General features: G+C 34.2%; 1 protein-coding gene across 1 annotated transcript; it reads right to left on the bottom strand.

Annotated features, from left to right (window-relative positions):
* Nucleotides 1-29,095: 29,095 nt before the first annotated feature.
* LOC101896304 (homeobox protein goosecoid) lies at nt 29,096-66,315 on the bottom strand. The gene is made up of 3 exons (XM_020038705.2): nt 65,192-66,315; nt 59,014-59,384; nt 29,096-29,565 (listed from the first exon to the last, which is right to left on the bottom strand). Exons 1-3 carry the CDS (start codon nt 66,027-66,029, stop codon nt 29,335-29,337), a joined length of 1,440 nt encoding a protein of 479 aa, XP_019894264.1. The 5' UTR covers nt 66,030-66,315; the 3' UTR covers nt 29,096-29,334.
* Between the last annotated feature and the right edge of the window lie 63,362 nt (nt 66,316-129,677).

The raw sequence follows: 129,677 nt of genomic DNA, 5'->3' as shown, positions 1-129,677 counted from the left end.
AGCGTGAATTATTCTATATTTTAAAATGGCCATAACTCCTTAAATATTGAGTTTTCGGCGTTTTTAGCTATTATTTGTGATCACTTTTTAAGAATGAATTATTACATATTTTAAAATGGCCATAACTCCTTAAATATTGAGTTTTCGGCGTTTTTAGCTATTATTTGTGATCACTTTTTTAAGCGTGAATTATTCTATATTTTAAAATGGCCATAACTCCTTAAATATTGAGTTTTCGGCGTTTTTAGCTATTATTTGTGATCACTTTTTTAAGAATGAATTATTACATATTTTAAAATGGCCATAACTCCTTAAATATTGAGTTTTCGGCGTTTTTAGCTATTATTTGTGATCACTTTTTTAAGCGTGAATTATTCTATATTTTAAAATGGCCATAACTCCTTAAATATTGAGTTTTCGGCGTTTTTAGCTATTATTTGTGATCACTTTTTTAAGAATGAATTATTACATATTTTAAAATGGCCATAACTCCTTAAATATTGAGTTTTCGGCGTTTTTAGCTATTATTTGTGATCACTTTTTTAAGCGTGAATTATTCTATATTTTAAAATGGCCATAACTCCTTAAATATTGAGTTTTCGGCGTTTTTAGCTATTATTTGTGATCACTTTTTTAAGAATGAATTATTACATATTTTAAAATGGCCATAACTCCTTAAATATTGAGTTTTCGGCGTTTTTAGCTATTATTTGTGATCACTTTTTTAAGAATGAATTATTACATATTTTAAAATGGCCATAACTCCTTAAATATTGAGTTTTCGGCGTTTTTAGCTATTATTTGTGATCACTTTGTTAAGCGTGAATTAATCGAAGTCTTCTCCATAGACGATAAGTTCGAAGTCGTCTCCATAGACGACAAGTTCGCAGTCGTCTCCATAGACGACAAGTTCGCAGTCGTCTCCATAGACGACAAGTTCGCAGTCGTCTCCATAGACGACAAGTTCGCAGTCGTCTCCATAGACGACAAGTTCGCAGTCGTCTCCATAGACGACAAGTTCGCAGTCGTCTCCATAGACGATAAGTTCGCAGTCGTCTCCATAGACGACAAGTTCGAAGTCGTCTCCAGTGACGACATGTTCGAAGTCGTCTTCATAGACGACAAGTTCGAAGTCGTCTCCATAGACGACAAGTTCGAAGTCGTCTCCATAGACAACAAGTTAGGAGTCGTCTCCATAGACGACAAGTTCGAAGTCGTCTCCATAGACGACAAGTTCGAAGTCGTCTCCATAGACGACAAGTTCGAAGTCGTCTCCATAGACAACAAGTTAGGAGTCGTCTCCATAGACGACAAGTTCGAAGTCGTCTCCATAGACAACAAGTTCGAAGTCGTCTCCATAGACAACATGTTCGAAGTCGTCTCCATAGACAACATGTTCGAAGTCGTCTCCATAGACAACAAGTTCGAAGTCGTCTCCACAGACGACATGTTCGAAGTCGTCTCCATAGACAACATGTTGGAAGTCGTCTCCATAGACAACAAGTTCGAAGTCGTCTCCATTGACAACAATTGTGAAGTCGTCTCCATAGACAACAAGTTCGAAGTCGTCTCCATAAACAACAAGTTCGAAGTCGTCTCCATAGACGACAAGTTCGAAGTCGTCTCCATAGACGACATGTTCGAAGTCGTCTCTATAGACAACAAGTTCGAAGTCGTCTCCATTGACAACATGGTCGCAGTCGTCTCCATTGACAACAAGTTTGAAGACGTCTCTATAGACAACAAGTTCGAAGTCGTCTCCATTGACAACATGGTCGCAGTCGTCTCCATTGACAACAAGTTTGAAGACGTCTCTATAGACAACAAGTTCGAAGTCGTCTCCATTGACAACATGGTCGCAGTCGTCTCCATTGACAACAAGTTTGAAGACGTCTCTATAGACAACAAGTTCGAAGTCGTCTCCATTGACAACAATTTTGAAGTCGTCTCCATAGACAACAAGTTCGAAGTCGTCTCCATTGACAACAATTTTGAAGTCGTCTCCATAGACAACAAGTTCGAAGTCGTCTCCATTGACTACAATTTTGAAGTCGTCTCCATAGACAACAAGTTCGAAGTCGTCTCCATAAACAACAAGTTCGAAGTCGTCTCCATAGACGACAAGTTCGAAGTCGTCTCCATAGACGACATGTTCGAAGTCGTCTCTATAGACAACAAGTTCGAAGTCGTCTCCATAGACAACATGTTCGAAGTCGTCTCTATAGACAACAAGTTCGAAGTCGTCTCCATTGACGACAAGTTCGAAGTCGTCTCTATAAACAACAAGTTCGAAGTCGTCTCCATAGACAACAAGTTGGAAGACGTCTCCATTGACAACAAGTTCGAAGTCGTCTCCATAGACAACAAGTTGGAAGACGTCTCCATTGACAACAAGTTCGAAGTCGTCTCCATAAACGACAAGTTCGAAGTCGTCTCCATAAAAAACAAGTTCGAAGTCGTCTCCATAGAAAACAAGTTCGAAGTCTTCTCCATAGACGACAAGTTCGAAGTCGTCTCCATAAAAAACAAGTTCGAAGTCGTCTCCATAGAAAACAAGTTCGAAGTCTTCTCCATAGACGACAAGTTCGAAGTCGTCTCCATAGGCGACGTGTTCGAAGTCGTCTCCATTGACGACATGTTCGAAGTCGTCTCCATAGACAACATGTTCGAAGTCGTCTCCATAGACAACATGTTCGAAGTCGTCTCCATAGACAACAAGTTCAAAGTCGTCTCCATAGACAACAAGTTCGAAGTCGTCCCCATAGATGACATGTTTGAAGTCGTCTTCATTGACGACATGTTCGAAGTCGTCTCCATAGACAACAAGTTGGAAGTCGTCTCCATAGACGACATGTTCGAAGTCGTCTCCATTGACAACAAGTTCGAAGTCGTCTCCATAGGCGACGTGTTCGAAGTCGTCTCCATTGACGACATGTTCGAAGTCGTCTCCATAGACAACAAGTTCGAAGTCGTCTCCATATACGACAAGTTCGAAGTCGTCTCCATAGACGACATGTTCGAAGTCGTCTTCATTGACGACATGTTCGAAGTCGTCTCCATAGACAACAAGTTCGAAGTCGTCTCCATAGACGACATGTTCGAAGTCGTTTCCATTGACAACATGTTCCAAGTCGTCCCCATAGACAACAAGTTCGAAGTCGTCTCCATTGACAACATGTTCGAAGTCATCTCCATAGACAACAAGTTCGAAGTCGTCTCCATTGACAACATGTTCGAAGTCGTATCCATAAACAACAAGTTCGAAGTCGTCTCCATAGAAAACATGTTCGAAGTCGTCTCCATAAACGACAAGTACGAAGTCGTATCCATAAACAGCAAGTTCGAAGTCGTCTCCATTGACGACAAGTTCGAAGTCGTCTCCATAGACGACATGTTCGAAGTCGTCTCTATAAATAACAAGTTCGAAGTCGTCTCCATTGACAACAAGTTCGAAGTCGTCTCCATAGACGACATGTTCGAAGTCGTCTCCATATACGACAAGTTCGAAGTCGTCTCCATAGACGACATGTTCGAAGTCGTCTCCATAGACAACAAGTTCGAAGTCGTCTCCATTGACAACATGGTCGCAGTCGTCTCCATAGACAACATGTTCGAAGTCGTCTCCATTGACGACATGTTTGAAGTCGTCTCCATATACGACAAGTTCGAAGTCGTCTCCATAGACGACAAGTTCGAAGTCGTCTCCATAGACGACAAGTTCGAAGTCGTCTCCATAGACAACAAGTTCGAAGTCGTCTCCATAGACGACATGTTCGAAGTCGTCCCCATTGACAACACGTTCGATGTCGTCTCCATAGACAACAAGTTCGTCTCCATTGACGACATGTTCGAAGCCGACTCCGTAGACGACAAGTTCGAAGTCGTCTCCATAGACGACAAGTTCTAAGTCGTCTCAATGGACGACATGTTCGAAGTCGTCTCCATAGACAACAAGTTCGAAGTCGGCTCCATAGACAACAAGTTCGAAGTCGTCTCCATTGACGACAAGTTCGAAGTCGTCTCCATAGACAACATGTTCGAAGTCGTCTCAATGGACGACATGTTCGAAGTCGTCTCCATAGACCACAAGTTCGAAGTCATCTCCATAGACGACATGTTCGAAGTCGTCTCCATAGACGACATGTTCGAAGTCGTCTCCATTGACGACATGTTCGATGTCGTCTCCATAGACGACAAGTTCGAAGTCGTCTCCATTGACGACATGTTCGAAGTCGTCTCAATAGACAACAAGTTCGAAGTCGTCTACATTGACGACATGTTCGAAGTCGTCTTCTTAGACGAAAAGTTCGAAGTCCATAGACGACAAATTCGAAGTCGTCTCCATAGACAACGTGTTCGAAGTCGTCTCTATAGACGACATGTTCGAAGTCGTCTCCATAGACAACATGTTCGAAGTCGTCTCCATTGACGACATGTTCGAAGTCGTCTCCATAGACAACATGTTCGAAGTCGTCTCCATAGACAACAAGTTCGAAGTCGTCTCCATAAACGACAAGTTCGAAGTCGTCTGCATAGACGACTAGTTCGAAGTCGTCTCCATAGACAACAAGTTCGAAGTCGTCTCCATAGACAACAAGTTCGAAGACGTCTCCATTGACAACAAGTTCGAAGTCGTCTCCATAAACGACAAGTTCGAAGTCGTCTCCATAGACAACATGTTCGAAGTCGTCTCCGTAGAAAACAAGTTCGAAGTCTTCTCCATAGACGACAAGTTCGAAGTCGTCTCCATAGACGACATGTTCAAAGTCGTCTCCATATACGACAAGATCGAAGTCGTCTCCATAGACGACATGTTCGAAGTCGTCTCCATTGACGACAAGTTCGAAGTCGTCTCCATAGACGACATGTTCGAAGTCGTCTCTATAGACAACAAGTTCGAAGACGTCTCCATTGACAACATGGTCGCAGTCGTCTCCATTGACAACAAGTTCGAAGACGTCTCTATAGACAACAAGTTCGAAGACGTCTCCATTGACAAAAAGTTCGAAGTCGTCTCCATAAACGACAAGTTCGAAGTCGTCTCATAGACGACATGTTCAAAGTCGTCTCCATATACGACAAGTTCGAAGTCGTCTCCATAGACAACAAGTTCGAAGTCGTCTCCATAAATAACAAGTTCGAAGTCGTCTCCATAGACAACAAGTTCGAAGTCGTCTCCATTGACGACATGTTCGAAGTCGTCTCCATAGCCAACAAGTTCGAAGTCGTCTCCATTGACAACATGTTCGAAGTCATCTCCATAGACAACAAGTTCGAAGTCGTCTCCATAGACGACATGTTCGAATTCGTCTCCATAAACAACAAGTTCGAATTCGTCTCCATAGACAACAAGTTCTAATTCGTCTCCATAGAAAACAAGTTCGAAGTCGTCTCCATTGACAACAAGTTCGAATTCGTCTCCATAGACAACAAGTTCTAATTCGTCTCCATAGACGACATGTTAGAATTCGTCTCCATAGAAAACAAGTTCGAGGTCGTCTCCATTGACAACGTGTTCGAAGTCGTCTCCATAGACAACATGTTCGAAGTCGTCTCTATAGACAACAAGTTCGAAGTCGTCTCCATTGACGACATGTTCGAATTCGTCCCCATAGACAACAAGTTCGAAGTCGTCTCCATAGACAACAAGTTCGAAGTCGTCTCCAGTGACGACATGTTCGAAGTCGTCTTCATAAACGACATGTTCGAAGTCTTCTCCATAGACGACAAGTTCGAAGTCGTCTCCATAGACGACATGTTCGAAGTCGTCTCCATAGACGACAAGTTCGAAGTCGTCTTCATAGACGACAAGTTCGAAGTCGTCTCCATAGACGACAAGTTCGAAGTCGTCTCCATAGACGACAAGTTCGAAGTCGTCTCCATAGACAACAAGTTCGAAGTCGTCTCCATAGACGACATGTTCGAAGTCGTCTCCATAGACGACAAGTTCGAAGTCGTCTCCATAGACGACAAGTTCGAAGTCGTCTCAATGGACGACATGTTCGAAGTCGTCTCCATAGACAACAAGTTCGAAGTCGTCTCCATAGACGACAAGTTCGAAGTCGTCTCCATAGACAAAAAGTTCGAAGTCGTTTTAATGGACGACATGTTCGAAGTCGTCTCCATAGACAACAAGTTCGAAGTCGTCTCCATAGACGACATGTTCGAAGTTGTCCCCATTGACAACACGTTCGATGTCGTCTCCATAGACGACAAGTTCGAAGTCGTCTCCATTGACGACATGTTCGAAGTCGTCTCCATATACAACAAGTTCGAAGTCGTCTCCATTGACGACATGTTCGAAGTCGACTCCATAGACGACAAGTTCGAAGTCGTCTCCATAGACGACAAGTTCGAAGTCGTCTCAATGGACGACATGTTCGAAGTCGTCTCCATAGACAACAAGTTCGAAGTCGTCTCCATAGACGACACGTTCGATGTCGTCTCCATAGACGACAAGTTCGAAGTCGTCTCCATTGACGACATGTTCGAAGTCGTCTCCATATACAACAAGTTCGAAGTCGTCTCCATTGACGACATGTTCGAAGTCGACTCCATAGACGACAAGTTCGAAGTCGTCTCCATAGACGACAAGTTCGAAGTCGTCTCAATGGACGACATGTTCGAAGTCGTCTCCATAGACAACAAGTTCGAAGTCGTCTCCACAGACAACAAGTTCGAAGTCGTCTCCATTGACGACAAGTTCGAAGTCGTCTCCATAGACAACATGTTCGAAGTCGTCTCAATGGACGACATGTTCGAAGTCGTCTCCATAGACAACAAGTTCGAAGTCATCTCCATAGACGACATGTTCGAAGTCGTCTCCATAGACGACATGTTCGAAGTCGTCTCCATTGACGACATGTTCGATGTCGTCTCCATAGACGACAAGTTCGAAGTCGTCTCCATTGACGACATGTTCGAAGTCGTCTCAACAGACAACAAGTTCGAAGTCGTCTCCATTGACGACATGTTCGAAGTCGTCTTCTTAGACGAAAAGTTCGAAGTCCATAGACGACAAGTTCGAAGTCGTCTCCATAGACAACAAGTTCGAAGTCGTCTCCAGTGACGACATGTTCGAAGTCGTCTTCATAAACGACATGTTCGAAGTCTTCTCCATAGACGACAAGTTCGAAGTCGTCTCCATAGACGACAAGTTCGAAGTCGTCTCCATAGACAACAAGTTAGGAGTCGTCTCCATAGACGACAAGTTCGAAGTCGTCTCCATAGACGACAAGTTCGAAGTCGTCTCCATAGACAACAAGTTCGAAGTCGTCTCCATAGACGACAAGTTCGAAGTCGTCTCCATAGACGACAAGTTCGAAGTCGTCTCCATAGACGACAAGTTCGAAGTCGTCTCCATAGACGACAAGTTCGAAGTCGTCTCCATAGACAACAAGTTCGAAGTCGTCTCCATAGACGACAAGTTCGAAGTCGTCTCCATAGACGACAAGTTCGAAGTCGTCTCCATAGACAACAAGTTCGAAGTCGTCTTCATAAACGACATGTTCGAAGTCTTCTCCATAGACGACAAGTTCGAAGTCGTCTCCATAGACGACAAGTTCGAAGTCGTCTCCATAGACAACAAGTTCGAAGTCGTCTTCATAAACGACATGTTCGAAGTCGTCTCCATAAATAACAAGTTCGAAGTCGTCTCCATAAATAACAAGTTCGAAGTCGTCTCCATAGACAACAAGTTCGAAGTCGTCTCCATAGACGACAAGTTCGAATTCGTCTCCATAGACGACAAGTTCGAAGTCGTCTCCATAGACAACAAGTTCGAAGTCGTCTCCATAGACAACAAGTTCGAAGTCGTCTCCATAGACGACAAGTTCGAAGTCGTCTCCATAGACAACAAGTTCGAAGTCGTCTCAATGGACGACATGTTCGAAGTCGTCTTCGTAGACGAAAAGTTCGAAGTCCATAGACGACAAGTTCGAAGTCGTCTCCATAGACAACGTGTTCGAAGTCGTCTCCATAGACGACATGTTCGAAGTCGTCTCCATAGACGACAAGTTCGAAGTCGTCTCCATTGACGACATGTTCGAAGTCGTCTCTATAGACAACAAGTTCGAAGTCGTCTCCATTGACGACATGTTCGAATTCGTCCCCATAGACAACAAGTTCGAAGTCGTCTCCATAGACGACATGTTCGAAGTCGTCTCCATAGACAACAAGTTCGAAGTCTTCTCCATAGACGACAAGTTCGAAGTCGTCTCCATAGACAACAAGTTCGAAGTCGTCTCCATAGACAACAAGTTAGGAGTCGTCTCCATAGACGACAAGTTCGAAGTCGTCTCCATAGACGACAAGTTCGAAGTCGTCTCCATAGACGACAAGTTCGAAGTCGTCTCCATAGACAACAAGTTCGAAGTCGTCTCCATAGACGACAAGTTCGAAGTCGTCTCCATAGACGACAAGTTCGAAGTCGTCTTCATAAACGACATGTTCGAAGTCTTCTTCATAAACGACATGTTCGAAGTCTTCTCCATAGACGACAAGTTCGAAGTCGTCTCCATAGACGACAAGTTCGAAGTCGTCTCCATAGACAACAAGTTCGAAGTCGTCTTCATAAACGACATGTTCGAAGTCTTCTCCATAGACGACAAGTTCGAAGTCGTCTCCATAGACGACAAGTTCGAAGTCGTCTCCATAGACAACAAGTTCGAAGTCGTCTCCATAGACAACAAGTTCGAAGTCGTCTCCATAGACGACAAGTTCGAAGTCGTCTCCATAGACAACAAGTTCGAAGTCGTCTCAATGGACGACATGTTCGAAGTCGTCTCCATAGACAACAAGTTCGAAGTCGTCTCCATAGACGACAAGTTCGAAGTCGTCTCCATTGACGACATGTTCGAAGTCGTCTCTATATACAACAAGTTCGAAGTCGTCTCCATTGACGACATGTTCGATGTCGTCTCCATAGACGACAAGTTCGAAGTCGTCTCCATTGACGACATGTTCGAAGTCGTCTCCATATACAACAAGTTCGAAGTCGTCTCCATTGACGACATGTTCGAAGTCGACTCCATAGACGACAAGTTCGAAGTCGTCTCCATAGACAACAAGTTCGAAGTCGTCTCAATGGACGACATGTTCGAAGTCGTCTCCATAGACAACAAGTTCGAAGTCGTCTCCATAGACAACAAGTTCGAAGTCGTCTCCATTGACGACAAGTTCGAAGTCGTCTCCATAGACAACATGTTCGAAGTCGTCTCAATGGACGACATGTTCGAAGTCGTCTCCATAGACAACAAGTTCGTAGTCGTCTCCATAGACGACATGTTCGAAGTCGTCTCCATAGACAACAAGTTCGAAGTCGTCTCCATAGACGACAAGTTCGAAGTCGTCTCCATAGACTACAAGTTCGAAGTCGTCTCTATTGACGATATGTTCGAAGTCGTCTCCATAGACTACAAGTTCGAAGTCGTCTCCATTGACGACATGTTCGAAGTCGTCTCCATAGACGACATGTTCGAAGTCGTCTCCATAGACAACAAGTTCGAAGTCGTCTCCATTGATGACATGTTCGAAGTCGTCTTCATAGACGACAAGTTCGAATTCGTCTCCATAGACAACAAGTTCGAAGTCGTCTCCATTGACGACATATTCAAAGTCGTCTCCATAGACAACAAGTTCGAAGTCGTCTCCACAGACATCAAGTTCGAAGTCGTCTCCATAGACGACATGTTCGAAGTCGTCCCCATAGACGACATGTTCGAAGTCGTCTCCATTGAGATTTATTATTATGTGTGATCACTTTTTTAAGCGTGAATTAATCAATATTTTAAAATGGCCATAACTCCTTAAATATTGAGTTTTCGGCCTCTTTAGCTATTATTTGTGATCACTTTTGTAGGCATGAGTGAATAATTATTTTAAAATGGCCTGCATCTCAAAATGGTACTCTAATTATGACTTAAGGATACTGATTAAAGCCTATATTCTGTTGTGTGGTTGTTAAACATCACCTTTTCTCCTGCCATGGGTGTTGTACAACAATCAAAGCATTCACACCCAATGCAAACTCATCCTCAAAAAAAGGATACGTTACAAAACTCCTTTAATTGCCGTGTTGTGTACAGCAAATTTGTGAAATAAAAATGGCAATTACTCGTCAGCATGGCATCATCCATCTTCGCATCCCAAACCACTCAACCGACAAGCCATTCATTGACTGATTCTTCTTCGTTGGGCTTTGAATGCCATTGTTGCCATTGATGCGGTCATCTCACACAAAATCAAAATCAATGGGAATGCAACAAAAGGACAATGGCACAACACAGCAGGAACAGAAACAGCAACAACAACATCTGATGTATCTACTTCTACGATCTACGGTAACCATTGTTGTGGGATTGCTTTATGGAATTGTTTGGTACTTAGAGAGACAGGCAGAAAGAGTGCCAGGAAACATCCCCAATCAGAGATACATGACATACATGGTCCTGTATATATGTGTGTGTGTGTGTATCAAGTGATATATGTAAGTCAATTGTATTCGTCGTATGTGTGCGTTAGAGGATAATTGCCTTTGTGTGCCAGGATATGCAAAATTGCACAATATGTGTAGGTAAGTCTTGCCACTCAAATTGTTTATCTAGATGTCAATGCAGGCCATTGATTTCCAATTTCGAATCGAAGATACCATGAAAATGCATTTTAATTGCATCGTATCCTTCAGTTCTGAAGATAAGTTGGATTTTATATTTGAATTCTAATTAATACGCACATGCGAAGGTTTGGAAGTTTTTTTTGCGAAATAATTCAATATTACTTAATTTATTATTTATATAAGTAGTTGTATAAATTTGGGTCGAAAAGCTGGTGGCTCTCGATTGGCAGAGAAAAATCTTCGCTCGAGGAATAGGACAAATGCTTCCGATGTATACCCTTAGCCAATTTTCGATTATTTAAATATATTTTGATTTCTGTTGCGATTATTAAAATTGTTGACCCTCTTGTTCCGAAGGAATGGCCCATTATTGACCATTTCGTATCGGAGAGCAGATAAAAATATTGGAATGGCCAAAATTACATCGAACATTTATATCTAATTTTATGCGAAATTATAAGTTTCATTTTCATCTCAGGTTTCTGGTTGAGAGCAAAATGTAGATATAGCAAAGTGGTAAAGAATCGCCGACTGGTTTCGCAAATTATGACAAAAAAAAAGAGCGCATTCTATGAGCGTTTTGCTTTTCAAAGGTACCAGGAGAAATGGTCCGATCTCTACCATCTTTATAACAGATCTTATGTTTATGGAAATATTGAGATTTGTCAAGTCTGAATGAATCGGATGTTAATTTCGCGTTATATGATCTTCATGGATATTCATAATTTTGACCCTTTGTGGGGGAGATACCAGTAGGGGTGGACCGATATATCCCAACTTCGCAGCATATCTTGACCTAGTAGAAATAATTGGATGTGTGAAATAGGAAGATAACCGGATGCTTTTTTTCGGATTTTATGATCGTTTTGGTTACTTAAAATTTTGACCCTTTGTGGGGGAGGAACCAGAAGGAAGGGTCCAATCTCTACCATCTTTGTAACAGATCTTCTGTTTATGGAAATATTGAGATGTGCCAAGTCTGTATGGAATCGAATGTTAATTTCGTGTTTTATGAGCTTCATGAATATTCAAAATCTTGACATTTTGTGGGAAAGGTACCAGAACGAGTAAACCGATATATTCCATCTTCACATCAGACCTTGATGTCTATAATTTGAAGTCAATCGGATACTTACATCACATTTTACAGTACTTATTATTATTCTAAATTATCACACTTGATGGAGTGAACCGGTATTAGACAGCCATATGGCTAAGGGTATCAGGATCACAGGACTAATGAAGATGGTTCAAAAAAGCCATGAACATAGTTCATAAAATTAATGAACATTATTCATGGAACTATTGACGATGATTCATAAAATGATTGAAGATGATTCATAAAACCATTGAATTCGGTTCATTGAACTCCTTAAGATGGTATCTAGAAATTATAAAGATTTTTCGCTGATCCATTGAAGATAGTTTGAGGAACTTTTAAACATGGTTCTTAGAACTCTAGAAGACGGTTCATAAAAGCAATGAAGGTTGTGGACCATCCAATGAACATGGTTCATAGAAGCTACGAAGATAGTTCATAGGGCCATTGAAGAACATTTAAAAATGGTTCAAACAACCAATAAAAATTGGTCAAAGAACCATGGGAAATATGGTTTATAGAAGCTATGAAGGGAGTTCATAGAATCAATGCAAAATATTCATAAAACCATTAACGATAATTCATGCTCCCATTAAGATGACCACTAGAATCTTTGAAGATGTTCCGCAGATCTCTAGAAGATCGTTTTTCGAACTATTAAACATATTTCATGGCATCGTAGAAGACGGTTCCTTTCTGTGCAGTAAGTTATTTTTCTTGAAAATGTTGACATATTGGGGGGACGTACCAAAAAGAGTGGACCGATATACTCCATCTTCACACCAGACCTTGAGATAATAAAGATATTGTGATGTTTGTAATTTGAAGACAATCGGACGCTTACATCACATTTAATAAGAGTTATAATTATAAAAAATTTTGATCCCTTGTGGGAGAGGTACTTGATGGAGTGAACCGATATCGTCCATTTTCACACCTGACTAGCACTTATTCAAATATGAGGATTTGCAAAGTTGGAGAAAAATCGGATTATCCTTTTTTCCCTGTGCAGTAGAATATTTTCTTTGAAAATTTCGAACTTTTGTGTGGAAGGTACCAGAAGGAGTGCATCTATATTATCCATTTTCAAACTCGATCTATGTTTGACAATAATATTACGATATACCAAGCTTGGATCAAATCGGATACTCTCTTCGAAAGTTACATAGGACTAATTAAGATGGTTCATAAAAGCCATGAACATAGTTCATAAAATTAATGTAGATTATGCATAGGACCATTGACGATAGTTCAAGAAACATTTAAAGATGGTTCCGACAACCAATTTAAATGTTCAAAGAACCATGGAAAATATTGTTTATAGAAGCTATGAAGGGAGTTCATAGAATCAATGAAGATTATTCATAGGACCATTGGCGATGATTCATAAAATCTATGAAGATGGTTCAAAAAACTCTGGAACATGGCTTGTAGAATCTAAGAAGATATTTCGCTGCTCGATGTAAGATAGTTTGTGGAACTATTGAAGATAGTTCTTAGAAACGTAGAAGACGGTTCATATATTCAATGAAAATGTTCAGACATTTAATGAACATGGTTCATAGAAGCTACGAAGTTAGTTCATACTATCAATGAAGATTTTTCAGAGGTCCATTGGTGATAGTTCATAGAACTTTTAAAGATGGTGTATAGATTAAATGTGTTATTTCTCATTTGATGATAGTTGAAAAAAATAGGAAGATTGTTCATAAACCCATTGAAAATAGTTCATACAATTAATGAAGATTAAACATAGAACCAATGATGATTCATTAAACCATTGAAGATTATTAATAGAACAATTGAAGATAGCTTATATACCTTAAAGATGAATCGTAGAATCTTTGGAGAAGATTCCTTGAACCTTTGAAGAAGCTGGGTTCATAGAACCAATGATGATGTCTCACAAAACCAATGAATGTTGTTCATAGAAGCTATGAAGAAAGTTCATAATATCAATGATGACTATTCATAAAAAAATTTATAATACATCTAACAATTAAGATGGTTTATAGAATCATTGAAAATAGTTAAGAGAACTCATAAGTGGTTCGTAGAATCTTTGAAATCGTTTCTTGGAAGCACTGAAGATAATTTGGTTCATAGAAGCTATGCTGAAAGTTCATAATATCAATGAGGACTATTCATTAAATTAATAAAAATTAAATTAATAAAATTAATAATATATGTAACAAATAAGATGGTTTATAGAATCATTAAAGATAGTTCAGAGAAATCGTAGATTTTTTGGAATCGTTTCTTGGAAACACTGAAGATAGTTTGATTCATAGAACCAATGAAGGTGGTTCATAGAAGTTATGAAAAAAGTTCATAATATCAATGAAGCTTATTCTTAGAACCACTTAAAAATAGGTTATAGAACTTTTGAAGATGGATCATAGAACCAATGAAGATGATTTATAGGATCATAGAATAATGGTACACAGAACCCTAGCAATGATTCATAGAACCAATAAAGATTGTTCATAAAACCGTTGAAGAAAATTCGTATAAGTAATGAAAAATATTCATAAAATTTTTATGGTTGATTTTTAAGAAAAATAATATGGTTTGTAGAACTATTGCTGAAGAAGATTCATACAAGCTATGAAAAAGATTCATATAAACAATGAAGAAGATTCATAGAAGCAATAAAGCATACAAACTATGAATAAAATTCATAGAAATATTGAACAAGGTTCATAAAGCCAATGAAGATGGTTCATGGAACTAATAATAGTGATTTGCAGGAATCGATGAAGAGGTATTATAGAAAGCATTGAAAACGGTTCGTAAAACCTGTAAAGTTGGTTTCTGGAATATGGTTCCTAGAAACAGTGAACATTGTTCTTAGAACTTATGAATAGTTCATAGAAGTTATGAATAGTTCATAGAAGTTATGAATTGTTCCTAGAATCCAAGTGTGGTTCTAACACTTCATGAATGGCTTTCCTAATCATTGAAGTTAAAAGTTGAAGAAATTTTTATTAATATCTGAAAGTTCTTTCGTTAAAATTTAAATTTCCTTTTAAATATTTTTGCTTTATTTCTCTTTTTTAATTCTTCCCCTAAGGAGACATTAGCATAATAACTCACCAGAATATTTTTTCTTTTCTTTTTATTTCCAGCAATTGACCGCTTCTTGAGCTGAGGATTGGTGAGTTTATACAATAATACATTTAAATGCTTTAGAATTGTTTTTGTTGCTTATTATTTTATTTGTCGTTTGGTGGAGGACATCATTTGAAAATGCGTTGTGGGTATTCGGGATATTGTTTATTTGAAGTGCTGTAATATGTATATTCCTTGGATACCACCCACCAACACATTGCAGATACAAAAATCCACATCCATAATCAAGTTAAAAAACAACAAAAAAATATTTCTTTTATTTACAAAGACATAAATGACAGTGTTTAGGAAGGGACAAATTGGACAAAAGTTCCTTGAAATGATATTGGTAATTCTTTACATTTCCAAAGGAACCACAGTATCCTCAAAGCGGAAGTGGTTTCCTCGGCGTTTTTCTTTTGTTCCATTTCGCCAACGTTTTTTGCATAATTTTCTCTGAAGCAACGTCGTCATGTAGTTTTTTTTCTCTTCGTTTTTTTTTGTCGTTATATATTCCTCAGCTATTATACCACCATTTAAGTGGAAATATTGAGCGTTTTGTTGTTGTCGTCTTCGTTGTCGCTGCCGCGCTGATGTTACGACAACGAATGGTATATGGCTTCAAAAACACTTTCATCCGTTTTTCAAATTAAAAAAATTCTTGTTAAGCGTGGCAGAGTCGCGATGTAGTGGCGATGATGATGATGGTGTTTAGAGATGGTTGACAAGCTATTTTGTATAATATTAAGATTTTCATTGGAGAAGTACCCTATAGTGTGGTGTGATGGGAGCTTCTTTATGTCGATCAGTTCAAAAAATCGTAATTTTTTAGGAGTATTTTTACAAAAGGCTATTATCTAGGCTATCAACGCATATTTTTTAGTATCAAGAGACCAATAACAGAAGAGTTTTAAGATTATATTATAAAGGATCATCAGACACATAAAGGTATATTTATAGATCCAATAAAAATATTTTTTTTTTGAATATTTTAAGCACTGTCATCCAATATATGTGGATTTTTAAGAAATACATTCCGTGGAACCAACGTCCAACAAACAAACCGACACAGACTAATAATCAAGAATTTTTCTGATTACTTACAAAGGATGATCAAGGATATTAATGTGGATTTTTATTTATTGGTCTTTGGGTCCTTGAAAAAATATTCTTTAAAAAATCCAAGTTTATTGGTCTTTGGGTCCTTGAAAAAATATTCTTTAAAAAATCCACGTTTATTGGTCTTTGGGTCCTTGAAAAAATATTCTTTAAAAAATCCAAATTTATTGGTCTTTGGGTCCTTGAAAAAATATTCTTTAAAAAATCCACGTTTATTGGTCTTTGGGTCCTTGAAAAAATATTCTTTAAAAAATCCACGTTTATTGGTCTTTGGGTCCTTGAAAAAATATTCTTTAAAAAATCCACGTTTATTGGTCTTTGGGTCCTTGAAAAAATATTCTTTAAAAAATCCACGTTTATTGGTCTTTGGGTCCTTGAAAAAATATTCTTTAAAAAATCCACGTTTATTGGTCTTTGGGTCCTTGAAAAAATATTCTTTAAAAAATCCACGTTTATTGGTCTTTGGGTCCTTGAAAAAATATTCTTTAAAAAAATCCACGTTTATTGGTCTTTGGGTCCTTGAAAAAATATTCTTTAAAAAATCCACGTTTATTGGTCTTTGGGTCCTTGAAAAAATATTCTTTAAAAAATCCACGTTTATTGGTCTTTGGGTCCTTGAAAAAATATTCTTTAAAAAATCCACGTTTATTGGTCTTTGGGTCCTTGAAAAAATATTCTTTAAAAAATCCACGTTTATTGGTCTTTGGGTCCTTGAAAAAATATTCTTTAAAAAATCCACGTTTATTGGTCTTTGGGTCCTTGAAAAAAATATTCTTTAAAAAATCCACGTTTATTGGTCTTTGGGTCCTTGAAAAAATATTCTTTAAAAAATCCACGTTTATTGGTCTTTGAGTCCTTGAAAAAATATTCTTTAAAAAATCCACGTTTATTGGTCTTTGGGTCCTTGAAAAAATATTCTTTAAAAAATCCACGTTTATTGGTCTTTGGGTCCTTGAAAAAATATTCTTTAAAAAATCCACGTTTATTGGTCTTTGGGTCCTTGAAAAAATATTCTTTAAAAAATCCACGTTTATTGGTCTTTGGGTCCTTGAAAAAATATTCTTTAAAAAATCCACGTTTATTGGTCTTTGGGTCCTTGAAAAAATATTCTTTAAAAAATCCACGTTTATTGGTCTTTGGGTCCTTGAAAAAATATTCTTTAAAAAATCCACGTTTATTGGTCTTTGGGTCCTTAAAAAAATATTCTTTAAAAAATCCACGTTTATTGGTCTTTGGGTCCTTGAAAAAATATTCTTTAAAAAATCCACGTTTATTGGTCTTTGGGTCCTTGAAAAAATATTCTTTAAAAAATCCACGTTTATTGGTCTTGGGTCCTTGAAAAAATATTCTTTAAAAAATCCACGTTTATTGGTCTTTGGGTCCTTGAAAAAATATTCTTTAAAAAATCCACGTTTATTGGTCTTTGGGTCCTTGAAAAAATATTCTTTAAAAAATCCACGTTTATTGGTCTTTGGGTCCTTGAAAAAATATTCTTTAAAAAATCCACGTTTATTGGTCTTGGGTCCTTGAAAAAATATTCTTTAAAAAATCCACGTTTATTGGTCTTTGGGTCCTTGAAAAAATATTCTTTAAAAAATCCACGTTTATTGGTCTTTGGGTCCTTGAAAAAATATTCTTTAAAAAATCCACGTTTATTGGTCTTTGGGTCCTTGAAAAAATATTCTTTAAAAAATCCACGTTTATTGGTCTTTGGGTCCTTGAAAAAATATTCTTTAAAAAATCCACGTTTATTGGTCTTTGGGTCCTTGAAAAAATATTCTTTAAAAAATCCACGTTTATTGGTCTTTGGGTCCTTGAAAAAATATTCTTTAAAAAATCCACGTTTATTGGTCTTTGGGTCCTTGAAAAAATATTCTTTAAAAAATCCACGTTTATTGGTCTTTGGGTCCTTGAAAAAATATTCTTTAAAAAAATCCACGTTTATTGGTCTTTGGGTCCTTGAAAAAATATTCTTTAAAAAATCCACGTTTATTGGTCTTTGGGTCCTTGAAAAAATATTCTTTAAAAAATCCACGTTTATTGGTCTTTGGGTCCTTGAAAAAATATTCTTTAAAAAATCCACGTTTATTGGTCTTTGGGTCCTTGAAAAAATATTCTTTAAAAAATTCACGTTTATTGGTCTTTGGGTCCTTGAAAAAATATTCTTTAAAAAATCCACGTTTATTGGTCTTTGGGTCCTTGAAAAAATATTCTTTAAAAAATCCACGTTTATTGGTCTTTGGGTCCTTGAAAAAATATTCTTTAAAAAATCCACGTTTATTGGTCTTTGGGTCCTTGAAAAAATATTCTTTAAAAAATCCACGTTTATTGGTCTTTGGGTCCTTGAAAAAATATTCTTAAAAAATCCACGTTTATTGGTCTTTGGGTCCTTGAAAAAATATTCTTTAAAAAATCCACGTTTATTGGTCTTTGGGTCCTTGAAAAAATATTCTTTAAAAAATCCACGTTTATTGGTCTTTGGGTCCTTGAAAAAATATTCTTTAAAAAATCCACGTTTATTGGTCTTTGGGTCCTTGAAAAAATATTCTTTAAAAAATCCACGTTTATTGGTCTTTGGGTCCTTGAAAAAATATTCTTTAAAAAATCCACGTTTATTGGTCTTTGGGTCCTTGAAAAAATATTCTTTAAAAAATCCACGTTTATTGGTCTTTGGGTCCTTGAAAAAATATTCTTTAAAAAATCCACGTTTATTGGTCTTTGGGTCCTTGAAAAAATATTCTTTAAAAAATCCACGTTTATTGGTCTTTGGGTCCTTGAAAAAATATTCTTTAAAAAATCCACGTTTATTGGTCTTTGGGTCCTTGAAAAAATATTCTTTAAAAAATCCACGTTTATTGGTCTTTGGGTCCTTGAAAAAATATTCTTTAAAAAATCCAGGTTTATTGGTCTTTGGGTCCTTGAAAAAATATTCTTTAAAAAATCCACGTTTATTGGTCTTTGGGTCCTTGAAAAAATATTCTTTAAAAAATCCACGTTTATTGGTCTTTGGGTCCTTGAAAAAATATTCTTTAAAAATCCACGTTTATTGGTCTTTGGGTCCTTGAAAAAATATTCTTTAAAAAATCCACGTTTATTGGTCTTTGGGTCCTTGAAAAAATATTCTTTAAAAAATCCACGTTTATTGGTCTTTGGGTCCTTGAAAAAATATTCTTTAAAAAATCCACGTTTATTGGTCTTTGGGTCCTTGAAAAAATATTCTTTAAAAAATCCACGTTTATTGGTCTTTGGGTCCTTGAAAAAATATTCTTTAAAAAATCCACGTTTATTGGTCTTTGGGTCCTTGAAAAAATATTCTTTAAAAAATCCACGTTTATTGGTCTTTGGGTCCTTGAAAAAATATTCTTTAAAAAATCCACGTTTATTGGTCTTTGGGTCCTTGAAAAAATATTCTTTAAAAAATCCACGTTTATTGGTCTTTGGGTCCTTGAAAAAATATTCTTTAAAAAATCCACGTTTATTGGTCTTTGGGTCCTTGAAAAAATATTCTTTAAAAAATCCACGTTTATTGGTCTTTGGGTCCTTGAAAAAATATTCTTTAAAAAATCCACGTTTATTGGTCTTTGGGTCCTTGAAAAAATATTCTTTAAAAAATCCACGTTTATTGGTCTTTGGGTCCTTGAAAAATATTCTTTAAAAAATCCACGTTTATTGGTCTTTGGGTCCTTGAAAAAATATTCTTTAAAAAATCCACGTTTATTGGTCTTTGGGTCCTTGAAAAAATATTCTTTAAAAAATCCACGTTTATTGGTCTTTGGGTCCTTGAAAAAATATTCTTTAAAAAATCCACGTTTATTGGTCTTTGGGTCCTTGAAAAAATATTCTTTAAAAAATCCACGTTTATTGGTCTTTGGGTCCTTGAAAAAATATTCTTTAAAAAATCCACGTTTATTGGTCTTTGGGTCCTTGAAAAAATATTCTTTAACAAATCCACGTTTATTGGTCTTTGGGTCCTTGAAAAAATATTCTTTAACAAATCCACGTTTATTGGTCTTTGGGTCCTTGAAAAAATATTCTTTAAAAAATCCACGTTTATTGGTCTTTGGGTCCTTGAAAAAATATTCTTTAAAAAATCCACGTTTATTGGTCTTTGGGTCCTTGAAAAAATATTCTTTAAAAAATCCACGTTTATTGGTCTTTGGGTCCTTGAAAAAATATTCTTTAAAAAATCCACGTTTATTGGTCTTTGGGTCCTTGAAAAAATATTCTTTAAAAAATCCACGTTTATTGGTCTTTGGGTCCTTGAAAAAATATTCTTTAAAAAATCCACGTTTATTGGTCTTTGGGTCCTTGAAAAAATATTCTTTAAAAAATCCACGTTTATTGGTCTTTGGGTCCTTGAAAAAATATTCTTTAAAAAATCCACGTTTATTGGTCTTTGGGTCCTTGAAAAAATATTCTTTAAAAAATCCACGTTTATTGGTCTTTGGGTCCTTGAAAAAATATTCTTTAAAAAATCCACGTTTATTGGTCTTTGGGTCCTTGAAAAAATATTCTTTAAAAAATCCACGTTTATTGGTCTTTGGGTCCTTGAAAAAATATTCTTTAAAAAATCCACGTTTATTGGTCTTTGGGTCCTTGAAAAAATATTCTTTAAAAAATCCACGTTTATTGGTCTTTGGGTCCTTGAAAAAATATTCTTTAAAAAATCCACGTTTATTGGTCTTTGGGTCCTTGAAAAAATATTCTTTAAAAAATCCACGTTTATTGGTCTTTGGGTCCTTGAAAAAATATTCTTTAAAAAATCCACGTTTATTGGTCTTTGGGTCCTTGAAAAAATATTCTTTAAAAAATCCACGTTTATTGGTCTTTGGGTCCTTGAAAAAATATTCTTTAAAAAATCCACGTTTATTGGTCTTTGGGTCCTTGAAAAAATATTCTTTAAAAAATCCACGTTTATTGGTCTTTGGGTCCTTGAAAAAATATTCTTTAAAGAATCCACGTTTGGAGGGCTGTTGTTCCTTGAAAAAAATATTCTTTAAAAATCCACGTTTATTGGTCAGTTGGTCCTTGAAAAAAATATTCTTTAAAGAATCCACGTTTGGAGGGCTATTGGTTCTTAAAAAAATATTCTTTAAAGAATCCACGTTTGGAGGGCTGTTGTTCCTTGAAAACAAATATTCTTTAAAAATCCACGTTTATTGGTCTGTTGGTCCTTGAAAAAAATATTCTTTAAAGAATCCACGTTTGGAGGGCTGCTGTTCCTTGAAAAAAATATTCTTTAAAAATCCACGTTTATTGGTCTGTTGGTCCTTGAAAAAAATATTATTTAAAAATCCACGTTTATTGGTCTAAAGGTCCTTGAAAAAATATTCTTTAAAAAATCCACGTTTATTGGTCTAAGGGTCCTTGAAAAAATAATCTTTAAAAAATCCACGTTTATTGGTCTGTTAGTCCTTTGAAAAAATATTTTTTTAAAAATCCACGTTTATTGGTCTAAGGGTCCTTGAAAAATATTCTTTAAAAATCCACGTTTATTGGTCTAAGGGTCCTTGAAAAAATATTCTTTAAAAAATCCACGTTTGGTGGGCTGTTGTTCCTTGAAAAAAATATTCTTTAAAAATCCACGTTTATTGGTCTGTTGGTCCTTGAAAAAAATATTCTTTAAAGAATCCACGTTTGAAGGGCTGTTGTTCCTTGAAAAAAATATTCTTTAAAAATCCACGTTTATTGGTCTATTGGTCCTTGAAAAAAATATTCTTTAAAAAATCCACGTTAGGTGGGCTGTTAGTCCTTGAAAAAATAATCTTTTAAAAATCCACGTTTGGTGGGCTGTTGGTCCTTGAAAAAATATTCTTTAAAAATCCACGTTTGGTGGGCTGTTGGTCCTTGAAAGAATATTCTTTAAAACAAACCACGTTTGGTGGGCTGTTGGTCCTTGAAAAAACATTCTTTAAAAATCCACGTTTGATGGGCTGTTGGTCCTTGAAAAAATATTCTTTAAAAAATCCACGTTTATTGGTCTTTGGGTCCTTGAAAAAATATTCTTTAAAAAATCCACGTTTATTGGTCTAAGGATCCTTGAAAAAATATTCTTGAAAAAATCCACGTTTATTGGGTTATAAGGGTCCTTGAAAAATATTCTTTAAAAAATCCACGTTTATTGTTGGGATGGTCCTTGAAAAAATATTTTTTAAAAAATCCACGTTTATTGGTCTAATGGTCCTTGAAAAAATATTCTTTAAAAAATCCACGTTTGGTGGGATGTTGGTCCTTGAAAAAATATTCTTTAAAAAATCCACGTTTATTGATCTGATGGTCCTTGAAAAATATTCTTAAAAAATCCACGTTTATTGTTCTGTTGGTGCTTGAAAAAATATTGTTTAAAAAATCCACGTTTATTGTTCTAGGGGTCCTTGAAAAATATTATTTAAAAAATCCACGTTTATTGTTCTAGGGATCCTTGAAAAATATTCTTTAAAAAATCCACGTTTGGTGGGCTGTTGGTCCTTAATAAATATTCTTTAAAAAATCCACGTTTATTGGTCTAAGGGTCCTTGAAAAAAATATTCTTTAAAAAATCCACGTTTATTGGTCTAAGGGTCCTTGAAAAAATATTCTTTAAAAAATCCACGTTTATTGGTCTAAGGGTCCTTGAAAAAATATTCTTTTAAATAATCCACATTTATTGGTCTAAGGGTCCTTGAAAAAATATTCTTTAAAAAATCCACGTTTATTGTTGGGATGGTCCTTGAAAAATATTCTTTAAAAAATCCACGTTTATTGTTGGGATGGTCCTTGAAAAATATTCTTCAAAGAATCCACATTTATTGGTCTAAGAGTCCTTGAAAAATATTCTTTAAAGAATCAACGTTTATTGGTCTAAGGGTCCTTGAAAAAAATATACTTCAAAAATCCACGTTTATTGGCTTGTTTGGGCTTGAAAAAATATTCTTTAAAAATCCAGGTTTATTGGTCTGATGGCCCTTAAAAAATATTCTTTAAAAAATCCATGTTTATTGGTCCAAGGGAAGTCAATCTAAAATTGATTTTTATGAATTTCTTTCCCAGAACCCATTATCGTGTTCCCTTCCTGTCGCCTACTACCCTCTTCTTCACTCGCCTTCTTATTGGATTTGTCCCACTTGTTTTATATGTGCTTGTGTTTTTTTCCTGCCTTCTATCCGCGTGATCTACATAATTCTTTTCGCGGCAAAGCCACACAAGTTTCTATATGACGGAAGTTTTAAACAAGCTTCCCTCCCTTCCTCCTTCCCTCCTTTTTAGCCTTAATATTTATTATTTGATATATTTTTTTTCGTTTCCTTGCTAAGATTTCGTTACGTTTTTCTCGTTTTTCTTTATAATTTCTTTGACGTTTATATGGCTGCTGCTCCGAGTATTGTGTTTTATCTTTTCCATTTGGCAAAATGTAAAATTGTGTGGGAGTGGAGGAGGAAATATTTTTATTTCTCCTTGGAAAAAAATGATGGTTGCCTGGTGATGGTGAGTTTTTTTCGCTCTTTGAGCTGAAACATCGTCGTCATCATCATCAGCAGCGTGTAGTTATCGTCATCTTTTCAGATTTGCTGCTTAGAATCGTGATTTAACATTTAAATACAACACCCCCATACCACCACTCATGCCCTTGGATGTAAGAACTTGTATTTATGTGGAGCTTGTGGGGTGAGGCAGTCCTGAGATTTCCCAGTAAAAATCGCAACAGTTTTTACTTTGAATTTTCATAATTTTTTTCCACCGCTGCTTCGTCCTTTGTTCTTTTGAAAGCTAATTAGGCTTTTGATTATAATTGTAATTAATTAAGTGTAACGCTGACGTCTTGATGGTGTTGTTGTTTGTGTTTGTTTCTCCTTGTCGGAGTCCTTACAAGGAGAAGTTCCTACGTAACTATAAACAACCAGCCAAGGTACAGCGGCAGCAGCAGCATCATTAAAATCGTATTTGCAACATCTTAGACCAAGAAACATGGACAAGGGGGTAGTTAGATCCAAGGGGGAGGAGGGGGGTCCAAGTAATACAATTTGTTTACAACTTGAATTTGTTGATACATTAATGTTTGTTGTTGTGTGTGTGCTTTTTTTTCATTTCATGTTCCCTTCAATCGCGTAATTAATTTGCTGCTGTTGGCTCCACCCTTTTTCCAAAACGATGACAGCAGACCCCCGCCTCCTCCCACCCATTCAACATCCGAGCAAATCTTTTGTCAGCTTAAGTTTTTCCATTTATTTGTTATTTATTTAAATGTATTTAAGGGTCTCTTTTTGTGTGTATTTACTTAACATTCGAATGACTACCGGAAGAGAGCAGAGCGAGTGTCTGAAAGAGACAAATTTGAAGTGAGAGAGAGAGCAGCCAACTGAAAAAGGGTGGAGCTTCAGTTGTATTGCCAGCCATACTATGACCACTTTAAGTGGAAGTCCGAATGGTGATAATAGGTTATGGCTTTTGGCCGATAAAAAAATGAATAATATTGAATTAAGTTTTGAAGCAATATTTTCAAAATTGGCAAAAAATAATTTGTATTGCTTCAAAATGTTTTAAGGGCCGTCAGACCAATACAAATTTTCAAGGACCTGAGAGCAATAAATGTGGATTTTTTAAAGAATATTTTTTCAAGGACCATCAATCGTTGATTTTTTAAAGAATATTTTTTTAAGGACCAACAGACCAATAAACATGAATTTTTCAAAGAATATTTTTCAAGGACCATCCCAACAATAAACCTGGATTTTTTAAAGAATATTTTTCAAGGACCAATAGATTAATAAACATGGATTTTTTAAAGGACCATCCCAACAATAAACCCGGATTTTTTAAAGAATATTTTTTCAAGGACCAACATCCCACTAAACGTTGATTTTGTAAATAATATTTTTTCAAGGACAAACAGATCAATAAACGTGCATTTTTCAAAGAATATTTTTCAGAGACCCTTAAACCAATAAACGTGGATTTTTAAAGGATATTATTTAAGGACCCCTGGACCAATAAACGTGGATTTTTTAAAGAATAAGTTTCAAGGACCACCTCAGCAATAAACGTGGATTTTTTAAAGAATAAGTTTCAAGGACCACCTCAGCAATAAACGTGGATTTTTTAAAGAATATTTTTCCAAGGACCATTAGACCAATAAACGTGGATTTTTTAAAGAATATTTTTTCAAGGACCATCAGACCAATAAACGTGGATTTTTTAAAGAATATTTTTTCAAGGACCCTTAGACCAATAAACGTGGATTTTTTAAAGAATATTTTTTCAAGGACCCTTAGACCAATAAACGTAGATTTTTTAAAGAATATTTTTTCAAGGACCCCTGGCCCAATAAATGTGGATTTTTTAAATATTTTTTCAAGGACCCTTAGACCAATAAACGTAGATTTTTTAAAGAATATTTTTTCAAGGACCCTTAGATCAATAAACGTGGATTTTTTAAAGATTATTTTTCGAGGACCCTTAGATCAATTAACATGGATTTTTTTAAAGATTATTTTTCAAGGACCCTTAGACCAATAAACGTGGATATTTTAAAGAATATTTTCTTCAAGGTCTGTTAAACTTGGTTCCTTTTTAAAGACATATAGCGGCTTTCTTCATTGATTGATGACAATGCAATGATATTTAATATAAAAATATTCCTCAAGAACAACTTATGATATTTTGACTTTACTTAACAACCATTGTTATCTCATATGAGGCAAGCAAGCATTTTACACATGCATATCAGTTTGTAGTCAATGTTAAATCTCGTAATCTAACTCAAACACATCACATATAACATCGGAAAATTTTATCTTATTTATTTCTAATGACTCAAAGGTTTGTTCACCACATTTTTTTATCTTATTTAATGTGGACTATATTGAAAAGATCCCTGTTAAATAAAAATTGTTCTCTTCTATACTAGGTAACCCCGCTATTATCTTTTAACCCTCCGTGAACATTCTCGGCAGGGACAAGTGTCAAGTGTTCATAATTTCGTGATGCTACAATTTTCATTTTGCTGGCTGCACCACTTCCATTTGGCACCTTCTTCTTCCTGAAAACATAAGTTTCTTTTAGAATATTTTTATTCTTGCTTCCTTTCGATTATACAGTGCTTGGAAGCTGTCCTTCCAAATTTCGGGACTTTTTCATCCACAATTAATTCAACTTCAGTAATAGGGCCTTCTACTCCAATTCTTCAGCTACTCTACGGGCCTCCACCGAATAATCCGAATACTTCAATTTTAACTCCCATTGAACCAGCACGTTCAATTATAGCAACCAACATTGACATTCACAATAACATCCAGCTTTATGTTCGTTGCTAATAGTTCCGCCATTTCCCGCGATGCTATCTTTTATGTGTTATATCCTAAGCAGCCACAAATTCATGCTTGAGTTCCTGCAGCTGATTTTGTACAACATTCATATCATCTTTCAATTTTAAGTCTCGTTGAATCTGGACGTTAAATAACAGCACCCTTTCTTTACGATAACATCCACAGCAACCTTTAAGCAAAATTTAAGCTATAAGTTCTTTACTTGTTGTTCCGCCATTTTCCGCTTCGCTTCCTCTAATAATTAGATACCGATATTTCCATAGCTAGAGCCACGTTTAACCTTTATATATTCTAATTTCCATCTTCAACCGTCATACGTTCATGATTCAAAACATCGCTTGCCTCTCTCTATCTAAAGCCTTGTTCACGCCCAGTAGCGTATGATGCCTTATATTGCATATTTGACACCTGTTGTTGCTGATACATATTTTGCCTGTCTTGTAAATTCTCAGTACTTTTTTTGCTGATATTTTCTGCTCTGTTTCAGCTATTCTAGGGGCCTCATCCGAATAAGCCACTTTCTCCTTCAAAGACTTTACAGAATTGTTTTGCTTGAGAATTCACTGCATGCGTTCTTTCTTCAGCAGCCACCAATTCGGACTTGAGTTCCTGCACTTGATTTTGTGGGACACGGCAGTTATATTCATTCATATTATCCAACAATTTGAAGCCTCGTTGAACCTGGACGTTCAATAAGGCCAGCATTGACACACACATCAATTACATTCAAGCTTTATGTTCGTTGCTCGAAGTTCCACTCTAATAACTTGGCATATTTATTGGACACAGTTGTTTCCATAGCTAAAGTCACGCTTACACTTTTTATATTCTTATTTCCATCTTTAACAGCCATCAATTCATAATTCAAATATCCGTTGTCTCTCTTCTTTCGTTTGTCTTGTGTTGTAGGTGGAAGCAGCAGATTCTCAATTTTTCAGCATGGAACTCTCTCTCTCTCAACTGGTATCGTAGAAAAGAATTTTCCACATTTAGCCATCTTGTACCCAACTTCATTGCAGGCATTGCTCAACTTCTGTATATGGTTGAGTCCTTTATGGAACTTCGTCACCGATTCCTTGTCCTGGGAATTGGACTGTCTCATCCCTTCTGTCTGAAAATTTCAATATAAAGCCGCCACGGCAGTCCTATGTGCTGATGTTTCTTTCTGACTGAGCATCATTTTTACTGGATCATAAGTTTTCTCTCTATCAGAATAATTGTAGCTATAGTTTTAGCCTGGTAATTGTCCATTCTTGAAGACAATTTTCAGCCTAGCTGACAAAATTTCCTCGACGTTAAGGCAAATGCTTTAACATTTATGCGGAGATTTTTTTCCTTCACTATCCGGCTCGAAGGACCAATGTTTAACACAAAACGTGAACTTTTAAGGGCCATCAGACCAATAAACGGAATTTTTTTAAGAATGTTATCAAGGGTTATCTAAGAAACAAACGTGGATTTTTTCGAGGGACATCCGCGCTATAAACGCGGATTTTTTTTTTAAATTAAGATTATTTTTTAAAAATATTTTTTAAAGATCATCCGAACTATAAACGTTGATTTATTAAGAATAACTTTCAAGGGAGATTTTTCTTAAGTTTCGTCCAAGTTATAAACGTGGATTTTGAAGAATATTTTTAAGGGTCGTCGTAGTTATAAACGTCGATATTTTAAGAATATTTTTAAGGGTCATCCCAGTTATAAACGTTCCTACTTAAAAATATTTTTAAAGGGCATCTGAGTCATAAACAGGGATACTTTAAGAATATTTTCTCAAGGATCATCCGAGCTATAAACGTGGATATTTCAAGAATATTTTCAAGGATCATCCGAGTTATAAACGTGGATTTTTTAAGAATATTTTTTCAAGGATCTTCCGAGCTATAAACGTGGATATTTTAAGAATATTTTCTCAACGATCTTCCGAGCTATAAACATCGATATTTTAAGAATATTTTCTCAAGGATCATCCGAGTTATAAACGTGGATTTTTTAAGAATATTTTCTCAAGGATCTTCCGAGCTATAAGCGTGGATTTTTTAAGAATATTTCTCAAGGATCATCCGAGTTATAAACGTGGATATTTTAGGAATATTTTCTCAAGGATTGTCCGAGCTAAAAACGTGGATATTTTAGGAATATTTTCTCAAGAATTGTCCGAGCTATAAACGTGGATATTTTAAGAATATTTTCTCAAGGATTGTCCGAGCTATAAGCGTGGATATTTTAAGAATATTTTCTCAAGGATTGTCCGAGCTATAAACGTGGATATTTTAAGAATATTTTCTCAAGGATTGTCCGAGCTATAAACGTGGATATTTTAGGAATATTTTCTCAAGGAGCTATAAACGTGGATATTTTAAGAATATTTTCTCAAGGAGCTATAAACGTGGATATTTTAAGAATATTTTCTCGAGGATCATCCGAGTTATAAACGTGGATATTTTAAGAATATTTTCTCGAGGATCATCCGAGCTATAAACGTGGATAGTTAAAGAATATTTTCTCAAGGATCATCCGAGCTATAAACGTGGATATTTTAAGAATATTTTTGGTACCTCATCGATATCTTGAACATGAACACAAACATACAAATAAAAAAAAAAATGTTTATTTTTTTAAATTGTTTTGAATTTTTTATTTAATTCCTTTTTTTCATATTTCTTGTTAAACTTACATTTAAAATTCACACATAAATTATTTAGCGACTCAAAACGACCTGATGCTATAAAGAGGGAAAATTTCAATGGCCATTTGAGTCTATTAAATAATTTTATTCTATTTTTAATTAAATATTACACTTTAACTTATGCTAGAGAGAAAAATTACAAAATAATAATAACAAAAAATCATACAGTGGTTGGTGCTTAAACGAACAACAAACTTAAAAATAACTGTTATTTACAAAATAAATATTAGCAATTTTTTTACAAGTTTAAATGACACAGTAATGAGTATCTAGGAAAAAGTGAGGTGGTGTGGTGGAGGAGAAGAGACTGTTTATAAAAATTTTGAAATTCACATATTTCCAGTTTTATCTATATTTACATAATTTAATATTTAAAACATTTTTTAACTAGATTGCCCATTTATGCCACTTCCAAATCGGATTCATCACCATCACTATAGTTGGGATCGGGTTTTATGTGCAGTTGCGTCACAAAATCGTCGGGAGTACATTTGAGATTTACAACACCATTGGCGTTGCTGTTCACCGAGGCAGGGACACCATTACATTGTTCTTCTTGCAGTTTGCGCAAACGCTCTTGCTCTTCACGTTTCTGCTTACGCCATTTGGCCCGACGATTTTTGAACCAAACCTAAAATGAAAAGAAGGAAATTGTTTTATATGGTTATAGTTTTAATTTATGAGTATATTTTTTTATATTTTCAGGTGAACCAATTTGGAGGTATGGGAGCTCTGCAATTGAAATTTTGATCGTATGAGTTTTACAAAATTTTTTCGTACTTGGAGGAGTTCTGTTATTGAAAATTTTGATCGTATGAGTTTTACAAAAATTAATTGTTGCTGGATTCCCGTGTTCATTAAAAAATACCAACCGTAAGATATAGAAAATAGAAAATATAATAGAAAATTGATCTTGTGAGTTTTACAAAAAATCGGAGTACTATCTATCTGTAGACTCCAGGTTAATGAGAATTGGAACGCCTAAGTTTTACAAAGAAAATTCTGCCTTTTTGTTGTAAATTTCCCAAAAATGAATCGACTTTTTTTTGGATATTTAAATATTTGATACATACAAACTTTCAGAAAATATTCGGATAATTCCCGACCAATAAGCGTTCGAAATATAGTGTATATAGGCCATTAAAAAATACTCTATGTCCAAATTCCCGACCTTCCGATAGATCTTCAAAAATAATTATTAAAACAAATCCTGATTTATTAGTCCCTTCGAAGTATTTTTAAATAATCTTAATAAGCCCGCCAAAATTTTCCTAAAAATCCGTGTGTACACCGCCATTACAGTCTTCTGAGCTGAAGTCCCTTTCTGGCTCCACATCATGTTTATTGCCTAATAAATTTCCTCTCTATGGGAACAATTCTAGCTATGGTTTTATCCCTGTAATTTTCCACTCTTGAAGAGAATTTTCAGCCTAGCTGTCAGAATTTCCTCAAAGTTAAGGCAAATTCTTTAACATTTATGCGGAGATTTTTTTCTCCAATATCTGGCTCGCAGGACCAATGCTAAACACCAAATGTGGGTTTTTGGTTTTCAAGGATCGTAAGACCAATAAAAGCGAATTATTTTTTAAATAAACCCTTCGAAGTATTTTAAAATAACCCGTAAATATAGTCCCAATGAGCCCGTCAAAAAGTTCCTAAAAACCTACGAGGGCCCTTCAAAAACTATTTTAGAAATCAAGTTATTCCTTCAAACATATACAAGGTTTTCAAAAATATTAAAAAATCCACGTTCTTCAAGAAGTATTCTTAACAAATTCAAGGACAGTCAAGGATATATTGTTAAGAAATCATGAGTGTGGAAAGGACAGTCCTGCAAAGAACATTCCTTAAAAAAAATATCAATCAACTGTTGGTCCTTGAAAAATATTCCTTCAAAAACTACGTTTATTGGTCTGATGGCCCTTGAAAGATATTCTTTAAAAAAACCACGTTTATTGGACGGTTGGTCCTTGAAATATATTTTTTAGGATTTGAAAATAGTCTTTAAAAAATCCAAGTTTTTTGGATTGTCGACCCTTGAAAAATATTCTTTAAAAAATAATCTTGGTCTAAGGGTCCTTGAAAAATATTCTTTGTCTAAGTGTCCTTGAATAATATTTTTTAAAAATACAGTTTATTGATCTGTTGGTACTTGAAAAATATGTTTTAAAAAATATTCTTGGTCTAAGGGTCCATGAGAAATATTTTTTAAAAAATATTCTTGGTCTAAGGGTCCTTGAAAAATATTATTTAAAAATCCAGTTTATTGATATGTTGGTCCTTGAAAAAAAAATTTCTTCAAAAATCCAAGTTTACTGGTCTAAGGGTCCTTGAAAAAAATCTTCATAAAATGCAAGATTATTGGTCCGTTGGTCCTTGAAACAAATCTTCAACAAATCCACGTTTATTGGTCTAAGAGTCCTTGAAAAACTCCAAGCTTATTGGTCAGTTGGTCCTTGAAAAAAATTCTTCAAAAAATCGAAGTTTATTGGTCTAAGGGTCCTTGAAAAAAAAAATCTTCAAAAAATGCAAGGTTATTGGTCCGTTGGCCCTTGAAAAAAAATCTTCATAAAAAATCCACGTTTATTGGTCTAAGAGTCCATGAAAAAAATCCAAGCTTATTGGTCAGTTGGTCCTTGAAAACATTCTTCAAAAAATCCAAGTTTATTGGTCTAAGGGTCCTTGAAAAATATTCTTTAAAAAATCCAAGTTTATTTGTCTAAGGGTCCTTGAAAAATATTCTTTAAAAAATCCAGGTTTATTGGTCTAAGGCTACTTGAAAAATATTCTTTAAAAAATCCACGTTTATTGGTCTAAGGCTACTTGAAAAATATTCTTTAAAAAATCCTGGTTTATTGGTCTAAGGCTACCTGAAAAATATTCTTTAAAAAATCCAGGTTTATTGATCAAAGGCTACTTGAAAAATATTCTTCAAAAAATCCACGTTTATTGGTCTAAGGCTACTTGAAAAATATTCTTTAAAAAATTCTCGTTCTATGGTCTGTTAGTCTTTGAAAAGTATTCTTTAAAAAAATCCACGTTCATTGGTCTAAGGGTCCTTGAAAAAAATTCTTCAAAAAATCCACGTTTTTTTGGTCCATTGGTCCTTAAAAAATATTCTTTAAAAAATCCTCGTTTATTGCTCTAAGGGTCCTTGAAAAATAGTATTTAAAAAATCCATGTTTGGTGGGCTGTTGGTCCTTGAAAAATATTCTTTAAAAAATCCATGTTTGGTTGGCTGTTGGTCCTTGAAAAATATTCTTCAAAAAATCCAAGTTTATTGGTCTAAGGGTCCTTGAAAAATATTCTTTTAAAAATCCAAGTTTATTTGTCTAAGGGTCCTTGAAAAATATTCTTTAAAAAATCCTCGTTCTATGGTCTGTTGGTCTTTGAAAAGTATTCTTTAAAAAAAATCCACGTTCATTGGTCTAAGGGTCCTTGAAAAAAATTCTTCAAAAAATCCACGTTTTTTTGGTCCATTGGTCCTTAAAAAATATTCTTTAAAAAATCCTCGTTTATTGCTCTAAGGGTCCTTGAAAAAAAGTATTTAAAAAATCCATGTTTGGTGGGCTGTTGGTCCTTGAAAGATATTCTTTCAAAATCTACTTTTATTGGTTTAAGGGTCCTTGAAAATATTCTTTAAAAAATCCGCATTAATTGATCTGTTGGTCCTTGAAAAATATTCTTTAAAAAATCCACGTTTGGTGGTCGAATGGTCCTTGAAAAATATTCTTTAAAAAATCCACGTTTGGTGAGCTGTTGATCCTTGAAAAATATTCTTTAAAAAACCCAAGTTTTTTGATCTCTTGATCCTTAAAATATATAATTTAAAAATCCACGATTTTTGTCACTGTAGCGTTTATCTAAAAATCACCACCCGCTATGGAACAAGTTCTCTGTCATTTCGATTGCAATATTCTTGCCCCTTTTCCTCTTCCACCCACTTTTCATTTTTGTTTTTCAATAAATAATATTTATCCAAAAATTGATTTCAGTTGTTTGGCTGGCAGTAGTTTTGCCACAATTAACTCTCATCGTTAGTTCGGGCCAATTGTTTTGAAAGCAATTATTTTCATTGTTATTATTTGTATTATTTTTTCCTCCTCCTCCCTCCCGACCGATCGAAAAATACAAACTTTTCCCTTCAATCTCTCGCCCCTCAAAAGTTTACCTTTTGTTGCTCAATACCGTTTTTCCATTGAACTATAAACAAATTGGCAAATAAAATTGAAATACAATTATTTTTACAAAAATCATCACACAAATAGACGACTATGGCCAATACTGAAACTTTGAGAGGAATTGTGAAAACAAGAAAAATCATTCGAAATGCTACAAATGATTGAATGAATAAGCAATAGGTGCAGGAACTTATTTTTTTCACAGAAACAAACACAGATTGCATAAATTCCCATTACAAATTTGAAATCAAAATACAAAAATCAAATGATGAACCTTTTTCCAAATGACATGGCAAAGGGATGGCTCAATTGAAGGGATGCTGCTTCATTCGTTCATCCATTCGTCAATTTGTTGAAGAAGCCATTGAAATTGTTTATTTAGCAAATCGACTAAATTTGTTAAAATAACACAGTTGGCCTGCTTCTGCTCTTCAGCAGATATTTATTTTATATCTTATTCTTTGTATTATCATTATCTGGCATTATTATTATTTTTTGATTTCGTTACGTCGTAAGATTTGGGATTTAGCTTCTGCTTAGCTCTCATTCGACTAAGAGTTTTTAAATGTTTTTATTAGAAATATGGAAATTCTTTTAAACGTATTATTCTTTTTCTGTAGTCATTTCTTCGTTCACTCGCTTTTTTTCTTTTCGTTTTATTCAACAATTTGATCTGCTTTGAGGCAGGAGACTAAAGAGGGAAAATGAGTGGGACATAGGCATTTAAATGTTTTACGAATTTCAGGGTATAGAAAATGTTATTCATATATTCAAACGAATAAAATAATTTGTAGGTTAGCGATTTAAAAATTTCAAATGAAACAAGTAAAAAAGAAATAAGTTCGGCCTTCACAATTTGGAAATTTTCAAACAAATAAAATTCGTTAAAATTTCTGTTAAAATCTTAAAAATACCGAACATAGGAATTCGCCGGCGTGGACCACCATTGGCCATCTTTGTGGCTCAGCATCATTTTTATTGCCTGATAAATTGCCTTTCTTCTCTATGGGAACAAATCTAGCTATAGATTTATCCCTGTAATTTTCCACTTTTAAATACAATTTTCAGTCCAGACACAAAACGTCGATTGTTTTAGAAGTATATTTTAAATTATCACCAGATTAGTAGAGGTGGAGTATTTTTAAATTAGTAGTATTTCTAAATAAACCCTTAAATATAATCTTATTAAGCCCGTAAAAATCCAGATAGTCCTTCGAAAAAATTTTTGAATATAACAAGGCTTTCAAAAATATTAAAAAGTCCGCGTCCTTCAAGAAATATTTTAAAAAATATCAAAGGGAGTCCCTCAAAAATTTTGTTGAGAAATCACGATTGTGGAAAGGACAGTCATATCATGAATATTCTTAAAAAATCCACGACATTCCTTAAAAAATATATCATTAAAAATCCAATCGTTGGTTCTTCGAAAATATTATTTTAAAATCCAATTGATTTGGTCTGTTAGACCTTGAAAAATATTCTTTAAAAAAATCCACGTTCTTTTGTCTGTTGGTCCTTGAAAAATATTCTTTAAAAAATCCAATTTTTTTGGTCTGTTTCGAACGAATAAGCAGTCTGATAAACTTCTCGATCTTCTCACTGTTCGTTCTGTCGCAAGTTTGATTTTCAATTGCAGCCAACTTAATGCATAAAATGCAGATGTGTTATATTAATGAAGTTGGCTGCCATTGAGTGTTTACTTGGATCCAGATACTAGAGGGACTGGAACAAGAATGTGGACACAGTTTAAGCAAAAGTTTTATTAATTCAAACTATAGCAGAAAAACTGGTAATATAACCGAAGCTTTAGAAAAAGATAATAATAATAACTGAAAATATTCTTATTAAATCGTCAAAAAAAAAAATTATAAAATTGTTTGTTTGAGTTTTACAAAAAATTTGATTATGCCGATCCATCAATCTACGCAGAACATATTGTATAAATAAACACTCTATCGTCTACTAAACTACTCGATTCTCCCTCCCATTGTATGTTCCATAGAAAATGTGATCTCCAATCGCAGCCAACTTCATTTGCTTTGTTATATTGTTATTAAGTTGGCTGCGATTGAAGATGTACTTGAATCGAAAAATTAGAGACGAGACGAAGAGTATGGACACAATTTAGGCAAAAGTCTATTGAGGTGGAAATACAGAAAATATGACTAGAGCCTTAGAAAAAAAGCAAATTATAATTAAAATATTTTCCTATTAAGTCGAAAAAATATTTTATAAAAAATTTGATTGTGTGAGTTTTACAAAAAATCGATAAATCAATCTTCTCAGCAAACGACTCGATCGCCTAGTAATCTACTCGTTTCTTTCATTGTTTTTTCCTAATAAATGAGATCTTCAATCGCAGCCAACTTCATGTATTAAAATGTAGCTTTGTTATATACGTTAAGTTGGCGGCAATTGAAGATATATTTGGTTCGAGAAACAAGGGATATTTAGTTCGAATTTCGATGAAACGAAAAGTTGACTTTTTTGTTGAAGGTAAAAATCTTAAAGCCTATTTGCTGCATGCCGAACGATAATCAATGTGAAAGGGTAGAGAAGGAGAAAATTTGAGTCTACATTTCATTTGATTTGAAACATAAATTTCCATTTCTAGATAAATTTCAAAACTAGATTTTCAAATGCAACTCAGCTGAAACATTCATTCCTATAAATGTCATTAACTACTTTGACTTGACATTTATCCCTTGTCTCAATTTTTGAAAAATATCCTTTCTTCATTAAAATTCTGAAAACGTCCAGACTTCTGCTTGTTATCCTCTGTTAAATTCAATTTAAATTTCAAACAAATTACATTCCATTCCACTGATGTGACATGACAGAAAAAAAAAAGAGAGCAACAAATGCCAAACATTGACAAGTCATTGCCAAGGTAACATGGCGCTGGCTGGCTGGCAACCTTTGACATGAGTGGGTGAGTGGGAGAGAGGTCAACTTTATATAGTATATGTCACTTAATTTGCTCATTGGATGACTCTCGTGAGATTTATTTCATTCTGATTTTTGTTACTTTTATATCTCTTTAGAATTTTGTTGGTATTTTTTAATCAGCCATGCCATTGTGACATTTAAAACACTAATAATTGAGACAATTCATGCATGTCCATGCGACATGTATGCAGTCAAGCATGCAGTATCCAACCAACGCGAGAGACATAAACACACACATTTGTAACTCGCAAAGGACATGCAAGGTAGTGGAGATGACTAATGAAATTGCATTTTTGCAAAGAGGTAGCTAAAGCGGGCGAGATTGTGAGATTTGAAGCCGGCAAGTACACACTCATACATAGTTGAGCAGTATCTCCAGCTCTTGCGATTTTGTGTAGTATATATGTAGGTGTATTTGTATGTGTCTATGTGCATGTGCCTGGCTATGTACTAGATTCATTGGCAGAAAGGTTATCAACTTCTCTGCTGGGTGGTTGGTTGTTACGTTATTTTCTCACCCCTGTGGGGGAAATTTCAAATTTTCCATCCGTGTCAATGTTTGAGTGGCTAGGTGGGTGGGTTTTGTAAGGAACATCTCCATGTAGCCCCGCTTCGTTTTGGGTATCTTTTAAGCAGGTGTCTGAGCGAACGTTGATAGGTCCTTAGGCCATATTAAGCAACGCTGGTAATACCATGTCAGTGTACTTAGTTGATGTTATAATACCATTGGTATCTACAAGAGTGAGGGGGTCTCTCTCTTCCACTCTCTGGTTGTGTGTGTGTCTCCTGGCTTTGTGCATTAATTATCCTAAAAAGCATTAGCTTTTGCTAATTATTTAAATGGATGGATGGATGGTTGGTTGTTTGACTGGCAGGTTGTTATTCTTTGGTTTGTATTTTCAAAAGAATTTTTTGAAGGAAGTAAAAAAAGACACTGAAAGGATTGCAATTAAGTCTTTGATAATGGGCGCAGGATTAAAGTTGGAAAATTGCTCTATGAGAGAATTTCCTAAGTCATTTGGGGTATGTTTTATAATTTTATGGTTATAATTTTACTTTATATTCATACTTTTTAAATATTTTCAGGTCAACCCTATCGAGGTTGAGTAGCATTAAAATTTATTGATCGTATGTTTTTTACAAAAATTAGTTGTTCGGGAGCAGTTCTTTAATTGAACATTTTGATAGCATGAATGAAATAAATATTAAAAGACACTTCAAGCTTATCAATTCTTGTTCTCAATAAAATGAAAATGTTTAAAACAAAAAAAAAAACTAAAATAAATAAATTAAAAAATCTCAATCTCGTAGACATTATTTTTTTAGAAAATCCGTTCTCGGAATAAAAAAAAATAGAATTATTCCAAACTGTTAATTTAGAGAACGGATTTCCTAAGAAAATTTAATGTCTCCAAGATTCTATGTCTCTTATGAGCTGAAGACCGAAATAAATATTTTCTCCTCACATGGAGGAATACCTACATGAGGAACCAAAAAAAAAAAAAATCCAGAATGAAATAAATATTAAAAGGCTCTCCAAGCTAATCAATTTTTGTTCTCAGTAAAATGAAAATGTTTAAAACAAAAAAGAAATAAATTATAAATTATGTCTCTTATGAGCTGAAGACCGAAATAAATATTTTCTCCTCACATGGAGGAATACCTACATGCGGACCCAAAAAAAAAATCCAGAATAAAATAGATTTAAAAGGCACTCCAAGCTAATCAATTTTTGTTCTCAATAAAATGAAAATGTTTAAAACTAAAAATAAATAAATAGATTAGAAAATCTGAATCTTATTATTATTTTTTTAGGAAATCCGTTCTCGGAATAAACAATTTAGAATTATTTTAAATTGTTAATTTAGAGAACGAGTTTTTTAAGAAAATTTAATGTCTCCAAGATTTCATGTCTCTTATGAGCTGAAAAAAGGAAATAAATATTTGTTCTTCACATGGAGGAATATCTACATGCGGACCCAAGAAATGTCAATAAAAACCAACTTCTGTATTGATGGCCATTCAAAAAATAATAGGTTTATTTAGTGGCCCTTGGTAATAAATATATATTCCAAAGAAATATTTTCTTACGGAGTTCAGATTCAAATGCGGAATTTTTCGTCTTCTGGCAGCCCTCCAAATATTTTTAATAGGCCGTAATTATTGACCTGTTCGATTTCTCCAAATTCTTATAGGATTTTTTTAAATGATCCTTAAATTATTTTTCCGTTAACAATATTCTTTCCAAAATCTGCCAATAATCCGCAAATTGTCTTAGCAGAATTTTGTTTTTTTTTTTCGCGAACTTCAAATGCAACCGAATATTTTAATTCTGCCAATGACTTTTTTGGTGTTTATTGATTTTTTACCATATCTTGAATGTGTAAGATCACCATAGAATACCTTTTGCTTTCAATTCTACCTCGGTTCAATATTTTGGCATTAGATTTGCTCTTTGGATATAAAATCCTATTTTCAATAATTGCAATAAAAGTTTGTCACAAAATCATTCGTATTAAATCTCTATTTCAGTTCTCCCTTCCTGGGAATTTTGGTTCACCTTACTTTTTCCCCCCAACATATTCTGCTCGTCATATTTTGCCACAGCTCCTCTCATGAGGAACTGAAATTTATACATCATCAAAAATTAGAAATTCAGTTCTGTTTTTTTTGGTCGTCAAATGTTTTTCTGGCCCTCAATGTGTGGTCTCAGCAACTCAACTGGACATGGATAGTTTCTGGGGGCAGGATGAATGGATGGATGGATTAAAAACTAACACCGCTTATATATGAATAAGACCACCCCACCACAACCTCTCATCCATATATATGTGGAGGGGAAAGCACGCCGAAAAACAAACATAAAAATACCAGGAAATGGTTTGGGAGAGCGCTCAGCCAAAGGCAAAGCTTATATGTAGAACAGTCACAGCGCAGCCATTTGCCAAAGATGAAAATTCCAAGCAAATATTTGTTGAAGTTCATCAAAAACTAAACCAGAAAAATGGCCAAGCTAAAATATTGTCCAACAGGACATAAAAGCCATGTTAGAAGAATTTTTGGTTGAAGAGTGGAAGTGGAATTTCCACACATTGCTAAATAGGCTATTTGCATATTTACATTTTCTTTGGCAAACTATGCAAGCCAGCCAGCCTGCCTCGTCCCACAATATTGTAGCTTATTAACAGAGAATTTTGCGCTTCGTTAATCCCAGCAATTCAGCAGCTGTCATTTGATTACTTTTCAATGGCAAATTTAAGTAAGGAATGAGAGGTAGCGAGAACAGTCATGCAACCACCACTGACAAACAATGCTAATTACTAGCTACGCATAATACACGTGAAAATGGGAGAAGGGATATTATGGCAGTCTAAATGTGGTTAGTCTCTCCACTTCTCTTCTATTTAAAATCCTGGAGAAAGTTGTCCAATAGGAAGTTTAAATTTAAACCTACTAGCCAGAATGGCAATTCGCAGTAATGTCATCGCTTTAACTTCCTACAAAGTAGACACATGTGGTTATACTGTGCTTTTTGTTTGACCATGTCCAACCGGTGGTCATGGCCACCGAGCGAACCACACACAAAAATGTTGATTAAAATCCATTGATGTGTAACACCTCATCGAATGAATTGCAATTGTAGCTTAAGTTCTGCTTCAAGTTTTACTTCAAATTTTGCTTCAATAAGGAGAAACACTTTCGGAATTGGGAGAAATTTTTGAAAAAGTTTAGCTTGACAGTAGAAATGACGAACAAGAAATCGTCGAAAAAGTATTAAGATCTTGAAAAATATAGACATCAGTGCCCTGGGAAAAAAAAGCCGGTACAAACTAATCAATTTTTGTTCTCAATAAAATTAAAATTGTTAAGATTATACAAAAACCGTCATTATACCATAGTCATTGGCATGAGTTCTAAACATTGTTCTCGGAATTAAAAAAAAATATAAATTAGAAAATTTCATTCTCGAAGACATTAATTTTATTTTTCGAAAATCAGTTCTCGGAATAATAGAAAATTTAATTATTCTAAATGGTTTATTCCGAGAAAAGATTTCCTTAGAAATTTTAATGTCTCCGGGATTTTATGTCTCTTATGAGCTGAAAGTACAAATTTTAAAATATTTTTCTTTAAATCCAAAGTTTTTCTAAACATTATTCTAGACAAATTCAATGTCATTCTATAAATGTGAAGAAAAACAAATTAATATTTGTTCTCAATAAATTAACCTCTGAATTTTAAATAGTTTTTACAACGTTTCCCGTAACCTGATTGTAATATTTAGAAAATTTACATATATCATAGAAGAAAAATATATATAATCAAATAATATCCTATTTTTAGGTACATAACAATTTTTGATTTTAATAAATGTAAGAACTTCAAAAATTGCTAAACACTAGAACGAATTATAAAACAAAACGAAAATATAGGCCAGGGATGCATTTTTTTGTGAACATATCAAATAAAAAATATTTTATCCCAAAAACTTTAATTTGAAATTCACAGGCTTGGTACATTAATACCCAAGTCTTGTAAAAATTTTGACAAAAAATAATTTTTTGTAGGGGCTAAAAAAATGTTTCCACATAGGTCATATTGTTCAAATAAGTTGCATTTAGATCAAATTTCGTACATGAAAAGTTTAAAAAACAACTCATAAACAACTAAAAAAATCTTATACTGAATTAAAAATTCAATCAAAAACCATTCAATTTTTGTTCTCAATAAAATCAAAATGCTTAGGAAATTATGGCTTTTAATACATTATTTCCAGAGTTTGTCCCAATTTTGAAAAACGAAATACTTCATTCGAAAAGCTTATTATTTTTTTATTTTTGGATTAGTCCTATTCTTTAAATATGTGCATCAACTTTTGTTCTCAATAAAATTAAAATTTTAAAAAGCCTCGGAGAACACCAACTCGAAAACAACAAAAGCCCCAATTACTGATTTAAAAAACAAATCAATTTTTGATCTCAATAAAATCTGATTTATATAGTTACATAGATATTATATTGTTTATATTGTTTTATTATATATTATGTTGTAGTATATTATACTTGTTTTTGGGTCTATAGTTAAATTTCAAAAGTCCAAATAGTCCATATAATTAAATTACAGTCTATTTTGTTTTGGCCGCCACGAAACCAATTTTCCAGTCCATGTGTCTAAAATTTCACTTTGGCCATGTGTGTATGCCCATGTTTATTCTATGTATGAAACAATAATGAAAAGTGTGCTGGCTGTAAAAAAGCGCCTGAAGTTATAACAAAAAAATGTAACATTTTAGCGGTTCTAAATCAACAAAGGCGTTAGCCATGACATGCTGTCGATGGCCTTTGCCCGCGAGCCTCAATGACGAAAAATTGGAGCTAAAACGTTTTGCTCAGAATGTGTTTAAAATTTATGGGATTAGAAATTTTTGCTAAAACCAAAATACAAAACCATTCCAGTTTTTGTTTTTTTTTGTTTTTTTTATAAGTTGGCGTTTTTGTTATTGCATTTTGGCCATTTAGCGTTTTTAGTTAACCAAATGTTGATTAAAATTTAATTTTTTATGAACACTCAAACACCATATGTGTGTGTGGGTGTGAAATATTTTAATTTAATGTTTCCATGTGATTGGTAGTAGTAAAAGTTGTAATGTGTTGGTGTTAATTATCACACTTTTTTCCATTTAAGTTATGAAACAATTTTTTTGTAGTTGGATATTATAATAATGAGAGAGTACTGTGATTTTTTTTCTTTAAAAAAAAATAGCGAAATTAAATTCGACCAAAAAAATGCTAAAGATGAACAAAAATTCTATTAATTATTGCGAATAAAAGACATTAAGTAATAAAGAATGTCACGATAATGGAAATAATCGATGATTACTTTGTAGTATTGATTACTAATAAGTATAGATTATATTTCCGATTTAATTTTTTAGAAGAAAAATTGAGCATAGATCTCTCTGCGTGGAACTAATTTGACTATTTATACCCTACACCAAGAGGTGGTCGGGGGTATTATGTCTTTGTGCATTTGTTTGTAACAGGCAAAAGGAACACGAGATAGACCCATAGTTCCTTTTGATGATAGAATCACATTCTGAGTCGATTTAAGCATGTCCGTCCTTCCGTCCCTCTGTCTGTCCATGTATTTTTGTTAACAAAGTACCAGTCGCAGATGAAATTTTGCACAAGTCATTTGTTTGATCCAAGGACAAATCCTATTGAAATTGGAGAAAATCGGTCAAAATTTAGATATAGCTCCCATGTATATCTTAGTCCGATTTGCATTTTATTGTACACCAAACGTGTAATATTCGTCATATTTGGCTTTTTATTGAACACCAAATGTGTAATATTTGTCCAAATTGGATAAAATTTGGGATATACGACAAAATTGAGCTTAGAAATAAGTATGCCAAATTTCATCGAAATCGGGTCAGATATAGCTATAGCTCCAATATATATTATTCGTTCGATTTGATATTTTTGTCCTCCGCAGCGGTAATATGCACTCCGTAAGAACGATATTCTGGAAAATATATCAAATGTAACACAGTTATACCTTTCCTAAATTTTGTCGAGATCGGTTCAGATTTGCGTACATAGCTCCATATAAAACTTCGTCAGATTTGCCTTTTATTGTGCACCAAACGTGTAATATTAGGCCAAATGGCATGGAATTTGGTACTTATGACTAAATTGAGCCTAGAAACAGGTATGTCAAATTTGATCGAAATCGGTTCAGATATAGCTATAGCTCCCATTTATATTCCTCATCCGAATTTGATATTTTTGTCCTCCGCAGCCGTAATATGCACTCGGCAACAACGATATTTGGGGAAATATACCAAATGCAACGCAGTAGTACCTTTCCAAAATTTTATCGAGATCGGTTTAGATTTGCATATGTAGCTCCCATATATATAAATTCACCAGATTTGCCTTTAACTGTGCACCAAACGTGTAATATTAGCCCAAATGGGATGGAAATTGGTACTTACGACCAAATTGAGCCTAGAAATGGGTATATTAAAATTGGGTTCAGGTATAGCTATAGCTCCCATACATAGCGTTCATCCGATTTGTTATATTTTTTGTTATATAAAGCTCTAGGGTTGTAGGGTATCATAAAGTCGTCCCGCCCGACTTTTAGACTTTCTTAATTGGTTTTATTTTTTTTTATTTTCTCTTTCGAGTTGATGTAGGCTTCACAAAACGAACGCTGTGATCTGATGGTTTTAATTTAAGGAACTAGTTCCCATTGTCCCTTTTACTAAATAGCATCTTTGAACAATTCTTTTCTGGAATGACATAATTACAATAACTACTGTTGACAAATTGAACGAGATTAAGTAAATGAACAGTTAAACGAAAGAGCTGGAACTAGTTCACTTTGTTTTCTTGAAAAAATTTACAATTTTAATTCCATTTTTTTAGATCTATAGATCGTATAACATCATCAAAACCGTCCAATTTTGTTCCAAATTAAATTAAAATATTTCCCTCTTATGTGCGTGTGAGCATAGTTGTGTGTTTATTATGATTTATAACCAATCATGAATGACTGAATGCCGGCGTTTGGCGTTGCAGCAATAACAATAAACAAAAGAAGATGCAGAAAAAATTAATTGTTTTTTTTTTTTTTTTGTTTTATTATATTTGCTCATAATTATAAATGCAGCAAAAATATTTATACAATTAAGACCCAAAATCCGCGTTATATTGGTTATAAATTAGCAAACATCCATTACACACACCCGTATATAAATGTACATATGTATGCGGGTATATATAGAACACAATTATATAAAATATAATGTACACAGCTGTATAAAGTGCAGTTTTGTTTGTATGTATATTATTATAACATTATTTAATATGTATAAAATATTGTGCCTTTTTTTTGCAAATTTTTGATATGGATAATAGACAGTAGAACCTCTAAAGAGGACCGTTTTATCAAGTGAAAAAATTGGCATATATTTATTATCCACTTTAGAATGGGTTATGAGAGGGAGAGAGAATTATGGAATGATTTCAAATGGCTTGCCCTTAAAAATTATCGTTCTCTGAAATCTGTTAGCGTTTGAGAGGTTCTACTGCATATGAAAAATTTAATTATTTATGAATTTTTTTAATATATCGTTAATTATATTTTGTGCTTAAATTAAATAAATATTATGCAGAGATTTATGGATTTATGATATTTAGTTGACGATAGAACGAAAATACTCGCAAAGAAAGTAATTTTATGTTCTGAGTAGGGAAAATTTATGGGTTTCCTAGGTTTTGTGTGCAAAAAGGGGGATTTGAGGGATGTCCGATTAAGTTAAGCTTATTGGTTGGAGGTTTAATATTTTATACCTGTTTTTTTTTTAGAAATTAGAATAGTTTCTTTGATTTGTGTTTTAAGACTTATCGTTTCTATTTTTGAATTTCCTCTGTTAGTTTTAATTTAAAATTTTTTATCAATCTGTTTCAGATTCATGGAAGTGAGTGTGCTCGTTGTCATATAGAAGGTGAGTTTTTCGTTTTTTTTTTTGTTATAATTTTTGTAGCCCATAATTGGCCTGTTTTGATATAAGTTTAAATTATTGGAGATCCTGATCGCTTTAGATTTAAAATAAAAGAAAAATGTTCTAAAAGCTCTTGTTGAGGCCGTTCCACAGTTCAATTTTTTTTTTCAAAAGGTTCACTAATTTAATACCAAGTATCCTTGATGATTACAAAAAAAAAAAAAAAAAAAAACTATTTCCCAAAAAGTAAATCTCCCACCTGAAGTTGGTTTTTAATTTTTCAAGCTTCGCCCCAAAATGTAATTTGACTAATTAATGAAGCTATCATCACCCTCCCTTACAACCAACAACAACACCTATAAACTTGATGGTTTAAACAACTTTGATGCACGGCACACACACACACATGTTACAACTCTACACGTATCTGTATGTGTATAGGGTTTAACATATCAGTTTTGCATTGTTTATTCCATAACGAAATCCTCTTTGGGTAAGATCTCCAGAGTATTTCGGGGAGTTACAGGGGTTCAATTCACTTCTTCTTTTTTTGTTTTTGGCCAAGGCTCGAAAGGCACATGCAAAATATGGTTTTCATAACTCCTGTGTTGTTGTTGTTGTTGCTGTTGTTATATAGGCTTCAGCATAACATACCGTTAATTAAAAATCAACCGCTTCCGGGTTGTTTGTTTTATGGATTTCATACTGCCACCAATGGTTGGTTGGTTGGTCGGCTTGGTCGCTTTGGTTCGCTTCTGCTTGGTTTGGTTGAACGAATGCACGCACGACTTTTGGGCATCAGCAGCAGCATCATCATGAAAACGCATCAACCAAAAACCAAAGCAAATATACATCAGCGTTTTATAAGCTTTAACCAATCTCACTCATCTGGGTTATCCTCGACAGCAACAGCAGAAAAACAAAAAACATGTAACCAAACAACTGCACCAATCCCCTCTCTCACACACTCCTCCTCCTTTATTGAGTAATTTTTGCCGAAAATTGTAAACAAAAATATCAGCCACAAGAGGGGCAGAGAGAGAGAGAGGGAAGAAATGCAGGAGGTCAAATGTTGAAAAACCAATTTTTAAACAAAAAAAAAGAAAAACCCAGATATATATTCATAGGTACATATACACAAACATACACACTCTGCTTGTCATGTGTGTAAACTAAAAGATATGGAGATTTTTTACTTAAAAACTTATTCGAAAAACCAACTTCAAAAAAAAAAAAAAAAAACGAAAACAAAAGGAGTCAGAAAAATTCATAGCTTTGACGAGGTGACCGGAAATCTTAACAATACTTTTTTCGGGGGAGAAATTGCAAATTCGAAAACTGACGAATGGAAAGCCTTTTAAAAGGTTTCCCATAGTAAGAAGATATTTAAAAGGGGTCTTCCATGGATAAGAGGGCTTCTAATGGTCTTCCTTTGCAACATGGTGGCAGAGCAGTCAGAATCTTGTTATTTCTTGATTTTGATCCTTTAAATGTTAATTTCGTCCTCATATATGGCTTTTAACTTTAGTCCCAAATGGCGCCCAACGTGGCGTCGTTGTAACTTTGATTAGTTGAGAGCAAAATGAAATTTATCAGAATTACTGGAGCTTATGTGGCGCCCAATTAGACGGTGTACTTCTCTGATTCTTTAGAATTTTCTAATAAACTTATTTTTGTGTTGAGTTTGCTACAGAAACCAATTTGGCGCCCAATGCGAGTTTGAATGAAATTTGAATAAATTAATTATATTCCATGTTTTCTCTGGCCTTTCTGATGAAAAAACCGAAAGACAGAGACGACATTGCGCTTAATTTTTTACACTTTAATATTAGATAGGTGGGTGGCGCCCAATGTGAACCTTAAACAAATCGACATTTTATTAGTAACACACATTCCATAAAGATTGATGTCAACAAAACCATATGTATGACACATGTACTCTTATGGCGCCCAACCTAGGACCAGAGCTAAAAATGCTTAATTTATTTTTTTATGCAGAACCCGTCCCCGATCGTTTTTGCCGTCGGGAATTTTGTAGGTTATGTTCGTAAATGGACAATACCGCTCCACGTTTTTATATAGCCCCCAAATAACGGTACCTCCCCCATATTCAATATTTTTATGATTTTAGCGACATTATTCGCCGGAATCGTTTCAAATTTGGTATTTTAGGTTTGTAATGGATACTGCAACCTAAGACAGAAATTTGTCTGTGCAGGTCCACGTCTTCGTATAGCCCCCATATAACGGTACCTTCCGATATTCGGTTTTTTGATGATTTTAGCGACATTATTCACCGATTTTTTTTTTAATTTCGCATTCGAATATTGTAATGGCTTATGACAAAATTTACCTATGCAGGTCCATGTCGTCGTACAGACCCTAATATAAAAGCTACATTCGATATTTTTAAGATTTTAACAGAATTTTTAACAAATTTTTTTTGTTTTTGAGAATTGCCAAACTCGTTGCAAATGGTTGAGGGTATTTGAAGTCGCCGGCCCGGTCGAACTTACAGCTTTTGGAATCTATGAAGATGCTGTTTCTAGTGTCTAGATGCTGACATTCACTATGACAGGGTCAAGCTGGTTCGAAAATTAAATTGTGCTTACTTGCTTTTGCTGAAATGGCGCCCAACGTAAGGCACGACATTAAGCTTTCGAATTTAAAAAATTCAAACATATTAAACGTTGTAGTTTTGGTGGTTTTAATCCATTTTTTTTGCTCCGATAAAATGTGATTCATATTTTTGGTTCTCTTAAAAGTTGTAATATCTTGAATTGATTTGTAGCAAAAGTGGCGCCCAACATGGTGCTGAAAATGAAACTTTCGAGTTATAAAAATGAAGAGAAATTGGATAGTGATTGCGGAACCATTTTCCTTGACAATTTGTAAATGCCACACGACGCCCAATCTTTTAATACCTTAGATCTTGCAGTATTTTCCTTATATGGCGCCCAACCTGGGGTAACAACTAAGAATGTTTGAATAACTATTTCATGTCGGACTTTTCCAATGCTATACAGTATCGGGGATATTGCGGTGCCCAGGAATCAGTTATTTTTATATTTTTCCGCGTTCTCTTACGGGAAATAACTCCAAATAGACATCCCATGAACTGCATCGTGACTCATCATAAATTCGACACACACACGGCAACCACTTGATGCTGGTCTGCCACCGAAAATCCCTAGACGCCTGAAAAGGTTAATGCCACATTATGCCATCTCAACAACACCTCCACAAACGTTTAGTAGGCATTGTTTAGGGCTATTAACCGAACAATAACAATGAATTGCAACTACAAATGAGGGAAACGACGAGGTAGGGGGAGAACACACACACACATGCCTTCCAACTACGTGCTACCACATTTCAGCCGGGGCTAGATAACCACTTAGCCACAATGGCAAAACAAAAATCCAGTTCTGAGTCAGATAAAAGAGAGCAATTGTTTAGCCGCCGTTCGCTCAGTGAAAGAAATCCAAAGAAAATCCCTCTCCCAAAGAGATTCTTTAAAAATAACAAAATCCAGTTTTTGTTTTGAAAAAAAAAAAAAAATGCACAATCATTTGTTGTTGTTATCCTTTTTTTCAATGACAGGATTTTTGTTACGAAACTATTAGCACATGTTTAGGAGGGGGCTTTTGACAAGCAAACAAAACAATAACATATTTGGGCCGACAAAAGAACAATTAAGATGGAGAAACACTTGAAAAGGACTAGGCTAAGGAATTGAGATCAAAAAAGGCGCTCCTTTAGGAGGAGGGGTGATCTCTTCTTGCTGGTTTCCAAATAAAAATAATTATTGAAGATTGCCGATTTTTTTATTTAAAAATATTGAATTATTTTTTTAGTTTCTATTTCAAAAAATGTTAAATAAATATTTTCTTAATTTTTGGCCATATTTTGTTAATTCATCCTCACATGTTTTCCCCCTTCCCCCACCTGGGTGACATTTTCGCCGAAACATTTTGTGGATTAATACAAGTTTTGTTTATTTTGTCTAAATTAAATCAAAATTAAATGGCAATGATGTGGAATCAGCAGATTTTATATGTAATCAAAACACGTGTGTGTATTTGTGCGTATTATTATGGGAGAGTGTGTATGTGTGTGGTCTTAAACCAGACCTGACCTCTTCGTCATCATCAGTAAAAATATGTTTTCATTTCATTGATGGTTGGTTGGTTGGTTGGATGATTACAGGCGTTTGTGTGTGTGTGTGTGCGTACGTTGAAGTACCCTGCGGCCTTACTTTGGATTTTTGGAAAATTATTATTTAACAATTCACCACCACCCCCTCTGTGGTGTCAGCACACTTGTCTGCCCTCACTTATTTTGTGGCCAAAGCCCAGCAGGACTTTTTGACAAGTGTTTTCACATTTATTATCCTGGGCAGGAAATATTGTTATATAAATATACGCCCTTATGAAATATGAAGTTGTTGGAGGGCGGATTATGGGTAGAGTGGATTTGGGTGGTTTATTGGTTAATTTCATAATTGAAACAATCAAAAATCTTCTTTGGATAAATATTATTGTTTGGCTTTTTTTTTGTTTTGTTATGAAATTTATAAGTAGCCTAATATTGCACGTGAAATAACAGGATAAGAAGAGAGAATAACAAAAAAAAAAAAAAAAAAAAAAACAAAATAATAAAAATAAATAAAAAAATATTTTTCTGTAATTGAAACTTCAGGGAGGAGGATTTTGAGAATGATTACCTCAAATTGACCTTCTACAGGTATACACAGGGTGAGATGAAAAAATTGCAACCAACTTCAGACTGATGTCATTTCTAAGCTACTCGTCCGACAGCTGTTAAAATTGTTCCAGTGACAGCTCATTATATTGTTTACAAGTGTACAAAAGCATATTGGTGAGAATTTACCCGAAAAAAAATTATTCGTGATGGAATTCAAGCGTGATGGTGTGATTTCTTTATATTTGGCTGGAAAACCACGTCGCAGTGGCCGAAAAATGTCTCGTGAGCTGAACATATCGCAATATTCCATTCGGCAAATATTGAAAAATGAGCTCGAGGTAAAACCACACCACAACAGAAAGAAAATAGACTCAAAAGAGCTAAAGAGTTGTTTCGCTTGACCGAAAGTGGTGAACTGCCGAATTTGGTTTTCTCCTATGAGAAAACAATCGTTGTCCAGCAGTTTGTAAACAAACACAAACAAAATGATCGTGTTTACTTGCCAAAGAGTCAGCTAAAAATGTGAACCTTCGGTTGGCCACCAGAACTCAAGCGCCGGCCATGGTGATGGTGTGGGCCGCCATAACAGCCAGACAGATGGTTGCTCTGCGCTCGTATTAATCGGCCGTGGCATCAGAATAAATGCTGAATATTATCGCGAAAATATTCTGGAGGGTGTATTAAAGCCTTGGGCACGCACACATTTTGGCCTCAAACCTTGGACATTCCAACAGGACTCAGCACGCGCCTCCCAAGAATGGTTACAAAATGAGGTTCCTCGCTTCATTTCCAGCCACCACAATGGCCAATAAAATCTCCGGATACCAATCCGTTGGACTATTGTGTCTGGAGTATTTTGGAAAGCAAGGTTGACACTAAAAAAATACCATAGTGTCGATCACCTCAAACAAGCGCTTCGCCGTGAATGGGCCAAAATACCGCAGAGCAACATTCAGGCAGCGTGTGACGGTTTCATTGGCCGTTTGAAGGCCATAGTTCATGCCAAAGATGACCAATTCGAACAAATCTAAACTGTTTCTAAAAAAAAAAATTAAAAATTATGTCGTTTGACTTTGTTGCAGTTTTTTTTTATCAATCCATAAATTCCATCTTCATTTCAGGTTTCTGGCTGAGAGAAATATTTAGATCTAAAGAATCGATGACTTGTCTTGCAATTTATGAGAGATAAAAGTATTGAAAATTGTGACCCCTTGTGGGGGAGGTACCAGATGGGGTTCGCTACGACATCCGATGGTCGTTCTCCGTTCATATTAATCGACCGTGGCATCAGAATAAATCCCGATGCCGAATATTATCGCGAAAATATTCTGGAGGATGTATTAAAGCCTTGGGCACGCAAACATTTTGGCCGCAGACCTTGGGCATTCCAACAGGACTCAACACGCGCCTCCCAAGAATGGTTACAAAATGAGGTTCCTCGCTTCATTTCCAGCGCACAATGACCTCCAAAATCTCCGGATATCCGTTGGACTATTGTATCTGGAGTATTTTGGAAAGCAAGGTTGGCACTAAAATAATACTAAAGTGTCGATTACCTCAAGCAAGCACTTCGCCGGGAATGGGCCAAAATACCGCAGAGCAACATTCGGGCAGCGTGTGATGGTTTCATTGGCCGTTTGAAGGCCATAGTTCATGGCAAAGATGACCAATTCGAACAAATCTAAACTTATTCTAGAATTTGATGCTATTTCCGACTTTTTTTGTTTTCATTCAATAAAATTAAAAAAAATGTAAAAATTATGACGTTTGACTTTGTTGCAGTTTTTTTTTTTTTATCTCACCCTGTTACTTTTTTATCTTCAGTTTCAAAGAAAATAAAAAAATCATGATGAGAAAATTTTGATTCTTTATATCTAGTATGCGACCCACATTGGGCGCCATTTTTGGAAATTTTTGAGGGAAATTTCAAATGATTTTAAATAAATGGGTCTTAAAAAAAGTAAAGGTAATTTTAAGCAGCACAAAACCCAATAGAAGCATTGTTCTTATCGATTATAGTTTTATATCCCACATTGGGCGCCATCTAATGAAGTTTTGTTAATAAAAACATTCTACAGAAAATACAAAAAAATCATGATGAGAAAATTTTGATTATTTTTATCTTAGCAAATCTGACTTCCATTGGGCACCATTTGCGAAATTTTTGAGGGAATTTTAAAATGATTTTAAATAAATGGGTCAGAAAAATAAAGGTAATTTTAAGCAGCACAAAACACAATAAATAATTTTATTATTATTTTTCTAATCAATTAAAGTTTATGCCCCACATTGGGCGCCATCTAATGGACTTCTCTTAATAAAAACCTTCCATAGAACTTCAAGTTGGAATATCCCCCACAAGCTTTCGTAAAGGGGACTTTTTTTACAATATTTTGTATTAGTTTTCTATGGGTAGTAGCCATTTGTATAACTTCTTCAGAGGAATAGAGAGAGAGAGCAATTTTGTCTCTCCTTAATTTTTTTTTTTTTTTTTTTTTTTTTTTGAAAAAAAAAACTATTGACCTAAAGAATACTCATTCCCAAAACTATGTTAAGCACTTTCTGCAAGGCAAACCAATTTTTTTGATAAAGTTAACTGTCAAGTATTGCTTTCAAGAGTTTTGAGTGCTCTTCGACAGTACCACCACAATCGAGCCAATTACGAATTCATATTTGAAGATATTGGAATGGAATTTTTTGAGAAACTTTCTTTTCTATTTTTACCACAAAAAAAAAACAACTTATTTTTGGTTAAAAGAGTTCAATAGAAACAATTTGAGAAACTAACATATATTTCTTTCTTTAAATAATCCTAAAAGTATGCAACATACCCTTAAGATTTGATGCTTAGAGTTTCCACATGTTGGGCGCCACTTTAGCTATGCAAAACGTAAATCACTCTAGCTTCCGAACGAAATGAAGTATATTATTAAAATTTACCTCAAATGAATATTATGTCTGCAGGACTTTTTGTATTGAAAATGGGTCATGTAGGTCCACGTTTTGATGTAGCCCCTATATAGCGGTACCTCCCTATTTTCAGTATTTTGATGATGTAAGCGAAATTTTAAACCGGAAATGTTTCAAATTTGGTATTTGAAGTTCGTAATGGATGCTACAGCCTACGACAGAAAATTGTCCGTGCAGGTTCACACCTTCGTATAGCCCCATATAATGGCACCTTCCGATATTCGGTATTTTGATGATATTAGTTACATTGTTCGCCAGAACTGTTTCAAATTTCGTATTTAAAGTTCGGAATCGTTGCCAGAGTCTATGACAAAAATTACTTATCCAGCATCTAATACTTAGCTTCCATATAAAGGTTTTCATTTGAGCGGTATTTTTCGGCGGATGTTCTTTTTTTTTTTTTTTTGAAAAATTTTAAATTCCTTCCGTATTGTGGAGGATATAAAAAGATCGGCCAGGCCGAACTTAGTTGCTTTTCTACTTGTTATTTTTGGAATAACTAATTATCAGCATATTTTCTCAAGACACTTATTCCCATTTGTTTGTGTGGGAGTAGGAGGAGGAGAGTTGTAGAGTTTTACCTTTTGATCAGTTAATCTCGAGGGGTCACAAAAACAAATCAAAACTACCACAAAAAATATAAGTCATCGCTAAAACAAACAATTTATGCAAACTCATCCCGGGAGACGGCGGACGCGACAGCATTCCTAGAGGCAGACAACGACACAAATAAATATTTGAATATCAGAGGCTCACCTCTCACCCCCATTATTATGATAATAAATTGAGTTCTTTTCTCAACACCAACGACGACGACAATTTTGAAATATTAATCATAAATATTTATTATTATGGCCACTTAAATCTGATCAGAAGAAGAAGATCTACTACAACAACTTCTCATTTTGGGGTGTCGTCTAAGTGGCAGCAACAATACGGCGATGGTGGTAACAAAACATAAGAGGCAATAATTACAGAAAATCTTTTCAAAGGTTTTGTCTGTGACTCCATCAACTGATTCCAGTCTTCGTTCTCTCCCTTTCTTCTTTTTTTTTTGTGTTGAGGAAATGTAAATTTTATTTAAACTTTTCTAAACAGCAAATAAATGGCCAAGAGAAGTAGAAGAAGTGGAAGCAAAAAATGAAGAAAAAAATCACCTTCTTTTGGTTTTGTTATTTTTATTTAAACCTCAAGTGGTTTTGGAATCCAATCTTGAGTCGGAATGGAACAAATTCAGTAGCCGAGAGTTGTACGACAATTAACATAAATTATAATCGTTTTTCTGCTTCTCACATAAAGAGATGAGCGTAGAAGCCAAAATGGAAAAGAAAAGAAAACAAAACATCCTGTAAATCTTATTGACAGGTTTTGTAATGAAAACGTTCCAACAAAACCCAAAAAAAAAAGAGCTAAAGAAGACAAGCACCACTTAGCCACTGGTATTGCTTCTTTATAAGCTGGCATTAACCATCATCATTTTTTCTCCTCCAGTTTGTTTGTCTTTGTTTTTGTGGTCATTGAGTCAATAATTTGTTGCTACCTCCACTCGCACGACACTCTACGACAAATACAGTTGTCCAATGTGAACCTAAAACAAAATCTATTCATTCCAGCCATCATCATTAATCAATATTTGTCCAAGTGATGAAGCCAAATATGCCACACATTATTTTAAATATTTTTATTATTTGTTTTAAGGGGTTTTGTTTTTGGCCACACGCACACAACCGGGGCCAACATCACAACAATGGCCATAATACATCAATTCAAAAATTCGGAGCCCTTTTTGGTAAACAGAAAAGATTGTGCCAAGTCCCAATGATTCGTGTGATTTAAATATTGACGGTCAAGCAGAAAAGTTCAAATACAACTAATCCCAGGACAAATGTTCAAGTGGTGTTTGGGTATTTTTTTCTTAGCTAACTTGAATATGAGGCAGTGGTAAACATAATTTTATAAAACAAAAAAATGGAATTTAAATTGAGAACAGGAGAAGACATATCTAAGGGCATAGTAATGTTATGGCACCTAAGTATTTTCAAAGTAAAAATAACCAAAATCTCCACCCAATTTTAAAATAATTAAAAAATATATATTTTTTTGAGCCTCGCGTTGGGCGCCAATTTTTCTACAAAAAAATAATAAATAAAAAATTTACACTTAAAATCATTTTGCCTCGAAGGAAATGAGAAAACAAACTAAACTCGGCGATATTTCATTTAAAAATGCTAATCTCCACTCAATTTTCCAAATAATTAAAAAATATTTTTTTTGAGCCTCGCGTTTGGCGCCACTTTTTGTACAAATAAATAATAATAATAATAATAAATAAAAAATTACCACTTAAAATCATTTTGCCTCAAAGGAAATGAGGAAATAAACTAAACTCGGCGATATTTCATTTAAAAGTGCTAAAAATTCATTTTTCCGTTTCCGAATAAATGTTGGGCGCCACTTACTTCAAATAGAACAGTTTTGGATTTTTTTTTTTTGGGTACCGTAGTTATCTTTTCCTTCAAATATTTAATTTTTATTTCCAAAAAAATGCGAATAAATAAAACGAGAATCTATTGAGTTTGGTTCTATGGCCACATGTTGGGCGCCACTTTATCTGTACCAAAACCACAACTATATTTTCCTTCTATAGTTTTATTTCCCTGTTACCAACCAAAAAATTAAAAATATCAAATTCAATTTTAACAAGAAAAAATGTTATTCTTGAGTTTCATGTTGGGCGCCATTAGACCTATACATAACATATTTTATTGAAAATAGGTAACAAAAATCATTCATAACGTAAGACACCTATTTCTATTTTTCCTACATCATTTTGAAAAAGTTCTGGTGTGGAATGTTAAGGATTTTTAATTAAATCTTTTATTCTCCACTTAATTTCTCTTCATTATCTTTGTCTCACGTTGGGCGCCACTTTTGATGCAAAAAAACTAAACATCAAAATTTTCAACAATTTTACATCAAAGAAAACGGAAAACCAAAAGATTTCTCATTTCTCACCTCTGATTTATTGAAGAAAGCGAAGTCGGCGGAAACTACACGCCTTGGAGGCACAATCGACTTGCATTCACATATGCATCACAATGTCCAAAGTATCACATTTACAATAGTTTACTACCCTAACCCACATTGGGCGCCATTTTAACTTAAAAAATGTTATAGGCCTTAGAATCCTAAGCAAAATTGAGTCACATTTACCTCATAACATTCCAGATACCATCTTTTCAATAGTTGGCTCTCATACCATTCATTGGGCGCCATTTTAGCAGATTAAATTCTATAGAACTTGGGAACCTATGCAAATTTAAAATTTATTTTCAAATTTATTTTTGCCTCAGGTTCACAGTTTACCCTTAACAATGCCTGATATCATCCTTTTAAAACTAGCTCCTACATTGGCGCCATTTTAGGGGAAAAAATTCTAAAAGCCTCTGAAATCTGTGAAGAATTTTGTGTTGCGTTAAGAGGTTCATAAAGAAAATTTAAAGGTCTCTGAGACCTATAATGCTTTTTTCTCATTATTTTCTTTAAGCTTCGGAGAACTTTTAAATATATGTATTGTCTACTTGAGACTACGAAATTGGCCGGAGCAACTTGCCTCCGCTTCCCATTCGATCCACTTCCAACTAGGCTTCATAATGTCCAAGGTATCTGATTTCCAATACTTTACTGTCCAACTCCACACATTGGGCGCCATTTTAGTAGAAAAATATTTTAGGCCTCTAACGCCTTTGCGAAATTTTCTTTCGATTTTTATTGGGCTTTGAGTTACAGCTGTCTTGTTTTCAGCTGTGCATTACAACAACCCACATTGGGCTCCATTTCAGTGGAAAGAACACTAAGCTCTTTAGAGAACTTTAAAAAAATTGTTTGCCTACTTGAGAGTACCGTATTAGCCGGAGAATTGCCAGTCGATTTACTTCCATCTTGGCCTCATAATAATCAAAGTATATGCTTTTCAATAATTTGCTGCGCACCCCACATTGGGCGCCATTTAAGCAGAAGGAATTATATAGTCCTCAAACACTCTAGATTGACTCAAAATCTCCTGAAACGTCTAAAACCGTTATTTCGATGAGACACGTTTTGGTCGTATCAAATGATCAAATGATATACCCTTTTTAGCCATAGGGCTGAGGGTATAAAAACTCGATAACTTAGGGAGATGCGAAAGTTCTTGCATACACGCATTTTTTTCTATTTTTGGGCTCAGAATCCCATGAAAATGACAATAAAATTCCATAGGACCCAGAAGTCCATGTAAAAAGTCATGAACTTCAAAGGTGAGGTCTATTCACAACTTTCTATAAAATTTAGGCCCTAGAAACCAATGAAAAATTTCTAAAAACAGGCTTGTGCCCGAGATACCCTATAAAATATTTTATACATCAGAGGTCTATGAGATTTTGTAGTCCTGCTAGACCTATGAATATTTGCGCTATAAAATTTTGGATTTTTAAAATTTTTTTAAATATTTTGAAAATAAATAAAAAAAATAGTTTTTTCGATTTCTTAAATCTGGAGTGGTTTTTCGCTAAAAAATATTTAAAAAAATACATAGGCATTAGAGGACCATGTTGCCATTTAAAAAAAAAAGCCTCCAGAATCTCATGAAAATTACAATAAAATTTCATAGGTCACAGAAGTCTCTATAAAAAGGCAAGAACTTGAAATGTAAGACCTATGAACAACTTTCCCCCAGATACCCTATAACATATTGTGAACATTAGAGGTCTTGAAGATTTTGTAGGCATACGGGACTTGTAAAAATTCATTTAAAAAAATTCTAACTTTTGTAAATAAATTAATAAAATTTTGTTTTTTTCGCTAAAAATATTTTAAAATGGGTATTAGAGGCCCAAGTTACGGTTAAAAAAATTAACTCTCAGAAAGCTATATATTTTATTAACTTTTCTGGCCTTCCGATGTGTGCGAACATTTTTCTATAAAATTTCTGTGGACCTCAGACCTCAGCGTTTAAAAATATGGCCAGCATTTCAATTTTTTGCCTTTTTTTCTTTGGCCAGAGTGTCTTCTTTTTTTTTGAAAATTGTGTCAGAAGTTTGGGCCAGTCAGCGTTTAAAAATATGGCCAGCATTTCAATTTTTTGCCATTTTTTTCTTGGGCCAGAGTGTCTTTTTTTTTTGAAAATTGTGTCAGAAGTTTGGGCCAGACAAACTTGGAATAATCTATTTTATAAAAAAATACCCCTTAGGCTTTGGTTAACGAGTAACTTTCCATCACCTTAACACCTTACCCGGTGTCACAAGTACACACATCAAAAGAAAATCTTCTCAGTAAAACCCTCGGCTTGGTCCTCACCCACATACCCAAATCATTAGCCTCTGGCCACGATTAGGAACACAATTAAACACCTTTCTATTCGTCCCACAACATTAGCAAACCAAACTAATTTAGATGTGTGCCATCACATTTCCACTAAATCACACTCTTTGTCCAGAAGTACCCTCCTCCCCAAAACAGCCTTTAATTACTTTACCTTCAGATGACATAAAATTGTCAATGGGAAAACAAGGTAAATGTATTTAGCTTTAAGCCTCAAAACAAAGGTAGTTCTTAAGTAGCTACCACCTAACGTGTAATAATAATAATCAACACCCGCTCTCCCTCCCTCTCTCTCTCTGGAATTTAGACTCTCTTTAATTTTGGCCCAAGGGCACAATATCTCGAAATGTGTAAAAGGTGGCGGGAAGGAGTTAAATACAAATGTGACATTTGACATTTAAATGTGTGTTTGTCAAAGCCTAGAAGTGCATCAAGCAAGCCTTCCCCTTTCCTGAAAAGTGTCCTTTAGTCCAAACATATGCCAAAGGACAATTAATTTGAAATTTGGTTATCAACACACCAACCATCTGTTTGACAATAAATCCTTACAAATTCAACACTTAATTCACAGAGAATGTTGGCAGGGATGCCAGTTCCTGGGTCCGGGAGGAGGGGGTTGGTGGGTATTTAATTACCAATAAATGTTAACAAATTGATTTGTCAATCCGAAATGAGAAAATAAACTTGTGTTCTGTTTGTTTGTGTTGACAATAAACGAATTGAATGTAATGGATTCACTTCCCCCCTCCCAGTTCTCCCCTCTCCCCTCATAAAAATGTCAGAGGCTTTTAAGGGATTTGGTGTGTCTGTGTGTGTGAGTATTTTTTGCCTAAACTCAATGAGTCCTAAGTGTATTTAAATACTTTTGGGTAACGCTTTTTTCCTGGTCTTTTATCAGCAGCCGTATCATCCATCAGCGGTTTTAGGGGTGGCAAAAGCTGGAGGGCATTTGATTCCCAGGCAACTAAGGGCATAAGGTATTATATTCCAAAAAAAAAACCAACAAGGAAACCACTGAACGTCGTCATTTGTTTACATTGCCAATAAAACAAAACAATTCAAATGATATCTGCCATGGAAGAAGCCCCAGAAAGATCTGACCAAAACATTATCTCGCCCATGGTATTTGTTTTTGGTGGCTGCCGCATATCCTTAAATATAACAAATTAACATTCACAACATGCTTATCTCTCAGTTTTTGGTAGTTTGCAACAGCTTCAGTTTTTTTTTTTTTTTTTTTTTTTTTGATGGGAAACCTTAAAACTTCAACTAAACAAATAACGATTTTTATTTTATTTCCCACATAACTCCGTGGAAGCACTCCAAAGGTTTCACCCGTGAAATTTTCTCCAAATTATTTTAATAATTACAAAAATTTTCCCTCTCCCCAACTTACCTCAACTCTTTCCTCCTTGAGATCCACCTTTAGTGCCAACTGCTCACGCAGCACCACATCCGGATAGTGGGTCTTTTCAAAAGTCGCCTCCAATTGTTCCAATTGTTCTTCGGTGAAAATTGTACGATGACGGCGCTTTCGTTTCGGTGGTGGTCCATGGCCCAAATGGGCAGCCATGTGGTGGTGATGATGATGGCCGGCATGATGATGTCCAGCATGATGTAGATGATGATGGGCACCAGCATGATGTTGGTGGCCCGTCAATCCTGCTGCCCCGCCATGACCCGTGACATGAGCCTGCATTTGGGCGGCCGCAACATGAGCCACGGCGGCGGCATGCATATAATTGGGATAGAAGTTGGGATAGGCAACTGAAAAGAACAGAGAAAATATTTATTAAAAAAATAAACAAATCATAATTTTCAATTTTTGTGGGGAAGGTATTAGGAGGAGTGGGCCGATGTTTTCCATCTTCACAGCAGATCACGTTTTAGCAGAAATATTGGAATACGTGAAGTTTAGAAAGAATCATAAGCATCTGACCGCATTTTATAAGAGTTATGATTATTCAAAAATTTTGACCCGTTGCGGGTGAGGTACCCGAAGGAGTGGACAGATATCTACCATCTCCACAACAGATCTTGTGTCAGTTGAATTATTGCGATTTGTGAAGTTTAGAAAGAATTATATGCTTATTTCGTATTTTGTGAGCATTTTGGTTATTCAAAATTTTGACCCCTTTGTGGGAAAGGTACCAGAAGGAGTGGGCCAATATCTATCGTCTTTACAACAGAGCTTGTGTTGATAGAAATATTGGGACGTGGCGAGTTTGAAATGAATCGAGCACAGATTTCGCATTCCATGAGCATTTTGGATATTCAAAAATTTGACCCTTTTGTGGAGGAGGTACCAGAAGGAGTGGGCCGATATCTACCATCTTCACAGCAGATCTTATGTTGGATGAAATATTAAGACGTGTGAAGTTTGGGAAGAATCGGATACTTAATTCCCATTTTATAAAAGATATAATTATTCAAAAATTTTGACCCCTTTGTGGGAGAGTTACCAGAAGAGGTGGACCGATATCTACCATCTTCACACCAGATCATGTCTTTATGAAAATATTAGAATGTGTGAAGTTTAGAAAGAATCGAATGCTTATTTCGCATTTTATGAGCATTTGGGTTATTCAAAATTTTGACCCTTTTGTGAGGGAGGTACCAGAAGGGGTGGGCCTATATATATCATTTTCACAACAGAGCTTGTGCCAATTTAAATGTTGCGATGTATGAAGTTTAGAAAGAATTGGATACTTATTTCGCATTCTATGAACAATTTTGTTATTCAAAATTGTAACCCCCTTGTGGGGGAGGTACCAGAAGGAGTCGGCCAACATATTTCATCTTCACTCCAGACCTTGTGTTGGAAAAAATATTTGGATGTGTGAAATTTAGAAACCAACGGATGTTTATTTCGAATTTTATGAGAGTTTTAATTATTCAAAAATTTTGACCCGTTGTGGGGGAGGTACCAGAAGAGTTGGGCCGATATCTACCATCTTCACACCAGATCATGTCTTTAAAGAAATATTAGAATGGGTGAAGTTTAGAAAGAATCGAATACTTATTTCGCATTTTATTAACATTTTGGATATTCAAAATTTTGACTCCTTCGTGGGGGAGGTACCAGAAGGTGTGGACCGATATATCCCATCGTCACATCAGACCTTGTGTTGGAAGAAATATTAAGACGAGTGAAGTTTGGGAATAATCAGATGCTTATTTCGCATCTTATGAGAGTTATAATTATTCCAAATTTTTGACCCGTTGTTGGGGAGGTACCCGAAGAAGTGGGCCGATGTCTACCATCTTCATACCAGATCATGCCTTTATTGAAATATTAGAATGTGTGAAGTTTAGAAAGAATCGAATACTTATTTCGCATTTTATGAGCATTTTGGATATTCTAAATTTTGACCCTTTTGTGGGGTAGGTACCAGAAGAAGTGGGCTGATATCTACCATTTTCACAACACAGCTTGTGTTGATAGAAGTATTGGGACGTACTGAGTTTGAAAGGAATCGGATGCTTATTTCGCACTCTATGAGCAATTTGGTTATTCAAAATTTTGACCCCTTTGTGGGGGAGGTACCAAAAGAGGTGGGCCGATATCGACCATCTTCACACCAGATCATGTCTCTAAAGAAATATTAGAATGGGTGAAGTTTAGAAAGAATCGAATGCTTATTTCGCATTTTATAAGCATTTTGGGTATTCCAAATTTTGACCCATTTGTGGGGGAGGTACCAGAAGGTGTGGGCCAATATATTTCATTTTCACTCCAGACCTTGCGTTGGAAGAAATATTGGGATGTGGGAAATTAAGAAACAAACGGATGCTTATTTCGAATTTTATGAGAGTTTTAATTATTCAAAAATTTTGACCCCTTTGTGGGGGAGGTACCAGAAGATGTGGGCCGATATATCCCATCTTCACATCAGACCTTGTGCTAGTAGAAATATTGAGATGTGTGAAATTTAGAAAGAATCGCATGCTTATTTCGCATTTTATAAGCATTTTGGATATTCCAAATTTTGACCCCTTCGTGGGGGAGGTACCAGAAGGAGTGGACCAATATATTTCATCTTCATTCCTGACCTTGTTTTGGAATAATAATTGGGATGTGTGAAATTTAGAAACAAACTGATGCTTATCTCGAATTTTATGAGAGTTTTAAATACTAAAAAATGTTGACCGGTTGTGGGGGAGGTACCAGAAGGAGTGAACCAATATACACCATCTTTACAGCAGATATTGCGTTGGAAAAAATATTGAGATGTCTAAAATTTAAAGAGAAACGGACGCATATTTCGCATTTTATGAGCGTTTTGATTATTCAAAATTTTGACCCCTTTGTGGGGGAGTTACAAGAAGGAGTGGGCCGATATATTCCATCCTCACACCAGATCTTCTGTTAGTAGAAATTTTAAAATATGTAAAGTTTGAAGACAATCAGCCTCTTATTTCACATTTTTTAAAACTGTTTTACTTATTCAAAATTTTGACCCGTTGTTTGGGAGGTACCAGAGGGGGTGGTCCAATATTGCCTATTTTTGGACTTGACTTAACACTGATGCAAATATTGGGTTTTGCAAAGTTTGCACACACTTGGATGATCCCATCTTGCTCTATAAGTTAAATTATTTTCTGTGAAAATTTTGAGCTTTTGTGGGGGAGGTGCCAGAAGAAGTGGACCTATATTGCCCATCTCCGAACCTTATCTCTGTTTGAGAATAAAATTACGATGCACCAAATTTGGACCAAATCGGACACTCCCTTGGACAGTTATTGTGCGTACCAGTCGGACAGATAGACAAACGGACACCCCTAGAACGTCTTCAAATTTCCTGAAACGGTTTTGGATTGGATAGATAGCGTTTTTGGCCCTATCAAATGATTTATACTCCCAGTAGCCATTTGACTGATGGCGAAAAAAAAATTTTTCTGAAATCTTACGAAAACAATGACAATTTTCAAAAAAAAAAAAATAAGTTTTTAGAGGCCCATGAAAAAATTCCCAAACATATAATTACGGAGTTAAGCCTATGAAGTTTTTTTTTTTTGAAAATCGAATGAAAATGAATAGGTCTGTGAAAAAAATCTCTTTAAAATTATATACGTCATATGAAGGTACTATTAACATTTTTATTTTATTTATTTATTTTTTTTGGTTCTGTGAGGCCGTTAAAATGTTATCCTTTAAACTTTTAGGTTAACGCAGTCCTTTAAAAATTACTTCAATAATTCTTTATTCGGGACCTTATAAATATTTCTGTAAAATGTTGTGAACCTTTGAAAATGTTTAAAGGCTTTAGAGGCCTTTGGAAAATTTCATTGAAGACGCCACTGGAATCCATGCAAATTTTTTGTTGGCCACGGAGGTCTTAAAGAGGATTTTCTTCATCGGCCTGCAATATTTCTATTATTTTGTATATTTTTTAACAATATTCCTTCCCTTCCCCCTTCAAAAGTAAAATACCTTAGCATCAGTTATTCTTTCATTTAAATATTGAATGAAGAGAAAAAAAATTAAAACGAAAACGGCTTATATTATTTTATGGCATAACTTGGAGTAATTCAATGCTGAAGCGATTAGTGGCAAATTTTTACAAGACATCGGCAAAAGCAATAAAGCGGAAAAGATGATTTTGATTTGTTACCCACATCGCCCTCCCTTGCACCCACACACACCCACAGAGTGAAAACCACTTTACCTCCTCAGCTTGTCACCTCGGGCATTAAATCGTGGCCCTAATGCAACAACGGTGACTGATTTTTTCTTCTATGCCCTGGCTACTGGAACTTTTAACGCAACAAAGAACAAGAATACAAAAATAAAAAAATAAATCTCCAACTTGAAAGCAGCTTCTTTGTCTTCGTCACACGGTTTAAGCATATTTAAATGTTTTAGAAATATTTTCCATATTTTCTCAATAGACCTCCAAGTCGTTTTTTTTCTACAAATGTTACTTGCCCTCAAATCCCTGGCAGAATGGCTGGCTGGCTGAGTGCTGGGTAATTTTAAACCATAATGGGTATGAGTGTGTGCACTCAGGTGAAAGGTGAGTTGGGTTAGATTTTCATTTTTTTCTAAGATTTTCTCACTGCTGCCTCTCACCGATGAGGGGGTGATTGATGTGTGGGCCACACATTTCTATTTTGCTTAGAGGGCTACGTTCGGGGGTCGGCTGATTAAATAACATAAAAAGCTTCGGTTTTAAGCATAATGCAGATTAATTCACCCATGAAAAATGGAAATATTGTTGTGGAATCAAATCAGACAAGCGTTCGCTCGCCACAGGCTTGCATTTGTCGTGTTTTTCTTTTCTGTATTTTAATCTTCCCAAGTATTTATGGTATTCCGGAAAATAGCGGGAGGTTAAGTACAACAAATTTGTCTGGGAGAAGGGAGGGTGGTTAGATGAAAGGGTATACGTACCAGAGAGAAATGTTGCTCGGAATTAGAAAACGAGAAATATTTAAAGGTTTCAATTTTTAAGACAATTCTTTTGATTTTTATAGACCTGAAAAAAATTTGCCATAGGTCTGCGAGGTCTTCAATATGTTTTAGAAAATTTTTGTATACGACTTGGAGACCATTAAAATTTTTACGAGAAATGTCCATAGAATTCCGGCGCTCATAAAAGTTAATTAAAAATTAGATTAGGTCTCTGCAGCTAAAAACAAAATTAGAAAATTTTAGTAGAACTTTGTGGACCTCTACAAAATGTTACAGAAAAAATCCCAACGGCCTCCGCGGCCCATAAATATTTTTTTTTAAATTGTTCATGGGCTTCCGAGGCACATAAAATTGTGAGGAAAAATTTGTATAGATTTTCCATGGACTATACATTTTTATGGAGAAATTTTCACTGGCTTCTGAGGCCTATAATTCTTTATCAACAAATACTTCTCTGGTCTATATTATTTTATAAAAAATCCTTTTTTGGCCTCTGCGGTGCAAAAAAAAGGAAAAAATGAGGATTTTTTTATGAAGGTCCCGAATTTCGAAATCGTTATACTTTTTAAGTTATTAAAAATTAAAGATTTTGAATTTGGTTTGATAAAACCGAGATTTATAGGTGGCGAATTTAAAATACATGGTCTTGGTGGTAGAAAAAAGAAATTCTTTTTTGAGTTAAAGGAGTCTAAACCTGTGACATCAGCGACACTTTCAACAAAGATTTTTTTCATTTCGTAGCTGTCTGGACATTTCGGTCTCTCCTGACGGCACCGATACCCTCAACTCCCATTATGTTTATTCTGCAGCTACTCCTTTTTCGTAATTTAATAAAAATATTTCTCCTGTCCAGTTGAAAAGTTACTGCTAAAGGCCAAATTTGCCTTCCACCTTTCACCTAAATTTGACATGAAGACAAACGCAGATGTTCGCCCTTGTCACCTTTAATTGATAATTAATTTCCAATTTTTTTAATTTATTTTTCCATTATTGATTGACAGATGACCTTATCAATTGTTGTGACCCTTTCCTAAACTCCAATTGTCAAGACCCCCAAGTTTCCTTATTTTTCCCATTTAATTGTTTAATCTTCTTAACCGAAAACTTTTTCTTCTTCGAAAGGTCCCCGAAAAAAGTATCAAATTTCTACACAACTTACCCAAAAAATCCGAAGGTGAGGCTGCGGCAAAACCCGTTGCCGCTGCTGCTGCCAAATGGCCCAAATGTAGGCCGGGATGTTGCAGCATGGCGGGTACACGTTGTGGCCTCAGGGGGCTTGAGGCGGCCGAGCTGGAATTTGAACTGGGTGAGGTGGGTGATTCGGTGTTACGTTTAATGATATGATTGTTGTTGTTGAGACTGGTATTGTTATTGTTGTTATTATTATTGGTATTGTTGCTTGAATTTTGCATGGATCTTGAACCCAAAATACTGTCAATACTAAAAATGGAGGCAGCGGCAGCCGTTTGTACCGCTGAGGCGGCGGCGGAGTTAGTATCACGTGTTAGCCGCTGAGAAGGGTGGTGATGATGAGGGGAATGATCATCATCCAAGATGACGGTGTTACCCGACTGGGATCCATCGTCCGAGGAGGGCGTTTGAGATTGGGTAATGTGATGTTGTTGTTGCTGTTGGAAGACCGATTGCAGCCTTTGCCCCAAATAGCCACATTGCTGAGAATTTAAAAGCATGGCAGTGGTTAGATAGGCAGCATTGGGTGTGGTATTTGAGGCGGCGGAGGAGGTGTTAATGGTCCCGACGGAACCGACCGCAGTATCGCTGGGTGATCTTGTGCGATTTGTATTTTGTTGTTGCTGTTGCAGTTGGGCCAATTGAAGTTGTTGCTGTTGCAAATGCAATTGCACCTGCTGATGTTGGTGTTGTATGATATGGGGCGCCATTTGTTGTTGTTGCTGCTGCTGGGTTTCATGCAGCGGACTAGAGGAGGGACAGCGTTTAATTGTTAATCCAGAGGGCGGTGAGTTGGTCTCAACCATATTGTAGAGATTATTGCCGATTGAGGCCTGCGGTGAAAGCGGCGGTGTTGTGGAGGGTGTGGAACGTTCGTTCGTCTCACCAACACCGTTTCGCACCAATGTTATTTTAAACTTGGCAGAAGCACTGGGGTTGGAGTTGTTCAGTTTGGGCTCCAGTTTACCAACAAGTTGGTCTGGAGCTGGCCACAATGAGGACAGAATTTTGAAATTTTTTCACGTTACTTTTGGAATTTAAATTTATGTGATTTTTTCTCAAAGAGTGTTGGAGTTTTAATTTTTTTTTATATTTTTTATTTAAATTTTGTTAATAACGTTTTTTATATTTTTTTATTTATTTATTTTTTGGAAATTGTAGCACTTTTTGTTGTTTTTATGTTTAATTATTTAATCCTCTTTAATGCTGTAATTATTTTCTTTTCTGCTCTCTCTTTAAATTATATTTCACACTTTATTATTAAGTTATTAAAATTTCAATTTGCCACTATGAGAGATAGAAATCTGTTCTTCGCTTCGTTGGTCTCTTGTTGCTTGTCAGAAATCCGAAAATGATATGCTGTACGGACAGTTGACACGCTAATAAACAACTTAACAACTTGCCAAACCCGATTTTCCAACTTACCCTCATCGAAAATGCCCAACAAAACCGTTGTGAATGGAAACAAACATTCATGGCTTAATCCTCATTGCTCTCCGTTGGCCACGCCTTCTCCATGCATTGTTGTTTTTGTTTTGCCATATTGAAATTCCCTTAGACGTTTAATTGATTCGTTGTTTCTCCTTCGCTCACACACCATTCCATTGCAGTTAACGGAGTTGTTGAGTTCTCTCTCCCTCATTTGGTTATTCATTGCTCAGTTACATTGAGCAGAGAGCGTATTGTTATTATCATGGTACTCAGTGAGTAACCCAAGTAAATAGAGCAGAGTAGTGTTGGTATGCTGTGTTGTGCTGTTGTTGTATTTGGCTGGGCTCTGTGTGTGGGGTGTTTGGCTGGCCTTTGTGTGTGAGTTCAATGAGCACACAAGTAAACTGAGCACAGAGTTGTTGGTACTGTTGTTGTATTGTTTGCCTGGCCTTTGTGTGTGGGGTGTTTTGTGATTGGTTAATGGCTGGGGTGGTCTGCCTGTTTGTTTTGTTGTTATCTTGCCATTGATAATTTTGTTGAGGGACCAAAAAAAAAAAATGTCACAAAATCAGAGATGGGAGGTGGTATGATGTGCTCATTAAGGCAATGCATAATTTGTCTTGCTGTTCTTCTCACAATAATTGCGCATCCCAGAGTAAGTAGTGGATGGCCTCTCCGCATAAAACAAACGCCATTCATGCTTACTGTCTATATCTGTTTTGCTGTTGTTGTTACTAGTCTCTTCTCATCTCTCTGTGCAAGGGTGTGTGTGAATTTGTGTGCTTTTATGTGAAAGGATTTTCATTGTTAAATTACTAGATTTCGAATGGGTAGGCGTTATATTTTAATAGTTTTTCGGCTTAAGCTGGACGCCTGCTCTCTCTGCAAATATCCACCCAACCCAGTCCCACAATTTGTTGTCTTGCCCTTGAGTGGCAAGCAAAAAAAAAACATCAAAAGTACTCTGGCCATTCTCATTATCTCTGCCATGTAAAGCTATGCAGCCCATCATGGTATCCACAATAGTTGTTGCTTTTAAGAGAGTAAGCTTGGCTGCTGCTTGCTATATTTTTCACACTTCACAGAGGCTTTATTTTATTTTTTTTCCTTCTTCTTTGTTAGCATCCAAGCTACGGCAGAGGCGGCAGCATCCATCAGCAACGGCGATTATCTTATTTAGACAAAGTCAACGTTATTATTTTGTATCTCTGTCAGACTTCTTTGGAAGTGACTATGTGGAAAGAGCACCCAATCCTCCTACCACCCCTCATGCACACATACCCACTTTGATGGCCCTCAAAAAGAGATATTAAATAAGTTATTAATGCGGGGCAGGGAGTTTTGTGCGCCCACAAATTCAAGATGGCTTAAAATCATTAACATAATACCCATCTGCAGTGTAGATGTGTGCGTGTGGTTGCTCTTTTATATACATGCAAATGTATTAATAATTGTATGTATGTGTGTGTAGAATAATTTTTCTTTTTTTTTTCCTGATGCAAGTAGGTAAATCATTTTTATCTTTAAGCAGATAATGACTAAATTAATGCTTTTATATTTTGACTTGAACGTTAACTTCTTGTCTGCTTGGTTTCTGCTTCCTTCCTCGGCTCATATGCTATTTTTATTTAAACATAATTTTTGAATGCATAAAATAAGAATTATTATTTTTTCTTTGCAGTATTATAAGAATAATATAAATTATGCTTCTTGGAATCGAAAGAGGTTTGGGGGAATGTTTTATGATATTTTGTACAAAATATGTATTTTTTGGAAACCATATAAAATCTTTTAATATTTATTTTCCTAATTCATGTAATCAATTTCGTAAATTGTGGAATTCGCAGAACAGATTTTCCACAAAAAAAAAAAAAAATAATAATAATAATAAAAATAAATAAATAAAGAAAAAAAAAAAATAAAATGAAATAAAATAAATAAATAAATGAATAAATAAAGTAAATAAATATTTAAATAAAAACAATCTTACCCGTAATATTTAAGGTATATTGGATCTATAACTACGTGCGGGGCGATTTCATGTCCAAACTCTAATCTTTTTTTTTTTTGTCACCGATTTCTAATTTCTGTATGCAATTCGATCGAAAACTGAAAAAAATTTGGAATCCGAATGAACTAACTTGTAATTGAAAAATTCCTTCATAATGGTAAATGTTGAAGAAGCGAACATATTTAAAGTTCTGACTACTGGTACACTTACCCTAGGATTATTATCTTTAATATATCACTGAACAGGGTGAGATTAAAAAAACTGCAGCAAAATCAAATGCCATAATTTCTATTTTTTTTTTAATTTTTATTGATTGAAGGCAAAAAATGTCGGAAATAGCATCAAATTTTAGAATAAGTTTAGATTAGTTCGAATTGGTCACCTTTGACATGAATTATGGCCTTCAAAGGCCAATGAAACCTTCACACGCTATCCGAATGTTACTCTGCGGTATTTTGGCCCATTCCCGGCGAAGCGCTTGCTTGAGGTGATCGAAACTTTGGTATTCTTTAGTGCCAACCTTGCTTTCCAAAATACTCCAGACACAATAGTCCTACGGATTGGTATCCGGAGATTTTGGGGGCCATTGTGCGCTGGAAATGAAGCGAGGAACCTCATTTTGTAACCATTCTTTTGTGGCGCGTGCTGCTGTGTCCTTTTGGAATGTCCAAGGTCTGCGGCCAAAATATTTGCGTGCACAAGGCTTTAATACACCCTTCAGAATATTTTCGGCATTTATTCTGACGCGACGGTCGATTAATACGAGCTGTTATGACGGCCCACACCATTACCATGGCCCGCGCTTGAGTTCTGGTGGCCAACCAAAGGTGCACATTTCAGCTGACCTCTTTGGCAAGTAAAAACGATAATTTCGTTTGTTTACAAACTGCTGGACACGAATGTTTTCTCTTCGGAGAAAACCAAATTCGGCAGTTCACCATTTTCGGCCAAGCGAAGCAACTCTTTAGCTCTTTTGAATCTATTGTCTATTGTGCGCTGGACATGAAGCGAGGAATCTAATTTTGTAACCATTCTATGCCGCGTGTTGAGTGCGATGGTGCTGAATGTCCAAGGTCTGCGGCCAAAATGTTTGCGTGCCCAAGGCTTTAATACACCCTCCAGAATATGTTCGCGATATATATAATATTCGGCATTTTTTTTTGATGAAACGGTCGATTAATGCGAGCGGAGTGCGACCATCGGCTGTTATGGCGGCCCACACCATCACCATGGCCGGCGCTTGAGTTCTGGTGTCCAACCGAAGGTGCACATTTTCAGCTGACCTCTTTGGCAAGTGAACACGAACACTCTGAACACTCTTTGGCCTTGTTTACAAGCTGCTGGACAAGGAATGTTTTCTCATCGGAGAAAATCACAATTCGGCAGTTCACCACTTTCGGCCAAGCGAAGCTACTCTTTAGCTCTTTTGAGTCTATTTTCTTTCTGTTGCGGTGTAAGTTCTTGCACTTTTAGGAATTTCAATGACTACCCCGAGCTCATTTTTCAATGTTTGCCAAATGGAATATTGCGATATGTTCAGCTCACGAGCCATTTTTCGGCCACTGCGACGCGAGTTTCTTTCAAGTCGCTTCTTTACTTTTCCAACCATTTCTGCTGATGTTGCTGTTTTCTTCCGTCCACTTCCTTGACGTCGGGCTACGCTACCAGTATCACGGCAACGAGCGATGGTACAAAAGATTTTTTCACATTTAAATACTTGAGTGCTCTAACGATAGCCACTTGTGGTTTTCCAGCCAAATATAAAGAAATCTCACTATCACGCTTGAATTCTATCACGAATAATTTTTTTTCTGGAAAATTCTCACCAACATGCTTTTGTATGCTTGTAAACAATATAATGAGCTGTCACTGGTAAAATGTTGAAAGCTGTCGGGCGAGTGGCTTAGAAATGACAGCAGTCTGAAGTTGGTTGCAGTTTTTTCATCTGACTCTCTAAATATAAATTCAGCCGTCTTTTACTTCAATTATTTGACTTTTTCTTCAGTCGAACTTTTTAAAGAATTTCACCTTGTATGGAAAAAAATGCTAGCGTTTTCCGTATTCGAGTAGGCGAATTAAAAAAAAAAAAATAATATGTACTTGATTTCTATTGAGCTGAAAGTCTAAGAGCCATTTCTATTGACAGGCCATAAAAATCGAAATATATATTTTTTTTACATTTGTATTTCTTTATTTTAAATTGAATAAAAATGTTTGACCATTTTTTTTTAATTTTTTTAATATCACTATTCAACTTTTTATATTTTTAACTTCCATTTTCAGGTTATGTTTATTTATTAATTTTAAGCCATGGATCACTCTAAGGTTTTAAATTTCACCCACATGGCCTTGCAAGTGATGATTAAAAGCCGTGTAAGACAAGGGCGTGTTTATTCGGGGATTTAAGAAAAAAATATTTGAAGGCGACTAAGGCACAAGGCGTGTGTTTGCCAAGGGATGCAAACCATAAAAGGGTACATTTCATGTATTTTGTTTTCTTTTCTTCGAGTGGGAGGATCAAATTTGCTTTTGTAAGGGATTTCAATTATGTTTAATTAGAAGCAACCACTTCATGGAATGTCCGAAAGACGTGGATCAATATTAGTCCACTTTAAGTCTGGGTTGCTCGTTCACAGCCATAAATAACTGTAGACGGATTCTGTCACCGTACATGTACCTTTCATCTGTCATTGTTTTGTGGTTGGATTTATTCCATGATCACGGGGAAAAAAATATTATTCAAAATGTATAGCAAGTTGTAGAGAATCGGGGACTTGTTTCACAAGCTATGACAGATAAAAGTATTTAAAATGTGACCCTTATTTCGCTTTCTTTGTGCTTTTTGTTTTTCCAAAGTTTTGAATCCTATATGGGGGAGGTAGCAGAAGAAATGTTCCGATCTCTAACATCTTTATAACAGATCTTGCGTTGATGGAAATATTGACATATACCAAATGAATGGAATCGGATGTTAATTTCCCGTTTTATGAGCTTTATTGGTATTCAAAACGTTGACCCTTTGTGGGGGAGGTACCAGGAGGAGTGGGCCGATATATCCTATCTTCACAGCATATCGTGTTAGTAGAAATAATGGGATGTGTGAAATATAAAGAGAACCAGATGCTTATTTCGGATTTTATAATCGATTTGGTTATTCAAGGTTGGAGTAGACCGATAGTTCATTCCGTTTGTCCAATATAAAGTATGCAATTTTCAGTATATTTTAGTACTTTTCGTACCCTTTTAGTACGAATTTCCAAAAACCCAACCTTTTCAGCTTCAGCCGTTTTGTCGGGCGTTGATTCTGAGACAGTCAGTTATTTTGCTTTTATATCCAGGGTGAGATGAAAAAACTGCAACCAACTTCAGACTGCTGTCATTTCTAAGCCACTCGTCCGGCAGCTGTTAAAATGATTCCATTGACAGCTCATTATATTGTTTATAAGCGTACAAAAGCATTTTGTTGAGAATTTTCCAGAAAAAAAGTTATTCGTGATGGAAGAATTCAAGCGTGATAGTGTGATTTCTTTATATTTGGCTGGAAAACCACAAGTGGCTATCGTTAGAGCATTCCAACATTTAAATGTGAATATATCTTTTGGGTCTCGTATCACCGCTCGTTACCGTAATACTGGTAGCGTAGCCCGACGTCAACGAAGTGGACGGAAGAAAACAGCAACATCAGCAGAAATGGTGCGAAAAGTAAAGAAGCGACTTGATCTAAGCCCTCGTCGCAGTGGCCGAAAAACGGCTCGTAAGCTGAACATATCGCAATATTCCATTCCGCAAATATTGGAAAATGAGGTCGGGATAATGTTATTGAAATTCCAAAAAGTCTAAGAACTTACACCACAACAGAACGAAAATAGACTCAAAAGAGCCAAAGAGTTGTTTCGCTTGGCCGAAAGTAGTGAACTGCCGTATTTGGTTTTCTCCTATGAGAAAACATTCGTTGTCAGGCAGTTTGTAAACAAGCATCAATGATCGTGTTTACTTGCCTTAGGGGTCAGCTGAAAATGTGCACCTTCGGTTGACCACCAGAACTCAAGCACCGGCCATGGTGATGGTGTGGGCCGCCATAACAGCCGATGGTCGCTCTCCGCTCGTATTATCGACCGTGGCATCAGAATAAATGCCGAATATTATCGCGAAAATATTTTGGAGGGGCAAAACATTTTGGCCACAGACCTTTGACATTCAAACAGGAAGCACGCGCCACCCAAGACTGGTTACAAAATGAGGTTCCTCACTTCATTTCCAGCGCTCAATGACCACCAAAATCTCCGGATACCAATCGGTTAGACTACTGTGTCTGGAGTTTTTTGGAAAGCAAAGTTGGCATTAAAGAATAGCAAATTGTCGATCACCTAAAGCAAGCGCTTCGCTGGGAATGAGCCAAAATACCGAAGAGAAACATTCGGGCAGCGCGTGACGTTTTCATTGGCCGTTTGAAGGCCATAATTCGTGCAAAAGGTGACCAATTCAAACAAATCTAAACTTTTTCTAAAATTTGATGCTATTTCCGACATTTTTTGCTTTCATTCATAAAATTAAAAAAAAAAGTAAAAATTATGGCGTTTGACTTTGTTGCAGTTTTTTTACCTCACTCTAAAAATAGATGTAGTGTTAAGACTGCATTTATTGGTCCACACCTTATGGTAAATTCCTGTTACACGGCCATGATTTTCAAAATTATAAATTACATGTAAAAAGATCAGATCCCACAATTTATAAGATTTTCACTTCAAAACGTGGCCAAAGTCAACCGATTCTTCCAAGTATTTTAGTATAGCACATAGATTTCGAAAAATGTGGTTTTTGTTTCGAAGCATATAAGTATTGATCGTTTTCCACATACCAAACCGTACACGTCAACATATTTCTCGCACATATTTTCGAAATTACACACACTCACCTAGATATTCGAATATACTTCCATGTGTTTGTATGTATGCGTGTTCTATCTTGGACTTGACTACCATTATTGCATGCATATTTCATAATTAAACAATGCCAAATTCGTAAGGATATTTTCTGCTTTAATATTTATGCCACTAATTCGTTGATGAAAAGTCCTGGCAGGCAGGCAGGCAGCAGACCAGCCAGCAAGGATGCCATGCAGGCTGACAGTCAACCAACAGCTGCCCATAAAACTGCAAATGATGTGTTGGTTGTGTTTATGTTTTGATTTAAATATTTTAAATCTCTCTGAAAGAGGGAGGACACATGCTCGCTCTCCACTCATATCCATGTTTATATTTTATATAAACAGGAACAAGGAACACATTGCCTTGAATGCAAATAGAAGTGTTCTTGAAATAATTGTGAATTTTTGGCAATGGAACATTAGTTACGATTGAATAAATTTTTATGATTATTTACATGTGTAATTTGGAGATTCTAAAAATGGACACTGATCTTTAATTCAAATAGAATGCTATTGTCTGTGAGTCGAAGTCGATTTTTATAACCTCTAACATAATAAGAAGGCGAGAATGCTATCTATTGAAATTGGCGATATAAATATAATAATTCTATAAAGGTTAATATTAAATATTTTTTCAAGGATCTAGAAAGCCGAGAATATAGATTTTTGAAATTTTTAAAAATATGTTAAATGTTCCTTAAGACCCTTTATACTTAGATTTTTAAGAAAATTTTTGCATGGACTTTTTTTCGAGGACCATTAGATTAATCAACTTCGATTTTTTTTAGTAATTTCTTTCAATGAATATTTTTTAAAGGTCTCAAGGCTATAAACATATTTTTTAAAGATTTTTTAAGCTCTCTTTTTTAAATTATTTTTTAACACCTCAAGTCTCAAACATGTCTTTTTTTAATAAATTCTCAACAATTCAACATTTTGCTAGGACCTCAAGACTACAAACTTGGATTAGAAGAGTTAGAATATTTTCCAAGATTTATCAAATCAAACATGGATTTTTTTTTAGAGATTTTGTTCAAGGACCCACAAGGAATTTGAAAATATTTTTTTCAATGACCTCAAGTCTATAAATATCAATTTATTGAAATGTTTTCTTTCCAGGGATCATCAGATCCATTATCATAGATTTTCATAGTATTTTTCAAGCAATACCTTTCAAATACTTTAAGACTAAAAATGTGCACTCCATATGGAACTCAAGACTTAAAATTTGAAATAATTAAGGTTATGTTTCATTTACACCAATTTTGAACGAAAAGTTTTTTAAGCTTTTTATTTCAAAGACCTCAAAGCTCAGTGGTCCCAAAGAATGACAAAAATTAAAATCTTGAATACAACAAATTTAAAAATGTGGATTGTTTTGGAATTTCCCATTCAAGGACAATTAGATTAATAAACATCGATTTTTTAGCAATATCTTTCTATGAACATTTTTTAAGGACCTCAAGTCTATAAACGTGAATTTTTTAAGAATTTTTTAAGAATTTTTGGAATTTTTTTTAATTATTCATTTTTTTTTAATTATTTACTTAACACCTCAAGTCTAAAAAAAAAATTTTAACAATAATTTTCAAGGGCATCAATTTAATAAACGTGAATTTATCAACAAAATTTTGTTTGGTCATGAAGACTACAAACGTGGATTAGAAGAGTAAGAATATTTTCCAAGAATTATCAAATCAATATTAAATCTAATTTTTCAATGTTCTCCATTCTATAAACACGGTTGCTATAACCTCAGCCATATGGCTTGAGAGGGTATATATCTTTTGATACGGAAAAATTGTGCCTCATCGAAATAACGGTTTTAGACCAAAATCGTTTTAGCATATTTGGAGTCGATCTAGCGATGTCCGTCCGTCCGTCTGTCTGTCTGGCTGGTGCGCACGATAACTTTCGAAGGGAGTACCCGATTTGATCCAAACTTGGTACATCGTAATAATATTATCACACTTAGATTGAGTTCGGAGATGAACAATATCAGCCCACTCCTTGTTGTACATTCCCTACAAAAGGTCTTAATTTTTAAAACAATTATTTTACAGCACAGAAAGAGAAAGGATAATCCGATTTTACTCCAACTTTGCAAATTCTTATATTTGTGTCAGTGCTAGGTCAGGTGTGAAAATAGACAATGTCGGTCCACTCCATCAAGTACCTCCCCCACAAATTGTCAAAATTTGGAATAATTACAGCTCTCATAAAATGTGATGTAAGAGTCCGATTGTCTTCAAATTTCACACATACCAATAATTTTATTAAACCAAGGTCTGGTGTTAAGATGAAATATATCGGTCCACTCCTTCTGGCACCTCCCCCACAAATGGTCGAAATTTGTAAAAAAAAATATTTTTTGCACAGAAAGAGAAGCAATAATTCCATGTTGCTCCAACTTTGCAAAGCCTAAAATTTAAGTTAGTTCTAGGTCAGGTGAGAAAATTGACAATATCGGTGCACCCCATACTTCCCCCACAAATTGTCAACATTTTGAATAATTACAAGCCTTACCAAATGTGATGTAAGAATCCGATTGTCTTAAAATTTCACACATCCCAATATTTTTATAAACCAAAGATCTGATGTTAAGATGGAATAAATCGGTCGACTCCTTCTGGTATCTCCACCACAAAAGGTCGAATTAAAAAAAAAAAAAATATTTTAGAGCACAAAAAGAAAAAAGGATAATCCAATTTGGCTCCAACTTTGCAAATTCTAATATTTGCATCAATTCTAGGTCAGTTGCGAGAATGGCCAATATCGATCCCCTCCATTAAGTACCCCCCACACATAGGGTCAAAACTTTAAATAATTACAACTCTCATAAAATGTGGTGTAAGAATGTGATTGTCTTCAAATTTCTCACATCCCAATATTTTTTTAAGCCAAAGATATGGTGTTAAGATGGAATATATCCGTCCACTTCTTCTGTGGTACCTCCACAACAGAAACGAAATTTTCAAAAAAAAAAATATTTCCTGCACAGAAAGAGAAACAACAATTCGATGTTGCTCCAACTTTGCAAATCTTAATATTTGTGTCAGTGGTGTGAAAATTGACAATATCGGTGCACCCCATCAAGTACCTTCCCCACAAAAGGTTAACATTTTGAATAATTACAATCCTTACAAAATGTGATGTGAGAATCCGATTGTCTTAAAATTTCACAAATCCCAATAAACCAAAGATCTGGTGTTAAGATGGAATATATCGGACCACTCCTTCCGGTACCTACACCACAAAGGGTCAAAATTTGGAATATTCATGAAGATCATAAAATGCGAAATTAATATCCGATTCCATTCAGACTTGATTCATCTCAATATTTCCATCAACACAAGATCTGTTATGAAGATGGTACAGATCGGACCATTCCTTCTGGTACCTCCCCCTCAAAGGGTCAAAATTTTGAATATCCATAAAGGACATAAAACGCAAAATAAACATCAGGTTCTCTTTATATTTTACACATCAAATTATTTCTACTAATACAAGATCTGTTGTGAAGATGGGATATATCGGTCCACTTCTTTCGGTTCCTCCCCCACAAAGGTTCAAAATTTGGAATATCCATGCAGCTCATAAAAAGCGAAATAACCATCCGATTCCATTCCAGACTTGGTACATCTCAATATTTCCATCAACACAAGATCTGTTATAAAGATGGCAGAGATCGGATAATTTCTTTTGCTACCTGCTACACATAGGGTTCAAGATTTAGAAAAACAAAACTCTCAACGGAAGCGATATAAGCATCCAACTCTCTTCAAAGAATATACAAACATTTTTGCTAATACAAGACCTGTTGTGAAGATGATATATATTTGCGAACCCCCCCTGGTACCTCAACCACAAAGGGTCACAATTTTCAATATGTAAAGTGAAGGAAGTTACCAACCTGTTATCAAGTTACCTCATATTTATATAGTATATATTTAGGTCCGAGACGAAATAGGCAATATTGGCCCATTCCCTCAGAATCCACTTCATAAAGGGTCAACAGTTTGAATAATCTTTACAGAAATCAAAATATATTTAAATAATCGAACAGTGGCTGATGGTATTAGTTTGTCGGCAGACCAGATTGATACTTTTTAACTTGTAAATGAAATTGAAATTTTGTAAATATTTTTTCAAGGACTTCAGGGTGAATTGTTTATAATTTTTTTTTTCCAGAACCATCAGGTGTTTTTTTTTTTTTGAATTACTACTATACGCACCGATATTTTTAACAATATTAATCCAAAGACCTCAAGGCAACAAAAATGGATTTTTATAAATATAATTAATCAAGGATCTTTCTTGGATTTTTGTAAATGTTTTTCTAAGATTTTGCTGTTTTAAATATGTTTCCTAATCAATAATAGGCGTGGAATTTGTAGAATTTTTTTAAGTAATAACCATCAAGTTTGCCGATGATTTTTTTTTGAGGCCAGTTTTTCAAAGACCTCCAAAACGATAATATGCTACTATTTAGGAATATTTTTGTTTCGTCTATCCTGACTCCCTCTAATTCGTATATGAAGACTGAAGGATAATGTGTAGAGGTTACAGTAGTCCCTTTGCCCTTTACTGGCTTTCAATTAGTTTCTAAATTAGTCTGCGACAAAGCCCGCACCCCATGAGCCACTTCCAATGACATTTTGCACATTTTAAGCCCTCGGAGATTAGAAACGGATTTAAGGCAGCTACTAGCTATCTCCAAGCGAGTACTACCATTACAACGATATTCAAAAATGTTTTGAGATACAAATTTAAGTAGGGTTTCATTTTAATTTCATATAAAGAGCAATCCTGCATTTGTAAAAGAGTAGATGATATACTTCTCACGGCATGTTCCTTTTTTTCTCTATGCATTTACTTAACTAATTGAAATCCCATGAAAAGTAATGAGATCCTCCCGCTCATCATGTAAATCCACCACAAAATAAAATTTCGTAAATCTGCTTCCTATTTTTCAGCTTACTAATTTCCGATTCTCGAATATGTGGACTAAATTTGATCCCGGCTTATGTACTCAGCTTAAAATATGAATATTGTCAATATGCGTTGAGTTTGGAAGGGTAATGTGTTCCTCCCAGTCATTCACTGCAGCGATCTACTTCAAAACAATGAAAAATGCAAAAAGGCTCATTGAAACCCTTGCACATGCCTTTTCAAACTCTTTTCACAAACTTCTGTCTATCTTTTGGCCTGAAAGTGACCCAGACTAACCTGAAGACTAATTTAAATCCACATCTCAACCAAGGCTTAGAAATAGAACAGGTCATGTCGAGGTTACTTTAATTTTTGCTTGTGAAAGGGTGGGTGTAATTACAAGCAAATGGATTTCAATTAAAATAAATTGAAAGCAGCCACTTTATGACACGGACTTATTTTTAAGCCACGGATAAAACTAGGGATCAATATTAGTACATGGTCTATATCCAGGTTACTTTTACATGTAGGAATCACGAATAAAGGTTTGATCACTTTTTTTTTAAATTTTGGAAAAATATGTATTTGATTTTTTTTGCAAGAGAATAGGAGCTTATCTCTTTCCAAAATTGTACCCCAGGGGAAGTTTATCAAAATTCTAAGGCTATACGTGCTACACTTTCAGACTTAGAAAAGCTTGAGCTACAGACCTCACTCGAAATTGGAATTTCTAGAAATTTGATGGTATTGAAATACAATCTGTGTCCACTATTTCGATACATTTCTTTCCCAATGCCACAATTCAAGGCTTATAAAAAATTTCCCTAAAATGGAGATCTGGCACTGAGAAAAAAATTTTGTCCCCCTAATTTTTATATTTCTCAATTTTGAATTTGGAACAGGGCAAGCACGTACTTTTGTACTGAATTCTTACGGTGTAAAATATTTCAAAAGACAAAAATTGCTCATTTTTACTATCTCAGAAAAAAACTTAAATCCCAGCTCAAAACCAGACTACCTTTAATCCAGTCTTAGTTCCACAACTACAAAACGAAACACTATTTTCCTGAAACAAAGAAAAGGCTTGAAAGAGAAATGAGCAAGGGTTCGGTTCAAAGTGGCAAACTGTTCATTTTACAACCTCGAGGATGCTTGCTATGGTATGCTATTGTTTTCTTCACATTTCCTATACTAATTGAAATCCTTTGAAAAGTAATGAGATCCTCCCGCTCTTCAGGTGAAACCAATACAAAACAAAATAAAACTAAAATGGTTCATCACTTTCTTTAACCGAATATGGACTAAGTTTAATCCAGGTTTCCATACTCCAGCTTAAACTACCAAATTTTAAAACACAAAACCGCCTGCTTCTTTAGAGAAAAACAAAGAAATATATGAAACCCTTCCTCGCCTCTTTTCTCTAGTTGTGAAAGGTATGTGGACTGCGAACATGGACTAATATTGATCGCCAGGCTTAAAAACGATCCGTGTCATAAAGTGGCTGCTTTCAATTTATTTTAATTGAAATCCATTTGCTTGTAATTGCACCCACCCTTTCAAAAGCAGAAAATGAAAGCCACCTCAGCATGACCTGATCTATTTCTAAGCCCTGGTTGAAATATGGATTTAAATTAGTCTTTAGTTTAGTCTGGGTCTGTGAAAAGAGTTTGAAAAGGCATGTGCAAGGGTTCCGATGAGCCTTTTTGCATTTCTCTTTGTTTTGAAGCAGTTCGCTGTAGTGAATGACTGGGAGGAACTCATTACCCTTCCAAACTCCGAGCATATTGACAATATTCATATTTTAAGCAGAGTACATAAGCCTGGATCAAGTTTACTCCACATATTCGAGCATCGGAAATTAGTAAGCTGGAATAAAGGAAGCAGATTTATGAAATTTTATTTTGTGGTGGATTTACTCGATGAGCGGGAGGATCTAATTACTTTTCATGGGATTTCAATTAGTTAAGTAATGCATCGACAAACAAAGGAACATACGGAGAAGTATAGTTTCTACCCCTTACTGTCTTAGATCTGTGCCTAATCTCCGTGGCTTAAAATGTGCAAAATGTCAGAGAAAGTGGCTCACAGGGTGTGGGCTTTGTCGCAGACTAAATTAGAAACTAATTGAAAGCCACCAAAAGGCAATAGAACACTTGGCCCCTTCGTCTCGATGACGAGCTGAAAGTTGTCTTTATAGACATGCAAGGAGTATCTCTAAAGATGGCTTCTTATAAACGAACTGGGTTCTTTAGGGGCGAACTTTATAAAAAAAGCTGGATGGGATTGCCCTTTTATCGTCAAATTAGAAAGAAGTTGTTTGAGACGAACTACAGGAAGTGTTTTCTGGTGAGTCTCTATAGACGAGCTGAAAGGTGGGTTTATATATATTATATTTAATGGTCCTTAAAAAATCAAGATTTATATTGACTAAGAAATAGTTATAAAATATCCTTGTTAATATCCTTGGTGATCATTGAAAAAGTATTTTTAAATATCTGCCATGATGTCGGCTTTCAAGAATTCATTTTCTTAAAAATCCACATTGATTGGATAATGATTCTTGAAATGAATATTTTTAGAAATATACTATGATAGGTTTGCTTGTTCGTGAAAAATATTCTAAGAATCCGTTTTTATAGTTTCGAGGTTCTTGAGAAAATATTGGCTTAACCATAGTTTTGTAAAAAAGTAAACTTTTGAAATCTTTTCCAGAGGTAGGTATTTGTATTTTATTGGGGCCGAACCTCATTTCCTGGATATTTGACCCGAAATTCTGGGTCCAAAACCCGGGTCAGACACGGATCTATTAAACTGATATGGACAATACAGGTATAGTTTAAAATTAACCTACCTATCCCATGTGGTATTCCATGATTTTAGTTGTAAATTCGTGAGTCATATCAAAATTATTGATTTTTGGACACGAAATATATGCCAAATTATAAATGACCCTATACCCTTCCAAAAATGCTACAATATGCGTTTTATCATTTCCGGAGATATGGGTCTTTGAACCCAGTCAATCCGATTCTGTTCAGTTTATCAAGCCGAAATTTCCAAAAAAAAAAAATCTCTCCCGGAATCAGAGTACAAATAAGTAAGTTAAAAAAAATTACTAATCTATAGTTTTTAAAATATTTTAAGTCAAGGCTAATAGCCAATATTCTTACACGATTAGGGTGGAAAAAGTGAACGTACGCAGCCTTGAGGTCCTGGAAAAAATAATCTTGAAAATCCACGTTTATAGCTACAATGTATTTGATGGAAATGTTTACAAAAAATCACGTTTATAGTTTTAAGGTCTTTTAATTATTCATAAAAATCACATTTTAGCCTTAAAATCCTTCGAAAAAATGGGAGAAAAATCAAAAAATCCATAGCCTAGGGATCCCTAAAAAATTATTCGAAAAATAGTCACGTTAAAGACCTTGAGATCCTTGAAATATATAATTAAATATCAATTAATAAAGCCTTCAGGTCTTTGAAAAACATTTAAAAGAATCTACGTCTAAAGTTTTGCTCCTTGATCCTTGAAAAATATTCTTAAAAATGACACGACCATACCTGAATAAAGTTAAAAAATCTAAATAGATTTACCTTTAAGAAAAAATATTTTAAAAAAATATTTTCAAAAATCCTAGTTGTCAGCCTTGGTGATCCTTAATAAAAAAATCCTTGTGGCCCTTGAATAAAGTTCCGGAAAAAATCCACATTTAAAGCACAGAATTATTTGGATAATCATTAAAAAGTTACATTTGGTGTTTTAAAGTCCTTGAAAAAATATTCTTAAAAATTCTCGTTTATAGCATTCAGAAAAAATTTATATTTTTAGCTGGCAGGGCTCTTAAAGATTCTCCTAAAAATTGCCTATGGTATTTAAAACAATACACATTGATAGCCTTAAGAGTACTTAAATAATTTTGCTTAAAAAGGTTTATTGATCTAATATTCCTTGAAAAATATTATAAACAACTAAACAAAATAAATAAATAAATAAAAAATGTTTTAAAATAATCTTTTTTGACATCCTTAGTCATTTTTGAAAAGAAGTTCTTAAAAATCCACGTTTATTGAAAAGAAGTTCTTAAAAATCCACGTTTATTGAAAAGAAGTTCTTAAAAATCCACGTTTATTGAAAAGAAGTTCTTAAAAATCCACGTTTATTGAAAAGAAGTTCTTAAAAATCCACGTTTATTGAAAAGAAGTTCTTAAAAAATCCACGTTTATTGAAAAGAAGTTCTTAAAAATCCACGTTTATTGAAAAGGAGTTCTTAAAAATCCACGTTTATTGAAAAGAAAATTTTAAAAATCCACGTTTATTGAAAAAAAAAAATCTTAAAAATCTACGTTTATTAACAAAAAAATTCTAAAAAATTTACGTTTATTGAAAAAAAAATTCAAAATATTAAAGTTTATTGAAAAAAATCTTAAAAATCCACATATATTGGTCCGATACTCATTGAAAAAAATTCTTAAAAATTCACGTTTATTAGTCCAATACTCCTTGAAAAAAAAATCTTAAAAGTCCACGTTTATTAGCCCGATACTCCTTGAAAAAAATTCTTAAAAATCCACGTTAATTAGTTAGATACTCCTTGAACAAAATTCTTAAAAATCCACGTTTATTAGTCCGATACTCCTTGAAAAAAATTCTAAAAATCCACGTTTTTTAGTCCGATACTCCTTGAAAAAAATTCTTAAAAATCCACGTTTATTGAAAAAAAAATTTTTAAAAATCCACGTTTATTGAAAAAAAATTCTTAAAAATCCACGTTTATTGAAAAAAAATTCTAAAAAATCCACGTTTATTGAAAAAAAAAATTCTTAAAAATCCACGTTTATTGAAAAAAAATTCTAAAAAATCCACGTTTATTGAAAAAAAAATTCTTGAAAATCCACGTTTATTGAAAAAAAAATTCTAAAAAATCCACGTTTATTGAAAAAAAAATTCTTGAAAATCCACGTTTATTGAAAAAAAAAAATTCTTGAAAATCCACGTTTATTGAAAAAAAATTCTTGAAAATCCACGTTTATTGAAAAAAAAAAATTCTTGAAAATCAACGTTTATTGAAAAAAAAATTCTTAAAAATTCACATTTATTAAAAAAAAAAATTCTTAAAAATCCACGTTTATTTGTCCGATACTCCTTGAAAAAAAAAATCTTAAAATCCACGTTCATTGACAAAAAATGCTTAAAAATCCACGTTTATTGGCCTGAAAATACTTCAGAAAATACTCTTTTAACAGTCTTGATGATATATAAACATTTTTAAAATTTTTTTATTTTTATTAATCCAATTTGAGAACTAAAAGTGTTCCTAAAAAAGAATAACTTTAAAGTCTTGAAATAAAAATCGTTAAAAATCTACGTTTACTGCGTTTCTTTCAAAAAATGTGGTTATATCTCGAAATTTATCTGCTGCAGTGGTTGGTTTCCATGGCGCAGATCAAAACCTAATTTTGAAACACACTCCGTTGACAAGAGTAGCAAAATTACCAAAATACAAATTACCTATTGGCTAGAGAAAAACGTGGTCCTATATAGGTAATGTGACCCATTACGGACTCAAAGGACCGAATTTTAAGCCATTCCGCTAGTAAAAGTTGCTACAATCGTCAAAATACCGAATATCCTCAAAATTGTTGAATTCCAAGAATATTATATTTAATCGCACTTAATTTCATCTCATGTAAATTTCAAATTCTTGATTTGCAAACAAGAAATCATTTTAATTGAAGCAGCAACAACAACACCATTTCAATTCGTCCTATATTTGTTGGGCCGTGAATCCTTTATTAAGCTTTTAGTATAATTAACATTATTTATGTGTGCGAGTGTGTGTGTGTGTCTGTGTGTGGTTAAAACAAACACTTTGCCATGACAGCCAACCAATATTCCGCCAATACGACGAATTAACCCGCGACAACACAAACCGTCAAAAAGAACAACACAACAAAATCCACAGTTAATTAAGTGAAATTATTATTATTTAAGTCATTTTTCGAACAATTTAACCCCATTAATTAATTTTTTTCTTCTGCGTTGATTCTGATTCTGCTGTTTGCCCACAAATATAAATATTTAATTTGTTTTATTGTTCTTTTTTTTGGGGGGCACTTTGTTTTTTGCAATTATTGTTGTTCTTTTTGCAGCGGTAATTTATTTTTTCTCTCCCATTGCCGCCAGCTGTAATACCATTTCCTTTTTCCAGGAGCTTCTCCAGCAGGCCAGTCACCATTTTCATATGCGGGGTGTAAAGCTTTTCTCTTTGTGTTGGTGAGATATTTTTATAATTATTATTATGAGAGCCAGGGCTCTAAGTATGAAATATCCTTTGGAAAATTATGAAAAATCCATATTTCGAAACACACAGACTCACAAACACCCAAATGAGAGAGAGTAGAAAACTTTGTTGGCTGGGCTCAGAGACAGACAAACAAAATTAACATCATCTCATCTTCATCATCATCGTCACCATCAGCTAGCCACAAATGGCTGGTTGTTTTTGGATGCAGAGGAAATTTATAATATCGTTGGCTAGATGATTTGTTTGCAGGCGGCTGACTCACTGACTGCCAACCTTTACTGCCAGACAGACGCTAGCTGACTGGATTTTGATTTGTAATATGATTGTGTTGTATTTGTTGTTTACTTAAACTCAAACAAATCAAAATTTCATGGTAAATAAATAAATCAAACAAGGTTTAATTTGCTGGAAAGTGTATTTTGTGCATTGCTGTTGTTGTTGTTGTTGCTGCTGCTGTTGTCATTGTGGTTGATGTTGTTGGTGGTTGTTGTGTTCGTTGTTGTCATTCCCATTTCCATCAAACAAATACGATTTGTAGTCATATTTAAATATATGCCCACAATAGTTATGGTTCAAATTTATTTATTTAACGGGCCATTTAGATTGGGGGTTCGAAATAAATATTAGAAATTAAGACACCCTTGAATTGTGCTATGGAGAATCTCTTCTGCACGTCTATAAATAATAAACGTGGATTTTTTGAAGAATATTTTTACAAGGGCCACGAGACCAATAAAAGAAGATTTTTTAAAAAATATTTTTTATTGACAACTTTTGTTTTTGTTGAAATATTTTTAAGAAGTACCTTTGGATTTTTACTATTAAAAATTTTACAAGGACCATGCGACCAATAAACGTGGATTTTTAAAAAAATATTTTCCAAGGATTCTTTTTTATGAAATCCAATAAATATGGATTTTTAAAAAATATTTGTTGGATTTTTTTGAAGGAATTTTTACAAGGACCATCAGACCAATAAACGTTGATTTTTTAAAGAATATTTTTCCAAGGACCATCGGACCAATAAACGTTGATTTTTTAAAGAATATTTTTCCAAGGACCATCAGACCAATAAACGTGGATTTTTTAAAGAATATTTTTCCAAGGACCATCAGACCAATAAACGTGGATTTTTAAAGAATATTTTTCCAAGGACCATGCGACCAATAAACGCGGATTTTTAAAGAATATTTTTCCAAGGACCATGCGACCAATAAACGTGGATTTTTAAAGAATATTTTTCCAAGGACTCTTAGAAGTCCTACTAGAATTTTTAAGAGCTTGAATTATTTACAAGGACGAGCAGGCTAACAAAAGTGGATTTTTTTAAAAAAAAATATTTTTTAAGGACTAAGAGTGGATTTTTTGATGAATATTTTTCAAGGACTATCTGTGGATTTAAAAAAAAAATTAAGGACTACCTGCGGATCTTTTGAACAATATTTTTATAAGGACCATTGGGACAATAAACGTACATTTTTGTAATATTATTTTTTTAAGGACCAGGTGTGATTTTTTTTAGAAAATATGTTTTCAGGACTACATATGGATTCTTCGAGGAATATTTTTTACAAGGACCATTAGACCAATAAACAAGTTTTTTTAAAGAATATTTTTTTTCAAAGTTTTCTAGGATCATCAAGGCTACCAATTTGGTTTTTTTAAAGAATATTTTTTTAAGAATATATACTTTGACTTTTTTAAAGAATATTTCTCCAAAAATCATTCGACTAATAAACGAGAGGTTTTGAAAGAATATTTTTCAAAGATCAATTAATCCATAAACGTGATTTTTTAAAGAATGATTGTTCAAGGACCATTATGTGAAAAATGAGGATTTCTATAGCATATTTTTTGAAGGACCGATAGACCAATAAACGAGGATTTTTTAAATAATATTTTTGGAGGACCTCCAATGCTACCAATGAGGGTTTTTAAAAAATGTTTTTAAGGATCACCCAGCCAATAAACTATGTTTTTTTAAGACTATAACGATCAATAAAATTGATTTTGTAAGAATATTTGTTCAAAAACCATCAGTCCAATGAACGGGAAATTTTTGAAGAATATTTTTTTCAAGGAGCACTTACACATAATTTTTTTAAAGAATATTTGTTCAAAGATCATGGTATTTTGTAATAATACTTTTTCAAGAACTTCTCCAAACGTGAATTCTTTTAAATTTATTTACAACCTCAAAGTTATATTTGCGGATTTTTTAAAAATATATCCTAAAAGCTTTTAAATTAAATTTGGATTTTTTAAAATTTTTTAAAGGACCTGTGGCTTTAAGTAATTATTTTTTTAGTATATATTATACATATAAACGCGGATTTTGTAAATATTTTCCATTGACCACAAAACTTTCAACTTGATTATATAGATGGCTTTTTCAAATATTCCAAGGATTGTAAGGCTAAAAACGGGGTTTTTAAGAACACATTTTTAAGGCCCCTTTATATTTTTGAGGTTGTTGTAAAAATTTTTTGCGGAATCTACCAGCTATAAGTGTGGATTTTTAAAAATATATATATGTTTGTTTTTTACTCATTATTTTCTTAGAAAAATTTTCAAAGGTCATCCAGACTATTAACGTAGATTTATACACTTAGTACATATTTCCAAAACTACCTTCTCATATCAAACATACTTTTCAACCTTGATTCTCATACCAAATTTCAAGTTTTTAGATTAATCCGTTCTCATGATACGAAATGGTACCATGTCAGAACTTTTTGTAACCTTAAAATTTGAATTTCCAAAAACCTGAAAAGTACGCCTACAAAGATCCCATCTAGGTTTTTTATAAAGCTTAGCCCTTAAAGACTCCAGTTCGTAGAGGCATGCCTAGATCGTCTATAAAGACTACTTTCGACTCGTCCTTTATAATTTGCTTTAGTTCCTCTATGAATACCAAAGGACAAAGTGTTCCTTTTGCCTTTTAGTGGCTTTCAATTAGTTTCTAAATTAGTCTTCCACAAAGCCCACACCCTGTGAGCCACTTCCCATGACATTTTAAGCCTCGGGGATAAGAAATAGATTTAAGGCAGTCTACTAGTGATTTCATGGCGAACATCACAACTACAAAGACATTAAAAAATAATTGAAACACAAATTGTAGGTTGCTCTCCGATTTTTGTTTGGTTTTAAATAAAGAGCAATACCTTATTTGTAAAGGAGTAGAAGATAAAGTTCTCGGCAGGTTCCTTTGTTCCTCTAAGCATTACTTAACTAATTGAAATCCCATGAAAAGTAATGAGATCCTCCCGCTCATCATGTAAATCCACCACAAAATAACATTTCATAAATCTGCTTCCTATATTCCAGCTTGCTAATTTTCGATCCTCGAATATGTGGACTAAATTTGATCCTGGCTTACGTACTCAGCTTAAAATATGAATATTGTCAATATACCCGGAGTTTGGAAGGGTAATGAGTTCCTTCCAGTCATTCACTGCAGCGATCTGCTTCAAAACAAAGAGTAATGCAAAAGAGGTAGACCGAAACCCTTGCACGTGCATTTCAAACTCTTTTCACAGACTTCTGTCTTTTGGTCTGAAAGTGGCCCAGACTAACCTGAAGACTAAATTTAATCCATATTTTGAACATGGCTTAGAAATAGATCAGGTCATGCTGAGGTTGCTTTCATTTTTTGCTTTTGAAAGGGTGGGTGTAATTACAAGCAAATGGATTTCAATTAAAATAAATTGGAAGCAGCCACTTTATGACACGGATAATTTTTAAGCCACAGATAAAACTGGCGATCAATATTAGACCATGTTCTGAGTCCACGTCCCTTTTGCAACTAGAGAAAAGAGGTGGAGGAGAAATAAAGAGGAAGGGTTTCATATTTTCCTTTATTTTTCTCTCAAGAAGCAGGAGGTTTTGTGTTGTATAAAATTTAGAAGTTTAAGCTGGAGTATGGAAACCTGGATTAAACTTAGTCCACATTCGGTTATAGAAAGTGATCAACCTTTTTAGTTTTATTTTGTTTTGTATTGGTTTCACCTGAAGAGCGGGAGGATCTCATTACTTTTCAAAGGATTTCAATTAGTCTAAGAAATGGGAAGAAAATAATAGCATCCCATAGCGATCATCCTTGTGGTTGTAAAATGAACAGTTTACCACTTTGAACAAAACCCTTGCTCATTTCTCTTTCAAACCTTTTCTTTGTGTCAGAAAAATAGTGTTTCGTTTTGTAGTTGTGAAACTAAGACTGGATTAAAAGTAGTCTGGTTTTGAGCTGGGATTAAATGCACTATAAGTGATTGTAAAAATGAGCAAACTTTTGAGCACATTGAGCAGTTGTTCACTGAAAGGCTTTAATACTCAATTTAAAAGTGGCAGTGGCACAGTGTTTTGGCTTTGACAGAGATTTTCTTAAAAAATGTTTTTTAAGAAATCCACTTCGAAACATCGAGTCTTTTGATCTTTGGAAAATATTCAAAAATTCAAAGAAAATGACTGGACTAAAATCGTATCCTTTGATTTTTTCTGGAATGGCTTATTGTCCTTAAAAATATTCTTAAAAAATCAATATTCATGGGATTAAAAATCCTTGGAAAACAATTTTTAAACACAGTTCTTACACCAACGCTAATAGCAGATTGTCCTTAAATTGATTTTAAAAAATTTCGCTTTTGATAGTACTTATCAAATTTATTTTACAAATTATTTTTTTATTGGGATTTGAAAAAAATATATTTTCTAAATCATTTTCTTTGACCGCCTCAAGGGTCAATGAAAACTATTCTAAAAATGCCTTGATGGTCCTTAGAAAAAAGGAAATTTAATGATTTAATGGTCCTTAAAAAATATTTGTAAAAAGTCCAGATTTATGGTCCTTGAAAATTGATTAATTTCGAAATTCACATTAGCGGTCCTTGAACAATATTTAACCAAATTCACGATTATGTCCTCCTTTAAAAATATTCTCACAAAATCGATGATGTCATTGATGGTCTTTGATGTTTTTCTTTTTTATTTCCTGGTTTTTGAAAAAATATCTTAAAACATCGGCATTCTTAAAAAAGTATTTCTAAAAATCGACGTTGATAGCCTTTATGAACCTTGGAAAAATATGCTTTAACAAAAATACATACTTTTAAATAAATCGAAATTTATCTTTAAAAAATAGCTCTGAAAAATCTAAATTGAAAAAATTTACTAAAAAAAAACCAATTCTATATCCATAAAAAATCTTAGAAAATACTTAAAAAAAACTTTGAAACCGTAGACTGTCATCGAAAAAAATTATATAATGATAGCCTTAGCGGCTATCATGAAAAAATATTGTTCTTAAAAATCCTTGATGATCTTTTTAAAAAAAAAAAAAAAAATAAATGAATTAAATCCACGTTTATTACATTGGAGGTCCTTGTATTAATGTATTTAAAACATCCACGTTTATATCCTTGAAGGTCTTTGAATAATATTTATATAAAATCTACGTAAATAACCTTGAAGGACCTTGAATACTATTTTTAAAAAAGCCTTGCAGGTTCTTGAAAAAAATATTTTTAAGAAATCCATTTTTAAATAATTCGCATTAATAGCCTTAAAGGTCCTTGAATAATATTTTTCAATAAATCCACGTTTATGGCCTTGTAGGTCCTTGGATAATATTTAACAAATCCACATTTATAGCCTTGAAGATACTTGAAAAATATTTTTAATAAATTCACGTTGAGTGCCTTGAGGGTTCTTGAAAAATATTTTTCAATAAATCCACGTTTATGGCCTTGTAGGTCCTTGAATAATATTTAACAAATCCACCTTTATAGCCTTGAAGATACTTGAAAAATATTTTTAATAAATCCACGTTGAGTGCCTTGAGAGTTCTTAAACAATTTTTTAATAAATCCACGTTGAGAGCCTTGAGGGTTCTTAAACAATTTTTTTAATAAATCCACGTTGAGAGCCTTGAAGATACTTGAAAAATATTTTAATAAATCCACGTTTATAGCCTTGAAGGTCCTTGAATAATATTTTTAAAAAATCCACGTTTATAGCCTTGAATGTCCTTCAATAATATTTAAAAAATCCACCTTTATAGCCTTGAAGATACTTGAAAAATATTTTTAATAAATCCACTTTTATAGCCTTGAAGGTCCTTGAATAATATTTTTTAAAAAATCCACTTTTATAGCCTTGGAGGTCCTTGAATAATATTTATAAAAAATCCGCGTATATAGCGTTGAAGGTCTTTGAAGATTAATTTTAAAAAATCCGCGCTTATGGTCTTAACGGTCCTTGAATAATACTTTTAAAAAATCCACGTTCATAGCATTGAAGGTCCTTGAAAAATTTTTTTAAAAAATTCTTTTTTATAGCCTTCAAGGTTCTTGAAAAAAATATTTTTAAAAAATCCACGTTTATAGCCTTGATGGTCATTAAAAAATATTTTTTAAAAAATCCACGTTTATAGCCTTGAAGGTCCTTGAAGATTAATTTTAAAAAACCCACGCTTATGGCCTTAAAGATCCTTAAATCATATCTTTAAAAAATGCACGTTTATACCCTTGAAGGTCCTTGAAAAAATATTTGTAAAAAATCCACGCTTATAGCCTTGAAGGACCTTAAATCATATATTTAAAAAATCCACGTTTATAGACTTGATGCTCCTTGAGAAAAATATTTTTAATAAATCCACGATGAGAGCCTTGAGGGTTCTTGAAATAATATTTTTAAAATCTGCACGTTTATTGATTTGTAGGTTCTAGCCTTGACGGTCCATGAAAAAATATTCTTTTTCACAAAATATTTTTTATTCACATTGATAGCCCGGATGGTCCTTGCAAAAATGTTAAAAAAAATTTGCGTTGTCCCTTGGAAATATATTTTCAAAAAATGGCTTTGAAAAATACTTTAAATAGATCTTATTTGCAGGCTATGATAATTCTCGATAAAAACGTAACTTTTTTATGAAATATAAATCCTTGGCGATCCTTGAAAAAAAAAAAATATTTTCAAAAATCAAATCTTATAGCTTGGACGTCCCTTAAATAATTACAGCCTAAATATGCCTTCAAAAATTTTTCCAAAAAATAATTACCTTTTTGACATCCCAGCCCAAGGATAATAAAGACGTTTATTTTATTACAATTCGAATTATTTCGATATTAAATACTAATGTGACAATTTTATTTTCATTTAAAACTAGTTTTGGCATTGTCAACCCAAAAAATGCCATGGGCAACAGAGGAGTACAGCAAATGTCGATTCATATAATCGCTAAGCATTCAAAAAGCAATAACAAAAACAACCCTCTATTGTTTAATGTCCTTTTTTGTTATTAATATGTCAATGAAGGTAGACACAATTTTATTTTTTCTGTTTGTAACAAACCAATCCGGTTTGATGGAAATAAAATGTCTGCTCTTCATACCTTTCGATATGGAGCTCAAAAAACAAGAACAAGGACAACGCTAAGGATGACATTGATATTTTTATCCTCGATATTAAAACATGTAAACAGACGACTATGACGATGAGAGGACCATTGTCCTTGCCATACACGAGCACACATACACACTCAAACAATCAAATTGAGGCTGAGAACGTACCAAACCAATAAAGCGATGATGACGATGACGACGTCGACGAAGAACGGTACATGCAGGATCAAAGGATCATGTTAATCTTTGGCATCAACAACAACAACAACAAAAATAACCATGTTATCCCTGTTACTTATCACTGTTTTGCAATGAATGATGCCTGGGCTATATTTTAATACGCTCAATATTTTAATGAAAAGGACTTTATGATGTGAGTGTGTGTGTGTGAGAGTGTGTGTTTGTGTCCGTCTGTGTGAGCGTGCATGCCTGCCATAAATTGTTTAACAACTTTCACGGTGATTTTTATATCAGTGAGGCGTAAATTGTGGTGGTAAACACAAAATGCTGATCTGCATCTGACATTAATCCAAAGGCGTTTTCATTTTCTTCCTTTATCTACCTTTGTAACGGTATGAGTACCGACACACACATACATATGTTTTTATATACCAGATAAATATTTAATCGGGTCCATATGTATGTACATGCATATAAAGGAATATTGATCGCATCTACTTGGATGTGTGAAAATGATTATGTCGATAGTGGTGGGTAAGGATCTTGTATGGGATATAGGATAGTGAACATTTATAAGGACCATTTTGAACGAATATATTTCAAGGCTTTAAATGCGGATTTAAAAAAATAGTATTGCAAGGATCATCAAGGCTTTAAACGTGGATTTTTTTAAATATTTCCTCAAGGACCTTGAGGCCTATCAATGTGGAATTTTAAAAATATTTCTTCAAAGACCTTCAAGGCTATCAACGAGGATTTTTCAAAGACATTTTTTAAGGACTATCAAGTCATTTTACGTGAATTTTTTAGGATTACTTTCTCACTGACCATCACAGATATAAGCATGGATTTTTACAGAACATTTTTTCATTGACATGACTTTTTTAAAAAATATTTTTTCAATGACCATTAAGGCTGATTTTGTTTACATAATTTTTATAAGGCCACCAAGGTGGATTTTGAAAAAACGCTATAAACGTAGATTTAAATTGATTTTCTAGGATCAAAGTAGATTTTTTAAAAGTTTCTTTCAAGGACGATCAAGACACTCTACATGGATTTTTAAAAAATGGGTTTTTCATGGAAAATGAACCAGGTTTTTTTTTCAAAATATTTGGAGGACCACCAATGCGTTCGACGTGGATTTTTTAAAATTATTTGTTAAAGGACCACCAAAAGTTTTTTAAATATATTTTTTTTTTTCAAAAACCATCAACGTGGTTTTCTAAAAATTATTTGTTAAAGGACCACCAAAGGTTTTTAAAATATTTTTTCAAAAACCATAAACGTGGATTTTTTAAAAATATTTTTTTTCAAGGACAAGGCTATTACCGATTTTTTAAATATCATTTTTTAAAGTTTTTTTTTAACGACCATCAAGGATATCAACATGGCGTTTTAAATATACTTCTTTAAGGACCCTGAAGGCTATCAAAGTGGATTTTTACATTTTTTTTTCAAAGACTATCTATTATGGCAATCGACGTGAATGTTTTGAGATTACTTTCTAGCACGGATTTTTGCAGAAGGCATCCCACTTAATTTTTTTATAAAAATATTTTGACAATGACCATCAAGGCTACACTCCCGATTTTTTTAAATTGTGTTATAATAGCCACCAAGGCATCAACGTTGAGTTTTATAAAAATATAAAGACCCTCGGTGATTTTTTTTTTCAAGGACCAAACAATTTAAATTAATTTTTCAAGAATGGCTAACGAATTCAATGTAGATTTTTTACAAATGTTTTTTTTTCTTTTTAAAAAAATATTTGGAGGACCACCAAGGCGTTCAACGTGAATTTTTTGAAATTATTTGTTAAAGAATATGATTTTTTTAGATATTTTTCAAAGACAATCACCTTGTATTTTTAAAAAGAACCAAGGAACATCAAGGCTATTAAGTGGATTTTTGAAAAATATTTTTTAAGGACCTTCAATGCTATTAAGTGGATTTTTGAAAAATATTTTTCCAATGACCCTTAAGGCTATTAACGTGGATTTTTTAAAAATGTTTTTTCAAGGGTCCTTAAGGCTATTAACGTGAATTTTTTAACAATATTTTTGCAAGGGCCCTTAATGCTATTAACGTGGATTTTTAAAAATATTTTTTCAAGGTCACTCATGGCTATCAACGTGGATTTGTTAAAAATATTTTTTCAAGGTCACTCATGGCTATCAACGTGGACTTTTTAAAAATATTTTTTCAAGGTCACTCATGGCTATCAACGTGAATTTTTTAAAAATATTTTTTTCAAGGCTATCAACGTGGATTTTTTAAAAATATTTTTTTCAAGGCTATCAACGTGGATTTTTTTAAAATATTTTTTCAAGGTCACTCATGGCTATCAACGTGGATTTTTTAAAAATATTTTTTTTAAGGACCCTCATGGCTATCAACGCGGATTTTTTAAAAACATATTTTTTCAAGGACCCTCATGACTATCAACGTTAATTTTTTAAAAATAATTTTTCAAGGACCCTCATTGCTATCAACGTGGATTTTTTAAAAATATTTTTTTCAAGGACACTCATGACTATCAACGTTAATTTTTTAAAAATATTTTTTCAAGGACCCTCATTGCTATCAACGTGGATTTTTTAAAAATATTTTTTCAAGGACCCTCATAGTTATCAACGTGAATTTTTAAAAAATATTTTCAAGGACCCTCATGGCTATCAACGTGGATTTTTTGAAATCAACGTTTAAAAAATATTTTTTCAAGGACCCTCAAGGCTATCAACGTGGATTTTTTAAAAATATTTTTTCAAGGGCCCTCAAAGCTTTGATCGTGGATTTTTTAAAAATATTTTTTCAAGGGTCATTAAGGCTATTACCGTGGATTTTTGAAAAATATTTTTTCAAGGGCCCTCAAAGCTTTGATCGTGGATTTTTTAAAAATATTTTTTCAAGGGTCATTAAGGATATTAACGTGGATTTTTGAAAAATATTTTTTCAAGGGTCCTTATGGCTATTAACGTGAATTTTTTAAAAATATTTTTTCAAGGGCCCGTAAGGCTATTAACGTGGATTTTTTTAAAATATTTTTTTAAGGGTCCTTAAGGCTATTAACGTGAATTTTTTAAAAATATTTTTTCAAGGGTCCTTAATATTAACGTGAATTTTTTAGAAATATTTTTCAAGCGCCCTTAAGGTTATTAACGTGATTTATTTTAAAAATATCGTTCACGGGCCCTTAAGGCTATTAACGTGCATTTTTTAAAAATATTTTTTCAAGGGTCCTTAATATTAACGTGAATTTCTTTTTTTTAAATATTTTTCAAGGGCTCTTAAGGCTAGTTTTTAATGTGGATTTTTTTATCTTCAGGACATTCTACGTGGATTTTTTAAGAATATGTTTTCAAGGACCATCAAGAATATGAAAGTGGAATTTTTAATAACATTTGTTTTAAGGAATGTCAAAGCTACCAACATGGATTTTTAAAAATATTGTTTAAGGACGCTCAAGTTTGTTTTTAAAATATTTCTTCAAGGACCCTTAAGATTTTTAAAAATATGTTTTTATGGTCCTTAAGGTATTCTATGTGGTGTTTATTAGAAATATTTGTATTGAAGGACGATAACTATTTTTATAAAGACCATCAATGCTTTCATAGCGGATTTTATAAAAATATTCTTTTATTACCATTAAAGCATTCAAAGAATATTTTTCCAATGACCATCAAGGTTAGGATCTAGGATTTTAATTTTGTTCATCGAGATTAATATATTTTCTTAAAATTTTTGGTTACGATTCAGGACTCCTTCTCGCAGTTGTAAATGTTTGCATGAATCCTGACGCCCCTAGTACTCTTAAAAGGTAACTGGCCACATATACCTCCCCATCCCCAGCCCTCTCAAAAAAGTATAAAAAACTTTTCCACTTACAACACAAAAATCCATTTACAAACAATACGACAGCGACGACGATTGCTCACAGTTTTTGTACAAGCAACAAGCTCTTCTTTACAACGCTTTCCAAAAGTTAATTTAATTTTTATTTAAAATTCAATCTCCGAACTAAAACAAAAACTCTTCGGATTGGGAACCAAATGGCAACAAAAGTTTGCAAAAAATCAAAACAAAAAAAAAAAAAAAAAAAGAACGAGAGTAAAATGCGAAACAAAACTCTTGGCGAATTAAAAGCAGGACGAATACAAATAGCGAATGAAATTAAGGGAGGAACAGCTAGAAAAAATGTTACTTTTTTGCAGTTCAGAAAGAGACGGAATGGAAATTCAAGAAATGGACAGTGGTTTTGTTTGAGGTTGAAGGTCTTCTACATTTTAGAATTCAATTCAGGGGTCTTCTGTCCAAGATATGTCCTGAATAGAGGCAGTATAAAAATATCCTTTTGCAGTTCAGGAAGAGACGGGATTGAAATTAAAGAAAGAAATTATCTAGAAAACCTCTGGACCGACTTTTATACGTAGAAAACCTTTAGAGGTTCCTATAAGACTTCCGTGCACTTATGAAGGCTATGGTTGGGATTTTTTAAGAATTTTTTCAGGGACCTTCTAGACTAGCAACGGATTGATTTTTGTGTTTTTTTATGAAATGTTTTAATTGGCCTTCCAAACTGACGATATAATAGTGCATTTTTCAAGGATTTTAGTTTTCAAAATCTTGGGTTTTTACGAATATTTTTCAAGAACCTTTCTTCGATGGTAACAATGTGGTTTAAAATAATATCTTAAAAACTTTTAGTACTATTACCGTGATTTTTTAAAAATATATTTTAAGGTTCATTAAGACCAGCAAAGTGGATTTTAGGAATATTTTTGGCGAGGACCTCAAGGATTTTTTAGAAATTTTGTTTCAGGACCTTGAATAACAACGTGGAATTTGACGAATAATTTTTAAGGAACTTCAAGTCCAGCAACTTGGATTTTAGGAACATTTTTTTTTTTTTTTTGAGGAACTCAAGGTTGACGTGATGGATTTGAAAAAAAAATTCAAGGATCTTCAAGTCTGGCAAAGTGGATTTAATGAATATTTTTTGCGCGGACTTCAAGGATTTTTTAGACAATTTATTTCAGACCTCCAATATCAACGTGGATTTTTAAGAATTTTTTAAGGACCTTAGTCAGTCTTAACAAAGTGTATTTTAAAGCAAAAAATTCAAGAACCTTCAGGACTAAAAACGCAATTTTTGTAATTTTTTTAAGAAATTTCAAGACTATCTACACGGATTTTAAGAAAAATTTTCGAAGTATTTTCGGGCTAAAAACGTTTAATTTTTAATTTTTTTAAGGATCTTCAAAACCAAGAACGTGAGTTTTTTAAGAAAGCTCGTTCAAGGACCTTCAAGACTAACAAAGTGGATTTTTTAAAAATATTTTTCAAGCTTCTTCAGGACTTAAGAATATTTTGCCAAAGAATTACAGGAATTTAAGAATATTTTTTTAAAGGACGTTCAGGACTAAAGACTTGAATTTTTAAGGATTTCAATACTAAGAGCGTGGATTTTATGAACATTTTTGAAGGCCTTCAGGATTAACAACTTGGTTTTTAAAGAATATTTGTTCAAGGACCATCAAGTATCAACAACATGGGTTTGACCTTCAGGTGGAATTGACCTTCAAGACTATCAACGTGGTTTTTAAAGAATATTTTTTAGGGACCTTCAGGAATAACATTGTGGATTTTAACCAATATATTTTCAAAGACCTTCAGGACTAACAACGTGGATTTTTAGGAATAGTTTTTAAAGGACCTTCAGAACTAACAACGTAGATTCTTGAAAACAATTTTAAGGACCTTCCGGACTAAGAGCGTGGATTTTAGTACAATTTTTGAGAGCCTTCAGGATTAACAACTTCGATTTCTAAGAGTAATTGTTCAAGGACCTTCAGGACTAACAACGTGGATTTTTAAGAATATTTTTTAAGGACCTTCAGAACTTTCAACGTGGATTTAAGAATATTTTTCGAGGACCTTAAGGAGTAACAACGTGGACTTAAGAATATTTTGTCACGGACCGTCAGAACTAACAACGTGGGTTTTAAGGAATATTCTTTAAGGACTTTCAGGACCATCAACGTGTTTTTTAAAGAATATTTTTTTCAGGGACCTTCAGGAATAAGATTGTAGATTTTTTCAAGGACCTTCAGGACTAGCAACGCGGATTTTTAAAAACAATTTTTAAGAACCTTTATGACTAAGAGCGTGGATTTTAGGACAGTTTTTGAGGGCCTTCAGAATAAACAACTTGGATTTTTAAGAATAATTGTTCAAGGACCTTTAGAACACGACGTGGATTTTTAAGAATATTTTTTAAGGACCTTCAGAAGTAACAACGTGGATTTAAGAGTATTTTTCCAGGACCTTATGGAGTGACAACGTGGATTTAAGAGTATTTTTGCAGGACCTTAAGGAGTAACAACGTGGATTTTCAGAATATTTTGTCATATACTTTCAGAACTAAGGATATTTTTAGAGGACTTTCAGGACTAACGACATGGTTTTTAAATAATGTTTATTCAAGGATTTTCAAAACTATCAACGTGGATTTTTAAGATTTCTTTCTAAGGGCCTTCAGGAAAAATATTGCGAGTTTAATGTTAAGGCCTTCAACAATAAAGCCATGAATTACTTAAGATTTTTTTTCAAAAACTACAAAACTAACAGGGTAAATTTTTAATAATTTTCAAGGACCATTAAGGTTAACAACTTATTGAGTATTTTTGTCAAGGACCTTCAGGACTAACAACATGAATTTTAAGAATTTGTTCATGGACCTTCAGGACTAACGATGTGAATTTTTAAGAATTTGCATTTTTCATGAGTATTTTTGTCCAGGACCTTCAGGACTATCAACGTGGACTTTTATGAGTATTTTTGTCAAGGACCTCTAGGACTAACAACGTGGATTTTTACGAATAATCTTTTAAGAAAAAACATTTAGGAAATTTTAGACTAGCAGCTTGGATTTTTTTAATGTTCGTGGAACTCAATACAACGTAAATTTTTAATACAACCTTCAAAACAAACAATTGAAAATTTATCTGACTTTTTAATTGTAAGGATGATCAAAACCTTTTCAAGAACCATCAATGCTATTAACCGGGATATTTAAGATTATTTTTAAAGTACCATTAAGGTAGGGCCTTTGGAAAGTTTTCATTCCCTAAAAGATTTTTAGAGATCCGATATAACCCCTTTTTATCCCTATAAGACTTCAGAAGGCCTTCTTTTCACAGAAGTCCTTTGAAATATTTTCCTCCACATAAAGTCCATCAGAAGTCCTAAAGAAAATCTGTCCCAAAAACCACTGTCTACAGTCTTCAGTTACAGCAGTGGTTAACATTTGCACATACAATGCCTTCAACTGCGGTCAAATACGCAGCGATGCGTTCCCAGTTCCACGGGACATTGGTTTCACAATCTAAGAAGTTTAAAAAGCAAATCAAATCGTATTGACCTAGGGAAAATTGAAGAAATTGTGTTATTTTCCATTGTTTCCTTTGATTTTCACATGCATTCTTCCATTCTCTCGCTCTCCCTTTAACGGCGCACTCACATTCGTTTGCTGAGAACAATTTTTATTTGATTTTTGCCTTCAATTTGTTCACAATTTCCCAATGAGCTCGGGACAACAGAAGGAAAAAACAAAACAAAAGAAAAATAACAAATCAATAGAAAATGTTGTCCTTAGGCTAAGAAAATGGCAGAATTCGATGTCCTACTCGTCGTCGTCGTCATCAGCCATCAAGTTCAAGTTGGTTTTCGTCTCAGCGTCTCGTCACAAGTTTACATTGGTCTTGTTTTTGTTGTTGTTGTTGCTTTTTTTCTGTGGCAACTAAAAAGCAAACACTTTTATGCAAACACTCCCAGGAATGGATTTTTGTGTGCATATGAGGATTGATGAATGGAATCTGTCCGTCCATCCATCCAAGTTGTGTATTTGCCTAGAGACGTGTGTATGTGTGTGTGTGTGTGTCGGAGCATTGCAAAACAGAAAATTCTATTAGCGACTTTAGTCCTTTACACACATTATTAATTATTGACTAATTTCTGTGAACACAAAATCACAAAAATCCTTATACACTCTGCACACAAATACACACACACGCACACATTGGCACACGGAGATTTTATATCAATTTTGTATGGGCGGTAAACAGAAGTGTTCCAAATCGAAATTTTGAAAAAAAATGTTTTTTTTTTTTTTTGTAGTAATGTTGAAATAAAAATATCCTTTATAATGTAGGAGGACTTTAAAAATCTTCATCTCTTTGAGGACTTGTACTAATTAGACCTTTCTTCGAAAAGGCAGAAGACATCTCAATGAGCTGGTAAAATCAATCATTGACACCCGCTCATCTGGAGATTTGAATCTATGAAAATGAAAACTTCAACCTGAAATGCTATGAATCTAATATTTCAGCCCTGGAATAATAATTTTCAGAGACGGAGAAGTAATGCTGTGAACGCCGTAAAATAAATCTCCATCATGAGGAATCATTTTTTTCAGACTCAAAAATACATTTTCCTTCTCTGACTAAAACTCGAAATGTACCTTCAAGGACTAACAACGTGGATTAAAACAACAACATTGACTTACAACGTGGGTTAAAACAATAAAATTAAGGACCTTCAGGACTAACAAAGTAGATTTTAAAGAACATTTTTTCAAGGACTTTCAGAACTAACAACGTAGATTTTTAAGAAATTGTTTTTTGCAGACATTCAGGAGCAACAACTTGCATTTTGAAAGTACTTTTTTAAGGACACGATATTCCGGACTAACTATGTGAACTGTTAAGAATATTTTTCAAGGACATTGGGAAAAACGTAAATGTTCTAAGAATAAATAAAGAAGAACTTCAGGACAAAAAGATTAAGGATCTTAGTCCTGAAGAAGTGGGTTTTGAAGAAAATTTTATCAAGGATCTTCAAGACTATCAACGTGGATTTTTAAGAATAGTTTTTAAGGACCTTCAGGTGGTTTTTAAACAATATTTTTTAAAGGACCTTCAGGGCTAACAACGCGGATTTTTAAGAATATTTTTTAAGGACCTTCAAGGCTAATATTTTAATAATATTATTTCAAGGACATGCAGGACTAACAGCGTGGTTTTTAGATAATATTTTTTAAAGGACCTTCAGGACTAACAAAGTGAATTTTTAGCAATATTTTTTCAAGGATCTGCAGGACTTACAACTTACATTTTTATGAGTATTTTCGACAAGGACTTTCAGGACTAGCACCGTGGAATATTTTTTCAAAAACTTTCAAGGAAAAAATTTTTAAGGAAATTTAAGACTTCGAGGACCTTCGAAACTAACAACGTTTTTTTTTTTCAAGAATCTCCAAGACAATTAATTGAATAATTTTTTGGATTTTTTTAAGAAAAAATTTAAGGTCGTTCAAATTCCTTTTCAAGAAGTGAAGGCCATAAAATAAATCTTCATCATGAGGAATCATATTTTTAAGACTCAAAAATACATCTTCCTTCTCTGACTAAAACTCGAAATTTACTAACAATTTTGAGTTTTGCCTTATTAAGGCAAAGATCATACATATACAGGGTGAGAGGAGAAAACTGCAACCAAATTCCGACTGCTGCCATTTTTAAGCCACTCATCCGACAGCTGTTTAAATTATTCCAGTGACCGAAAAATGGCTCGTGAGCTGAACATATCGCAATATTCCATTCGGCAAATATTGAAAAATGAGCTCGGGGTAAAGCCATTGAAATTCCAAAAAGTGCAAGAACTTACACCGCAACAGAAAGAAAATAGACTCAAAAGAGCTAAAGAGTGGCTTCGCTTGGCCGAAAGTGGTGAACTGCCGAATTTGGTTTTCTTCGATGAGAAAACCTTCGTTGTCCAGCCGTTTGTAGACAAACAAAATGATCGTGTTTCCTTGCCAAAGAGGTCAGCTGAAAATTTGCTCCTTCCGTTGGCCACCAGAACTCAAGCGCCGGCAATGGTGTGGTATTGGCCGCCATAACAGTCGATGGTCGCTCTCCCCTCGTATTAATTGACCGTGGCATCAGAATAAATGCCGAATATTATCGCGAAAATATTCTGGAGGGTGTATTAAAGCCTTGGGCACGCAAACATTTTGGCCGCAGACCTTGGACATTCCAACAGGACTCAGCATCGTGGCACTCAGCACGCGTCACCCAAGAATGGTTACAAAATGAGGTTCCTCGCTTCATTTCCAGAAAATCACTTCAAGCTAACGCATCGCCGGGAATGGGCCAAAATACCGCAGAACAACATTCGGGCAACGTGTGACAGTTTCATTGGCCGTTTTGAGGTCATAATTCGTGTCAAAGGTGACCAATTCGAACTAATCTAAACTTATTCTAAAATTTGATGCTATTTCCGACATCTTTGTTTTCATTCAATAAAATTAAAAAAACAGTAAAGAAAGTCCTAAAGTCGCGGGGCCGGCTTTATGATACCCTACACCACTTTGCTAATTTAGTAGAGCTCTTCATAAAAATTAAAAGTTTTTATGGGAGAATTCAATCATACACGCTATGATTGTATTGATAATTTAAAGTTCAAAGGACTAAATATGCCGAAGCATTTGTATCTTTTAAATTCGAACTTGTATTGCCCATTTGGTGCAAAATAAATTTGAAATGGGATAAAGATATATATGGGAGCTATATCCAAATCTGAGCCAATTGATAAAATTGGGCACGTTTATTTTCAGCCCTAATTTGGTTGTATGTGCAAAATTCCATACTATTCGGGCTGATATTACACGTTTGGTGCAAAATAAAAGGCAAATCGGACGAAGATATATATAGGAGCTACATCTAAATTTTGACCGATTATCTCCAATTTCAATAGGGTTCGTCCTTGGGCCAAATAAATGATCTGTGCAAAATTTCATCTGGATAGGGCAAAAAATGCGAACTGTACTTTGTTTACAAAAATACATGGACAGACAGACGGACGGACGGACATGCATAAATCGACTCAGAATGTGATTCTATGCAGATCATCAAAAGGAACTTTTCTTTTGCCTTTAACAACAAAATGCTTAAAGACATAATACCCTGACCACCTTGTCGTGTAGGGCATAAAAATGTAAAAATTATGGCGTTTGACTTTGTTGCAGTTTCTTTTTATCTCACCCTATATAGAACACATTTCCGAAACCAACTTCATATCTAAACATCAAACACCAACAGTGATAGATATCAAATTTTGAGAATTTTATCCCACCCTTTGAACAATACCAAAATTAATACAATTTAGTAATTAGTAAAATGTGCACAGTGGTGTAGGGTATCATAATATCATATGAAATCTAATATTTCGTAGCCGCCCCCTGAATATGTCGGTGCCTCAAAAAATTGATTCCAACTCTGAGGGTTATCAAAGCACTTATTATTATCTGAGCATGGATACATCAGTCTCTGTGGGTAAACAACACAGTTTCTTAGATTTGATTACTAATCCCATGAGAAAAGCTTTCTAATCCTTTCTGATTCCCAGATTTCTTAGACTCTCAGGAAAAATTCCTGAGAAATAAAAAAAAAAAATTTGATATTTAACTTCATTAAAAACCGTAAAGATTGATTTTTGATTCTATAGACCTAATTCCTAATGCTTTAGTTCCTAAATATTTGTTACTTATTCTCTGAATTTTAATAAATCAACGATTCCTTATATAAACCTGTAGTCTATTAGGATTAACTGCTTAGCATTTCAGCTATGAATCCTCAGACCCTGTAGTATACTTTACTCAGCCTGTGAGAACTGATTACTTTCTTTGCGCCTGTTTATTGATCCCTCTTCCTCTGATTCCTCAGATATTTAGTGTAAATTCCATACTATTTGATTATTTCTATCTCAGTCTTACAGAAGTTAATCCCTGAAATATGCTGCATGATTCGTTTTTGATACCTCAGATTCAATTTTTTTTGAGTCTCCGAGAATTAAATCCTGAATAATGGCTCTGGTCCAAATATATTTTAACATTTTCTCACTGTCCGATTTATATAAATTTTGACGGGAACACTTCAGAGATATCCCAATATTTTCATATGTATATACGTACATACGTGTAGTTTGCAGTTCTCTGTATATTTGTAAGTGTAAATTTTGGTAGTTCTCTTTTTTTTCTGGTTATAACCATAACATAAGCTTTTTAGTATTGTACACAAAATTCATACGAAGAGAGTGGTTGCGTGGTTGATTATTCGGGGTACACCATGAAAGAGGGAGGTGGCTATTGTTTTATGTACTTGACACAAAAGTTCTTATGGGAATTTTGGGGGGTTTCAATATTAAACTTTTGTGGCATATATGTTACACATCTACACACACGCCATACAATATGACACAAAATCTGTATGTGTGTTTGCATGTATTGTTAATTTTTTTGTTCTTGCCATTGTAGTTGAGATTTGTCACAGTTCATGGGGAATTTGTATGGCCTGGATAAGTGCAAACCAGATTCAATCTCTAACTCTAACTCTTGTAAGCTACTGAATGTACGCTTCAAGTTATTAGTTTTAGCCGAACGAAAGAGCAGAGAATTCAGGCATCTAGTCATACATATATACAGTTGACTTTGTCATGTTCCCTGAAATAGTTATACCTATGTTCTGGTACTACATACATATGTGTTGGGGTAAGGTGTACTTACACTTTAGATTAAAATATTTTTAAACAATAGACGACTTATTAGATTTACGTATAAAAATAACCCTTTTCTCTACTCTAATTCCTTAGTTTGTGTGTGTGCGGAACAAAGAATGACTATGGCTTTTGATGACGAATATTTTATGTTTTCCGCCTTGGGTATTGAATTAATATTTGAATGAGCTATAAGTTATTGGAGCAAATGTTAAATATTTACCGGTGTGCTTTAGGAACAGACGTAACATGCATATGTATGAGGGAAGAGGACATTGCAATCACATATGGGGTGTTAATTACGTATATACCATGATTATGGTCTTATTGTGGGAAAAACTCGCCTCTTGTAAGGATTTAACATTTTTCCTGAATTTTTGAGAAATTATTTTTCTTCCTCTGGGAAAAAATTCACCCTGAGAATCAGTTACCCAGTATCTAAGCATTGATATATTAGACCCAGGTGATTGGTTCGCTTTTCTCTCTTGAATTGATTTCTCAATCTCTGTAAATAAGCTTGGTCTCCCTGAGCTCGGAAAATCCCTTGATCGGAATTCGAGGATTGATTTATTAGTTTCTGTGAACTACTTCTTCAGCCTTTAAGAGAAATTCCCTATTTTTTTAATATCCTCCACCACTGACGATCATCAACGTTTAATGGCTTCTGAGGAATAATTTGTCAGTCTCTGAACTTATTTTCTCAGACTAATTTGTTCTCTTTTTATGAGAACTGATTCCTCACTCTCTAATGTTTTATAATTTCTGAATTTGTTTACACCCTAAAGGTTTTACTGCTCAGTAACTGACCCGACCCTTGACCATAGCATGGAGGGTACATTAAGTTTGATATTCTTCGAATGATACATTGTAGACCCCGGAAAGCAATATCTAGATCAGCATAAAATTCTATGTCCGTCTGTGGAAATCACTCTATCTTCCGAACGAATTGCAGTAGGTTGATAAAATTTTACTCATATGTGTATTTCGTCTGCAGAACTTTTGGTATTGAAAATGGGTAATATAGATTCACGTCCAGGTATATCCCTCATATAACTGTACCTACCAATATTAGAAATTGTATAGAATTCGTATTTGCATTTCGTAATGGGTAATAATTGCCAATGCAGGTCCACGTAAAGACCCCAAAATAAAGGTAACTCCCTATATTCGGTATTTTTTAAAAAAATTTTAACGAATTATTTTTTTGAAATTTTTTAAATTCCTTCCAAGTGGTGGAGGGTACTCAAAGTCCGGCCTATTGAATATTTTACAATCAACCGATGCAGTCCTGTAGAACGGCTCTTGCACACTACTCTCCGGCTTTTCTGGGTATCTGGTCATTGTAATATTGAAGGAAATGAGAGGGCCGATTAATTGGAAAGGATGGGTTCGCAGTTAACAGATCTTAAAGTCGCCGAAATGTTAAAATCCCCTTTTTGTCGTTTTAACAGAGCATTAGAACTATCCTTTAGAGAGAAAACATAGAACTACTCTTAGAGAGAACGAACCACGGTGCAAGGTATCAAATCAAATCTGGCCGGATATTTCCTCGCGTAGAACTCAGTCTCTATTAAGCATGAATAAACCAACGTTTCGGGTAACAATATGGATACTAAAAGGCCAACACCAACATCCGGTCCAAAACGTACAATACTGCAGGCTGTGTGAGAATGATGAAGATAATGAAACGATCGCACACCTTTTTTGCCACTGTCCTGCTCTTTCAAAGGAAAGACTACGATCTATGGGGGAACATTTGATTCATGATCTTAGTGTGAATTCAGACTTCGCAAAAAGGTTTTACTGGCTCTGGCGTCGGAGTTAGGACACAACTCCATTAGACGCTTTTCTCCATCCCTTTTTATACCCTTATTTAAATAAATGTTGACTTGTGTTGTAATTATTCAAATGTTGACCCTCTAGAAGTAGGTGAATGGGCCAATATTGTCCATTTCGTATCGGACCTAAATAAATATGATATACATATTGTGGCATGACAGGTTTGGACTTCATCGACTATTTCCTACAAAAAATAATGATATGCCAAAATACATAAAAAATCGAACATTTATATCTGATCAGAGGATCGGATGCTTATTTCGGATTTTATGAATGTTTTGGTTATTCAAAATGTTGATCCTTTGTGGGGGAGGTACCAGAAGGAATGGTCCGATCTCTACCATCTTTATAACAGATCTTGTGTTGATAGAAATATTGAGATGTGCCAAGTCGGAATAGAATCAAATGTTAATTTTGCGTTTTATCAGCTTCATTGATATTCAAAATGTTGACCCTTTTTTACCCTCTGTGGGGGAGGTACCAGAAGAAAGAGTCCAATCTCTATAATCTTTATTACAGATCTTGTGTTGACGGAATTATTGGGATGTGTCAAGTCTGAATGGAATCGGATGTTAATTTCGTGTTTTATGAGCTTCATGGATATTCAAAATGTTGACACTTTGTGGGAGAGGTAACAGAAGGAGTGGACCGATATTTTCTATCTTCACAGGAGATCTTCTGTTAGTGGAAATAATGGGATGTGTGAAATATGAAGAGAACTTGATGCTTATTACGGATTTTATAATCGTTTTGTTATTCAAAACTTTGACTCTATATGGGGGCGGTACCAGAAGAGGTGGTCCGATCTCTACCATCTTTATAACATGTCTTGTGTTGATAGAAATATTGAGATGTAGCAAGTTCAAATCGAATCGAATGTTTATTTTGCGTTTTATGACCTTTTGTGAGGGAGGTACCAGAAGGTGTGGACCGATACATTCCATCTTCACACTAGACCTTCGGTTAATAAAAAATATTGTGATGTGTGTAGTTGGAAGACAATCGGACTCTTACATCAAATTTTATAAGAGTTATGAATATTCAAAATTTTCGACCCCTTGTGGGGGACCCTGATGCAAATATTAGGATTTGCAAATTTGGAGCAAAATCGGATTATCCCTGCTCTTTCTGTGCAGTAAAATATATATTTTTTTGAAAATGTTGACTTTTTGTTGCGGAAGTACCAGAAGGAGTGGACCGAAATTGCCCATCTCCGAACTCGATCTAAGTTTGATAATAATATTACGATGTAACAAGTTTTGACCAAATTGGATACTACCTTCGAGAGTTATCGCGTGCACCAGGCAGCCAGACAGACGTCGCTAGATCGACTCCAGATGTCCTGAAACGGATTTGATCCAAAGAGATCTAGGGTCTAAAACCCTTATTTCGAAGAGGCACGTTTTGGTCGTATCAAATGATATATACCCTCTCAAGCCAGATGTCTGAGGGTATAAAAAAACTTTTAAACTTGACACGTAACAATATTGTTATCAACAAAATATCCGATGTGAAGATGGATAATAACTGTCCACTCCTTCTGGTACGCCACAAAGGGTCGAAACTTTGGATAACTAAAAGGATCAGGAAATAAACATCCAAATCTTTCTTAACTTAACATATTTTTATATTTATACTAAAACAACATCTTTTGTGAAGATGATAGATATTGGTTTACCCTTTCCCGCACATCCCCCACAGAGGGTCACAAATTTCAATACTTATATCAGCGATCCTTTTCATATAAATATTTATGTCAACCAGTGATCTGATGTGAATATGGAATTTTGAATAACAATTATTCGCATAAAATTAAATCCCAATATTTTTATCAATATTAGATGAAGTGGAATACTTCGGTCCACTGTACTTCATTAATTTCGGAAAATTATCAGATAACTCATATAAAGTGAAGGGAGGAATCGATAAAGTCCAAATCGGACACGTTGTAATATGCAGATAAGAAATGGACAACACTGGCCCACTCCTTTGGAACCAAATATGCCATAAAAATTCCTATACACAATACTTCTATTTTACCTCTTCTTTCATAATTAGTTCTCCTTTGATTTTTTTAAGAAATATTTCAGGGTGTGCAAATTTCTGTAAAATACTCAAATAAGTATCTTTTTGCTGTCCTTTTATTGTCTAAATTTCCCATTATATCACTACAAGAATTTACACAATTAGATGTGTCTTAGAAGACTTATATCTTCGAACAATAAACGTCTTATGGCTTGGAAAAGATCAAAATAGTGTAACGCAAAACGATCAAATGGCCGTTAAGTTGTGTAAAATCCGAAAAAGAAAGTAATTATCAACTGAATTCTGTTTCCGTTTTATTTTTTCCGAATGAAACATATTTTTTTTTTTTAAATATTTCCCACCAACAATGAATGTTCTGAATGAATGGACTACAATATGGCCAGTTATCGCTCTGTTTCTGCTGTACATGTGTCTGTTAACTACCTACAACAGATTATCCTGTCTTAGCCTTGTTGTGTACATCCACTCTCATCATCATCGTTGAATGTGTCAATACAGCAAAAAGGCCACAACCAATTGTCTGGCTTTTAAATGGTCAATTGAAAATGGCCAACTGAGAACAATTGAAAAATAATAATAAAAAAAAAACAAATGAGCGATTGATCGCCTGACTAGTCACGAATAGGGAGAGAGAGAGTAGGCTTAAATGATTGAAAACATGCCATTTTTTGTTTTTTTTTTTTTTTTAATTTCTATAGAGAAGTATGAAAAAATTTATTACAACGGCGTGAGCCAGCCGGCCTTGGTTGATCGTTTTGCCCACTGGGCTTAACATCCAATCTATGTGGTCTAGTTCTATTCTTATTGTTCCTGCCCGAAGACAATAGGAATTTGGGCCTGCTGCAAGGTATTACAATAAAGCCTCTCTTTCTGTCTCTCTCTTATTTGCCTAGAGCGGGTAATTATTTGAGAGATTAGCACTTCCCACAAATATAAGACTAAGACTCTTTGGGAAAATCTGGTCTAGCTGGAAATCGCCTTCAAAAATCGTTTCACGTTTGCCAAAAATAAATAAAGGAGGAGGTTGAAAATTTCAAAATAAATTTCTTTATTATTTTTTTCAATATTATATTGATCTCCTCCTTGATCTGCTTGGACCCCCTTCCCCCCGTGTAATGCTAAGCTGTGATTTATTTGTATTTGTAAATTGAATTATTTCAGCAGTTGTTTTTTGAAAAATCAAAATTAATCCTTTTTCATCAACAATTCACAAGTCATGACCAAAGAGCATGATTGCACAGGACACCTTGTATTTTGGTGGTGGCCTTCAGCGTAGCATTTTGGAGTAGGGGCGTGCGAGTGTGTGCCTTTGGGGGTAAACATTTCCAAATATTTGTGGACAATTTGTTGAAAATGTGCTACTGTACTGTAGGAGCATCATCCAAATCCTAGTGCTGCAACCCTTTTCTAACTTCATTGTGCCCTCATCAGATGCAACACTTAAGTGTTTACTCTTCGCCAAGAAGCCTTGTTGTGTGTGATCCTTTCCCTGTACTGTAGTCCTTTTCTTTGGAAAAACAAAGAAAACGAGAAGCATCCCATCCAAAGCTGAAGAAATATCAGCCATGTAAAGAGTTTAAATAAACAAATATTTAATTTTGGCTGTAATAATGTTGTCAGGCTTCTTCAGTGTGTGATCGATCCCAAGGATCCAAACAAATTGCTCTTGGGCTGTGGTTTTAATATCTTTTTTTTTTTTGTTTTTGAAAAATATTCAGTCATGTTTGTTTTCGGTAGCCTTTGTAAATAATTTTTTTGTTTTGAGTTAACATCCGTCGGCATGTTTAATAATATCGAGTCGTAGGTTTTTCTTGGAAAACTTCGAGATGGAATGTGGTTTTTTAATATTTGCATTTCGTCTTTAGGGTTTATTATACATTTTTATACCCTCCACCATAGTATGGAGGGTATATTAAGTTTGTCATTCCGTTTGTAACACCTCGAAATATACATTTTAGACCCCACAAAGTATATATATTCTTGATCAGCATAAAATTCTATGTCGATTTAGCAATGTCCGTCCGTCTTTCCGTACGTCCGTCTGTGGAAACCACTCTAGCTTCCGAACGAAATGAAGTAGGTTGATAAAATTTTACTCAAATGTGTATTATGTCATCAGGACTTTTGGAATGGGCCATGTAGGTTCACGTCTTCGTATAGCCCCCATATAACGGTACCTCCCGATAAGCGGTATTTTGATGATTTTAGCGACATTATTTACCGGAACTATTTTAAATTTGGTATTTGAATTTCGTAATGAATACTACAGCCTATGACAGAAAATTGTCTGTGCAGGTCCACGTCTTCGTATAGCCCCCTTATAACGGTACCTCCCAATATTCGGTATTTTCATGATTTTAGCGTCATTATTCACCTGAATTGTTTCAAATTACATTTTTAGAGTTCGTTATGGGAACTACAGTCTATGACAGAAAATTGTCTATGCAGGTCCAGGTCTTCGTATAGGCCCCATATATCAGTACCTCGCTATATTCGGTATTTTGACGATTTTAGGTACAATACCCACCGAAATTATTTGAGATGTGGTATTTGAAGTTCGTAATGGATGCTACAGCCTGTGACAGAAAATTGTCTATGCAGGTCCAGGTCTTCGCACAGCTCCGATATAACGGTAACTCCCTATATACGATATTTTGATGATTTTAGCTACATTATTCACCGTTTATTTCAAGTTTCGAATTTGAATATGGTAATGGCTTATGACAAACAATGCCTGTGTAGGCCCACGTCGTATTAACTCCAATATAACAGCTACATTCGGTATTTTTAAAATTTTAACAGAATGTTTTAAGGAATTTATTTTTTGAAAATTTCCAAATTCGTTCCAAATGGTGGAGGGAATTCAAAGTTCGGCCCGGCCGAACTTACTGCTTTTTAACTGGTTATTATTAAAAAAATCTGCTTTTAATATTGACTTTTGAAAATAGGATCTTGTTATGCCTATTAGAAATATTTGTTGAGTAGGTATGTCGAATTTTTGCATTGGGCTTTCAAAAATCATAAATCCATGGTTTCCAGTCATTTGTCGTTCTATAACATCCAGTTGTTTTTCTGAGATTCTGTGTCATGGACCTGGACTGACAAATTATAAGAAAATATGAAATTTGGTATTTTTTTGCATTTTACGTCATGTAAAATAAAATCAGACATAAGACCCATAATTGCAATGAAGAGTATGCCTAATTTTATTTTGGTCATAATTCGTTATGATCGTTTTTGAAGCGGACATGGGGAGTATGACCTTTTGCTGTAGGGACTATATTCAAAAAATATTCGGGTAATTATGGATCGCGCAGCAAGTGATGGAAAGAGGAGAAAATCTCAAGCCCCGGCCAAAGACCGGCTACTTATAAAAGTTCTAAAAATTAAAAAAAATCTGTAGATTACACAGCCGGCTTTGGATATACCCCACAGAAGAAAATCTCAAGGCCCGACTGAAGGCCGGCAACTTAAAAAATTATATAAAGGTTAAATATATACAGGGTGAAATAAAAAAAAAAAAAACTGTAAAAAAGTCAAACGCCATAATTTTTACATTTTTTTTTTTTAAATATTATTGAATAACTTTAAATTTGTTCGAATTGGTCCACTTTGGCACGAATTATGGCCTTCAAACGGCCAATGAAACCATCACACGCTGCCCGAATGTTGCTGTGCGGTATTTTGGCCCATTCCCGACGAAGCGCTTGCTTGAGGTAATCGACACTTTGGTATTTTTATACCCTCCACCTTGGAAAGGAGGGTATATTAACTTTGTCATTCCGTTTGTAACATCCTTAAATATTCGTCGTAGACGCCATAAAGTATATATATTCATGATCAGCATAAAATTCTAAGTCGATTTAACGATGTCCGTCTGTCTGTCTGTATGTCCGTCTGTCTGTCTGCCCGTCTGTCTGTTGAAATCACGAACAGCCCACATTATTTGACGTAGAGCGCCAAAATTTAGCAGAGCTATTTGCATTGTGTCTAGGATGGTTGGTATTGAAAATGAGATATATCGGTCCACGTTCTGGTATAGTCCCCATATAACGGTACCTCCCGATATTCGGTATTTTGATTATTTATGCCACATTTTTTCACGGATTTGTCTGAAAATTGATACTTGTAGGTCATAATGGGTCCCTGTGCGTGTAGCAAAACATTGCATGTATAGGTCCACGTTGTGGTATAGCCCCCATATAAAGGTACCTCCCGATATTTAGTATTTTAGTTTTTTTACCACATTTTTTCACGGATTTGTCTGAAAATCGGTATTTGTTGGTCATAATGGGTTCCAGCTCCGGTGGCGAAACATTGTAATTATAGGTCCACGTTTTGGTATAGCCCCCATATAACGGTACCTCCTTATAATCGGCATTTTAATGGTTTTTGCCACATTTCTTCTAATGTTTCTTTTACCCTAAGGTGGAGGGTATTAAAAGTTTGGCCCGGCCGAACTTAATGTTTTTTTACTTGTTTAGTGCCAACAATGCTTTTCAAAATACTCCAGACACAATAGTCCCACGGATTGGTATCCGGAGATTTTGGTGGCCATTGTGCGCTGGAATCCGGATTGTGCGCTGGAAGCGAGGAACCTCATTTTGTAACCATTCTTGGGTGGCGCGAGCTGAGTGCGATGTCCAAGGTCTGCGGCCAAAATGTTTGCGTGCCCAAGACTTTAATACACCCTCCAGAATATTTTCGCTACAATATTCGGCATTTGTTCGATTAATACGAGCGGAGAGCCACCATCGGCTGTTATGGCGGCCCACATCCTCAACATGGCCGGCGCTTGAGTTCTGTTAGCCAACCAAAGGTGCACATTTTCAGTTGTCCTCTTTGGCAAGTAAACACGATCATTTTGTTTGTTTAAAAACAGCTGGACAACGAGTGTTTTCTCATCGGAGAAAACCAAATTCGGCAGTTCACCACTTTCGGCCAAGCGAAGCAACTGTCTTGCTCTTTTGAGTCTATTTTCTTTCTGTTGCGGTGTAAGTTCTTGCACTTTTTGGAATTTCAATGGCTTTATCCCGAGCTTATTCTTCAATATATGCCGATTGGAATATTGCGATATGTTCAGCTCACGAGCCATTTTTTCGGCCACTGCGACGCAGGTTTTGATCAAGTCGCTTCTTTACTTTTCGAACCATTTCTGCTGATGTTGCAGCTTTCTTCCGTCCACTTTCTTGACGTCGGGCGACGCTACCACTATCAGGGTAAATATGGTTCGAGACACAAAAGATTTATTCACATTTAAATGCTTGAGTGCTCTAACGATAGCCACTTGTGGTTTTCCAGTCAAATATAAATCACCCTTGAATTCCATCACGAATAACTTTTTTTCTGGAGAATTCTCACCAAAATGCTTTTATACACTTGTAAACAATATAATGAGCTGTCACTGGAAAAATTTTAACAGCTGTCGAACGAGTGGCTTAGAAATGACAGCAATCTGAATTTGGTTGCAGTTTTTTCATCTCACCTGGTAAATATAGATTTTTACTATTTTGCTATATATCCGATATCTTGACTATCAGCATTACTGCAATAGTCAGAAGTGACTTTTTAATGAATTTTGGATTTCGCCGGGATTAAAAATATTAGCGGTTTTGTAAAAATTTTCGTATTTTTACATAAAAGTTATGGTTCATTTTTGACCCGCTAAATATTGTCCGCTCTAACCTCGAACTCTATCCAAAATTCGTCGATTGTTGTATAATTGTGGCCTGTAGAGCAACAGCAAAATCAAGATTTTTGTTTTGTTTTTTTTTTTTTGGTCCATTTCAACCCCTAAATATTTTGCGAACATCTCCAAAAACTATAGACTTCTATTCTGACCCTAACCCCACCTCCGTTTTCAATTTCGTGAGGATGGGGCCATAATTGCGACCTGTAGCTGTAGACAAACTGACGGCCGGATATACATAGCTAGATCGACTCAGCTCTAGGAGATAGGAAGATCCATATATACTTTCCTATGTGGGAAATCAATATTTCGAGGTGTTACATAATTTCTGGCCCAATCAAACTTATAATACCCCCAACATATGGTGTTGTAGGATATAAAAAAAATTCTGACTTCCGTTCAAACTTCAAAATATATCAATGCGTTATATCAAAATCATGTAAGTGCCATCAAGCCAAAGTCCGCCAAATCCATTGTTTATTTTACTTGTAGCTGTTGTAGCCAAATTAAAATTCCCAGTATGGAATTGTTGTTGTTATCCAACTCATGACTTATGTCCTGGCTTTCTTAGGAAACCATATTTGCTGATTAAATTCAATTTGGTCAAATGGCAGCAGCAAAGATCACAACATAAGATATTTTTTAATATTTTCAAATCCCCAGAGTGTTGTTGAGATAAAATACCGAACACCACTTAAGTATGGGTGTGTGTGTGTGCACACGTTTACCAACATAGTGGTGGTGTTGTAAAGATAAACCGAGGATAACTTGAGCTGTTAACAGGAAATTGTTGCCAACATTTATGGGAATTTACTGGTAACTTTGATTGAGTTTGTGGGATGGTGTGTGTGTGTGTGAGAGAGAGAGAGAGGGAGAGAGTGTGTGTTGGTGTCGGTGTCTTAAAACCGACGTGTGTCATGTGAGTAGGTTTATGTGTTTGTGTATTTTTTTGTTTTGCTTTTTTTTGTTATTCCAATTGAAAGCCATTTGGCTTTGTGCATGTCCTTTCATTGTGTGTGTGTGAGAGAGCTAGTGTCTCTAGTATGAAAAAACATCCTCTGGCAAGGATTGTCTTCAATTTGTCCTTATTATTCCAAGTGTAAAAATATATAAAAATTTCATTTTTTAAGGATTTGAATTTGTGCAAAAAAAGCATGATTGAAAAACAATGAAGACATTCTCTAACAAATCCAACCCCACCCACACCCCACTTCCATAAGAGATTGACAATCTTCTTGCCACACATCGATGATATGATACGGCAAGCCATAATGGAGAAGATAATCTGTTGCAAAATTGTTTGCTTTAGTTATTTTGTTTTTCATTTCCTTAAAAGGGGATTTGCGGGGAATCGCATGCGAAAAATTAAATTGAAGATATATTCCAGGGGAATATAGAGTGAATTATTATTAAAAAAAAAACAACAAAACAACTTCTCCTAATTGGACATGCTAAAAGCTATTTAGAGGGATTTGGAATTTGAATTTGAGACACTGCGAAATCCCCCTTAGTTCCTAGTTGTTCTGTCGGAGTAATTTGTTGGGTTGGTGAATAAAACCATAACAGTTATATTAATAACATACAGGGTGAGGTAAAAAACTGCAAAAAAGTCCAACGCCATAATTTTTACATTTTTTTAAATTTTACTGAATGAAAGTAAAAAATGTCGGAAATAGCATCAAATTTTAGAATAAATTTAGATTTGTTCAAATTGGTCACCTTTGGCACGAATTATGGCCTTCAAACGACCAATGAAACCGTCACACCCTGCCCGAATGTTGCTCTGCGGTATTTTGGCCCATTCCCGGCGAAGGGCTTGCTTGAGGTGATCGCCACTTTGATATTTTTTAATGCCAACCTTGCTTTCTAAAATACTCCAGACACAATAGTCCAACGGATTAGTATTCGGAGATTTTGGTGGTCATTGTGCGATGCAAACTTCATTCTGTAACCATTCTTAGGTGGCGCGTGCTGAGTGCGATGGTGTTGAGTGCTGTTGGAATGTCCAAGGTCTACGGCCAAAATGTTTGCGTGCCGAAGGCTATATACACCCTCCAGAATATGTTTGCGATAATATTCGATATTTATCTGATGCCACGGTGATTAACACGAGTGGAGAGCGAATATCGGCTGTTATGGCGGACTACACCATCACCATGACCGCGCTTGAGTTCTGGTGGCCAACCGAAGTTGCACATTTTTAGCTGACCTCTTTGGCAAGTAAACACGATCATTTTGTTTGTTTAAAAACTGCTGGATAACGAATGTTTTCTCATCGGAGAATACCAAATTCAAATTCGGCAGTTCACCACTTTCGGCCAAGCGATGCAACTCTTTAGCTCTTTTGAATCTATTTTCTTTCTGTTGCGGTGTAAGTTCTTGCACTTTTTGGCCACTGACTTTACCCCGATCACATTTTTCAATATTTGCCGAATGGAATATTGCAATATGTTCAGCTCACGAGCCATTTTTCGGCCACTGCGGTGCGGGTTTCGATCAAGTCGCTTCTTTATTTTTCGAACCATTTCTGATGACGTTGCTGTTTTTTTCCGTCCACTTCCTTGACATCGTATCACGGAAACGAGCGATGGTACGAGACACAAAAGATTTATTCACATTTAAATGCTGGAGTGCTCTAACGATAGCCACCTGTGGTTTCCCAGCCAAATATTTATTTATTCCATCACGAATAACTTTTTTCTGGAAACTTCTCACCAAAATGCTTTTGTACGCTTTTAAACAATATAATAAGCTGTCACTGAATAATTTTAACAGCTGTCGAACGAGTGGCTTAGAAATGACAGCAGTCTGAAGTTGGTTGCAGTTTTCTCTCTCATCTCACCTGTATATAGAACTATTACTCGAATCTAGACTCTCTTTACCAGTTCCTAACCAGAATGATACTTTAAAAAAACATTTGTGTATAACTTAATAATCCTGGTCTATGCCCAATTATGAAATCATATCTGCCTCTCAGAACTGCCCATTAAAAAAAACCACAAAAACACCCCAAAAAAGGGTGTGAAATTATTAAAAGACTTTTATTGTGAATTGAATTTTTCAGAAAGAAAACAATGGCAAGAAAACGGCAGGAGTCAATGCCGATGACAATGGTGATGATGATGACAGTTATTGTGTTGAGCCACCAACCGCCAGCCGTAAAAGAGCAGCAGCAACAAACGCCAACACTCACTACTTGAGAAATCTTATTAAATTGTCATTTGCAGGCACCCAACACAATGAGGTGAAGGGGGATGGGGGGTCACACTCTAATAAAATTTTGAAAACAATATTTCCAGATTTACAAAAACAAAAAGAGGATCTTTATTAACTTGTGTCATAAACATATAATCTCATTATTATTAACCGCCAGCCTACCAACATTTACCCCCCAACAAAGAGGCAAATAATGGTAGCTGCCAATAATAAAGTCATTTTGTAATTAAGAAAGGAAAGATAAGAAAAAATGGACTTGTGTTCATGACAAAAATTTTAGAGGGGGGTTAAAGAATTAAAAAAAAATAAAAAAAGGAAGAATAGCTTCGGCCAGTATTTGTGATGAGGACATTTAAAGATTAAGATTTTCAAAAGGTGTTTTCTAAAGAGTCAAATTTCAGGAGGCCTTTAGCCTTTTTTCTATCGTCTGTAGACCTTTCAATTTTATTAATAAAAAGCAGGAGTCCTTGATAAATCCAATTCCCACACTTATCTTAGTAGAAGTAAAGAGAAAAAGAAACATATTAAAAAATATCAGTCGGTTTTGCCGACAGATGTATGCCCGTACGACTAGTTAAATATAATCCGAAGGAATGGGCCAATATTGTCCATTTCGTATCGGACCTAAATAAATATGATATAAATATTGCGAAGTGCCAGGTTTGGGCTATATTAACTACTTCCTTCACTTTATATGAGATATGTGATAATTTTTTAAAAAATGTTAAAATGTGCGTGAGGTTCCAGATAAAATCGTCAGAAAAATATTGGTATGGGCAAATTTACAAGAACATCGAAAATTTATATCAAATTTTAATCGGCATCATAAATTCTATATTCGTCTCAGGTTTCTGGTTGAGAAATTGAAAATTGTTACCCTTTGTGGTATCAGAAGGTGTTCGCAGATATATCCTCTTCACAACAGATATTGTATTAGCAAAAATGTTTGTGTGTGTTAAATTTGATGAGAGTTGGATGCTTATTTAGCTTTCTTTGGGCCTTTTTGTTTTTCAAAATCTGGAACCCTATGTGGGCAGGTAGCAAAATAAATGGTCCGATCTCTACCATCTTTATAACAGATCTTGTGTTGAATAAAATCGGATGTTAATTTCGCTTTTAATGAGCTTCATGGATATTTATTTAAAGTTTGGAACTTTTGTGGGGGAGGTACTTGATGGAGAGGTCCGATACATTCCATCTTCACAGCAGATCTTATTTTAGGGAAAATAATGGGATATGTGAAATATAAAGAGAACCTGATGCTTACTACGGATTTTACAAACGTTTTGGTATTTCAAAATGTTGACCCTTTGTGGGAGAGGTACCAGAAGTAATGGTCCGACCTCTACCGTTTTTACAACAGATCTTGTGTTAATAGAAATATTCAGATGTACCAAGTCTGAATTGAATCGGATGTTTATTTTGTGTCTTATGAGCTTCATGATTATTCAAAATTTTGACCCTTTGTGGGGAAGGTACCAGAAAACGCTCATAACTCCTTAAATATTGACATTTCGGGGTTTTTAGCATCGTTTTGATTGCAGATATTTAAAGAGGAAAAATAGCCTATTTTAAAACGCTCATAACTCCTTAAATATTGACATTTCGGGGTTTTTAGCATCGTTTTGATTGCAGATATTTAAAGAGGAAAAATAGCCTATTTTAAAACGCTCATAACTCCTTAAATATTGACATTTCGGGGTTTTTAGCATCGTTTTGATTGCAGATATTTAAAGAGGAAAAATAGCCTATTTTAAAACGCTCATAACTCCTTAAATATTGACATTTCGGGGTTTTTAGCATCGTTTTGATTGCAGATATTTAAAGAGGAAAAATAGCCTATTTTAAAACGCTCATAACTCCTTAAATATTGACATTTCGGGGTTTTTAGCATCGTTTTGATTGCAGATATTTAAAGAGGAAAAATAGCCTATTTTAAAACGCTCATAACTCCTTAAATATTGTCATTTCGGGGTTTTTAGCATCGTTTTGATTGCAGTTTCTTTATAGCCTGCTTTAGAACGCTCATAACTCCTTAAATATTGACATTTCGCGGTTTTTAGCATCGTTTTGATTGCAGATATTTAAATAGGAAAAATAGCCTATTTTAAAACGTTCATAACTCCTTAAATATTGACATTTCGGGGTTTTTAGGATCGTTTTGATTGCAGATATTTAAAGAGGAAAAATAGCCTATTTTAAAACGCTCATAACTCCTTAAATATTGACATTTCGGGGTTTTTAGCATCGTTTTGATTGCAGTTTCTTTATAGCCTGCTTTAGAACGCTCATAACTCCTTAAATATTGACATTTCGGGGTTTTTAGCATCGTTTTGATTGCAGATATTTAAAGAGGAAAAATAGCCTATTTTAAAACGCTCATAACTCCTTAAATATTGACATCTCGGGGTTTTTAGCATCGTTTTGATTGCAGATATTTAAAGAGGAAAAATAGCCTATTTTAAAACGCTCATAACTCCTTAAATATTGACATTTCGGGGTTTTTAGCATCGTTTTGATTGTAGATATTTAAAGAGGAAAAATAGCCTATTTTAAAACGCTCATAACTCCTTAAATATTGTCATTTCGGGGTTTTTAGCATCGTTTTGATTGCAGTTTCTTTATAGCCTGCTTTAGAACGCTCATAACTCCTTAAATATTGACATTTCGCGGTTTTTAGCATCGTTTTGATTGCAGATATTTAAATAGGAAAAATAGCCTATTTTAAAACGTTCATAACTCCTTAAATATTGACATTTCGGGGTTTTTAGCATCGTTTTGATTGCAGATATTTAAAGAGGAAAAATAGCCTATTTTAAAACGCTCATAACTCCTTAAATATTGACATTTCGGGGTTTTTAGCATCGTTTTGATTGCAGTTTCTTTATAGCCTGCTTTAGAACGCTCATAACTCCTTAAATATTGACATTTCGGGGTTTTTAGCATCGTTTTGATTGCAGATATTTAAAGAGGAAAAATAGCCTATTTTAAAACGCTCATAACTCCTTAAATGTTGACATTTCGGGGTTTTTAGCATCGTTTTGATTGTAGATATTTAAAGAGGAAAAATAGCCTATTTTAAAACGCTCATAACTCCTTAAATATTGTCATTTCGGGTTTTTAGCATCGTTTTGATTGCAGATATTTAAAGAGGAAAAATAGCCTATTTTAAAACGCTCATAACTCCTTAAATATTGACATTTCGGGGTTTTTAGCATCGTTTTGATTGCAGTTTCTTTATAGCCTGCTTTAGAACGCTCATAACTCCTTAAATATTGACATTTCGGGGTTTTTAGCATCGTTTTGATTGCAGATATTTAAAGAGGAAAAATAGCCTATTTTAAAACGCTCATAACTCCTTAAATATTGACATCTCGGGGTTTTTAGCATCGTTTTGATTGCAGATATTTAAAGAGGAAAAATAGCCTATTTTAAAACGCTCATAACTCCTTAAATATTGACATTTCGGGGTTTTTAGCATCGTTTTGATTGTAGATATTTAAAGAGGAAAAATAGCCTATTTTAAAACGCTCATAACTCCTTAAATATTGTCATTTCGGGGTTTTTAGCATCGTTTTGATTGCAGTTTCTTTATAGCCTGCTTTAGAACGCTCATAACTCCTTAAATATTGACATTTCGGGGTTTTTAGCATCGTTTTGATTGCAGATATTTAAATAGGAAAAATAGCCTATTTTAAAACGTTCATAACTCCTTAAATATTGACATTTCGGGGTTTTTAGCATCGTTTTGATTGCAGATATTTAAAGAGGAAAAATAGCCTATTTTAAAACGCTCATAACTCCTTAAATATTGACATTTCGGGGTTTTTAGCATCGTTTTGATTGCAGTTTCTTTATAGCCTGCTTTAAAACGCTCATAACTCCTTAAATATTGACATCTCGGGGTTTTTAGCATCGTTTTGATTGCAGATATTTAAAGAGGAAAAATAGCCTATTTTAAAACGCTCATAACTCCTTAAATATTGACATTTCGGGGTTTTTAGCATCGTTTTGATTGCAGATATTTAAAGAGGAAAAATAGCCTATTTTAAAACGCTCATAACTCCTTAAATATTGACATTTCGGGTTTTTAGCATCGTTTTGATTGCAGATATTTAAAGAGGAAAAATAGCCTATTTTAAAACGCTCATAACTCCTTAAATATTGACATTTCGGGGTTTTTAGCATCGTTTTGATTGCAGTTTCTTTATAGCCTGCTTTAGAACGCTCATAACTCCTTAAATATTGACATTTCGGGGTTTTTAGCATCGTTTTGATTGCAGATATTTAAAGAGGAAAAATAGCCTATTTTAAAACGCTCATAACTCCTTAAATATTGACATTTCGGGGTTTTTAGCATCGTTTTGATTGCAGATATTTAAAGAGGAAAAATAGCCTATTTTAAAACGCTCATAACTCCTTAAATATTGACATTTCGGGTTTTTAGCATCGTTTTGATTGCAGATATTTAAAGAGGAAAAATAGCCTATTTTAAAACGCTCATAACTCCTTAAATATTGACATTTCGGGGTTTTTAGCATCGTTTTGATTGCAGTTTCTTTATAGCCTGCTTTAGAACGCTCATAACTCCTTAAATATTGACATTTCGGGGTTTTTAGCATCGTTTTGATTGCAGATATTTAAAGAGGAAAAATAGCCTATTTTAAAACGCTCATAACTCCTTAAATATTGACATTTCGGGGTTTTTAGCATCGTTTTGATTGCAGATATTTAAAGAGGAAAAATAGCCTATTTTAAAACGCTCATAACTCCTTAAATATTGACATTTCGGGTTTTTAGCATCGTTTTGATTGCAGATATTTAAAGAGGAAAAATAGCCTATTTTAAAACGCTCATAACTCCTTAAATATTGACATTTCGGGGTTTTTAGCATCGTTTTGATTGCAGATATTTAAAGAGGAAAAATAGCCTATTTTAAAACGCTCATAACTCCTTAAATATTGACATTTCGGGTTTTTAGCATCGTTTTGATTGCAGATATTTAAAGAGGAAAAATAGCCTATTTTAAAACGCTCATAACTCCTTAAATATTGACATTTCGGGGTTTTTAGCATCGTTTTGATTGCAGATATTTAAAGAGGAAAAATAGCCTATTTTAAAACGCTCATAACTCCTTAAATATTGACATTTCGGGTTTTTAGCATCGTTTTGATTGCAGATATTTAAAGAGGAAAAATAGCCTATTTTAAAACGCTCATAACTCCTTAAATATTGACATTTCGGGGTTTTTAGCATCGTTTTGATTGCAGATATTTAAAGAGGAAAAATAGCCTATTTTAAAACGCTCATAACTCCTTAAATATTGACATTTCGGGTTTTTAGCATCGTTTTGATTGCAGATATTTAAAGAGGAAAAATAGCCTATTTTAAAACGCTCATAACTCCTTAAATATTGACATTTCGGGGTTTTTAGCATCGTTTTGATTGCAGTTTCTTTATAGCCTGCTTTAGAACGCTCATAACTCCTTAAATATTGACATTTCGGGGTTTTTAGCATCGTTTTGATTGCAGATATTTAAAGAGGAAAAATAGCCTATTTTAAAACGCTCATAACTCCTTAAATATTGACATTTCGGGTTTTAGCATCGTTTTGATTGCAGATATTTAAAGAGGAAAAATAGCCTATTTTAAAACGCTCATAACTCCTTAAATATTGACATTTCGGGGTTTTTAGCATCGTTTTGATTGCAGATATTTAAAGAGGAAAAATAGCCTATTTTAAAACGCTCATAACTCCTTAAATATTGACATTTCGGGTTTTTAGCATCGTTTTGATTGCAGATATTTAAAGAGGAAAAATAGCCTATTTTAAAACGCTCATAACTCCTTAAATATTGACATTTCGGGGTTTTTAGCATCGTTTTGATTGCAGTTTCTTTATAGCCTGCTTTAGAACGCTCATAACTCCTTAAATATTGACATTTCGGGGTTTTTAGCATCGTTTTGATTGCAGATATTTAAAGAGGAAAAATAGCCTATTTTAAAACGCTCATAACTCCTTAAATATTGACATTTCGGGTTTTTAGCATCGTTTTGATTGCAGATATTTAAAGAGGAAAAATAGCCTATTTTAAAACGCTCATAACTCCTTAAATATTGACATTTCGGGGTTTTTAGCATCGTTTTGATTGCAGATATTTAAAGAGGAAAAATAGCCTATTTTAAAACGCTCATAACTCCTTAAATATTGACATTTCGGGTTTTTAGCATCGTTTTGATTGCAGATATTTAAAGAGGAAAAATAGCCTATTTTAAAACGCTCATAACTCCTTAAATATTGACATTTCGGGGTTTTAGCATCGTTTTGATTGCAGATATTTAAAGAGGAAAAATAGCCTATTTTAAAACGCTCATAACTCCTTAAATATTGACATTTCGGGTTTTTAGCATCGTTTTGATTGCAGATATTTAAAGAGGAAAAATAGCCTATTTTAAAACGCTCATAACTCCTTAAATATTAACATTTCGGGGTTTTTAGCATCGTTTTGATTGCAGATATTTAAAGAGGAAAAATAGCCTATTTTAAAACGCTCATAACTCCTTAAATATTAACATTTCGGGATTTTTAGCATCGTTTTGATTGCAGTTTCTTTATAGCCTGCTTTAGAACGCTCATAACTCCTTAAATATTGACATTTCGGGGTTTTTAGCATCGTTTTGATTGCAGATATTTAACGAGGAAAAATAGCCTATTTTAAAACGCTCATAACTCCTTAAATATTGACATTTCGGGGTTTTTAGCATCGTTTTGATTGCAGATATTTAAAGAGGAAAAATAGCCTATTTTAAAACGCTCATAACTCCTTAAATATTGACATTTCGGGGTTTTTAGCATCGTTTTGATTGCAGATATTTAAAGAGGAAAAATAGCCTATTTTAAAACGCTCATAACTCCTTAAATATTGACATTTCGGGGTTTTTAGCATCGTTTTGATTGCAGATATTTAAAGAGGAAAAATAGCCTATTTTAAAACGCTCATAACTCCTTAAATATTGACATTTCGGGGTTTTTAGCATCGTTTTGATTGCAGATATTTAAAGAGGAAAAATAGCCTATTTTAAAACGCTCATAACTCCTTAAATATTGACATTTCGGGGTTTTAGCATCGTTTTGATTGCAGTTTCTTTATAGCCTGCTTTAGAACGCTCATAACTCCTTAAATATTGACATTTCGGGGTTTTTAGCATCGTTTTGATTGCAGATATTTAAAGAGGAAAAATAGCCTATTTTAAAACGCTCATAACTCCTTAAATATTGACATTTCGGGGTTTTTAGCATCGTTTTGATTGCAGATATTTAAAGAGGAAAAATAGCCTATTTTAAAACGCTCATAACTCCTTAAATATTGACATTTCGGGGTTTTTAGCATCGTTTTGATTGCAGATATTTAAAGAGGAAAAATAGCCTATTTTAAAACGCTCATAACTCCTTAAATATTGACATTTCGGGGTTTTAGCATCGTTTTGATTGCAGATATTTAAAGAGGAAAAATAGCCTATTTTAAAACGCTCATAACTCCTTAAATATTGACATTTCGGGGTTTTTAGCATCGTTTTGATTGCAGATATTTAAAGAGGAAAAATAGCCTATTTTAAAACGCTCATAACTCCTTAAATATTGACATTTCGGGGTTTTTAGCATCGTTTTGATTGCAGATATTTAAAGAGGAAAAATAGCCTATTTTAAAACGCTCATAACTCCTTAAATATTGACATTTCGGGGTTTTTAGCATCGTTTTGATTGCAGATATTTAAAGAGGAAAAATAGCCTATTTTAAAACGCTCATAACTCCTTAAATATTGACATTTCGGGGTTTTTAGCATCGTTTTGATTGCAGATATTTAAAGAGGAAAAATAGCCTATTTTAAAACGCTCATAACTCCTTAAATATTGACATTTTGGGGTTTTTAGCATCGTTTTGATTGCAGATATTTAAAGAGGAAAAATAGCCTATTTTAAAACGCTCATAACTCCTTAAATATTGACATTTCGGGGTTTTTAGCATCGTTTTGATTGCAGATATTTAAAGAGGAAAAATAGCCTATTTTAAAACGCTCATAACTCCTTAAATATTGACATTTTGGGGTTTTTAGCATCGTTTTGATTGCAGATATTTAAAGAGGAAAAATAGCCTATTTTAAAACGCTCATAACTCCTTAAATATTGACATTTCGGGGTTTTTAGCATCGTTTTGATTGCAGATATTTAAAGAGGAAAAATAGCCTATTTTAAAACGCTCATAACTCCTTAAATATTGACATTTTGGGGTTTTTAGCATCGTTTTGATTGCAGATATTTAAAGAGGAAAAATAGCCTATTTTAAAACGCTCATAACTCCTTAAATATTGACATTTCGGGGTTTTTAGCATCGTTTTGATTGCAGATATTTAAAGAGGAAAAATAGCCTATTTTAAAACGCTCATAACTCCTTAAATATTGACATTTCGGGGTTTTTAGCATCGTTTTGATTGCAGTTTCTTTATAGCCTGCTTTAGAACGCTCATAACTCCTTAAATATTGACATTTCGGGGTTTTTAGCATCGTTTTGATTGCAGATATTTAAAGAGGAAAAATAGCCTATTTTAAAACGCTCATAACTCCTTAAGTATTGACATTTCGGGGTTTTTAGCATCGTTTTGATTGCAGATATTTAAAGAGGAAAAATAGCCTATTTTAAAACGCTCATAACTCCTTAAATATTGACATTTCGGGGTTTTTAGCATCGTTTTGATTGCAGATATTTAAAGAGGAAAAATAGCCTATTTTAAAATGTTCATAACTCCTTAAATATTGACATTTCGGGGTTTTTAGCATCGTTTTGATTGCAGATATTTAAAGAGGAAAGCTCATAACTCCTTAAATATTGGCATTTCGGGGTTTTTAGCATCGTTTTGATTGCAGTTTCTTTATAGCCTGCTTTAGAACGCTCATAACTCCTTAAATATTGACATTTCGGGGTTTTTAGCATCGTTTTGATTGCAGATATTTAAAGAGGAAAAATAGCCTATTTTAAAACGCTCATAACTCCTTAAATATTGACATTTCGGGGTTTTTAGCATCGATTTGATTGCAGATATTTAAAGAGGAAAAATAGCCTATTTTAAAACGCTCATAACTCCTTAAATATTAGCATTTCGGGGTTTTTAGCATAGTTTTGATTGCAGATATTTAAAGAGGAAAAATAGCCTATTTTAAAACGCTCATAACTCCTTAAATATTGACATTTCGGGGTTTTTAGCATCGTTTTGATTGCAGATATTTAAAGAGGAAAAATAGCCTATTTTAAAATGTTCATAACTCCTTAAATATTGACATTTCGGGGTTTTTAGCATCGTTTTGATTGCAGATATTTAAAGAGGAAAGCTCATAACTCCTTAAATATTGACATTTCGGGGTTTTTAGCATCGTTTTGATTGCAGTTTCTTTATAGCCTGCTTTAGAACGCTCATAACTCCTTAAATATTGACATTTCGGGGTTTTTAGCATCGTTTTGATTGCAGATATTTAAAGAGGAAAAATAGCCTATTTTAAAACGCTCATAACTCCTTAAATATTGACATTTCGGGGTTTTTAGCATCGATTTGATTGCAGATATTTAAAGAGGAAAAATAGCCTATTTTAAAACGCTCATAACTCCTTAAATATTAGCATTTCGGGGTTTTTAGCATAGTTTTGATTGCAGATATTTAAAGAGGAAAAATAGCCTATTTTAAAAACGCTCATAACTCCTTAAATATTGACATTTCGGGGTTTTTAGCATCGTTTTGATTGCAGATATTTAAAGAGGAAAAATAGCCTATTTTAAAATGTTCATAACTCCTTAAATATTGACATTTCGGGGTTTTTAGCATCGTTTTGATTGCAGATATTTAAAGAGGAAAGCTCATAACTCCTTAAATATTGACATTTCGGGGTTTTAGCATCGTTTTGATTGCAGTTTCTTTATAGCCTGCTTTAGAACGCTCATAACTCCTTAAATATTGACATTTCGGGGTTTTTAGCATCGTTTTGATTGCAGATATTTAAAGAGGAAAAATAGCCTATTTTAAAACGCTCATAACTCCTTAAATATTGACATTTCGGGGTTTTTAGCATCGATTTGATTGCAGATATTTAAAGAGGAAAAATAGCCTATTTTAAAACGCTCATAACTCCTTAAATATTAGCATTTCGGGGTTTTTAGCATAGTTTTGATTGCAGATATTTAAAGAGGAAAAATAGCCTATTTTAAAACGCTCATAACTCCTTAAATATTGACATTTCGGGGTTTTTAGCATCGTTTTGATTGCAGATATTTAAAGAGGAAAAATAGCCTATTTTAAAATGTTCATAACTCCTTAAATATTGACATTTCGGGGTTTTTAGCATCGTTTTGATTGCAGATATTTAAAGAGGAAAGCTCATAACTCCTTAAATATTGACATTTCGGGGTTTTTAGCATCGTTTTGATTGCAGTTTCTTTATAGCCTGCTTTAGAACGCTCATAACTCCTTAAATATTGACATTTCGGGGTTTTAGCATCGTTTTGTTTGCAGTTTCTTTATAGCCTGCTTTAGAACGCTCATAACTCCTTAAATATTGACATTTCGGGGTTTTTAGCATCGTTTTGATTGCAGATATTTAAAGAGGAAAAATAGCCTATTTTAAAACGCTCATAACTCCTTAAATATTGACATTTCGGGGTTTTTAGCATCGTTTTGATTGCAGATATTAAAGAGGAAAAATAGCCTATTTTAAAACGCTCATAACTCCTTAAATATTGACATTTCGGGGTTTTTAGCATCGTTTTGATTGCAGTTTCTTTATAGCCTGCTTTAGAACGCTCATAACTCCTTAAATATTGACATTTCGGGGTTTTTAGCATCGTTTTGATTGCAGATATTTAAAGAGGAAAAATAGCCTATTTTAAAACGCTCATAACTCCTTAAATATTGACATTTCGGGGTTTTTAGCATCGTTTTGATTGCAGATATTTAAAGAGGAAAAATAGCCTATTTTAAAAACGCTCATAACTCCTTAAATATTGACATTTCGGGGTTTTAGCATCGTTTGATTGCAGTTTCTTTATAGCCTGCTTTAGAACGCTCATAACTCCTTAAATATTGACATTTCGGGGTTTTTAGCATCGTTTTGATTGCAGATATTTAAAGAGGAAAAATAGCCTATTTTAAAACGCTCATAACTCCTTAAATATTGACATTTCGGGGTTTTTAGCATCGTTTTGATTGCAGATATTTAAAGAGGAAAAATAGCCTATTTTAAAACGCTCATAACTCCTTAAATATTGACATTTCGGGGTTTTTAGCATCGATTTGATTGCAGATATTTAAAGAGGAAAAATAGCCTATTTTAAAACGCTCATAACTCCTTAAATATTAGCATTTCGGGGTTTTAGCATAGTTTGATTGCAGATATTTAAAGAGGAAAAATAGCCTATTTTAAAACGCTCATTACTCCTTAAATATTAGCATTTCGGGGTTTTTAGCATCGATTTGATTGCAGATATTTAAAGAGGAAAAATAGCCTATTTTAAAACGCTCATAACTCCTTAAATATTGACATTTCGGGGTTTTTAGCATCGTTTTGATTGCAGATATTTAAAGAGGAAAAATAGCCTATTTTAAAACGCTCATAACTCCTTAAATATTGACATTTCGGGGTTTTTAGCATCGTTTTGATTGCAGATATTTAAAGAGGAAAAATAGCCTATTTTAAAACGCTCATAACTCCTTAAATATTGACATTCGGGGTTTTTAGCATCGTTTTGATTGCAGTTTCTTTATAGCCTGCTTTAGAACGCTCATAACTCCTTAAATATTGACATTTCGGGGTTTTTAGCATCGT

The sequence above is a fragment of the Musca domestica genome, unplaced genomic scaffold (assembly GCF_030504385.1).
Source record: "Musca domestica strain aabys unplaced genomic scaffold, Musca_domestica.polishedcontigs.V.1.1 19, whole genome shotgun sequence".
NCBI lineage: Eukaryota > Metazoa > Arthropoda > Insecta > Diptera > Muscidae > Musca > Musca domestica.
The sequence above is the reverse complement of the archived record's forward strand: the minus strand, read 5'-3'. Positions and strand labels throughout refer to the sequence as shown.

Bases quoted from the DNA above. Each gene is read 5' to 3' on its own strand.
- LOC101896304 (XM_020038705.2), bottom strand. From the start codon at position 66,029: ATGGTTGAGACCAACTCACCGCCCTCTGGATTAACAATTAAACGCTGT. The intron at 59,385-65,191 runs GTAAGTTGTGTA...TGTTCTTTTCAG, and splicing joins CTCACCTTCGGATTTTTTGG to TTGCCTATCCCAACTTCTAT. The intron at 29,566-59,013 runs GTAAGTTGGGGA...TTTTCATTTTAG, and splicing joins TCAAGGAGGAAAGAGTTGAG to GTTTGGTTCAAAAATCGTCG.